The 144,179-nt window shown below is 39.2% G+C and overlaps 2 protein-coding genes and 1 long non-coding RNA gene across 16 annotated transcripts; 1 reads left to right on the top strand and 2 right to left on the bottom strand.

Annotated features, from left to right (window-relative positions):
- Positions 1–1,166: 1,166 nt before the first annotated feature.
- C4H4orf19 (chromosome 4 C4orf19 homolog) lies at positions 1,167–49,341 on the bottom strand. 12 transcript variants are annotated; one of them, XM_064653040.1, is made up of 7 exons: positions 48,675–48,990; positions 24,893–24,942; positions 22,661–22,751; positions 20,730–20,906; positions 19,854–19,908; positions 4,405–4,452; positions 1,167–3,327 (listed from the first exon to the last, which is right to left on the bottom strand). In XM_064653040.1, the coding sequence occupies exons 6-7, from the start codon at positions 4,434–4,436 to the stop codon at positions 2,382–2,384; spliced, it is 978 nt and encodes a 325-aa protein (XP_064509110.1). In that variant the 5' UTR covers positions 4,437–4,452; positions 19,854–19,908; positions 20,730–20,906; positions 22,661–22,751; positions 24,893–24,942; positions 48,675–48,990; the 3' UTR covers positions 1,167–2,381. The 12 variants fall into 12 exon arrangements, 9 of the variants coding, with proteins under 9 accessions (XP_064509110.1, XP_064509115.1, XP_064509109.1 ...); XM_064653045.1 differs by lacking the exon at positions 24,893–24,942; XM_064653039.1 differs by lacking the exon at positions 20,730–20,906.
- Positions 10,521–16,310, top strand: LOC135413382 (uncharacterized). The gene is made up of 2 exons (XR_010430204.1): positions 10,521–11,669; positions 16,057–16,310. It is a non-coding gene; the product is annotated as an uncharacterized LOC135413382 (long non-coding RNA).
- Positions 49,342–53,685: 4,344 nt separating the features above from the next.
- On the bottom strand, positions 53,686–107,278 carry NWD2 (NACHT and WD repeat domain containing 2). 3 transcript variants are annotated; one of them, XM_064653034.1, is made up of 7 exons: positions 106,194–107,278; positions 85,251–85,339; positions 79,906–80,022; positions 63,404–63,607; positions 61,775–61,919; positions 60,893–61,482; positions 53,686–59,327 (listed from the first exon to the last, which is right to left on the bottom strand). In XM_064653034.1, exons 1-7 carry the CDS (start codon positions 106,342–106,344, stop codon positions 55,395–55,397), a joined length of 5,229 nt encoding a protein of 1,742 aa, XP_064509104.1. In that variant the 5' UTR covers positions 106,345–107,278; the 3' UTR covers positions 53,686–55,394. The 3 variants fall into 3 exon arrangements, with proteins under 3 accessions (XP_064509104.1, XP_064509106.1, XP_064509105.1); XM_064653036.1 differs by lacking the exons at positions 85,251–85,339; positions 106,194–107,278 and having other exon boundaries at positions 79,920–80,000; XM_064653035.1 differs by lacking the exons at positions 79,906–80,022; positions 85,251–85,339; positions 106,194–107,278 and adding an exon at positions 65,094–70,144.
- Between the last annotated feature and the right edge of the window lie 36,901 nt (positions 107,279–144,179).

Consider the following 144,179-nt stretch of genomic DNA (forward strand, 5'->3'; position numbering starts at 1 on the left):
GCAGGTATCCTTGGAAGGGTTGCCTGGTTTGGATTGTCTGGGCTGGGTCTGACCAGGGACTCTCCTCTAATATGTTTTAATCCTGAGCAGCAAGGTGAGAAACGTGCTGGGATTTGCATTTGATGTTCAGGTTGGAGCTCAGGTTAGAAAAATTTGATTGAGTGGATATTGAAAGATTGGGTAAGTGTTGTGGGTGTTTGTTGCATTTCTTTTTTTAACTTTTTTTTATGTAATTTTTTTTTCGTGGTTTGTGCCGTGGTGTAGCAGGGGCTGGTGGCTCCTTGGGGCTGGGATGTGGGGAGCAGTGGAGGCTCCCCAGGGACAGCAGGCCTGGATGCCATAGCCAGTCTGTCCTGCCACCCCAGCCAGGGTGTGGGGCAGCCGCAGGCAGCAGGGCAACCCCGTCCCAGGCATCTCTGGCAGGGCCTGTGGCCAGGCTGGGCAGGGCTGCGGGGAGCTGGGGCAGGGTCTGGCCCCCATGGGGACTGACATGGAACCCTGGGCAGGGCAGGGAGAGCCCTGGGTTGGTGGGCAGGGACAGTCAGGCCTGGAAATACCCTCAGGACCCTCACGATACAGACAAACATATGTGATGTCCTGTCATGATCACAACTAGTAATACACAATGTGCCAGTAGTTCACTGGCATTTGATATTGTAGTAATCTTTGAAAGGCAAATGTGTACATAAAACTTGTATCCATTTATGAAAATGCTTAGAAGGATCTGTTAAATTAGGAAAGTGGTAGAGAAATCAACAGTACTACAGTACTTTAAAAACATATAAAGCTTTTTTATTTTACAGATACAATATTGTGACTCTTGTCTGTAGCTGAATATAGTTCTCTTGAAGCTGAGACTTTAGGTTGTTTTAATTGCTCCTAAGGTTATCGTTAATGTTTTGAGAAATTGAAACACTGACTTAGTCTTGCACTTTAAAACAATTTGCATTTAAATGAAATAATTTAAATATCTACACATTACTGAAAACCCACCTCCTAATATTCTGATCCTTATGTATGTTAGTGGTTAGACTAGGATTCAGCATATACTGTAGTCAAATACATAGTTGGTGCTTTTTGTGTATCTAATGAGGGCTATATCTTATAGTACTTCTTGAATGTAATTTTTGTATTCAGAAAATGCATAAAGTACAAAAGCCACCAGATTATTTTTTATATGATTAAAAAATTTATTTGGAGTTTATAACAGAAACTTGATAACCATAAAATTTCAGTATAAAATGTCAAGCACTTTCTATTTCAACCATGTTTTTGCTGAATTGGCAGCACCAAATTGATCTCTATCTCCTTTTTTCCCCACAAGGAATGCAGCCCCTCCAGGAATGCAGCTATTTTCAGGACTTATGCTTAGTTCAACTTGGAAGCTTGATCCTTTTTTCTGCTGTAAGTTTCAGGACTACAGCAGAGCCATGGAGGAGTCCACATTGGCCCTTGTTGTTTGTACATAAACAAAACACATCTTGCTGGGGATATTTGAAACATAAACTGTTTGAAAACTGTATTGCTAAGACAACTGATGTGTGCCTGGAAGATTTAGTGGAGTTGAGAGGTTTCAGGATGTAGTTCTACTACAGTTTTAATCTATCCAAACTGGTAGGGACTGAATTTTCATCCCTCTCCAGCACCTCTGATATTGTGTGTACAATTCTTATGTGAGCTGTTTCAGCTCATAAAACCAACAGAAAGTTACCTATTCACTTGGATTTGGCTAGACTTCTGCAGTTTTAAGGAACTGAAGCAGCAACATGGAGTTGAGGGGAGATGTAAGGGGAGAGATGAGGTTATCGTCCTAATGCCTGCTGCACATGCACGGGCTTAGATTTAATCAATAATGGAACCATAGCCACAGTGAAGTCCAAGCAAAGCTGCCGTCTTGATTTCACACTTCCGTAGATCATAGAACTTTGGCTCATTTATATATTTTTTTTTTGTGCTGATGATGAAAATATGTGGTTTCTAACTTCATGGCTTCAATGGTTGTTTTAAATAATGGAAATTTTCTGAACCTGGAGCCTCCAGTGTGCGTAGACCCTCATGAGGGTCAAAGCCAAAGGAAACATTTGCATGAGTCCAGGTGAGGTGGGTATACAGCGGAATGTTCTGTGTGGAAGAAATGATGCTTTGCCCTCCTGGTTGGCTCCACAGAGAAGAGTATTACCATTAGCCAAGGGAACATTTTTGTACCTTGGGCAGTGGAAATTAAAAGGCTGTATAAAACAGCTGAAGAGACAGAGGTTTAAGTACCAACTCCTTTTATATATGCTGTTCATAACAGCTCTCCATGTGTGCTGTACATGTGTTCATATAGATCCAGAAATAAAATCTGGATCTTACCTAGTGTATTAGGATAAAACCTTCATCTAGTACTCGTCATCATCTTCCAGGTCTTCCCCTGCAGTTGCAGCTTCCAGTGCAGCCAGAGCTGCTGCAACTTCTGCATCTTCCTCCTCAGTTTCTCCGTTGATGTCTTTATGGTTGGGGTGTGTGAGTACCTGTGTGACTTTGGTAACAGCCACTGCAGTGATATCACCAGTAATGCCCTCACTCAAATTTGCAGAGTCAGTTTCAAAAGGTTCAGCACTGCTCTCCTTCACAGGCAAAGATGGGGTTACACAAAGGTCCTGGTTCTCTATTGCTGAAGGACCAGTGTTTTGGTCTGAATGTGCACAGTGGACTGAAAAGCTGTCTTTTTCAACACAGTTCCCGGTTTGATTGCCATTTTCAGGGTAGTCAATATCTGGCAGTTGTATGGCATTGTTTTGTGTCCTCAGTATTGAGTTTCCTTTGAGAAAGATGCTGTCTTGTGCAGACTGGGAGTCCGAAATACTGTTAGACGCATCGCAGGTTGCTTTCCTCTGACTTCCTGTCTCTAGGTCAGGTTCTTGTCCAGACCTGTTTGATATGGTGTAAAAGTCTCTGTTGCTGGTTGAAGAAGCCTCTGACTGGCTGCAGGTTCCCTTTTCACTGGCTTCTTTCATCAGGTTTGTGTTGGGATTGAGTGTGGAGTGCCCTTCAGCACAGGAGTTGCCACCATTGACTGCAACATCAAGCTTTACAGCACACTTCACAAGGCCATCCTCTTGAAAATTGTTGCCTCCATGATTCCAGAGAGTTTCTTTTGTACTATTTAATGGATTTTTATTTTCTGTCCTATTTAGCTCATTCTTCTGAAGTTCGTTTTTGTGTTCTTCATTTTCACTGTTCTCTTTGAATTTGAATTTATTGCTGCCTTGTTCACTGTGTTTATAGTCGTCTACTTCATGGATGTGTCCAGGTGATTGTACTTCTTCTGGATCAAAAATATAGCTGGAGTAAGGAAAATTTGTAGAGGAAATATTACTTATGATGTTAATCAATATAATTAGTAAGAAAGATTAAGTTTCATTTTTAACTTGAAGGTATTGAGGAACTAGAGTCACTAAACTTTACCTCAGGTCCTGAGAATGAGCTAAACCGAATGCAAATGCTGAACTGTGCTGTCAGCTGCTGTCTCCTGGGACTGATCATAACTAGCCCCTGTAGTGAGATTCACCAGGAACATAAGCAGGATGTTGGAGAACTGTGTGCTGGCTGTTGCTTGTTTCCAGCTTTATTTTTTGTTTCCTCTGGGGAGTTCATTAGCCAATGAGTAGTCATTGCATGGATTGTTAATTAGTATGTCCTCATGTAGTAGCTAAAATATCTCTGTTTTTTGCTGCTGTTCTTCCTTCAAGTCTTTTGTCCTTTTCTCTTTTTTTTTTTTTCCCTTCTGATTTATTTTCTTCCTCTTGCTCTACATTTTCCTTGACTTATCTCTTTCAGGGCCTCTCTCTTTTCTTTATCTCCCCTCTTTCTCTCATAGCACCATTTCCCCACCCCACTTCCTTACCTCTTCTACAGAAGTGACCAAGGGAAGGAGTAGCCCCCAAGTGGGGATGAAATGTGGTCTTTATCAAACTAGCGAAGCTTCCTCTCTAGGGAGACTTTTAATATGGGAATAATTCCCACAACTAACTAGATTTAAAAGCTATGATGGAAGCAAGGAACTATAGTTCATTTTCATTGCTTAGGAGAGAGGGAAATCTGACAAAGTCTGTGCTCCTTGTTCTACCGAATTGAGGGAAGCTCATGCTACCTAAATGAGAAATAGCTTTACTACAGAAGAGTTTTCAATGTCACACAATTTACTTTGTGGGACAGGAATTATAAAAAGGGACCATAATTACAGTAAACAGAAAGGACATTTGGAGGGAATCAGTATGCCTATGCTTGAAGATACTGTAAACTTTGAGAAAACTCCAACCTTTTAAATAGACTAATTTAAGCAACAGGTGTAGAGGAGCACAGTGACATGGTTTCATGCTTTTCTTTTATTCAGTCTAAGCAACTCTTGTTCTATTGTACCTTTGAATCATTTTGCAGCACCTGCACCCCATCTGGATTTTCTTTAATCTGAAAAGAGAGAGGGAAGGCAAGGGAGAGAGGGAGTGAGTGAAGCATTATGAAATTAATGTATGAGCAATTGCATTGAAAATTATGCTCATGTTTAGAAGGTTTTTATTACCTAAAAAGAAAGATGTCTATGCAAGAATGGATGCAGTACAGTTCAAGATCTTTCCAGGTTCCTGTCTTGCATTGACAATGGCCTTTAACTGGGGAAATATCTGGGGAAGAATTTAACAATTCTGAGATAGTGGTGTTCTCCCAGAATTATTTCCTAAGCAATTTTATGATTTGGAGAATTCTAAGTCAGCACAGTGGGTGTGGGGGTTCTTGTTGGTGTTTTGGGTTTTTTTTGTTTGTTTGCTTTTTGTGAGTTTGTTTTTTTTTTTGATTGGTTGGTTCTTTTTCTTTTCAGTATTTTTTTCATTTGGCAGCTATTGGTGAAATTCTCTTCCATTTGTCCAGTTGTTTTCTGCAACAGTAAACTGCTAGCAGCTACCACATCCTTTACTCAGTCGTTTCACAGACCAGCCTTGCCTGTGTGAAGAATCACCTGCTTTTGTTTGACTTGAACCTGGTTCTTACTAGCAGTATTTGGTGCCTTCTAGTTCTTCTTCACATGATCCGACCATCATGTCCTATTGTCACTATAGAACAGGTCCTATACTGCCCCTTCAGTTCAGATACACAGTCTAAAGAATCCTTATCTATTTAAATGTTAGCCATAGTGATATAATTTCATGTCTATAAATTGTCCTTGTGTTCTCTAAGTCTTTTGCATTTCAACATCCTTTCCAAATGATGCATGGGAACCACAAATGCAGATTTCTCAAGGTGTTTGGAACCACAGATTTATTCTTTCCTAATATCTCCTTGTCTCCATTCACTTCTGTGACAGCTACTGAGCGTTTTTGTGGAACTATCTCTTAGTGAGGCACAGACAAATTCCTGGGATTGGCATTTTATTATATGCAATGTGTTGCACCTGCATTTTACTACAGTAAATTCCAGAGTTTGACTAGAACTAGCAGACTGTTTTACTACTATCTGTATATTGCATGCACTGTGTGTATGTCATTGCCTGACTCAGTGAGGTGCTAAGAACTATCTATTATACGCTTCTTACGCCAATGTCTTTTATTATGGGAAGAAATGTTTTGCTAGTATGGACCTTTGAGAACTTTTCTGTTCTAAACCTAAACTGAAGTCCTAGGTCAGAATATACAAAAATCCTAAAGTCCCCAGTACTCTTTGTAGGTTGGGGCTATCTTATATCAAATTAATCAAGTCAAGACAGATTGTTTAATATGTTTTGTCCATCGATATTCAAGCTCTTTCTTTTTCTCTTGAGATGCTCTACAACCTTGCATACTTTTGCCATTACCTAAGGACAGCTGCTCACTTCCCATCAAACAGAAACTGATGATGCAAGATCAGGATGTTTTCTGGAGTCATTTATTCACAAAACATTCAAGGAAAGTAGTGTTGATTTATTCTTGCCAGGCATGGCCTGATCTGCACACCAGCGATTATGCTAGCAGAAATGTAAATCAAAACTCTCCTTTTTTTTCATCCCCCTAAAATCTGACAAACTCTTTGCACTGAACTAAATACCTGATGTAGGCCTCTCATTCCTGCAGCCTCTAAGGGCCTACAGTCATTCAGCAGCAGGTTTTAGCTAGGGTAGAACTGCTCCTATACTTTTTGTCTTTGTCTGCATGTGAACTGTTCTGGAGAAGAAATTTCTATCAGGAGTAGCCAGCTTGATGTAGCTCAGTGCTTGTTGGGATGGCTTGTAAGCCAACTGCTTTGCTTCCTCTCTCTTGGTCCTGCTTCTCTCCTTGAAATGCAGTCTCCCTTCCACATCTCTGCTAATCTTGTACTGTGTTCTCATCCCTCAACACCACCAAATCAGGAATTCTGATACAGCATTTTTCATCTGAAGAGGATGCAATAACTGGCGAGATGATTGAGTGTACTTACCCTCCTTATGTGGAGTTGCTCTACATTACAAAGGTGTTTGGACAGGCTTGACTAGATATGGGGCTTATTTAGGCTGGCTGGTATAGCCATCTATTCCAGCCAAAGGGGAATTCTTAATACAATTTGCTTTGATCGTGTTAAAAGCTGGATTAGCTGTAGCTCTTCTTTAGGTTAAGGCTGGTTTGAAGCTAATACAGTTGAGCTAAGCCCTGTGTGGAAACTTGTTCTGGTTTGATTGACATCTTGAGTTTTAGCTTAAACCTGCTTATAAACTGAAAGAAATAAAAACTGCATAAAGTTGGCCAGCTGTTGATAGACTCAAGCTTCAGGTCTCAGTGGCTGGCAGGTTACCAGGTGTTAGATAAGTCACTGTGTGATCTCTGTTCATGGGAAAGACAATGTAACTTGGCTTATTTTAAGCCTCTTTCTCTAGTCTCTACCAAGCCCTATCCTTCCTGTGGGCTAAGAGTATGCAAATATTATCGTGATTTACCAGAGATGAAATAACTTCAATTGCTGTCAGTTGCTGTGTGAACCCACTGAAATGCCCTTGTCTTGGCTTTAAAGTTTATAGGTTTGTATGGTGACCAGTACAATAGATGTTGCTTCTAGCTGAGAGTGGGCACTTCAAGTCAGGCTGCTTCTGTTTAAACTTTTATCTGACAGATTTCCTACTCAGGACTTTTATTTATAAATTCTGTGGTGGTTTTTTTTTTTTTTTTAAACACAAAATCTTGCTGATAGGTTTTAAGCATTGAGAAGTGCTAATTGCTGGCCTTTATTCTGTTGTAGAGACACTTGTAATATAAAGCAATTATACATTGATATTATTATTTTAGTTTCCATAGAAAGCACTTTCTTTTTTTTTTTTTTTAATACAGCTACTGTGGGAAATATCTCTGCAGCTATCGCATTAAGCTTTTCCACTGATCAGATACAACTGGATCTGCCCTCTGGCATGAATAAACTATTACATATGGAAAATAATGTATATTGTATTATCTTATAAATTATTTCACATCCCTGAAATAGGAATATGGTTTTACAATGTCACTGTCTGAACACTGGCTTGTTTTTTTTTCCCTTGCCCTTTCATTTATAATAATCTTTCAAATCAAGCTGGAAAATAATTCTGGGAAACAGTTGCTTTTATAGGATGAAAAGGCATGCTTTAGTCCTACTTACCTTGTTTTAGGTACCTAGCTGTAAAGACTTGTGTATTGCGTGATGTTCATAGTTCCATTAATGGAAAAACTACTGTCTGGAGCAGTTTGAATCAAGCATGTGCTACAGACTTGAAACAAAAGAGGATTAGAGACTTCACGCAATGGATAATGGTATGTTAACTGATACTGAGTTTAGAAACATTGCATCCTTGTAAGATGTTTATTCTGTTAGATAAGATGTGCTGCTAAATTGATTAGATAGTTTCAGATAAACATGATGTGGAATGCTCCCTTGAAGAACACTCTGGGGGCTAGTTCCACATCCCCCCCCCAAAAAAAAAAGAAAAAGGCTGCCTGTCTAAAGTGGCAGTAAAATGTTTGGACTTAACATTTAGATTCTCAGAATTCAGATCAAAACTGCCATTAATCCTAGACAACTTTGTGTATGTTTTCCCCTGCCACCCTAGCAGCCATTTGCAAAAGATAGTCTAGATATAATGTCCTTGCAATGTATTAGATGAGTGTTCACACAGAGACCAAGAAGACCTGATGTTATGAAAGACTTTCTTCCTTTGAAGGAATATGATGCAGAAGAGCAACCATTTTAAAAAGAGTTGGATAAAATTGTACTACAGAGGGAAACAGTAATTGGTCTTAATTTGAGTAGAGCAGGATATGAATCCCGTCAGTAAAACAAATGCTAAAAAGGGGGAGGTTGTTAAATACATTTATGGTGGCACCTGCGAAGAGAATAATCTTTTCTTTAAAGTGTGAGACCACGGTGAAGATAACAAGAATAATGTCTGACTCCAAAACCGCAACCTTGCATTTCAAGCCACAATGTGCTTTAAGAGAAGTCTGCCTTGCTTTATCAGATTTGAGAAACACAAGGTATCTGATTTTCAATCATGTAATAACATAGCTTGTATTGTCTATTTAAACTGTGGCTGTGTAATGAGTAAACAAAGGCAAATTAGATAATGTCATGAAAATGGTAGAAGAAATATTTTTGAGACATAAAAATGGTTTGACACCTTTTCCAATATTCTTGGGAGTTTACATGGAAACAGAAAAAGGTCAGTATTATTTTTGCTCATGGTGTATTTTTAATTCTATCTTGGTTTTTATTTTTAGATTCTTTTTAAACACCTCCAGTAGCAGAGGCAGAAAGCTGAGGGAAGAGCATATTAAAATAGGTTTTTCTAGTAGATCTCAAACTGATAAACTCTGACTTTGGGTCATTCTTTTTAAGCCAGTTGGGTTTTTTTAGTTTGGTGTTTTCCTACCACACCCTGATGCTTCTGTTTTTGCTTAGCTTTTCCCTCTCCTCCATTCTTTCTAGATTACCAAGTAAGGAGTTTTTTCCTACATGTATATTATCTGGACTGCTGAACCTGAATGATGTATCCCCTAGGGGCCTGAGGCACCTCTTTCTGATGACTTTTTCCACCTTTCAGACTTGATCCTGCCAGTGTCTTCCCCATCATTTTGCTGTGTTTTGCAGCAATTTTAAAAGTGCTCAGTGAAACCCTTGCATTTTAAGGTTACTGACTGTAGCTACCAATCTCTTTGCAATGGATAGAAACCCTTGCTCATGAAGATTAAGTCTGGCTGCTTCACTAGTAACACAAACACAATTTACTTGTTATTTTTTTTGTTAATGAGGTCTTACCTAGATGCCAAATGCTAACCAGCCAGGAGACATATGCACAGAAGCAAATGTGGGAAGAGAGTGTGTTTGCAGGGAAATATGTGGAGAAGAAATATAAAGAATGTGGGGTGGGAATAACCTTAGAGAGCTCTAGCACTTGACGAGCTTCTCCTAATGGGAGGTGCATTTTGCCTTCTGTGCTAAGTAGGCATTCATACCTCTCAGAAAATTTCAGATGCTGTCATCAGCATATGCCAAGGTGCAAGAAAGGATCAGACGTGCCTAGGTTGTAGGGAAGTGCAGTGTCCCTGCTAATAGCAGGGGGTTGGACTAAATGACCTTTAAAGGTCCCTTCTAACCCAGACGATTCTGTGAGTCTGTGTGTTACTGAGGTGTGGAGGCAGAGAAATAGTTGATCTGAATCGCAGATAATATAAAAGAGGCACAAAAAGATTGTGGGAGGGCTAGTACAGATGAGAAGAATTATATTTAGAAATTTTAGAAAACTGGTAAACATACAGTAGAAAAAAATACCAGCCTGTAGTAGAGGGAGAGAGAGAATAACGAAAAAGCTTGTAAAAGAAGAAAGAGCAGGAACATAGCTTAGCCATACAGTGTGTAGGCTAATCACTGCTACAGAACGAATATAATCTGTATGAACTGTCTCAACTTTAAGTACAGATAACACTTCAAATCTTCTGGGTTTTTTTCCTAACCTTAGTCACTATTCTGAGACCAGAGGGGCTCCAAAAAGAGAGAGAGAAGAGGGAAGGCTGAGGTGAAACCCAAAACATCCTGGGCCCAGAATTGTCTGAACAACCCGGTCTAGTTGAAGATGTCCCTGCTCATTGCAGGGGCCTTGGCTAGACGACCTTTAAAGGTCTCTTCCAACCCAAACTATTGCAGATGACACCGAGTTGCAGATGACACCAAGTTGTGGGGTAGTGTTGATCTGCTAGAAGGCAGGAGAGCTCTTCAGAGGGACCTGGACAAGCTGGAGAGATGGTCTGATTCCAGCGGGAAGAGGTTCAACAAGGCCAAGTGCCGGGTCCTGCACTTTGGCCACAACAACCCTGGGCAGCGCTACAGGCTGGGGACAGAGTGGCTGGAGAGCAGCCAGGCGGAAAGGGACCTGGGAGTTTGGATTGACAGGAAGCTGAACATGAGCCAGCAGTGTGCCCAGGTGGCCAAGAAGGCCAATGGCATCCTGGCCTGGATCGGGAACAGTGTGGCCAGCAGGACCAGGGAAGTGATTCTTCCCCTGGACTCAGTGCTGGTGAGGCCACACCTGGAGTACTGTGTCAGTTCTGGGCCCCTCAGTTCAGGAAGGATATTGAGATCCTGGAGCAGGTCCAGAGAAGAGCAACGAGGCTGGTGAAGGGACTGGAGCACAAGTCTGATGAGGAGAGGCTGAGGGAGCTGGGGTTGTTTAGCCTGGAGAAGAGGAGGCTCAGGGGAGACCTCATCGCTCTCTCCAGCTCCCTGCAAGGAGGTTGTAGCCAGGTGGGGGGTTGGTCTAGTTGAATTGACTTCAGTCTTTTTGTTCACACTTTCTTAAAATGCAGCACTGAGGTGTTGTTTCTGTGCTTCAGACATCTTGCAGTCCAGCCCTAGTGAGATACCTGGCTGTGCCATCCTGCTGACAAAATATGACCTGTGGATGGACTTTGAGTCACCCTGCGCTCCTTGCTATCTGTGCTGCTCTGCAAGAAAAGGGAACTCTGCAAGTGCTTTTTCTGGTGCAGCTTAGTTTACTCTCCTGTTTTGAGAGAGGCAGGGTCTATATTTGGGAATAAGAAGTGTCAGAGTGTCTGCCAGAAAGAGCCTTATGCTATCCTGCCGGCACAAGGTTATTGCCAAGGTTATTGTTGCTTGTCCTATTTTCATTTATTTCACAAAGCTGAGGAGCTGCACAGGTCTACGAGGCACTCTTATTCTCCACCGAGGCCTTATTTGCCCACTGAGCAGTTTGCATGCATTTCTAGTACAGCTAACGGTGAAGATAAGAGAAGCTGACACAGAGGGACTCATGAAAAACTTATAAAACTTCTTCAGCCACTGCCAAACTAGCTGACTTATGGCAGTCAGCTTTGGATGTTTGATTCCCACTGCCATCCTGTTTTTTTTTTTCCCTTTTCAAATTGGACCCCCTGTGTTTCACAGATAAATGTGATTGTTGCTTGAATGCAAATAATCCTTACACTATCATCAGTTGTTAACACTGATAATGTATTTTTTTTTTTTTAATTCTTTGTTCTCTTTCTCCCTGGCCAGGCTGAATCAAGCACATGGATACGTTGTTCAAGGCAGTAGCCTGACTCTGTGTTTTCAGGACTCAGGTGTCAAACTTCTGGGTGATATTACACACTGACACTGTGTACAGACAATGGCTGGGAGGAATTTGATGTGTTTGTATGCTATTCAAGGTATGAAGGTTGAGGTTGGTTTTGTGTGTAGGGAATTAGGGATATAATTTAGGCTTCTTTCCAGTGAAGCCTAAACTAATCACTGTAACTGATTTAGACTTGTAGTTTTTTCAAGGGACAAAAGAGGTTTTAATCAGGGCAGATATCAAAAACTGGAGGTTCTCAGTCATCAGAAGCATGGGAAATATGTAGAACTCACATATTTATGACCTCATAAATTTTGATGCTTTGTATTCTGACATAGAGTAGTTCTTTCATTACCGGGGAACTAGATCTGATATCACAAAATGTTTTTGCTTCATCAAGGTAATACATGGCAGGATAGCTGAATCCTTAAATGACAAAGGAATGTCACTAGTCATAGCATGGGGAGAAGCAAACCAAGTGACACTTAAACAGAATTGTTTCTAATTAGCTGAATCCCATACTTTTCTGGAGATTAAAGAGCAAAGTAATTAAAGATTGAGAGGGTTGGAGCACCTCTTCTCTGAAAACAGGCTAGGAAAGCTGGGGTAGTTCAGTCTGGAGAAGAGAAGGCTCTGGAGAGACCTTGTTGTGGTTTTCCATTACTTAAAGGGGGCTTATAAAAATGAGAGAGAACAACTTTTTACATGGGTAGATAGTGATAGGACAAGGGAAAATGGTTTTAAACTGAAAGAGGAGAAATTTATATGAGATGTTAGGAAGAAATTCTTTACTCAAGGAGTAGTGAGGCACAGGAACAGGTTACCCAGAGAAGTTGTGGATATCCCATACCTGGAGGTGTTCAAGGCCAGGTTGGATGGGACCCTGAGCAACCTGGTCTAGTGGGTGCCATCCCTGCCCTTGGCAGGAGAATAGGAACTAGGTGGTCTTTAAGGTCCTTTTCAACCCAAGCCTTTCTATGATTCTATGAATATCAAATACCCAAATAAACAAGCACTATGCTTGCCTGATGAACCATCAGTACAGCATCAGCTAATTACCAAACTATGGCCTACTCACCACTCAGCCAGTGGGAGTATGTTATCATGATTTTAACTTCTATTTGCATGGTGTCATCTGAAAATGTATGCATGTAGTAAATGTTTATCCAGGAAATGTGCAATAGTAGTGGTTGACAAAAATGAGCAATTTCTATGCTCTTTGTCCCAGAATCACAACATTAGCGGTCAACACTAATTACCATGTACATGAAATAGTACTGTAATAGAATAAACTGTGTATTATATATTTGCATTATTTATAACACCATCCAAGGAAGAGTGCAGTCTCCTAGCTGAGAGGCGTGTCTACTGTGCAGGGGTCAATTATGCCCTTTAATTGTGAGTGCATGCTGTGATATTTCTCAACAATGGGGAAGAGCATCCTGCCAGTGTGATGTCTGGCTACGATCTGATGAGAAACTCCTTTGGCAGTCAGGATGGTGGGAGTAATGGAAATATCTGCTTACACTTGTATTCTCAAAGAGCTGAGAAAAGGTCAGATTTAATCTGCTCTGCTTATATTAGAAAAATAAGTGCTAATTATTGATCACCACAACTGGTCCACTCTGGCCTCCAATCGGGAGGCCTGGAGACACACCATCTATAACGCAACTGTCTCCTTTGAGAGCACACGCAGGATCACCCTCGAGGAAAAAAGGCAACGCAGAAAGAACCGTGCATTGCAGAATACACCATCTAAGGAGTCTTTCTGCTGTGCCTTTTGCAATCGGATATGTCTGTCACGTATTGGCCTCATAAGCCACCAGCGTGCCTGTAGCAAATGTGGATAGAGCCTTCCCAAATCTTCGTTCGCGAAGCCCAGCCATGATGATGATGAAGTGCTAATTATCTTACATATGTGTAGTTGTACTCTCAAGAAATTATACCAGTATAGTTGGCAATGGCAATACCTGCCAATTGTTACATGCCAGTGTAAATACTTCAGCTGGAATGGGGAGCTTCTGGATTGCTGCAAATGCAACATTAGAAACGGCTCCACTTCTTTACAGCTGCTCTCTCCCCATGCCACGAGAGATCCTGATGTTTTTCTCAGATCCTGATGGGTTTTCTGCTTCTACATTGCCCCTTCAAATTATTGCTTTTTCATGCAGCTGTTTTGCACCAAACTAAGCTACAGCGCTGGGCAGGTCCCAAGGCAGGGAAGCTTGGATGTTGCCAGTGCAGCTTGAGCACCACACCTGCACTTGTTATTTGCAGGGGTGTTGGCAGAAGGGAAAGATAATGAAAAGTAGATGCTATCAGTTTTACAAAAGGTGTTTTGTTTTAATTTGTGACTGTTGGTCTTTGCCTAAGCTGATCTTCAAAAAATATAATAATATGCATTACTATGTTAAGTCCTGCTAGCTCCTCTCAAAATGTCTTTCTGTCCAAGCCAATAAGGACAGCCAGATCTTTCACTTATTTCTAGTGGCTTCCTGACAGTATTAGTTAATAAATGAAGTGCTGTGTTTTATTCTCATTATAGGTTCCTATTTCTATTTCCATCCTGTCAGTTCTTTTTTTTTATTTCTTTAGAAGTCATTCTTTTTCATTCACTGACTAATTTCTAATATCTCTGGTAGCTGTTGAATTTTTTCATAAACACCTGTGAGAGAGTGAGGCCAAGCTTACATGAGAGTTGAACCTTGTTGTCAGGCCATTATTAGTGCAGTAGAATGCCCTAGAGGGGACATGGGCTACAACCTGAAGGTGATCTGTACACATCCTTTTTTTCCCGTTATGCTTTTTGCAATTGATTTAAAATATTTATAAGATAATTAAAAGGAAATGCATTCTCTCTGACTGGTTCCTCATCACTCATAGCACTAAGTCACAGAACATTTCCCTACCCCCATTATTTGCCATACAAAATGATTGTTTTATTTTTAATGAGTAAGAGGAAGAGTGGGGCAAAGGGTAAAACTCTCACAGTCATTAGCCAGTTTGCATAAAAGAAAACTAAATATAGCTTGTAGCATAAAACACTCATTTCCTCTTCAGCCATGCTCGTTTTTTACATTTGATCTTCCCAAACTTACATCACTGTCTAGTGTTTAAGTTACTGAAGCTTATATTTCCTTTGTCTTAAAATTGTTAATCTCATAAAATATAATAGCTTGTTTAATTGTGGGGCCTAAAACCCTGAATCCTGTATAGTCCCATGCTGTGCAGAGGCAAACATAGAAATGTGCTCCTTCCTAAGGGATGTATGGTCTAAATATGTGATAAGGCAAAAACTGGATATGGGAAGCATGTATGGTCATGTACATGTGAAAGAAGCAATCAGCAGAGCAACTATATTTCATTCAGTAATTGTGTTAGGCTAAGCCCAGGTGGAGATCTGTGTTTGGCAGCACAGCTCTGGCCTCAAAATAGTTATAGCGAATTTTTATGTAACAGAGGGACTGTACCTGAATTTGTCTCTCTTGAGAGGTTAAAGTGTCTCTTTGTAATCTTGTGCAACTTTGCACTTTGGAGGAAGAATTCTTGGGTTCCAACCCTTGCTCGGAAAAACCTTGGTTGTATCCAATGCCTTTTTAAAACATTTAACATAGAAACAAATCTAGAATCAGGGCCTGGAATAATGCTGCCATGGGTCTACAGTTCACAAGGTTCCTTTGCTCACACTTTGCCTGACCAGCTCCTTTCCCAGTGGCAGGCTTCAGCAGCCTGTTTCAGAGCATGCCATCAAGGACGTGACTTTGATAGCTGTGAGGTATGGCTTTGAGACTGGGGGCAAACTGAATTGGGGACCCTCCTAATGAGGGAATTCTCTAACTCTTTGAATACTGTGTAAAATAGTCACTACCTTCTCGATGGTTTTGGCTTGATGTGGTTGCTGTGTTTGAGGTTGAATGTTGTTCTCTTAGTCGCTGTAAGATGTGGTCTTAATGCACCTGCCAGTCTTTGAAGTCTTAGCAACACCCTGTGGATTCAGGCCACAGGAAATCTGTATAGTCATACCTTAGGGCAAGGGATTCAGAATCTCTCAGCAGACTTGCAGCTGAAGTGCCTTGTCCCTCCTGGCACAGGTACATATGGATATTTGATTATAAATTCTTGCTTTTAACTTGGACTCCATATTCTATCATGTCTTTCATGTATGTCATATATATGTTGCAGTGAATCTTTCCAGGAGAAAAACTCAACTCCTTTGCCCCATTTGTCAGTCTTGAAGGGATTCAGCAGAGGAAGTGGTTTGTCATTTTTATACCATAATCTTTCTGATAAACAAATAACATGTCAAGTTAGGTTGTAAAGCTGCATTTCTATATAAATATACCTCTCCTTAAGTTTCATACACAGATATGCAAAGATATATAAAAAGAGTCTCAAACAGGGAATAAATGTATGACAGTATGTGGCAGTCCAAGCAGTTTTCTCTTCCTCTTGGTAATAATGTCTCATTATTTGCTCCCCAGTTTTTAAAACACAGCTACTGATGTCTTGGTTATGGATTTCAAAGGATCATTGCTCTTATGGCTTCCCAAGAGAATGGTAGGAAGATGTCATACAGAGAGAGATTGACTTGATTGCATGCGGCTGCTGAAAGAGAAGTGCATGGCAAGTGATGTATACCATAACTGTTCAAGTTAAATTTTTTATGTTTATTTTAAAATATGAGGTACTTTATAAAGATGTTGCAGCAAAAATAAAAGCTATAATTTGGAAATTCTGTTCCGTGTTCACATTATGGTGGTATAGCTGTTGAAAGGTATTATTTGCTCCTGATTATTTCTGAAGTATTTAAATACTTCATAATACTCTGCTGTTTCCTGTCTTCTCATATGGTTCCTATTCTGTAAATATGCAAGAGGCTGCTTCCTAGCTCTTGCTAGAAATATCTGTACTTTGAGATGTACTCCATGCCCGTCCGAGGTATTTTCCCTTGTCATATTAGCTGGAGGATCAGACCTAAGTTTGAACTGCTCTACCCTGCTTCTGTGATATTCTGTAATTTCAACCCTGTTCAGTGGCCTGGTCTGAGCATGCTGAAGACCACAAGCCTTTTACAGAGTCCATCCATATTCTGTGTGCCTACTTGAGAAACAATCATACACTGAAATCATGGAGATGTTTTGGGTTACTTAAAATAAAATCTTGATGAGTCCCTCCACTGACTAATTTCTGCCTAGTTGTCTACTTCATGGGAAACACTGAGGTTTTTATATGCATGTCATTGTTCTTTATACTTTCTTTTTTTCCTAGTGGCTGAAACATTTCTCCTGGCATTAAAAAATAGATACAATTCCAAATCTGGTGATTAATTTTTTTGTTTTTGTTTCCCTCAGTAGGTCCATCAGACCTATCTTTAAAATATAAAGGAAATGAGAAAAACTAAAGGTCTGATGATAACTTTCTTACAGTTGCTTCTAGTTCTGTCTACAGGGATAGCTGAAAAAGTGAAATTTCAACTTTTAGATGAAAGATGAGGTACAAAGAAGGACCTAACTTTACAGGGCTCAAAAAATTTAGAATGCCAGAGTAGAGAGAGAGAGGACAAAAACACGATGCTTAATCCATAGATATATTAAAGTCTGGTAAATTTTGAGGACTGCATAAATCCAACAGTTGCTGAGAGGTCAAAGACAGCTGTTAAATATAACAGTATTTAAAGATGTTGCTGTCCCTGGTGAAAGATCATATTGAAATTTTAGCTGAATTTGAGGAAGGGCAAATGCTGAGGTAAGGAGGGTGCATTTGAAGAAAGCATCAATATGTCAGGGTCTGCAGTTGCATTCAGTCCTTGACACGTTTGCTTTTGGCTATATCCCATTTTGGCTGTGTGTGAGATTCTGCTGAGCAAACTGATGAACTGGAGTGCCTGATGAGGCACAGCTGGGGGATCTCAATACCTACCTGTGACTTAAACATGAACTGGCACTAAACTCAGGCACTGAGCTGAAAACTGGGATATTGCTGGTCACTCAGGTCACTGATTTGAACTGGTATCATGGTCCCTAAGATCCTATAGCAATGCAGGATCCACATGACAATGTGAATACAAAACAAATTGTCTCCTGGCCATGATGTGGCCTTAGTTTCCTGCACCCTCACCAGAGGTGCCTGGGAGAATGTAAATAAGGACAGAATCTGCCTTTCAGAATATTTATTACTCTGGGGCTGAATGAGCCAGAAACTGCAGTTTGATTTTCTTTGCAGTACTGACAGAAAAGCAAACAAATCTTTTTACTTGAATTTTTATGTCAGCATAACTGGCTGTGGAGCTAGCTGCTTGTTTCCTGTCTCCTGGCCTAGAAGTCACTTTTCCTTAGATCTCCATTTGCAGAATCAGCTGAAGAGTATAAGCCTGCTTAAATATAGAAATATGTTCTAGATGTGGATTGTTTCTCAACTGAATATATATATATATATATATATATATATATAAAAGGGCTATCTTTTGTTGCCTCCTGAAAAAATGTCCTTTTTATTGTATTAGTTTTATGGATGGTGGTATCAATGAGAAATTCTACTTGGGACATTTGGAAAATGGAAAATATCAGACAGTGAGCATGAAGGCTACAGCATATTGTCATAAGATTTAGTTTGTGAGAAAAACTTGGCAAGCCAGACTGCTTCCCAGGTATTTTATTTGGTTGTGCCATGCACATTGTTGTACAGTTGCACAGCAGCACACTGTATACTATGAAATCTAGGTCTTTGTTGATCCATCTGCTGGAAGCTGTTGCTTCTTGTATTTGCCTGTGAGTTCTGTGCAGAAACAATTTATTGGCCTTCTGCAGCAATTTGGGGCTAAAGACATTTAAAATATATTGTTGAAAGACTGAATCTTTAGGTAATCTGGGAAACACCTGGTGAACAGAGCAAGATGGAAAAGGAGAGAAGGTGGAAATCTCATATGTTTTAGATATCATAAAATTTTTGTAAGTTAAAATAAGAAAATAAAACTTAGGAAAACAACAATGACGTCTCATCAAGGTAACTTCTGTAATTCTGGCATTCTATCTTATCGAAAACTCTTGGTTGCACATCAGTTCTATGAAAAGGTTCAGTACTTCCTTGGTGTTTTTTGTTTTGGTTTGGTTTGAATTTTTTTGTTTGTTTGGTTTGATTTTTCTGGGTTTTTTTGTTTGGGCTTTTTTTTTACCCTGTTGAGTCTTTGGAAGTGGGCATGAAGAGACACTGCTGGAGTTTAGCAGGCCTTTATCCTTTAAGTATGCCATACACTTTTACTTAAGGGAGCAATATTCTGAAAGTAAACTTGGATGTCTATGGAGATTGCTTCAAATATAGGTATTGGAGTTTTTTGTGTATAGGCCTTTAGGCAGGATTGAGGCCAGACAGGATACATGATCTCAGTTCTGGTATTCAATTATAGCTTAGTGTCCCCAAAAATCATTTTGGCCTGAATATTTCAAATGCTTCTGGTTTGTTTATATCATCTGAAATATTGCCAGTGGCAGATATTATGGTGTTGTTGTACTGCTCAGAACATCAGCCTCTCTTAATAAAAAGAAAATTGGATAAAGCCAAAAGCAATTTGTATGAGTCAATGATTCTCTTCTGAAAAAAAAAGTTAAAAAAACCCAAGCAAAAGCTGTATTCTCCCCCTCTCCCCAAACCAAACCAAACCAAACCAAACCAAACCAAACCAAAAAAACCCCCAAAACCCAACAAATGGATTAAGGAGATTTTTAAAAATTGTCAGGATATTGTGCTTTTGTGTTTGACCATTTCATGGAATAACACGCAGCTTTTTGTAAGGAAACTGTCGGAAGTCAGGGTGCTCTCCCTCTCCAACCAAATTAATCCTTACATTTTTGTTTTCCAATTAGTTCTTTTCCCAAATCCCCCTCTTTCTTTCCCCCGCTTGACTTAGCTTGTTCTTCCCATACCATTTGCCTGCATTTCCACATTTTCTCCTGCCATTTTTCACCTCTGTTAACTGATTTAGATTGATTCAACTTATTCCTGTATTTCTTCTGTACAGTGTCTTTTTCTAAACTTCATAGTGGAAACTGGCAAATTTGCTGCATCAGGAACCTTAGGGTTTGGAAAGAAACATAGTTCAGAACCTGTTTTCTCACCAGTGCTTGCAGCAGCAGAGCACTGCCATTAGAAACTATTGTGGAGTACTGCAGAGAGAAAAATAACCCAGAGGTGTTTTATGTTGTGGAATGCTGAAGTTACAATAGTGGATGGCCAGTAAGTTTTAAACCTACACAAGGAGAATAAAAAAACCCAATAATCCTACCTTTCAGATTGTACTCCATCGACTTCTTGAAAGATTTGTTTTAAATGTCTTGATCCTGCAATAGTAAAACACTTTGCAAGTGGTTTCTTCATGGGCATGCACAAATAAGAGGGGTACTCTGACGTATAGACTGTCTACTGCAAATAGTGTGGAAATATAACAGCCTCCTCTTGGTACCATTGTGAATTTTAAATTTTAGACAGTGATCAAACAAATCACTTGAGTAGTATGCTCATCCCCTTGAGCTGAATTGGAATGCTAACCTGCTTAAAGTGAGCATGAGCTTTGCTACAGTGGATTAGGACTCATGTGAAGTGTTTAAACAGCAACAGTAAAATTAGAAAACTTTCAAATATGCAGTATTATGGGATTTTTGGTTTTCTGGGAGTCAGGATATTTATAGTATCAATTAAAACTACTATGTGCTTGTCAGAACTTCACCCTTCAGATTTTCACAAATTTTGAAACTTAAGAAATGCCTCTGGCATTGCAGTAATATTCTAGGTTTTGGTAAAGCTGTTGTTCTTTCAGATATGTGCTCCAGACTAAATGGAAAATTCAGCAAAATGTTTTCTATTAAGAATTTATAAAAAGACAAATAAATTAATGAGATAATTGTAGCATTAGAGTGTAACAGTACAGTTGCTTTTTCTCTAAAAATGTAAATATTTTCTTTATTTCTTGTAGTGAGCAGGATACACCCACATGGATCTGTGTGTGCAGGCAAACCTATAATGACTGTTAATCACCAAGTCAAGCTCATTTCTGTGTAATGAGCAATGTATTTTTCTGTGGATTTTAGAATTTGGGCCATGTTCTTTCTTTTTGGCATCTTTCTGCTTTAGTGGTAACTTGAAAAATCTCAGTGCAACTTACATTACAAACCAGAAATCCAGGGAGAGCTGTGCTTGCATCGTTTGTGAAATCTGCAAGTCTTTTCTTGTAAGAGAGGGAGATTCTTACTGGCCTTGAGATCCCTTTCAGCAGAACACTCCTCCTAGGATCTAAGCCAAGGTAGTTCACTCCTGAATTCAGCATCCATAGTTAATGGGGCTGGGGAGGGATAGTACAAGCAACATAGTCGTTGGTGCTGCTGCTCTTTTTGCATACATATTCTGTGCAGTTATACTTCTCAGAATGTATAGGTAAATTGAAAAGTTCTTATAAAATTTCAGTAGCTAGCCTCCAGGTTTGAAAGTAGTTCTGGCTGTGTAGTTTCATGGTTTCTATTTGCCTACAAATTCAAGAAGGCAACACTGCATAGTGTCTGATCCATAGGTGATAGTTAGAAGATTTTCTGTTAATAGCCTGAAAGACTGAAAACTAAATGCAAATATAAGCAGCCCAGATATCTGATCTGACTCATTGCTAAGGAGAACCTGGGATTCACTCAACCTTGATTTCACTGCATTGCTCTGTTGCCCTACAAGAAGTCACTTTACTTGCCTTGTATGTCACCATTTTGTATCCTTCTCTATGTTTGTGCTGCACTTTGGAGATTTATAGCCCTATTCAATCTTACTATACTGTTGCAAATGGCTGAGAATATTTCTGTGCATCTGTTAAAGGTGTCATCAGTACTGTAGGTGGAGTAAATAATAAAGCTTATGAAGAATGAGTCATGGTGTGTTCCTGTTTTTATGCAACCATTTACTGAGGGCATTTTAAATCTTTTTTTGCATTAATTCTATTTTTTTAAACATAGCTGTCATTATTAATTACCAACTAGATTCCTCCTTTTAATTTTGCTCTGATCTCTAATTAATCTTACTTGCAGTGTAATGCTGTCTCAATGCCCTTGCTTGTTTTGTGTAAAATGTGGTCTGAAAACTTATGCATACAGTGAAAGAAAAATGAAAATGAAAGGAAATGGCCCCATGTTGAAAGGATGCAGGCTTTATTTAACATATTCAAAAGATGTAACCTCTTTAACTAAACCTTAAAGTGCATTCTTAACTGCTGTGAATTCCTTTTGTCTGTTTAACAAATTTTGAAGCTGTAGGTTAGCTATAGGGTTAATTAATAGTTGGGGTTTGTTTATTTTCAATCTTCTATGAAATTCCTATGATTCCCCAGAAATTTAAAATGGAAATGCCAAAAAGGAGAGCTGATGGAAATCACAGCTGTTGGTAAGTTGTCAGCATATCCATTATATCATGTCAAATGATAACTGGTTTCACTGTCAACTTCTGATGTGTGTAATTGGCTTTTGACCCAAAAGTAGAGTGTGCAGGTTTTTTTCTTTAAGGAAAAGCCAATCAATTAGCAACCCTTTTTGCTTATAATGTTAAAATGAGTGCTGAAAACTCAGTCTCAAGTGCTGTATATTTAACAGAAGAATAAGTGTAGAAGCTGGAATTGAACCAATAGTTAATTTTCTCAGTGTCAAATACGATTAGGCATAAAGCATTCTATTTTGTACTTAAACTCGAGTTAAAAATATCCTTTTTTTTTTTTTTTTCATTGTATTTGGAACTTTTTCCTCTTCTGCTTGGTGATAGTTTGGAACATGGTTGTTAATCCTGCAAATTACATTCAGATGTCTTAATGAAATACTCTTTTTACCATCATCTTTGCTTAGCAACGTCCCTTTTGAGATATTCTGAGAAACCTAATACTTGTCTGGTGTGTACACCAGTGTTTGTAAATCAAGGTGTGTTACCATATCCTGCTCGCTTTTGTTGTTTAATACTTTTTATGTTGCTGTGTTTGAGACAGAAACATGAAGCCTTATACCCAGTCACTCCAACTTATTGCACAACACAACTACCAGTGACCTGAGACCCAGTCTTTGGAATATGGCTTACCATGGTGGTGTCGATTGTTAAAGTGAGTGACTAGTATCTACATGGTTGTCATGGATCCAAGCAGCAAGTAGTTTTCCCATTCCAAAATAACCTGGAATTTAAACAAAATCATAAGGCTCTCAGAAGTTCATATTTGCATTTTCCATTTAATTTAGTTGCTGAAAAACACGCTATCTCAAAATCATACAGTCAAAATTGAAATACCTTAAACCTGCTTTGGCATAGACCATAGGTACACTTCAGACCCTGGGTGTGTTTAGTGCTGGACAAAATCAGGTTGATTCTGGCACTGAGCAATTATTTCCCTATTTACCTTCTCGTGCTGCTGTTGAATCTCTTTCTAGGTTTTTGGTTTTAAAAGTTATGTCCTCCAGTGGAAGTGTGCATGGGGTGTTGTGTTTTCTGACAGGCTGGAGAGTTGCCACTGATCCATCCACTAATGCCACTGATCCATTAGGAGCTCCCACCCTGAAACTTCCAAGCACCACACACAGCCCCTCTTTATATAATGTGTGAAGTTGACCAGCACTTTTCATAAGAAAAGTTCCTCTCCCCCTAAGGATCAAAGAGAACTAACATATTTTACTCAAACAATATAGAGTTTAACTCTTCCTTTCCAGAAATTATAACTTGGACTTCAAAGCTGAGCTGAAGATCAGTTGGTTGTAGACACTACTTGTTTTCCTTCGTTGATAAAAAATGTTAGAATTCTATGGTAGAGTTTCAGAAAGTTCTTGGCTATCAAGAGTGGTTTCAATTTGTGCCCTGAGGTTTGCATTCCCCTCACAGTTTCCTCTCCTTCTCTAATAACCTTGGCCCTTGTGCTTTTGTGGTACTGCCCAAATATTTTCTCTACTGCAAACTGTCGTCCAATAGCTTTTTCTTTTGGGTCTTTAGGGTCAGTTCAGCTCTTCATTACAATCTTTCAGTGGAACAAACCTCTGATTTTCATGCAGTTCTTTGCAATTCTGCCAATGTGTTTCTCTATAATTGTTTACAGATGGTTGTATTAATGTGCTCTCAATGCATTTTGATGGTAAAACTGTGACCAACCTTGCTAGAATTGGACTAAAAGTCTTTAAGATTCTGTTGTAAGTTCAAGAAATGGTGCAGTTTTGTGAAATCAAAGCTAAATTTGAAAATCCTAAATTGTTTGTATGAATGCTTAGAGTGAAGAAATCATCTTTCCACTGTAAAACTGGACACTTCTCTGCTGGACTCTGTAGGGGTGAGGAAAAGTAAATGTGGGCAGTTGTCTTGGTTCACTGAGGTAATTGAGGGGGAAGAGAAACAAATAGTCCATTTTCTTTACAAAACGTACCTAGGAAATATAATCATGTTGAGGTGAGTTATTCTGTCAATCTTTCATGAATTTAAAAAGTTTTTATATATCAGAATGCTAGCTCTTGAATTCTGAAATCTGTAACTGAAAAGGCACAGGGTTGTTTTTTGAGTGGTTAAAGCAAGCTGACAAAAGGAGAGGTCTTGATCCACAGCTGAAAATAGGCTGTCTGGAAGAGCTGTGTGGTCTTGCCAGTTGTACAAGAGATTTCTGGAGAATTACCCTCTTTCCATTAGCTGAGGCACCTTAGGATAGTGTTGTCTGTTTAGTTGATCCTGCAGTCCATTATCATGTGTCCATTCATGTCTAGATAGAGGTTCTTAGTTGTAGTCATGTCTTAGTGAGGCCCCTTTGGGTCACTGACAGCAAGAGATAATTTTATGTTCTGTTTGTTCCACCACTCTTGTAGACCATGCTGGCTACTTTCTATTTCTTCCTGGCAACTAGTGATAATGAGCTGTTTTAGATGGTATATCCTTGTTCATAGCAGGCTTTCTGATGCCTGGACTATGAATCACAACAAAATAAATTTGCCTAATGTTTTACAAGGTGTTGTACAGAGTCATAAAATAATTGATTGAAAGGCAGTTCCAGAGTTCATCTGTCCCAGCCTTCCACTCTGTCAATATAGGGTCTATAAGCGTGGCATGAAACACAGAACACCCAGGTTTAGCTCGTTAATGCATGGGAAGCTTCGATCTTTGTTGGCAGTGTCAGCAGCAGCAGCATGTGGCTCTGCTGGGCAGGTGATGCAGTGTCAATATAATCTATGTTCATATAGTTCTTTACTAGTAAAAATCTCCCAGAAGCAGAGGATGAAAGTTCAGTATCCAAAATTTTCCACTTCTATAACAGTTTCCTGTTCTTAGTTTGGGTGTTAAATGTCTTACCTCCGGATTTCAGCCCCAAATGTTAGCAATCTGTCTCCTGTTTAAAGAACCTAGAAGAAATAAAAAACACACTGGTGTGTTGCTGATATTTTGCATATATTTGCTGTGGCAATATAGAGGCATTGATATGCCCTCTAGCAGAAGATATTTGTGGCAATTTCCCTGAAACTCTTGTTAAAAAGAGATTTTTTTTTTTTTTTTTTTGTTGCAGCAAATAACACTGTTCTGCAGGCAACTTTCCCTCATTTTAGAATTTTTGTTGTTGGGACAAGCAAAATAATTATGAGATAAGAAATGTCTTATAATCGGGACCTTTTGCAGCTTCATCCCTTGCTTGGGCACAGGGATGTTCTGGTACACAATTCGTGTAGACACTATTCAGCCAGCACTGAGAAACCCTGACAGACAGTGCTCTGCATGGAGCAGCTCTTTTTCTTTGTAGAAATTGTGGATGTGCAGCCTTTTGTATGATCAGAATCTGAGAAATCAACCTATCCAGATGCTTAAAAATTAATTAAGGAGAGAGAGTGAGCAAAACCAGCTCCTAGTTCCTGCAGCAGTCAGTGCCCATAAATCAGTCTGTTTTTCCTTTTGAAGCAGGACAAGAGCATGAATTTAATTAATGGGTTTGACTTGCACTGGAAACACACAGTAGAGTAATCACCATACCCACACCTTTGACAGATGCTGTAAACATACAAATGTTATTGTGTATTTACTCATGAATTGTTTCCACTGTCATTGTGCTAGATACAGTTGAATGCCTCAGGCAGGTGGCAATCCAATGACTGCAACAAATCCTTGTTCTTTGGACACCCAGATCAGAGACTCAAAGGAGCAGCAGGTTAGTTCCTGTTTTCTTGGTTCCACCCGACTTCTGCTTAACAAAGGCATTAGTAATGACTGCTACAGAAAACTCTAGGTGAAAACAAAAAAGTCTGTTTTCCATTATTGGAAATTTAATTATAACATGAAAAAAAAAATCAAATAGGTTTATTCTGCTACTCTGGTTAAAAAAAAAAAGGGGGGGGGAGAGAGCTTATTCTTTTTATAACTGTCTCTGCAATGGATCACCAGGAATGTCTCTGTATTGTTTGATTTTTATTGTATTTTTAGTTCTACCCTGTTAAGTGTAAAGAGATATAGAAACTGTCAGGCTGGATCAGACCCCAGTTCAGTGCTGTAGTCAGCATCAGATACCTCAGAAAAAACTGTACAAACAGCCCTGATATTATGGGGAGCTAGTATTATATAACTTTTACATCACATCTATCATGGCTTTAAGTCTCTTGTGTCTGAAGACTTACATTCTCCTAAAACTGTTAGCTTTTTAAAACTGAAATTTGATTTTGTCACATTCACTATTGTGATGCTGGATAGTGTTTGGGTTATTTCTGTAGAAACTCATTACACTCTTTCCCTTGGTAACAAATTTATAGATGGCAATTAGACAGACTTGTTATGCTGGAGGAAGAATTTTGTTTGCTCCATTCTGAGCTAGTCCCTTTTTTGAGCTGATCGTGTGTTCCCCCATATTTATGTTGTTATATAACAAGATGGCTACACTTTCCCTTTAGTCTACAATGCAGTGTAGGATTTCACTTTCTAGACAGCTAGAGGACTTAAAAAATGTGTACTGAGAAATGTGTCTTTATTTTTTGTTTGTTTGTTTGTTTGTTTTAATAAGAAAGACTGGGAGCATTATTTGAGCTCTTCTATATGGATGGGACTTTTTGGTTAGTGTGGATGTCTGAGATGTGAAGTTAATTTCTAAGAAAGTAGGAAAATAGTGGTGCTTTACTGAAATACTGACAAAATGGTTTAATGTTGTTTTATATGCCCTGTGTTGCCTACTGGTGTGAGAGCATTCTGAAAACTTTAGATGCAGAATGGCATCCATGCTCCTATGATTGCTTGAACCATGTGATATTGTACTAGCAGTATGAGCTCTACATATTTTGTTGGTTTTGTTGCTGCTTAGAGTTTAAGGACAGGACCTATCTGGAGATTCAAGGAAAATCGAGCCTCTAAATTTCAGAACAACATTACCAGACTGGTGGCGAATGCAGTTATGAATGTTTATCTGGAACTTAAGATTCAGAATGAGTATTGAAATGTGCAAGCCACTGCACATCGTATTCAGGCAAAATTCTCAGACTTCTCTTCCTTTCCCTATGATGCTCATACCCTGAGAAGATCCATGATCCTTGTTTTTTAAAAAGTCATGCCAAAACAAAAATATCCATAAAAAAATTAAGTCAGAAAATGCTCTTTTCTATGTTTTAGTGTTTAACACACTCATAGCTACATTGGCCAGATGCTGACACTGGTAATTCTGGGAAATATTCACAAAGAATGCCAGACACCGGGCGACTCATCTTTGTCTTTGTTATAAGAGAACATTTTTTTATTGAACTGTAGAATAAATATTTTACCTTTCTCATCTATATATAACATCTTTAATCAAAACCTCAGATAATTTCTTAAATTATTATTAACGCTATACATGACAGCATTTTATTATGTAAAAAAAGTCATCAATCTGATTTCATCAGCACAACTTTGTGTAAAGGCCATTTTGCACGCTCTGGGGTCTTATGTAGGGATGGCTGAAGAAGTAAACCATCATCCCATCCCCAGCTGTTGGCCTCATTTCTGGGTAAGGCCATTCCATAAGAAATATAGAAGATGCTACATTTTCTTTACTCCTTTTTACCACGATTTGCAGCACATATTAGTGTGATCTGAAATTTATTGCTCTTTAGCCTTCATTGCTGCATGTTCTACTGTGTCTTCTCCATGGCAGTGGGCCTTCCTCCAAGGGGAAGAAATTTGCATGATCCTTAAGCTTGGTAAAAGCTGGACTGTGAATGACTTGTACTTCAGTGTTAAACTTGGCTCTGTGTTGTTTTATTACTTGATTGCTGAAGCATCTGACAAATCAAGGCCTTGTCTGCAAGTCATACCCTGACTTTAGCTGTTTGACCTGTCTCTGCATTGTGTCAGGAGCTTCATGGGGGTGCACTGGGGCAAAGGCTTGTTTTCAGCTTTTGTGCTGTATGGGAAACACTGAGGCTCAGTGCCTGAACCATGTGATGCCATGGTGTCACTGGGCAATAAGAGGTGACTTGCAACTGGGCGGAGCCAAGGATGTGCTGTAAAGCCTGACCTCATGCTCTTCTTCTGATGCTCAGGCTCAGAGGAGACCTCATCACTCTCTACAACTTCCTGAAAGGAGGTTGTAGCCAGGTGGGGGTTGGTCTCTTCTCCCAGGCAGCTATCAGTAAGACAAGAGGGTATGGTCTTAAGCTCTGCCAGGGGAGGTTTAGGTTGGATATTAGGAAGAAATTCTTTACAGAGAGGGTAATCAGACATTGGAATGGGCTGCCCAGGGAAGTAGTGGATTCTCTGTCCCTGGAGGTTTTTAAGATGAGACTGGATGTGGCACTTAGTTGCCATGGTCTAGTAACCACGGTGGTGTTGGATAAAGGGTTGGACTTGATGATCTCAGAGGTTCCTTCCAACCTGGCTGATTCTATGATTCTACTCCCTGCAGGCCCTATCTGCAGACCTGCTGTGGATCTTTTCCTTGCTTGCCCTTACCGGGAGCTTGTGTTTCTATGTTCATACAACATCTATTTGTTGGTGGAGGGGAAGGGGAGATGTGTGTGCTGCAGGTGTTTGTCTGCTTTTTCCAGTATATTTTTCATTGAAACTGTCTGCTGTGGCATGTACTACCTGATGCAAATATATCCATGTGATTAGCTAGTCTTGCCAGCTTTTATCTGGGTTGCAGCTATCTTCCTTAGGGCCTGTCTCTGTAAGTGGTATTCTGAGGCACCCAGGCATCTCCCAGTCTCTGACTATTTTCAGGCAGTGGTGACAAAGCAACATCAAATTTAGCTACAAAAACCAGGATGGTTTCTGAAGTGTAATTCACTGTCATAAGCTCCTAAGCTTTTGTTGGCAAAGGGCCATGGGGAACCACCTATAGAAATACAATCACCCTCTATTCTGTTTTTGAGGATGTGTAAATGGATGACATTAAATCATGGGTTATAATTTAGACAGTGAAAAATTTGCAGACTGATTGTGTAAGTTGAAAAGTCCCTTGAGGAAACACATTATGTCTATAATCCTGTCAGTCAGAAGATTAGAGAGTCAGTCAAAAACTAACTTAGGTAAATGGCTTAATAGTAAAGATTGTGCTAATAAAGGTAAGAAATGTATTTTGCTGAAGGCTACAAAAACTGTGGAACTTTGAAGAATGGTATTTCTTTTCCAGAAGATGTAGTAGAAAATCTGAGCTATGATGAGTTGAACATGATGCTTCTATTGCAACATTAGAAATAATTGAAATTACATAAATTTGTGGTTGAAAGAATCCCAATGTTCTTAGCATTAGGTTATATATTTGGATAACATATGCAGCCTTTAGGGCTCAAATTTCAGAATGGGACTTTTTCATCATAGTTTGTAATTGTGTGAATATTACATTGACACAAATGAATGAACCAATGAGGAACAGAAGTGAAGTGCTTTGGATGTCATTTTGAATACTCAATGGTAGCAAACACAGACTTGGGAGCAGGTTTTCCTCATCACCTTTGTTACATGCATATATAGATGTATATATTCCTACTAGCTGTGTTTAGAGTGTGGAAAGTCCTACACTATCAAATTTAGTTTTTAATAGTGTACATTCCTCCAGAAAGATAAGTGAATCACAGTGGCTGCTGCTTCTTTCTTCTGCTTTTGGTAAGGTACATCCTGCTTTTGAGAATGAGTTTCTGTTGAGAGAGTGGAGCCAAGTTTTCTCTTATTTCAGAAGTACGATACTGAGTGGAACAAATGGATGACCCTTATTCTATAGTTGAAATACATTTAAGTGGCTCATCTTACATCAGTAATCAGTGTAATCAACCTTTGCTAAAAATTACACATATATTTGTTTTACAATTTGTTATGAAATACTTGCACCCACAGTGTGAACACCCCTGTCACATCTAGGGGATGAGGATTGCAATCTAGGGGAGTTTGGCTTCCTAGTGTATGCAATGGGGCAGCAAGAGCATCTAGTCCTGGAGAGCCAAGGCTGGAGCTGCTGTCAGTGAAGTGTTAGTATGAGTCTTATTCAAGGCTTACTGCTTTTCCTGAAGTTCCTCAACTTGTTTGTGGGAGGTGTAAAGCTGTACCCAAAGGCCAGTAAACCCCATTGCTGAAATAGTTAATAGCTCTACACTTTTCTCCTTTGTGCAGGTAGCATGCTGCACAAAACAGACCAAGACCAGACTGCAGTGGGGGAGCTCCTCTGGGTAAGAAATACCGGCATTTTTGTTAGAATTTAATGTGCACATAAGGGCTGAAAAGGCACATAAAATCCTGCTGAAGCCAGCTTCCCCTTGTCCACTTGAAAGTTCTAGCTGTAACATTGGCAGTATTTTTATCCTCCAGACAAATAAAAGCTCAGGAGGAGGTATCAGCAGTGAGTCCTCTAAGCAAAGCAAAGATGAAGATTTTGGAAGTCGTTTCAGTAAAGCAGACAGTAATGAAGAAGATTTTCAAAATGAAAATAATTCCCTAATGTTGCCTCTAATGCCCTTTCAAAGTGGGTAGCAAAGGCGTTTTTCAGACAAACTACTGCAATTCAATTAGACTGACCTAATTTTTATTTCTTCTCTTTCAGCTACAGATTTCCACACTGATACAATTTAGCTTTCTTAAGATCCTGTTATGGCTTGGATGGGACTTGGGTTACAACACTGACAATTGAGAGAGTTTAAATACAGGAAATGTTCCCTGAATGCTTGCCTTGTCTGTATGCTCATTTGAGCTAAGAAAACTGAAAAAGGACTTTTTTTGAATTTAGGCAGATGAAACATTTTAGAAGGAAAGCAAATGCTGTTGCAGCCCAGAGCAAATGTTACTGAGTATGACTTATGCAATGTATGTACTTTTTCAATGAAAAGGAGTAGAGGTTATAGGCCCACTCTTTTATATTTATATCATTATCTTTGTGCTGACTGTTCACAGTAACATACTAAGTGGCACAAAACTCTCACTAAACACCTATAAACTCAATCATGTGCATCACATCCCACAGTTAGCAGAATTGATTATGCATTTAAAGCAGCTTTATCTAGAAATAGAAATTCTTACTGGGCTTTCTTCATCAGCTGCTGTTTTCTTTATTTAACCTAATTGAAAGCTGCTTTAAAATGCATTGATGACATCAATATTTGGATAAGATTCTGAACTGATGGTTCTAGGTTCCAAGCCTTTGAAATAAATGTCAGTTCTTTTTGAAGCGTGAAATTACTTTTTCTTACAAATTCTTCCTTAATTTAAAATTGCTAATCCTATGAGACTGATAGTCAAAACATCTACTTAAGACTGAAGCCTGCTTTGCCTATAGATATGGCACTGTTGTGAAGCAAGAATAAACTAATAAATAAACCAATTTTAAATCAGTGCATCATTTTCTTACATACAGAATTGCTTCAGTTTAACTATGCCAGTGCAACACCACCCTTTTTTTAGAGCTGTGTATAGTACACATTGGTCTTTCTATGAGCTGCTCTAGGCAATGGTTTTGCAGCTGAAGCAATGCTACTGTGGCATTTAATACAGCTTGGATTGTCACATTTCCAGTGCCAAGAGATCCCTGTGGTGCCCTGACATGAGACTGCCTTCTTTGCCAGGTGTTAGTATTTACTTGCAATCTGCATATGCAGGATTGAAAACAAAGGCATGGTGGTTTTAAATGGTGAGAGAGATTCTCACTGTTTGCAGTCTTTGATCACTTCATCTGTAAAGAAGGTATTTATTTCTCTGTTGTAGTTTTAACTTACTAGCTGGTATGATTTGTTTGCATTCTAGGGATTTTAAACAGAGAATCCTCAGTATTCCTTTTGATTTTACACTCACAAATGCTATGTATCACATCTTGAATGAGATTTATTGAAATTTTGGAGTTGCTGAGGGTGGTGAAGTCTGTAGAAAAGACTTCCTTTTTCTGCAGTGTAATCAGATATGACTTTTATCAGTTCTTCAGTCCTGTGGTTTCATTCTTTCAATGGATGGTTCCTCAGCCTTGACAAAACCTATTTTTTTATTGTTAAAATCAGTTAAAATCCTCGAGCTCTATTATGCATCCCAAAACAAATATTGATACATGGCTTTTCTTTTACAAATTGCATTTAACTGAGGGCCTAAGTGATCTATAGGAACTAAGAATAAATATTATCTCCAGTAATAAAGACCTTTTTTCTCTTAGCTCTTTAAGCTTTTCTCAGGTTCTAGTGGCAGGGATGCTTGTGTGGACTGGGGACACCGGAGCCTATAAGGGTCTGTGCTGTCCCTTGCACTGCAGTGTTCTAGGTCTTTTGGTGTGGTGATTCACCATATACACTTCCCAGATTTTGACATCTAGAGACATTCCTATTTGTTGTGTATATTTTTTCAGACGACATGTGTTAATAAGGATGAATAGGGAAAGGTAAGTCTGGTTTACAGAAGCTGCAAAAAAATGTAGCTTTGTTCTGGTTGAGAAAACGTAGTTTTCTTGTGGTTTCTTTTAAAAATTCTTTGTGAAAAGAATTTGCTGCCCAGGCTTGGCTCCTCCTCGGAACCGATTAAGGTGAGTGGGAGGGGTCAGGCTCATTAGCAGGTGATAGGGAGGCATAATAAGAGCCTCCAAGAGAGCTACTAGGCCATTTGCTGCCCAGGCTTGGCTCCTCCTCGGAACCGATTAAGGTGAGTGGGAGGGGTCAGGCTCATTAGCAGGTGATAGGGAGGCATAATAAGAGCCTCCAAGAGAGCGTGAGCGAAGGTCGCTCACGCACCCCACATAGGAGTGGGCAAACAGGGGCGTGGCACATCAGTGAGGGCGTGGCACGGAAGTTTGCACGGCAGTTCCCATAGGCAGGGCAAACAGGTAGGGCAGAAGCCTAAGGTATTTCTGTGGCTTTTTTCTCACAGCTCAAGGCAGTCATGCCTCCCAAAAAAATGAAAGCTGTTGCTCCTATTACCAGTAGAGGGGTGTCAATACAGACAGAACCCTCTAAAAAGGATGCAGCCACTCAGGCCTCTGGCTGCATAGACTGTTTGAGCCTACAACTGCTACCAGAGGACAGCGTGAGAAACACCTGCTTACGATGTGAGCAGGTGGATGATTTGCTATGTCTGGTGGCAGAGCTAAAGGAAGAGGTGGAAAGACTAAGGAGTATAAGGGAGAGTGAAAGGGAAATTGACTGGTGGAGTCACACCCTTTCGATTCCTAAAGAAGCCCAGCAGGAAGTGGTGAAGCCCAGCCCCCCCTGCCATCAGGCAGACAGAATGGACAATATGGATGGAGAGGAATGGAAACAGGTGCCTGCTCGTAGAGGCAAAACCACCCCCTCTCGACCCCTTTCACCTGCCAGGGTGCCCTTAAAAAACAGGTATATGGCCCTGGTTTCAGAAAGTCTGATGGAGGACAGTCAGGAGGAAGATCTGTCTACAAGGTCTTCTGGTTACACCCGGTCTACTGGATCTGTTACAACTACAGGTAAAAGGAAAAAGAGAAGGGTTATTGTAGTTGGTGACTCCATTTTGAGGGGAACTGAGGGCCCTATATGTCGGCCAGACCCATCCCACAGGGAAGTTTGCTGTCTTCCTGGGGCCAGGGTGAGGGATATTACAAAAACACTTCCTAAGCTTATTCAACCCTCAGACTATTACCCGCTGTTGGTTGTCCAGGTTGGAAGTGAAGACATCAATAATAGGAGTACCAGGGTAATTAAAAAAGATTTTAAGGCTCTGACCCGATCACTTCATGGGACAGGAGCACAGGTAGTAATTGGCTCAGTTCCTGTGCTAGCTGGGATGAATGAAGAGATAAATGAGGAGAGGTTTAGGAAAGCACAGCTTACCAATAGGTGGCTTAGAGGATGGTGCTATCGTCAAAATTTTGGGTTTTTTGATCATGGGGCAAACTCCATGTTGCCTAGTCTCGTCAAACCAGATGGGCTTCATCTATCTGGGAAGGGCAAAAGAACTGTAGCCCGTAAGTTGGCAGGGTTAGTTAGGAGGGCTTTAAACTAGGTCTGAAGGGGGAAGGGGCGGCAACTGGGTTCTCCAGAAAAAAGCCTAAGGGTGTAGAGCCTGAGTTGAGAATAAAATCAATGGCCCAGCTGAAGTGCATGTACACCAATGCACGCAGTATGGGAAACAAACAAGAGGAGCTGGAAGCCATAGTGCAGCAGCAAAACTATGACATAGTTGCTGTCACAGAAACGTGGTGGGATGACGCACACGACTGGAGTGCTGCTATGGGGGGCTACAAGCTCTTCAGAAAGGACAGACAGGGAAGGAGAGGTGGAGGGGTGGCATTATATGTTAGAGAGTCTCTTGACTCTGTTGAAGTTGAGGTCAGCAGTGACAAGGTTGAGTGCCTGTGGACCAGAATCAGGGGGAAGGCCAACAAGGCTGACATCCTTGTGGGTGTCTGTTACAGACCGCCCAACCAGGATGATGAAGGAGATGAATTATTCTACAAGCAGCTGGCAAATGTCTCAAAATCTCCAGCCCTTGTGCTTGTGGGTGACTTTAACCTGCCGGATATCTGCTGGGAGCTTCATACTGCAGAGAAGAGGCAGTCAAGGAGGTTCCTGGAGTGTATAGAGGATAATTTCCTTCATCAACTGGTAAATGAGCCTACCAGGGGTAAGGCCCCACTAGACCTACTGTTTACAAACAGAGAGGGGCTGGTGGATGATGTAGTGGTTGGAGGCCGCCTGGGGCATAGTGACCACGAAATAATTGAATTTTCAATCCTCAGGGATGTAAGGAGAGCCATCATTAAAACCTCTACTCTGGACTTCCAGAGGGCAGATTTTGGCCTATTCAAAAAACTAATTCAAGGCATACCCTGGGAAACAACCCTTAAAGGCAAGGGGGTCCAGGAGGGATGGACATGCTTCAAGCAGGCAATTTTGAGCGCACAGGAACAGGCTATACCAGTGTGCCGAAAGGCCAGCCGGAGGGGAAGACGGCCGGCTTGGTTAAATAGGGAGGTTCTAAAAGAAATCAGGGATAAAAAGAAAGTTTACAGACTGTGGAAAAAAGGGCTGGTTACTTATGAAGAATTTACGAAGAGAGCTAGGTCATGCAGGAAAAAAATTAGGGAAAGAAAAGTGGAATTTGAAGTTAATTTGGCTAATTCAGTTAGGGATAACAAAAAGTCCTTTTATAAATACATTAATAGCAAAAGGAGAGGCAAGGAAAACCTCAGTTCTCTGTTGGACTTTGAGGGAAATATAGTTAACAAAGATGAGGAGAAGGCTGAGGTACTTAACACCTACTTTGCCTCAGTTTTTAGCAGTAAGACAGGTGGCCCTCAGGACAACTGGCCTCTAGAGCAGATAGACAGAGACAGAGACCTGAATAGCCCTCCTGTATTCCAGGAGGATGTAGTTAGCGACTTACTGAGCCAGCTGAATCCCAACAAGTCTATGGGACCAGACGGGATCCATCCCAGGGTGATGAGAGAGCTGGCAGAAGAGCTTGCCAAACCGCTCTCCATCATCTTCCAACAGTCCTGGCTCTCTGGGAAGGTCCCAAATGATTGGAGGTTGGCGAATGTCACCCCAATCCACAAAAAAGGCTGCAAGCAGGACCCTGGCAACTATAGGCCTGTCAGCCTGACCTCGGTGCCTGGCAGGGTTATGGAGCAGATCATCCTGAGTGCAATCACACAGCACCTTCAGGATGGACAAGGGATTAGACCCAGCCAGCATGGGTTTAGGAGGGGCAGGTCCTGTCTGACCAACCTGATCTCTTTTTACGATCAGGTGACCCACCTGGTGGATGAGGGGAAGGCTGTGGATGTGGTCTATCTAGACTTCAGCAAGGCCTTTGACACTGTCTCCCATAATATACTCCTGGAAAAGCTGGTAGCCCATGGCTTGGACAAGTATACCCTCTCCTGGATTAGGAACTGGCTGGAGGGTCGGGCCCAGAGAGTGCTGGTGAATGGAGCTGCATCCAGCTGGCGGCCGGTCACCAGTGGTGTTCCCCAGGGATCAGTGTTGGGCCCAGTCCTGTTTAACATCTTTATAGATGATTTAGATGAGGGGATTGAGTGTATCATCAGCAAATTTGCTGATGACACTAAATTGGGAGGGAGTGTCGACCTGCTGGAAGGCAGGAGGGCTCTGCAGAGGGATCTGGATAGACTTGAGAGATGGGCTGATTCCAATGGGATGAAGTTCAATAAAGCCAAGTGCCGGGTCCTGCACTTTGGCCACAACAACCCCCTGCAGTGCTACAGGCTGGGCAAAGAGTGGCTGAAGAGCAGCCAGGCAGAAAGGGACCTGGGGGTACTAATTGACAGGAAGCTCAACATGAGCCAACAGTGTGCCCAGGTGGCCAAGAAGGCCAATGGGATCTTGTCCTGTATCAAAAATAGCGTGGCCAGCAGGAGCAGGGAAGTGATCCTTCCCCTGTACTCTGCGTTGGTGAGGCCACACCTTGAGTATTGTGTTCAGTTCTGGGCCCCTCAGTTCAGAAAGGATATTGAGGTGCTGGAGCGGGTCCAGAGAAGAGCAACAAGGCTGGTGAAGGGACTGGAGCATAAGTCCTATGGGGAGAGGCTGAGGGAGCTGGGGTTGTTTAGCCTGGAGAAGAGGAGGCTCAGAGGTGACCTCATCACCGTCTATAACTACCTGAAGGGAAGTTCTAGCCAGGTGGGGGTTGGTCTCTTCTCTCAGGCACTCAGCAATAGGACAAGGGGGCACGGGCTTAAGCTCCGCCAGGGGAAATTTAAGTTGGATATCAGGAGAAAATTCTTTACAGAGAGAGTGATCAGGCATTGGAATGGGCTGCCCAGAGAGGTGGTGGATTCACCATCCCTGGAGATTTTTAAACGCAGATTGGACGTGGCACTGAGTGCCACGATCTAGTAAATGGACTGGATCTGGACCAAGGGTTGGACTCGATGATCTCGGAGGTCTTTTCCAACCCAATCGATTCTATGATTCTATGATTCTATGATTCTATGAAAAGACCATTTCCCCTTTAACTTCATAGCATGATCTTTGTGGTGGTCTTTAGCTATTTGAGAGAGCTTTGAAGTTCTTGGACCCCTGGAAGAAATATTAGGGCTTAGTTTTTGTGCTCCTTGTCAGTCTGCTAGTTTGATGTCAAAGAACCGAGCTGCTGTCCCACTGTGGATCACAGTGCTGGTAAGATTAGACAGTGAAGTGACAGGAAAGAGAGTTACTTATTGAGACTCAGATAGCTGCTAGATTCTATCAAATCCTACCTTGTTCATGTCAAAAAGACATCAGAATTCATTTCAGCTAGGATGGACAGGCAAATCTGCATAAAAATGTAGTCAGTGCTCTCTTAACCCTTCTTCTGTCTGATCAAGTTTCAGTCTACACATCTCATTTTGATTAGGTGAGAAAGGGGTCTGAAGGAATAAGATATTTTTGTCCTTTACAGGAAAGAAGGCTTTTTCACACTGTGCTATCTGGCATATTACCTCCTGAAATCCTTTAAATGCTTATGTTTTTATTTTCTCTGTAGCAAAACTTTCTTGCAAAAGTGATATGAGTGACTTGCTGTGTAGTTTTCTGTCACAATTAAATTTCTGTGATACTGAACTACTGCCAAGAGCTGTCCCTTTTCTCACCTATTCCTTGTCCTATGCTGTATGTATTCAAAAGGAAGAAGTGACTTTGAAAATTCATAATGAACAAAAGTGCTGGAAAAAACACCAGTCTGCTGTGGCTAGAGCTTAATCTGAGCCCATAAGGTGAGAGCTGGTGAACCAGAGGCCTTGACATCCGGAGAAACTTGGCTAGTTCAAGCTGTATTGGAAGATCCCTTTTTCTTTCCTTTTTTTTTTTTTTTTTCTTTTCATTTATTACTTTTTCAGCTAGTAGAAAGTTTTTCAAACATGAAAGAATTGTGGAAACTTGGGAAATCAGTCTTGGGAAAAGGATGTCTCCACAGGCAAAGTCTAAGAAGAAGGAAACAGGTGGTAAAGATTAACATGAGGGCAATTAGCTGTGTGGTTTGGGTGGAGCAATGACTGGGGAGGACAGCTTTGTGAATAATAGGCCTGACTAACTCCCAACAGTCTGTTTGTGGCTTTTCTGCTGGCACTGCCTGCCTGTGCTCTCTGTTGCTCCAGCAGTGGGTGCACTGCAAGAGCGGTCGTGGAACATAGCCCCAGTCCAGCTTCAGCAGCAGTCAGGTGCCACATCATGGCAGAACAATTCATAAAAGCCTTACCTAGTGTTGTTATTTGAAACCCACAAAAATTCAATTCTCAAGTCCAAGCCCCCCCTCCCACAACTCTGTGGGACATTGGTGTTTGTTATGCATAAGACTTTGCCCAGAAAAATCTGTTTAGCTGTCCTGAGTCCTATTACTGGACTTGACAGCAGCACGCTCATGGCAGGTCCCTTCTCTTTGAGGAAGGCAGCTTGACAGCCACATTGTCCAAAGCAACTTAAGCTTTTCAAACCTGGTGTTTCCTTTGTCTTGAAGAGTCCCTGCTGCTCTGGGTGGGCTCTGAGCCCCCCTTAAACACAGTATAGACACTGGAACCCACTGCTGTCAAAGCCATATGAGACAGTGGTCACCACAGGTTGTGTAATAACCTCCTGATGTCACCCATTACTTGGGATTTCAGGTACCTACAACTATGCACCTCCTAAATCCAAAGGGATTAAAACTTGAACACTTATTTCTCAGGGATAATGTATTCTCTACTAATAAGCAAGATGGAACTGGGTTGTGCCTCCTTATTCTCCCAAAAGTAAGGAGGTGCCAGAAGTCTGGATCCCGTCTGGATCTGTCTAGGTAATCTATAAATGTTTAAATATAGTATGTGTTATTAGGTGTCTCTGGGACAGACGGATCAATAAGACCTTTATCACTTACAGTGCCAGTAGATGCTGCTGTAACACAAACAAGAAAATGCTGCAAAAACGTGATAGTAGCTCAGAGACAAGGCACCTATAGGTCTCTTTATATAGAGAAATCCTACAGGAAGGGAGGGGGCAAAAGACCTAAAGTATAACGGGAGCTGTGTAATTGTATGCTGTGAGTAACAAACACCTTGGAATCTTCCAAACATCTCACCTGGATGCTTCAAAAAGACCATTCATGGAAAGCTTTATGGTAATCAATTGCAATCTTTCTTCCATAAAGAAATCTTCAGGCCTCCTGGAAAGCAAAAGAAGTGCCTGGAGAAAGTAGGAGAGTAAACTCAGGCTCTGGTACAGGCTCAGCTTTGTTAAGAGGCCTTTCAAAAGGGCTCATTGACATGAGTGCTAAATCATGTTTGTGTTGCATTTTGCTGGACTAGAATTACAGTGTTTCTCACTGGAAGAAAAGAGTAATGGCTCAGTAAGGAGATTTTCTGCATTCAGGCCTTTCTAGTCTTTATGATGGATGCTCTAGCCTTTGTTTTCCACATAGGTGTGTTATTTTTCTCATGGGAGGGAAAGTAGCAAAAGATCTCTCTGTGTGGGAAGGAGAGTGAAGCTAGTTCTGCAAACATGGTTATTGCAAATACCACCCTAGAGAGAGTCTGCAGTTTTTTGGAGACTGAGCTCCATGTGGTAGGTGGGAGGGGGTTTCTGTGCTATTGATTAATTTCAAATTGTGTGGGATTTTCCTGGCATAAATGCATAGGGTCTTTGCCAATTTAAGCTTAATTTTCCTTCTGTCAAATGAGCTGCAAAAGCTGTGTGATGAGGAAGTTTTGAGGATGAAGGACTCTAAAATCTAACCTTTCCATTTTGTTTGGGAGAAGGATCATGATTTTTTCCTGGAAAGTAGTATATTTACTCATGTAGTTTCTTTTGCAAGAAACTTTCTTTTCCAGAGTCTTATTTAGGAAACCCTGTATATCTTCTGGAGTACAAAAGGCTTTTTTATATCTTTGGATAATATGCTCCTTACTGGGAATGCCATGGAGATGAGAAAAACCAAAACAACCTGAATAAAGTGCAAATTCTGCAGAGCAACAATAGATTTGCACAGGTTGGGAAACAGGAGGCCAGAAGGCTCTTGATGGACTCAGTCCTTGGGTTAGAGAATTTGTGCCAGTATCGAGGTGAGTCGTTCAGCTGTGTTAGCACTGCACTGCACAGTGAGCTCTGTGGACTGAGCAATACTGCAGGCTGTAGGAAAGTGAGAGAAAGTAGAACTGAACAGGCCAGAAAAAAATGTGTTGTAATGAACAAAAAAATTTCAGTCTATGATTAAATTTATTTCATGTCAAGAGCAGAATACAAATCTAGGCTCTTTCTTGGCATGGTACTGAACAGTATAAGCCCTGAAACACAGAGCATACCACTGCTGGATTTTTTGTCCTAAGTGTACTTTAGAGAAATTCAGTAAGGTTTACTTTATCCTGACAAATAGTCATTTAAGGCAGCTGTTACAGCAGTGCAAACCACAAGTTTGCAATAAGTTTTTCTGGGGTTCATCTCAAAACACTGGTATTATGAAACAATTTTTTTGCAGATTTGTCTTTTTTTTGCATCGAGCTAGAATGACATAGAGAGTGGAAAACAATTTCAGAAGATTAGAAGAATCAGTGGTTTACAAACTTCAAAATTGTTTGACACAGGCAATTTTAACATGTGTGACAGCTTAACAGGTTTAAGCAAACAGAACCCACAGGGAAAAGAGTCAATGTTGGTTTCACTATTTCAAAAGAAACTTAAGTAGATAGAGGGAAAAAAAATCTATTTTGTGTGGCTGGAAGACTGAAAACTCTCTTGGGAAGATTTCAAGTTATAACTGGATCTTCAAATTGGAATGCATACATAAAGAAAAGATACTGAAACCTGTTTATAAGTAGCTCGAGTTTGCAAGAGTTACATCTTTAGTTTGTTACTGCTAGACCAAAGTGAATCGTACACAGAGGAGTAGGTATGACCCACAAAGCACATGCTATAAATTCATTGTTCAGACAAAACATATATTTTTCTGGCAAGACTGAAACAGAGGATGATGAATGAACTACTTGGCCACTTGCCCAAATTCATAGCTCCTAGCAGGTCTCAGAATCAGACAGCTATGCATAGGGCACAGTGTTTGGGCTAAGGCATACACAGAAGAATGGGGTTGGAGAAGTAAAAATAACACTTGGAGAACAATATACTTGGTGCAGATGAGTTGGGTTTGAAAGAAAAATTTGATTTTGCTCATCTTAAAAACTAAAGCAACCTTACACAGTTGTCCTGCATGGAAACAGTGGTAAAAATAACTTTATCACTTTCATCATTATTCCTTATTTTTGCTGCTTTTTAATTGGATCACAACATGAAATCCAGACAAGTAATTTGGCTTGCGTTGGAACACCTGGAGAAGATCCTTTCCTCAGCAGAAGAATTTTACATGTTGTGGGAGCAAAATTAGTTTATTCTATGAGCAAAATAGTAATACTGTTAGTTATGCCACCAGCGTGCTTGCTTGTAACAAATGTGAATAGAGCCTTCCTAAACCTTCATTTGCGAAGCCTAGCCATGATGATGATGTCAAGTATTGGTGGTCCATAGTTCAGATGCCTAGCATGTAGGGGCACCAATCAGGTATTTTGGTGAATAGTTAGGCTAGGGTGTGCCTGGCTCAAGCAGTTATTTCTGAAATGATCTTGTAGTCTGTAATCTAGTACTGCTTAGACCTACTCAGCTATGGGAATGTTTGAGAAGGATCAACTATGTACACTAAAATTAGAAAACCTTCTAAAACAGCGTAAGCCATATAAATCAGTTTATTTATCAGATTATATCTGTGTCTGCTCTCAGATCAGACATAGCCTGAAAGTTATTCATGTACCTCATGCATTTCTTTTTCATTCATCCTTTTTTTTTTTTTGAGGTAGTGGAGTGCAGGGTGCCTTTTCCCCCAGTTTCATTGCTCAGTGTGCTTTCCCTACACAATGCTCCTTCTACCTAACAAGTACGGGAAACGTACCGGGATGCATTTTTTAACCTCATTGTTCCTGAACATTTCACATAAAGAACGGTCAGCAGAGAGTAGAAAAGCATGGTTACAAAAGATTGTGAAAATGGATAACAAACCTTTTAAAACTGAAAAATACAGAAAACACTAGAAGTCACGCTGAAAAAATCTTCAAGCAATGACTCTGATACAATACCTTAATAAAGACCCTTTTATATGATATGACTTTTTCTCTTACATGAATTCTTTTTGATTCAAAGGGGTTTTATTTTCTTTTAAATATAGCGTTTAGATTAATGTGTAAAGCATAGAGATAATTTAATCTAGAGCTGTTTAGAGTGTGAGTGAACTTTTCCGTTTGGTTATTTTAAACCAATTTCCTTCACAGACATTGAGTGATGATGGGTGGCTAAGGGAATGATTAGTTCACAATTTTGTGAACAGGAGCAAAGAGCTTTTACATTGTAATTACAATAATTATTTCTCAGAACAGGGCAGATCCAAAAAATTGACCACTGCATTAAAAAGGTCCAAATGTGGCTAAGATGTGCTAATGGTGAGATAGCAACTGCATTTCTGTAGAATTATTGAATTGCTGATCTTGATTGCATTTGCAACCTTTTTTAGTCTTTCAGTAGAACAATACTTGAAAGCTATAGTAAAGTATTCATTGCCTTAAAAGACTTAGTGTTGTCTGGCATTGAGCCAGCTTAAAAATACTTTTTCTTTTTTTCTCGCTGTTTCTTTTAATCCTGTGCAAAGGAATGGACTATATTCACCAAAATTATCAATGAAGATTGCGCTATTGGGTCTAACTTGCTGGTCTACGTTTTGGCTGTGGAGTTGCTTGTGATGCTGCACGCTAAGAACAGGCTGACATTTCCAGCAGAACTCCTTGTTCCAATAACTACAAATGGTGTGTTGCAGGTCACACTATCATAAAGCAAATACCTGCTGCCTGCGCTGGAATTTTATTTATTGGTCAATTTAACATACTGCCCTGTGACAAGAATGTTATTGACACTGGGTTGGATTTTTAAAGTATGTTAGTATCTAGAAACAGATTTGACTATTAAAGTGTTTGGGAGACTTTGATTCAAATTCTGCCTCGTACACAGAGCCAAGGGGCTGATTTAGCTACTTGCTTCTCAAACCTGGCCTTCCCCCCACATGCAAAATGTGGTGCTCTGGGATAAATAGATGCTCTCTCACTCTGGACTGACTGAAATCAGTCCAGCCACACTGATTTCAGGGGTGCCACTGTAAAGTGTTATGATGGAAGGATGGCAGGGAAATGAAACAATACTAAGGCTGTAGTTTGATGGTGCTGGTATTGGCTGTGAAAGCAGCCCTAGCATCAAGGTCTTTGCCCTTGGCTTTCCTCTGTTTTCTTAAACTGTCTTTGATGTTTTTTGATCATCTGTGCACTAGCAAATCCATATGTTTGTACTCTGTATAAACTTAAAGCAAATGGAGAAGTTTTTATAGAAGGTCATTAATGGGATAATTGCACTGAGCATTAATTTTTAATGTATGTTGGTAAATATGAATTAACCTTTTGGCAATCTGTGTGCATTCATCCAAAGCAATGGAAAATACTCCCAAATTATTTTAATTTAAAAACAGATGCTAAGGACAGAAATTGAACATTGTACGTGGCAAGAGCTCCTCAGGCCCCTGGTGGCCTTCAATTCAGGGCTGATGACTGTAGTTTCTGTTTCATTTGCATGAAAATGAAATCTTATGGTATTTTTGGTCTTTATCCCTTTATCCACATTTTTTTCTGAAATGGTGCATGGCAGTTGAATCTGTATCTTTTCTGTGCAGACGCTGCCTATTCATTACTAATGTTCAGTGGAGACATGCACGTACTCTGACAACAAAATGCAGGGCTGATATCAAGCCGTGCAACATCTGCTAAATTCACATGGGGAAAAGGAATATGAAAACAAATACACAAGGGCACAGCTACTGAGATGGTAAATATTGTTTTTTCCATGCCACACCCAAACCAAAAATAGAGACAGAGGGGCCCTTAACAAAGCTTTATCCAGGTTCCTGACAGCTGACTGCTTGTTTTCCAGTGAGTTATAAGTGAACAAGACTGCCAGCTTACTTCAAAAGCATGAATTAGCCTGAGACTTATGCTTCTTTTACTATGAGTAGATCAGAAGTAGAGGAGAAGAATAGCTCCATGGAAATTTGTAGTGTTAAAATCACACAAATACGGTTGCTATTAAGCTTCCTCGCCATAGAGGAGTAAGAGTGAAAAACACTTCTTTTTGAGGAAATAAACTGCCTGTAATGTGGTGGAGCAGTATGGATTCACTGGCTGGGCAAGAGGAGCAGCAGGCAAGGGAGCCCAGGCTGGCTGTGGGCTGCAGCCCCAGGACTGGGAGGTGCCCTGGCACGGTGGACCTGGGTTTTGGTGGGGTGTCCTTCTGCACAGCCCAGCTGTAGGAGGGAGCACACAGCCCAGAAGGGAGAGGAGGAACTTGCTGGGTGGGTGTGTTGGGGCATTGGTAGTATTTTCTGCATCCTAGGCTGTTGCACAAAGCTCAGGTGCTTAATAAGGTAGATAAAGCTGGGCACTCCCAAATCTACTGCTGATAAAACAGTGTTTCACAGTGGCTGTGGGACGAAGGGGGAAGTGAGTGTAAGAAATACATTCCAGTCAATAAATACAGTCATTGCAATAAATTCAGTGGGGAGGGTAAGTAGTCAGGGAAGGAACAGACCCACAGTCTTGAGGGGTCCTCAGAACTGTGGAAATGTGGCTCTATATGGCTCATTTGGGTCACTCCCTGCCTCTCCTGCCTGAAAGCTGCTGTCAGAGACTCTGTATCAGGGTGTATCGTAAGAGGACATTAATGCCAACCTGCCTGGGCAAAGTGCCTTAACATCCAGATGCACCTGTCTTGAGCATGGGAGATTGGACGTGAAATAATCTATTTTGGTATGGTCTGGAGAGCTTCTGTCCAGCACAGGCAAACCCATACTGCTGCCATGCTGTTTCTGCTGGCAACAATGTGCTGGGTAGCACTGGCACGCCTTGCATCAGGTTATTTCTTTTTCTCCTGTCCTCTGTTGGCAATGTGAAGATATGATACTGTTCCCACTGGAGGCAGTGTGAGAAGTTCACAGGCTGGACTTCACACTGAAAGGATTTTCAGTAAATGGGATACACTTGTCCTCGTTACTCAGCTCTTTCTGAAAAGCAGATTGCCTGTAATAGCAAGGCATTGGACCTCGTTTGCATAAAATCACACAATTAACTTCTCTTTAATGGAAATACACAAATTATTAAATAGTTGAGAAGTGATGCAAAGTTGGCCCAAGCCCAGCTGGTAGCATTCAGAAGAGTAAGCCCCAAGGAGATGGCTTACTCCTCTTTGCTATCCTAAATGGAAAAGTAACTTATGTGAATTAATAATAGAGTATTCAACCAGAAATACTTTTCTAACCAGAAAGCATCTGTGGCTTTGCAGCAAACATCTGTGATTAAAGTGAAAAATAGAAATTAAATAAACTTGTATAAAAATGGCAGACAGAAAAAAGTCACACAGAAAAAGAAAACTTGTGCCTTTTTTTTCCTGCTGTGAGTGATTAAATGTTTCGTTTCCAAGCAATGTATTCAGTTCTTAATAAAATTTTAAAGTTCTTCCATATGTCTGAGTGAAAGTGACTCAGAGGAGAACTCATGGGAAAATTGCTGCCTTTTTTTTCCTGTTTACAGGAATCCCTTTTGACCTTTCTACTGAAACTCATTTATTTTGTCCATTTTGATATCAAATTTTCAATAAGTAAAGCTGCATTGTGTTTTATAGCTATCCTCCTTAGCAATACATCCTGCTTGCCAGCACTCTTCTGTAGCTCAGCAAAAATCAATGATTTTCATGCACCATTGCTTGGGTGTGAAGTTTTGACATTGCTTCTCTAGCATGATCTGGTGCTAAATGAGGTGCTCCTGGTTAAGGAGCAGTGGGGATTTGGCCACCTGCTCTGGTTAGCCATGCCCTCCACATCACAACTTTGTTTTGTGGGCTGACAGGAGACCACATATAATCCTCAGAAAAACAGCTCTGAAGGAGAAATTGTAAATTCCAAACAAATATTTATTGCCTGACTACATTTCATAGTGTTTTAGTGGATTGAGTCCCTCCCACCTTAAGTCTTTAGTGAAACAGTATCAGTGGAAGATGTAGACAATGCTGAGGCCATGTTTAATTGGATACTGTGCAAACATAGCAAAAGACCATCCCTTCCTGAAAGATGTGAATAAAGGCTTTCCTTGGCTTTTATTCAGTAAAGTCTGAGAGCTAATACTTTTAGCAAGTTTGTTTCCTTGAGCTCAGGTACAAAAACCAGTGTGATTAGAGAAGGGCCTCAACACTCAGAAATGTTTACCTTGCGCAGTGACCGCTTTTAACCAGGCTTTCCAAGGAAGGAAGCCGTGGTTCCCTTCACTTGAAGCTTTTGCTCTATCTTCCCACCTACCTAGAACTGTGCAAAAATCATCAGGTTGATGATTTTCGATATTAGCCTTAAATCTGGTTAAGGTTCCCAGAGATCTGCAAGCTTTTTGAAAGATTTGAATTGGCTTTTGACCAATGCTTATCTTAGCTCTGGTTTTGGGGTAAAGAGAAAATTATTCCAAACTCCTGGTAGCATTTTCATTTTTATGTTTGCTTGACTTCTCCAAAATTCAAGAGAAAAGTTCTCCTTTAGGTTTCCAATTGTCTCAGTTTCCAGGAACTTCTCTCTTTTTTTTTTGGTTATGAGCAGGAAGTATTTGATTTGTGTGGATTCCCTATGAAACAACACTAGATTTAATTCGATGTGACAAAGCAAGAGAATAGGTTGTTTGGTTCATCAGAAAAAAAGAAGAGCAGTACAAATTCCTTTACTAAATGTAAAATTGTGGGTATAAAAAACATCTGAACTACTAGTACTAGCTAGCAAACATCTCATTTATATTCCTTTCTTTAGGAAAGGAGTAAACGCTCCCCCTCATTCAGTGGCCACCTTTCTGGTCACAGAGTAATAGTGTGCATTTTACCTTCCACCCTACAAAGACACTTTGTGTAATTAACATTCAACAAATTTAACTCCTGAGCTACTAAGAGCTGGTTTACCATGACACACCCAATTTGTACAAACATTTCTTAGAAGAGACTGGCCATGGCAGGCTTTCTTGGTGTTTCAGGTGCAATGTTCCTCCTTGGTGAAAGCCTGTGGTTGGCTGTTTTTTGGGAGCTGGTGTGTTCCTCTCACTCCCCTGAGATTTAAATGTAGTTTAGCAAATAAGGCCCTTATCTACAAGAGTTTCTAAACAGATTTTTGTAAGTAATATAAGTTCAGAGGTCAGTTATAGTAAATTCAGAAGAGTTCTTTAAAGTGTAGTGACTTATTGCTACACTTCCCATCAGCACAGTTGTGAGCGACTCTATCAGGAGGCTGGTACAATTAGTTTGATAAAAAGACACTTGATGTCTCAGGCTGATCTAGGCTAATCATACTTGGGTCTTGGCCCTACTCAGCATAAGACCTGCTATGTTTCAAGGTGGGCATTCTGAAAGTGAATGACAATTTTTTGAAGTGCCACTGGTAAACTTGTTTGGACTCAAATTTATTTTAAATACTGGTAATGACAAAACTAATTTTTTTTCCCCGAAGAAAGTTAAGAGCTTATTGAAGCAAGTTGCTTCAGGTATAATTATTATCTACTTCTTTTAGTGTCTCCTAGCATTTTGTGTGAAGAAGAAAAAGAGATGCGTTTTATAGAATAAACTGCGAAAAAAATACATTGTCTGCAATCACCACCTAATCATTGTAGGAGCAAAACAATAAACACTGCTTGCTGCTTTTGTGGAGTGGGAATCCTTAGGGAGTGGAAATCTTATGATGCATTAGAGATCTTTTAGTAAATTTGGATTCTGTAGCTCTATAGAATGTAGTCTTTAACTGAATTCCTATAAAGAGATTAAAATGCTGAGTATTTAAAACGTTGTCTGAAAACAATTACAGTTTAAAGAAAAATCATGAGAAAAAGATCTTTGTGATGAAAATGCTAATGCTCTGCACTGGAAAACTCCTTCAGCACTAGTAAAAAAAAATGAACTCCTGCAATACTGCCAGCAATTGTCAGTGAATCTTTATCACTCCCTGTGAAAACTGATATGCTTTAATGCAATTTAAATTCTTTCTTTAAATAAACTGATTTTAACTGTCTTTCCTCGAAGTCCATATTTTGTAATTTTTTCTCCTTTTATGGAGCACTGTAGTATTCCCCATCTGCCTTTCATTTGCTTTTGCAAGATTTTATTTTTAAATGTACCAAATTCTAGGAGGAGAGATCAGAAATCGTGTAAGTACAGTGAGGAACTGAATCCATTAAAATACACTTTGATTTGAGTGACTGAAACAATGTGCAATTCATGGTATAAGTAAAGTTAGAAGAGTTCTAAATCCCTTCATTTCAGACATCAAAGACATATTAACTCCCCCTTTGCCCCACATACTCTAACACAACCCTTTCAATAACTAAGAAATCTTAAAAAATATTACTTTTTAAATAGAGTTGGCTTTAAAATTGTTTTTGTTTGGATTTCCACTGAGCCAACTCTGTTTCTGATTGTAAAAACAATACTATTCTACAACAGGTGGAACAAATGAGAACAGATATTTTCAGGATAAATCTCTTAGGGTATTTTGAAAGGTGCAAAAGAAATACAGTGCAAAATATGTCTTATAAACAGTTTCTCTAGAAAGCACAATGTTACAAGTTTAAAGGAAGAACTTTTCCTACCTGCAGGTTTTGTGTGGATCAGGAAGTGTAGCTTTTTCTGATTACAATCTTCCATGGCTTAGCTCGGCTTCTGCATTTGAATGTTAAATATGTAAGAATGCCTTGTTTAGCTTGGGAGTTTGCATGACCTCTTAATGAGACACTGTAGTTAGTGTCATTGGGTATTAAGGCATCATGTGACTGTAGATGAAAATAAAATCCTTCAAAGTTTGCATTTAATACTTCCTAGAATCTGTAACCCTTTACCTGCAGGCTGGATAAAAGCCTGATAGAGCTCACCATTTTATGGTCAGAGTTAAAAAAAGGAGAAGTAGAAGAGCACGTGCCAAATAATTCCTTTCCTCAGAGGCAGTCACAACAACCACAACAAAGTCCGAGCCTGTCAGTGTATTCATGCTGCCATTTGCATATTCTTAAAATTAAATCTCCCCATATCACAAACAGTGCTGGAGGGATTTGGCAGCAAGTTCCTCTCTTACATGTTGGCTGGCAATGTTTTGGGTGATTCTTTACGGAGAAACTCAGCTCTAAGGTATATTTGCAGGCATCACGTCACGTTTACCTGTGAAAGCTGCTGACTTTCCTGGAATTGTTTTGATTCGAGTGTGGTGTTTCCAAAAGTGATACAGAAGATATTCTACTGCCACAGCCCAGTTAAGAGAGTGTCCCCTGTGCAGGAGGAGAGATTTAACTTAAGCACGCAACTGAGTCAGGTGTGACCTTTAATATGTATCGATGTACCTGGAAACTAAAAAAAGCCTCCCATAAAGAACGGGCACTCAGATTGAGTCACCTGACTGCCTGTGTCACAGCCGGGGGGTGCCGAGCAGGAATAACAGATCCTTCTTGATAGTACTTTGGAAACGTTCAGCTAAATCCCTTCTTTGTTGCTTTTTTTTTTTTTTTTTTTTTTTTTTTTTTTTTTTTTGTGGTGTTAAGCCTCATGGAAGCAGTTGTATGAGGTTTGGCTGCTATATTGAGTAGGTGTGCTGTTGTCACTCTAAATAATGCCAGATTTATGGTTGCCTCCCTGCCTTGCAGGGGTTGCATCCTTGCCTTCCCCAGAAGGATGGCATGCTTCCACTCATATCTGCTCTGAGCTGAAGCTGAGACTGTCAAACTTGTGTCAGCAGTGGGCTGGGGAAATCAGGCAGGTCCCGTGCCTGGGAGCAGGGACCCAGATACTCCGCCTGGCCCAGCCTCCTACTGCAGGAGCCAGCACACATGGGGAGTGAAATGTCAGATGCCAGCAAAGAAATTAATAAAAGCTGCTTTGAATATGGTTATTTTAAGTAGAGGGCTATGTCATAACGTAAAGACCAAGTATCATTTACAGGCTGTGAGCTGCAAAGCTCTGCAACAGCTCTTTGGCAAATTTTAAATTTTTTTCTCCTGCAAACAATTAGTGTTAGCTGAAAATGGACTTCAAGAGCCAGGAAGTTTCTTAGTACAAAACCATCACTAAACTCTCCAAAGGCTCTCTGGTCAGTAAGTGAAGAATTGTTAGGCTAACATATCCCCAAGTTGTGAGAAGAGGTGAGGGAGGTAGGAGATGCAAACAGTTTGGGGCTACCTCTGCAGCATGGAGTCTGATGCTGTGTGCAGCCTTGCGCACAGTGTGTGTTTGTACCTGGCTTACAGCTCTGCCAAGCTGGAGCTAACCCCCATGGGCCAGCTTGGCTGTATTTTGCCTGTGGTATTTTGCCATTGAACTCGTGGCTGCTGGGCTAATGAGGTGGGCTAATAGGCTGAGAAATGTTCCAGTTGAAAAGCTGGGTCGTAAGCCAGGAGGCCACTGGAAACAACCTCAGGGAGGCTGCCTCCCCTCTTCTCCTGATACTTGGCCCCTTCTCAGAGGTTTTCCACAGCTACTGTATTTTTTGTTGTTCCTCAGACTGTTCATTCTCGTGATTTGTCGAACCTACATCCAGTATTTCTGCAATAGTAAAGTTCTGCCCCAGCCCCTGCAATCCCAAGTGTGCTGTGCTCCTGAAAGCTAACGTTTTCTATGAGTATGTGCAAACTGCTGGGATCTTTTTGGGATCATTGCCTGACAGGTTTTCACAGATGTGTTCTGCAGGAAATGATCACTTGTCTCACCAATCCATAGTCCTTGTTCAAAAACACGGGTGTGACAACATTTTTTTCAAAGGAAAAGTATTTGAGACATTCAGCCTGCAGAAATCCTCTTTTTCCTTTAATCTCATTCTTGTACCTGTTTTGGCTGAAGTTTTCTGGAGAATGTTCCTGCTGAGATATAAGGCTACCTTGAAAAATTGCAGCCTAAAAGGTTAACTTTGTGACTTCATATACTATTGTCAACATGATATTAGTGGGATGTGCTGGGCAATTTACTAACAGGCAGTGGGATAACATAGACAAATGGCAGCAAACCACCGTGTTCTGTTTTTATCTGTGCTACATGATGTCTGGATTTTTGCAATTTTGTGTATTTCACTTTAAATATGCTGAATATTTCAGTCTAGAGGCTTTCTCACATCCACTGAAATGCACATGGAATCAGAGATTTATGGTAGAAAAGCAGGCAGATGATTTTATTTATACAGTATTGTGTGGTGAAAACTCTGACAGCAGGAACATGTGAACAAAAATCCGTTTTTGTATATTCACTGCTGAGGCTGGAGAGGAGATCAGTGTGCTGCCAAAAGGGCAGGTGCTGCAGCTGGAGACTGTATCAAGGCTGGGAACATGTGAGGGGCTTTGCTGAGGATGGGGGCATCACTCACCCTGGTAAGCAAGAGCTGCATGGGCCTGGGATGATAGGACAGTGGAGATAGGGAGAAGGGCTTGGTAGGGGCAGATTTTAAATGTCACTTTGGGAACCATCTGTGATTTCAAGAGCATGTTACGCTGGACTGGACATGTTGGGGGAACATTCTCTCACACTCTTCTGGTTATTGGCCTGGGTTTTTGAGTGAATTGAGCACTGTGTAGCTTGTCCTTGATAGTGAAAGGCCCTTTTTCACAGATGGGTGGTGGTGCAAGCTTCTCCTTCTGGAGAAGCACATGATAAAATGCCTCAGCCTGCCTTGGGGAGGCTAGAAAGGCAAACCACAGGAGAAAATGTAGCTCACTACTCTCCTTGCACCCATGTGGTGACCCAGGAAGAGATATGAGTAATGTCCACAGCAGGGTACAAGAACTTGAAGGAGGTCATATTTGTAGCATAAAGGCTTTATAGGGATTCTTAGTAACAAATCCTTGCTAATGAAACCCATCCAAAGGCCGTAGTCCATATTTGGATGATTACATAATCAATTTTATGGTTATATGAAAAATAACGTGTAAAAAAGTAAGATGTCTTTGGTTTTATAATTAGGAGAAATAAAATTAGTCTGTCCTTTTGCAATATTAGTAGTTATATTAAATCAGTTTTTTTTTAAATCTTTAATCAACAAAATAAAACAATGCAGATTGTTGTTAATAGCCTAATAGTAGTGCCCCAAAGGACTGACTTTATGATGTATCATACAGACACACATATAGTTTTTGACAAAGGGCAAACTCTCAGGATTTTAAGCTGAAACAGTACACTCTGGATATGAACACTATTTTAGCAATCAATATTTGCTTTAAATTCTCTTTGCAAGATGGCTAAAATTTCTGTTTCCACAGGTAGAGGGCTTGAGTCTGCAGCATGGAGAAATCAGGGCGGGGGAGCCACTGAAACCTGAATGCCCCCTGAATGCAGAGTTTTCCAGGCTACATGTTAACTCACATTCTGATGTTATCTGATAGTAATGTGAAAAAAAAGTCAAATGGCCACAGGCAGTTTGAAATGAAGTCACGGGCTGTGCATTCCCCAGCTGTGGTGCAAAGGAAATGACTGATAAAAATATTTTTTCTAGCTGACCTCCGGCTTACCTTTGTCTGCCAAAGAATTTCCGGCTAATTCCGCTTTAAAGCTTTCTTGCAGCTACAGCCTATTCCTAAAATCTTCTGTGTCAGAAAACATGGACCCCGTCTGAACCTGTTTATTGATGCACTTTATCTAAAAAACAAATGAAAGCTTTGTACTAAATATGCAAATAGTGCTCCTTAACAGAAAATAAATTGCTCTATTCCTATCTAGGGATAGAACAGCACTTGGCATTTGGATGGCTCATTATTGGAGAAACTACTTAGTCTCCGTACCTGTGGATAGACATACTTGGGGACAGATTTGTGAGGGGCTATGGAGCACTCACTCTTGCAGTAGCAAGTATTTGGACACTGAGCAGCCTAATGCCATTCAGTAGCCTGTGCCTGCCTCTTAGGCTCAGTGTGAGGAATCTGACCCCTGAGAAATTGATTCAGAAAGCTGGAAAGCTGAATGAGATAGGTTAGGCACATGATGTGATTCTTGGGGACGTCCGGTGAGGGACTTAAGAGTTGGACTCGATGGTCTTTTGTGGGTCCCTTCGAACTCAGCATATTCTGTAGTTCTATTATTATTCTATACTTCATTGCCACCCAAAGTTAGCCACTCTCTTGGCAGATATGAGATGTATTTTACTCTTCCAAGATAATGAAAGCACTAACTTTCCAATATTACACAGGTTATGCACAAGGAGTTCAAGGCTGAAATGTGTGAGTTATGCACTGCATTTGAAAGAAGGTGGAAGTTGTTTACTTTCAGGACAGGATTCTGGGAGCCGTGGTTCCCACAGGTCCATAGCTCTACAGGTCTGAAGAGAAGTGGGATTTCAGGTGCTCCTCTCTCTTCTGTGCTTTGTCCTGGGTAGTTTACACAAGCCTTCGTGTCTGTTGACTTGCATACCAGCAGTATGCAATCTAGTCATAAACACCACCTAAGCATGGTGTTTTTTTGGCAAATCTCATTGGGTTTTTTGAATGCTTGATTTAGTCAAGTGAAAGGGGAAAATACTGAAATTTTTCCTTATGAATATAGCCCTCAGAAATTATTTAAATACAGGCCAAAGGGAGCTGTGAAGGCCTTGTGTCCCTCTGCCAGAGTAAAATTTCCCTGAAATTAAGGGACACGTACAAGTCTGCTTCCATAGTTTATTAGTACAAACAATGCATACACAAGACTGTATATTGTTTGAAGACTGCAATAGATTTCTAATTTAACAACTTTGTAACAAAATTTAACTAAATTTGACATTTATGAAAATATAAATCTCTGATTGGGTAGGTTTTCCCAACAATACAAAGTTTACATAAAAACATTCAATATGATCTATTAGTTGCAAACAAGTTAGGAAAAATCATTCAAGTCACTTAATATACTATATTGGCTTTTACACTGAACATTCACACACTACATTAAATTCTAGCTTAGCATTCATTTCTTGGAAATCTGTGACATGGGGTTCTGATTTTAAAAATAAAATTATTCTGTTTAAATAATTTGAAAATATATCCACAGATATGCCATCTTTAAGATATGTAAGGAGGGGAAAATTTTCTTATCCTTTCAGATATTGTCCAATATATGTTTTTACTTGGGAAAACGTAAATTTTTTACAGCATTTGTTGTTATTTCACAATTTCTCCCTTGAAACGGTAAAACTGTACAAAAGGCTCAAAACAGTTCTAAAGCAGAAAGTGAAGCTTGTACATATGTGGAAGTAAGAAAAACCCATTACAAATTGGACCAGTAAAGGACCTTTGAACAGCCTTTATGTGTAGTGGAGGATTTCACCACATATACTAAGTGTCCCAGAGTGTTTGGTCATTTGATCTGTGTTTATCATGGGAAAGAACAAAAATGATAGTAAGGCAAATGTTATAAGGATTAATATATGGCAGATCTGAAAACTATTAAGATTACTTTAGGGACATAGGAGATACTTTAGATTTTCTTACAACAAAACAGATAGCAACCTTTTAACATAAAGAAATTAATGTGTTTAACTGTTCATCTGTAACGCTCTTTGTCTTTGAAAAATTTTCATTATGACCTGACTAATACACACTATGAAGACAAAAAATTTCTCTAAACCAAAAATAAAACCCCAATCCCTATACTTCTTTTACAACTTAGGATTTTTTTCATTTTATCACAATACAGAAATCTGAAATCCCTGCATGCAGTTAAAAAAAAAAAAGCTTTCAGTCCATTCATTAAGGTGAAACAAATACTTGTTGCCTCACATGGTGACATGTTTACAGCTGACTGGCACCTACTCCATTCAACCCAAAGAATAATCCCAATTAAAAAGAAAAATCAAAGTAAGCATTTTTAAAATGATGATGGAATGTATCAAGTGTTCCAGGTTGGCAGGTGACATCTTGTCATTGCACCATCAAGCAGAAAAACGCATTTTTGCAAGTGGTTATAAAGCCGACTGTTAGCTGTAGACCCACCTAGGTGACTTGGAATATAAAACAGCGGTCTGACTCTTCTCACCAATCATGTGGAGGTTTAGTTCTAGTTAAAACAGTCTGTCAGACCCAAATGTGATCACCTGACTTCTGTAATAGCATAACAATTTTGACAGTATTGCTAGAAATTTTTAATCAAGGCCCTGGTGAAATTCTGGACTGAACCTTGTATTCTGAAATTAAAAAAAAACCCTGCAGCCCATTTATATTTACTTTTATGTTTACATAAGTGTAAGACAGAAAAAAACCAGCTGGTCTGCCCTCTGCTGTTTCTATCTGTCTTCCAAGAAACACACTGATTTTTAACATGAATTCAGAAAACATACCTATGCAAGTATACTATTCAGATAAGCTCATCCAGATGGTTAGTCAGTTGTCAGAGGCAAAACTGTGTCCTCTGCAATCTATGGCTGAGCACACTTTCTCATAGCAATAGTTGTGTTTTTTGGTTGGTGTTGCTTCACTCACCTCAGGCTCTATAACTGTAATGGGGCTATCCCTTGCAAATACTTCTGTTGATTCCCTCCAAATGCAGTCTGCAGCTGCTTTGAAGCTATAATTGTGACATTTTGGCCTAATCACTTGTGTTGTGTTATTGAAAATCTGACGGCTGTTTGAAGTAGCAATTTTGATTTTCAGTGCAGCATCAACTCGATCCACTACAGTGTAAGTACCTATACTTCCATCATCAAATCCAATAATAATGTTTAAATGTCTCTGTGAGAGTGTAAGAAAAGTGGGAGTTTTGTAAAGAGAACAGGCACCAATGTTTTTGCCATCAGCCAGCCTCATTACAATTAAGCTGGAGACCGCACCATTATCATCATCTTCCTCACCACGACAACAAATGTATACAAGGTAGCGGCCATCACGAGACAGCCTCTGCCGCCAGATGACACCTGGAGCGTGAACCACACGAAGTTTTCCACTGTATAAATCAAGTACATTGATGTTCTCATCACCACGTGTTATAATTCCTAGCTTCCCATTTGGAGATATTTCAAAGTCTTCCAATTTTTTTAAGAAATTGGTAGGCAACTGTACACGCTTGCAGATGACTTCTTCTGTTAAGCTCCAGATATTCACAGTTTCAGTAGATGTTATAAATACGATAATATCTGGGCAGTCTGGTATCAACTTAATATCCACAATGCTTGCACCATCATCACAGCAAAACTTCTTTGTTATGCTGCCTGTCCAGAGACTGACAGCCAAGACTTTGTTCTTTGCCATTCCGACTACGAATGTATTTGCAGTTGTTATAAATGCATTCTGTAAGGCAACTAAAATATTGCAAACTCTATGTCCTGTGGCCAGTCGCCAAACTCTGGATGCATTTTGCTCACAGAGAGAGACTACAAATTGATCATTATGAGTAATCATTAGTTCTGAGATTTTCTGTCCATTAATGCGGAAGATATTTTCACCACTAACAGTGTGCCATACGTACTGGCTGCATTTGTCATCTGATGTAACCATTATCTCTCCAGAAGAGGTCAGCACGCAGTTTTCAACAATACCTTCATGCTTGAATACAGCTTCAATGAATCCGGTGCTGAAGTTCCACTTATGGACAGAATCTGATCCATCTAATGTGTATATTAATTCACCTCTGGCTGGCAACACCAGCCTTTGGATAGGCTTGCCAGATTTGTCAATATTGGACATAGCAGTTATGATGTCTATATCCCAAATAGAAAGGACACCACTGGTGGATAAGGATAGCAGCATGTTATGATGATTTGATTTAATTAGCCTGACTATAGTTCCTGAGATTTCCTGTAAGCTTGCCATACACTGTCCAGTATCTCTTCTCCAAACAAAAATGGCTGAGGTATTTTCCATTGAAGCAATTATACAGTTGCTATTTTTGGACAACACGGCAGATATAAAACGCTCATTGTGTTTAGCTCTAAACTTTTCAGCCACCTTCCACACACGAGTGTCAAGAAGTTCAATGCTGAGAGCCTTACAAATTAAAATTGCACTTTGGTCTTCAGAAAGCTCTATGCTGACAACTTCACTGTCTTCCCTTCTGCAGTCAAAGTCATCTGTAAGCTGGGGACTTGCAATCTCCTCCATATTCCAAACAGAGAGGCTACCCTCACTGTCCACCATCACCATTTCTTGGGCTGTGTCCAGAATGAGAAGGAATTTCACAAACCCACTTGAAAATTCAGAGGTCACAGTGGTCAGCTTCTCTCCACTGCCCAAGTGAAAAATGGTTGCAGTGTTCAAATACTGTCCACAAAATGCATAAACTCCATCTGGAGAACACTGCACACAGGTCACTTCGTACCAGCAGTGGAAGTGATAGAGAGGCCAGCCGTAAAGCAGATCTATTACCGTAACATCTTTGCTGGCCTCCAGCCAAGCAAGTGCATGGTTGACTGATAATGTAAATCCATTTATAAAAGTGGAGCCCCCAATTCCACAATGTTTTGATCCCTTAATTTCCACCTCAGACAGAAGACAGGAATTTATGTTATCATATATCAAAAGAGTGTTGTTTGTTGTAGCCACTACAAGATACTTTTCATCACTAGTGAGCTTCATCCCTAAGATAACGGACGGAGCTGTTGTAATTTGCCTTAGTAACTGGCGGGTCTCTACATCCCAAGTGCTAATGGAGCCATTTTCTAAAGCAGCAATAATTGTGCTGGGATTAAATGTAGGCAAAATCTCAGTGACATGCATGCAGCTGGATGACAATGGCAGGCGCTCAGGGCTGTAAGTGACATCCATGGAAGAATGCAAAGGGACGATAGAGCAGTACTTGGGTCCATCCTTGTCACATTCTAGGAGGAGATGTCGGAGTTTGGGCAATGAACTTACTACTGGGAGAAGCCTCTGCTGCAATTCAGCAGAGAGTGAACCTGGGTATTTTACTACTTTGAACTTTATACTGCGGAGGGTACTGGCCAGAAATTTCAGCTCCTTTTCTTGAGAGTAGGTGTAAGCCAGTTCTATGTCAGAAAGTGCTTTATCAAACTGCCCTATTCTAATCATGGTGTACAGCCAGCTGAAGTTCATAATGACTCCATACAGAAGATCATCAGTTCTTCCACATCTTGTCAAGTGATGAATAAGCTCCGTCATTTTTCTGTGATTGATAAAAAAGATATCAGGTTCTAATGGATTACACTGAAAGACCCATGGCTGATCTGGTGCCTGCCTGTCAAAAGCAGTCTGATCCATGCAATGCTTTTCATCCTCGTTCAGGCCTCTACTGTCATGGTCAGGACAGCCACTCAGATATTGGTCATTGCTGTAAAAAGGTTTTCTTCGTCCACCAGACCAAACACCAAGGAAATACTCTGCCATGACTGTGTGCATTTCACGCAAGTCTTCTTCGTTGTGCAGGTACAATTTCTGGGCAATTAGTTGCAAGTGCCTATTTGCCCAAAGAAGCAGTGTTACATTTTTCACCTGTCGCTCTATTAAGTATCCTTGTAAGCCCTCCTTAAGCCTTGCAATATATATATATGGAATTCTCAATGGATTACTGTCTCTGATGCTCTCATTCAGTTCATACATAACACTGTTGTCAAGGGCTAAAATATCTTCCAGTTCCATTTCACTCAGGCCAGATCTGGACATAGTAATGTAGCCAAGTGCTCTTGACAATAGTCTTGATCCACACTTGTTTTCCAGTGACCAAAACAACTGCTCTATGCTTTCATGGACAGTGACACAGAGGGAGGACTCATCCACATCCTTGTGTGATCTCCAGTTCCTGACCTCTCTGAAGGTTAAGTTCACAAACATAGGCAGTGTGCACTTGGAGAATGCCTGATTGACATAGATTTGTTGCCCTGATGTTACTTTTCTTTTAACTCGCAGCAGTTGATGTTTCAGTACTTGACTACACGTCTTTCTGTCCCTTGCAGTCAATTCAATATAGTTGCTTTCTTCATGAATAAGGCACCTCAGTTTTTGCAAGATCCCATGCTTGTTTGGCAGTGTTGACAAAATTATCCGTACTGAGCGGGGAAGGTGAATGGGAAGCCACCAGAGCTTCCTACCATCGTCACTATCTGTTAGCTGTTCTAGGGCATCAAATATTATAACCAGTGGCCTGTGAAATGAAGACTCATTCAAGAGATTTATGAACAAGTCCCGAAGGTCATGAATCTTTTTTGGGTAACTTTGTACGAGGCAACGGTAGTTGACTGCTAGTTGTTCACAAATGCTCTGAAGTATATTCTTCAGATCTGTACTTGTTTCAGTGGATCCCAAAAATCTTATAACTACCACAGGGTCAGAATCTGGTCCCATCTCTTCTTGCAACCAGGAATAGGCCTAGAATATAGAGCATAATTTAGTTTATATCTCAGTGAAGCACAGTAACAGAGTTTATAAATAGTGATAGCCTGTATATAAATAAATCATTTTAAAATATTACTAGTTGAATAAAAATGCTTTCACTTGCAGAGTTCGAGGTGGGTTGTTTTATGTGCACTGAATGAAATTCAAAGCATATATCATCTTTGTCTAGCATAGGTAATATCTCAAAACACTAAGACTCAGATCCACAAAAAGGCTTATGTCAAAGGGGACATGACTAGAATGTAGTCCATGAATCCCAGGGTATTCTTGGCAAAATCTGTGTCACTTCAGAAAGTAAGTAGGTAGAGTGTCTTATAAATAAACTTCCTTAGACACTGCAATGTCATCCTTGGTCAGCCTACCACCAGAACATGTTTAACACGGATTCCCAGCTGAATAAAAATGAATGTCACTAGAGGACAGGGATCAGAGTACAGGTTGCCCTTAACTAGCTGGTTACCTTAAACCCTGGCCCACAGAACTACACTCTGCCTTGGTGTATCTGTCTTTTTCTCTAAAACACCGCCACAAGGAGGAAAAAGTATCTGTCTTTTGGTTAGATCACTCTAAGCAAGTGAGGAATGTGGTTTTAAATCTTCCCTGTCTTTGGAGGCTAACAAGCTCAGTTCCTTTATTTGCCACATCTTTCCACCACACTTTATGTTATTACAGTATTTTAAAAGAAAAGCATAAACAGAGTCTCTAGGTTGACTTATGTACTCAGATCTGAAAAAAGAGCTCAATTTGCAAATCCCAATTTCATATACACAACTAATGTAACTTTATAGGAAGTAGATACATTATAAACAGTATTGTTCCCTTCTCCATTTCTTTCTGCCTGATATGGCTGTTTCCTAGCCCACTATGCTAAATTCTCTGACCACCCTGCACAGAACTCAAAGTTGTGACTCCCAGCTGAAGAATTAGGCTTAGAGATGCCAGCTTGGTCTTTTTCTGCATCTGGTCCCTCCTGGCACAAAGTGTTTCATTCATTTGCCTGTAGTAATCAGCTCAATGACTTAAACAGCATATGTCAGATAAATAAGTACAGGTATTTTTGCAGATTATTTCAGATAGATTTGTAGCAAGTGTATTAGACTAATTCTGGAATAATTTCTGATGAGAACATGAAATGGCATGACTTGGAAAGAAATACTGCGTTTGTGTTTAAGACTAAAACCAGCACATGATGTTTAGATGGTTGCAGATTCATAGGACCTCAGTGGAACAAGAGGGAGAGATCATTCTACAATATACATTGTTAATTCAAAATATATTGATTCCTATTAGGCTTCTAAGAGCTCTGTTAACCTTTTTGTGTTTTGGCTAAGCACAGATACAGATATGTTATTATCGGAAGGTAACTATTTTTCTGCATATGTGTACAATAATATGTTGAATATACCTTTTATTATTTTTATTTTATATATTGAGGGCTGATATCTGATCTGTTGACAAAAGGAAGAATGAAAACAAAGTTGGCCTTTACACACAGTAATACTCCCAACATGACATTATTATGTAAGGTATTTATTTACCTTCTTTGCCACTTCAGCTAATAGAAGAGTCTTCCCAGTGCATGGTCCGCCATATATGATAAGAGGGTTAATGTGTCCTATTTTGCTAGGTAAAACATACTTGTGAACTATGTTTAATGCCTCACATCTATATTCATAAAAAGTGGAGTACGTTTTACACAGCGATGAGTGTTGAAGAACTTCATCATACAGTGTGTCTGTCTCCGTGTCAAAATTCTGCTGCACTGTAGCTTGGATTATATCAATCATGTCTTCATAGAACTGTTTACCAAGTCCTTCAATGTAATGGTTCTCCACTTCTTGGGAGTAGCCCAGTTTCATGTCACAGTGAGTGATGGATGTGTACACTCTCAGATTGGACGATGCGACAATGGTAGGAATGAATTCGTCCCTGAGCTTGATTAGTTTCTCGTGGGCTTCAGGATCTCGTAGAAACTTCCCTGCTGTATGTACCACATCCATGTATTTTCCCATCTCTGGAATTTTAACGAAGCGCTCAATGTTGGCAATTTTCCGAATGTAGCAAACACACTTCTTTAGGAAAGCTGGTGTTTGTTTACCCAAAGCAAAATCAAGTTCATCTTCAATTGCTGAGGATGAAAAGAACACAGAGTCTCTGTTAACTTTTCTTTATAAACATGCCCTACCCCCAACAGGCAGACTCTTAAATGATTGCATCTGTTTGTAAAAAACTAAAAAAATGGAAAATTTGCTGGGTGCTTTTCTATGGGTTTTAGTCTCAAGCAAACATAACAAACCTTTTTTCCCCCCTCTCTTTAATTATATGAGAAATGCCAACAGAAATATATCTTCATGTTTGAGGAAAGGTTGACAGAAAAGACAATAAATGGATAAAATAGAAATTGTTAGTGGGAACTTTACCAGAGGAAAGATATCTCTTTGCTTGGCTATGTTTCATTTTTCCTTTCTCATACAGCAATTTCACAGCAGTCTTAAAAATCTTCTTAATCTCTTCTGATATATCTTGCCATTTGTTCTCATTCACAGAGTTTGGAGAAGATTCCATCTTTTAAAAATATCCACAGTTAAACAGTAGGTATAATACACACATCTACAACTTCAGAAAGTAACAGTCTAATATTCAAGGTCAAAAATAACAGTAACAGAGAAACACATACACTGAAAAAAATAAATAAGGGTTAAACTTTTTATACTGAAGGTGATCATAATGTAGCTACTTGGAGTATTTTGTGAATTCCTAGTGTAGGCAGCTAATGCAATATTTTTCAAGAATAAGGCTAATAATAACTTTTTTAGAAAGAGGATTTTGAAAACCAAGCCTGAAATAATAAAGCCACAGTAATACTGCTAAAATTATCACTCCTTTAATGAGAAGTAATAATGGTAATAATTTAAACTCGAATATTAGCTAGCATATTTTAAAAATACAAGATCATATGTGACATTACTTTCATTCATTCATTGCTATAGTAACAGTAATCTTACTGTCATCAGAGAGGAACTCTAATATAAATTCACTAATCCTTTCAGATGGTATCTTGCAAATGCCATGATGGAGGTTTCTCTAAGGCAGTTGGGCTTTACTTACTACAGATGAAATCTTTAAGGGGTCTCCAGTTTTCCTGGAGGGTGTAACAGGAAAAAGAACAACCTCCAGGACAAGCTCCCTAGCAACTCTTTCTTGACATATTAACAGCTGTGTATATTTTATTCCTTTCTGTAAGTTTATGAGATGTAAGTTATGTTACATCTATGCCACACCTTTAAGTTACAGCTTTAAGTTATGAACATTTTTTTATCTAGTCCTATGTATCAGTAGTTTGAAGAAAGATATAAAAGATTAATAAAAACTCCCAAACCAATAATACAGTATGCATTCAAAGTGAAGTGAAAACTCCTTTAAGGACTTCATTTTTTGTACACTAAAATCTATCCTTTGTTATATTGGATGTGTAGGAGGATAGAATTGAGCCCTGATAATATACAGTTTTTGTTGTCATCAATTAAAGGCAAATGCCTGTTTTAAAAATAATAATTAACAGTGTTCCAAAATCTTATAATACAGTTAATTAGTTAAAAGTATGACACCTAACTCAAGACACGTTAAGCACTTATTAGAGAGTTTTCTTCTATGGGGATAGAAGGGAAAATTCCTCTGCAAGTCCTGTTCATTGAAATCTAGCAAAAGCACAATACTAAGTAGAAGAGCCTGAGCTTTCCCTGTTACAACATCAGGGAAGGAAAGAGAAATCTGTACAGCTGTCTCACTAGCCCCAGTAGGTCATGGATGACAACAGTCCCCTTCCTCTAGCTGTTATCAGAGAGCACATCAATGCAGGAGTCAAGTTCCTTGGTGTTTTGCAGCTTCCTTTCCCATGCATGGAAAAGGGAGCATCACAGCAGCAGTTGCTCAGGTGTGGACAGCACTGTAGAAGCCAATTCAGAGACAGCAGCAAGTGCCTGGCCTTGGGGACTCCCTGGCACTAACTGAGAGAGAAGAATTTTGTTGAGCAGGTGACTATGACTTACCGTATTCTGGTAGTTCTTCAGCATTTCAGATTTTGGTCTGAGGTAATATGCTGGTGGCACTGCATTCTCATCCCTGCAGTACCACTCTTCTAAAATCCTTGTCTCTAGCTTGGCCTCTACAGCAGCATCCAGGATCATTTCAAATTCTGACGATTCAACTTCCCCTGGTATTCGTATGTTCCCATACTTCTCTCCCAATAGGCCCTATGTATTTACAGGAAAGTAGGGATTAAATTTTTCTTTTTCGTTATGCAAAAAAAGTCTCCTCGGGGTCTGAATTTCATAAAAAGAAGTCTAATAGTAGTTAATTACTTTGAAATTACTAGGAAGGGAAACAAATACCGTGTGAGATGAATTACTGTAAAGGGTACTGTATTGAACTGTATCTTACATGACCTGGTAAAATTTCAAGTAGATGTACTGTCTTTCATATCATTAACTGGTAATAAAAATACAAAGGCATTCAAAAGAATTAATTAAAAAATATCCAACATACTTAGCACAGTGTTGACTCATGTACTACTGAGTTCCATTAGTCACAGGTAGAGATTAATCTCACATGAAAAAGCAAATGTCAAAATACTTTTCTGTGGACAAAGGATAAGTATGCATGTCTTTATTCTTATAAAAGTTCATGTTCTGTTTGATGAAAATTCACATGATGTTATGCACAGTTCATATTGGTGCTATTAAAGATGTGGCTTATACCAGCAATACTAAGGATCAATGTTGCAGAACCAGGAGATACTTTGCTGTTTTATATTCCTTTGTTGTCTTTGCCCTGGTAGCTGTTCATTGAAGAACAGTGGGGCAAGAAAAGACAAAATACTGAGTAGAAATGGATCAAACCCCATTTTAGTACTTAAATGCATATCTTTTGTATAAAGGTAAAGGTTTGTGGAAGTCAGTTTTTAAACTGTGGCACAGGAGATATTTCACTTTCAAAAATGAGGAATAAAATGGTGGTTATGGTATTCTAAATACTCTTTTTTGAATTTATTTATGTAATTTACTATCCATAAATATTCTATAAAATATGATTGTAATGTCCTGGACTTTATAGTGTTATAGGAAATTACTGCAATCTTTCATCAATTTTTTTCAAATTTGTGATCATCAGATCAATTCTGCATTATATACTTGGTCCACAAAAGTCAGTGAGAATTCTTACTTCATTTATAATGGGATTTTTGAAAATTCTTTCCTAATTTTAAATGTATTCAGTAAAGATCTTCAGTTAATGAGGAGGACTTCATGCAGAGAGGAACCAACAGTATCAACATTTTGATTTGAATCAGAAAGATCTCTTAGTAAAGTAATGCTAATGCAAATACAGTAGTACCCTAAAGATGTAAATGACCTTGTTTGTAAATAATAATATCTAAATATTCATTATTTTTAAACCACTCATCATAATGAGAAGCTGTTTTAAACTCTTCCAGCGGAAGATCAGCCTGAAAATCAATAAGTGATGATGATGAAGCCTGCTTCCCTGATTATAAAAGCATGAAGCAGCAGACCACTTTTCTGAACTCAGTTATGTTGGCAGAAGATACTTCAGTGGCTTACCAAGCCAGATGCTGCAGCCTCAGAGCACAGACATCAGAGCAGTGCATGAACATTTCCTAAACTCTTTTGGGGAAAACCACCTCAGTTAGCTCAGACCACACTTCACATCGTGTAAACTAACCTGGCTTAGTTTTGCCTGGAGCAGATTAGGAAGAACTCATATGAACTACCAAGCTGGCTTTGATGGCAAGAAGTTGGCATCCTTCACCAGAGGAGCTGTGACAAAGAGCTGGTGGGCAGGAAAAAGTCAGTGTCTGTCCACTGCTTAGGAGAAGTGAAGGAATGTAGGAATTGTGATAGCTCATATAGCCAGGTTCCAGTTTCTGACAGGTCACAGCACTTGAGTTCTTCAAGAGGCTTCTCCAGTAGAGAGGGATTAGGGGAAAGTTGGGTTTGCCTGACTGCCCATTCAGATCCCACAGCAGTTTGATTCAGGGTGCACATCAAGGAGTCAAGAGATTGTAGCAAATTTGTTCAGTAACTAGAATTATATAATAATTTTAATGAAATGAAATTATCCAATATTTTTATAATCTGAATTTATTTTTTCTATCATTCTAACTAGTAGCTCCCCTCATAGAGAGAACTATGTTGCTTCACATAATGAGATAGCTGGGGAAAATTTTGAAGCTTTTACTGTTCTGATCTATTCATAGAGACCTATAATTTTTGAATTCTGAAGCTGCAGAGGTTAAACAAAATATAATATTATTTTCCTTCATTCAACTGAGGTTAATAACTCTTATTATGATGAATTGGAAAGCCTTTTAACATTCATGTTGAGGTAGAATTCTCATAAAATTTCTCTCAGAGAAGCTTTTACCTTACATAGAAATTATTACTGAGAGTTCACTAGGCTACATTTTTTTCTGAATTTAAGTCCAGTGGATTCAATAGACAGTTGCCTGAGCAAAGATCAATAGCTGGGCCCTTCATTAACAATACTAAAATGTTAACATTAATATGTCTGATTTTAATGTACTGCATTAAATTAACTACATTTGTTTTAGAATTATTCTGTGTACTTTTCTGCTTCTCTGGTATGGTTTGTGCTGTTCTCTCTCCACTGTACTATAGGCAAATAACAATCGGTATTACTTTAAAACTGAAAGACAGATTTTTTTCTTTCATCTGTCACTGCAAAAGACATTATGTAAATAATCTCATATTAGGGATCATCCTACTGACTACTTGAGCAAAACACAATAAAAATGAACTTTGATATGATCCAGCAAATCCTAAATACTGTGCTGAGCAGGTCATTTAGAGCAAGGCAATCTCAGGCACTGCACTGATAGAAGTCAGCTGAGGTTTTGGTATTAGTATCTGACTCTATGTATCCATCTGAAGAATATTTTGATAGAAAATGTTATATTGTAGAAAGTCTTCATGTAGTCACTCCTGTGCTTTCTGATAATTTCAGACTAGCCTCAATCTACAACCCAGTTTTACTGGCCCTTTGACTAAGGTATTGAAACACAGCTCCTTTTCATTTTTCTGGAGAGGATTGAAGTAACTGACACTATTTTTCTAAAGGACTGTGGTATCACACCCCAGGCTGGAAGCAGGAGGCATGCTGAGTAAGTGCAGCTGTTTTCTACTGAGAAACTGATTCTTGAATGCTGGGTTACACCACATAAACACACCAGGTTCCTGAGGAACAGTCCCTAGATGCACTGCAAGTTTTCCAGTAGCAGTGGCATTGGTAAAGAAAAAAAAGACTAAGGAGTACAAAGAGATTATATGCATTTGCTGTAATTTTAAAAGACTATTTGTTTGTAGGGTTACATGACAGCCTTAGGATGGGTGCATTTGCATGCACAGGCTGTGAAAACTACACCTTCCCCTGTTAGACACAAAGGTGAGGCTTGGAAGTAACTCCTTCTCTTTTGGTATCATTATGGTTAAATTTATATCTGTCTGTATAAGTGTAGTCTATCAGGGTACCACAAAACCACTCAAACCTTAAAGGCCTAAATGAGAAGATCTGAATTGCGCTTTTTCTCCAGGGTCTTCAGTGTCTGAACTGCATCCATGCCAGAGGCTTACAGCAGCCTCTGAAAATATCTGCTCTATCTTCATTTCCCTATAGTTTCAAGTAAATGCAGATTTCTTCTTAGAAAAATAAAGAAAAATGAAGCAACAGGATTGAAAGAAAATACAATTTCTCACAATCTTCATGTTGTTTCATATTAAGTCTACAAATAAAAATTACCATTATTTCAGACCTCTATGAAAAATATTATAGTACTCTACAGTAAGAACCTAAAACTTCAATTTGTGATAATAACAGTGCAGCATTTTGATGATTATTATAGGAAATTATTTTTAAAGGGAACAGTAATGTTTACACTGTGTTCATTATCAAGAGACAGTTTTATATGCAGATTCGTGAATCAAAATCTCCCACCTGATGAGTCATTTTCCTTTAATAGTAAAACATAAATTAAAGATTCATTAGATTGAAGGTGATTGAACTGTATAAATCTACCAGGCTGACAAACATGTATAAAACCCTCAGCAACCATATGTGTCTAACAAAACTTTGCAGAATTAACACAGAGCAATCCAAGCCTTGCTAGCTTTCACAAAATCACAGAATCATAGAATGGTTTGGGTTGGAAGGAACCTTAAAGATCATCTACTTTCAAGCTCCCTGCCATAGGCAGGGACACCTTCCACTAGACCAGGTTGCTCAGAGCTCCAGCCAACATGGCCTCCAACACTTCCAGGGGTGTTTTGTTAAGCCTGAGGCTGAAGTCACTATTAAATGAAGGTTAAAAAACTACTGTTTAGATCAAGATGGGAAATATTTTTCACTCTATTATTCTTGGTGTGGAAAGATATTAAAATTACAGGCATAGTCACAATAATGACCAAAAGGAGAAAACACAGATTAGGATTGGATCTTGAGATATGAAGGATTCACAACGCTTCAGTTCAGACATCATCACTAAAATGTTCATAAACCCTATTACTAGACCTTATATTAAAACAGAACAAATTGAAGTTCTAAATATGCTCAATTCCAACTAAGATATTTAGTGGTAATTTTAATAACAAACAAGCTGTCCAATAACAGCAAGTTATATTAATTACTGGTTTTGCCAACACAGGAAAGATCTGATCCAATGATCTTTTGCTGGGCATCATGGAATCAGTCCTATTTCTCAGTCTTTGTGAAGTTCCACATGTGACACTGAAGTCCTCTCTGCCTTTTCTCAGAGCAGTCCTGGATTGCCAGCTTTTTGAAGAATAAGCATTCGAGAAATCATCTTTGAAGGAATTAAATCTAACCACAATTAATTTTTTAATTGTATGCCCAGATCTAAGCACCCCTTAAACAATTTGGTTTTGAAAGATCCATGTTTTTGCAAGATCCATGAGGGATTAGGAAGTATTATTGTCCCCATGTGACACAGGAATTAAGTGCAGGGAATTAGGCCTGAGCAGAGACTCAGAGCTGGGACAGGTATGCAATAGTTAGATAAAACCAGGTAGTGGAAGCTGTTGTTCCTGATTATCAGCCCTGTCCTTCTTACTGAAACTGCTCGCTACTGAACCAGAAAAGCCTTGCCCTCTTGTGATGAGGTCCTGAGCGACTTATATTTCAGCCTGCTAAATTAATGTAAGCTTAAACTAAGATGACTTATTCAAAGTAGAACAGCTCCATTAGGAGAAAGGGTGTCTCACATTATTGAAGATGTGTTGAATGCTTCACACTCTGGCCTGAAAATTGTAGGGATTTAAGTGCTTTTAAAATACTGTGGAGTATTAAGTTCATCTGTTGCCAGGGGTTGGTAACTGCTGGTCTTACTGATGTTCCATCCCCAAGAAAACTGTGGATTGCAGTCTGTTATCATGTCACGCCTCACCAGGAGGCAAGAAAACTGGTGAGGAGCAGAATGTATCTAGCAGGCCATCATCTATAGCAGAAAAGGTAATAAGGGAGCACAGCCATGAAGAAAGGGACCTGTTTCAAAATCTCTCCTCAACTGAAAGAAGGACAAGTCTGTGGTCACCAGGTATAAACCCTACTCATAAGGTTTCTGGGCATGAATGATGGGGTAACAGTAGCGTCCTGCTAGTGCAGCTCCTTTCTGTACAAGAAATTGCATAGTATTATATAAGTAACTGAATATTAATTGGAGCAGGAACATGAACTTTATCTTTCCATAGTTTTCATGAGTACCCTAAACAAGGGCTACAAAGTGAATGAATCTTCTGGATCCCTCTCTCTTCTGTGGTCACTTGCTCTTCATTGCCTTCTGTGAATCCTGGGCTTAGAGACCTAAGTCCTGCTTCCTTAGCCTGCACTTCTAGGCTTCTTTCCTTTTGTAGTAAAATCTTTCTTATGATATAAACCTTTTTTTTTCCTCCTTAAAGCCATGCATTTCAGTCAAATAGCCATTTTGCTCAGAGAAATGTGGTTTTTTTCTCTACTGCTTACTGTGATATTCATACATGTGTTAGCTGATAAAAAGTATGTTAGTCTGTAGTGGATCAGACTTCTATAGACAAAAGAGATACATAAAGAAAAAAACACAAGTAAATGATTGACACTTCTACTTAACACCAGGCTTAAAACACATCAGATAATCAGATGCCAATACCCATCAATTTCTTTCAATTGCTCTGTATGAATGTATGAAGACAGAATTACTTCAGCATAACTACAAGAAACGCTTCACTGTTTTCAAATCTTACTTTTTACATGCATAGTGACTACATTATATGTCTTGTCTTTCATATTAAATTTGAAGGTGGTAAGACAGTGCACTGCTTGGGTGAGCCTGCCTAAGTAGCACATTAAAGTCAAGGAAGGCACTCAGAATTGTAACATGTAGGCATGTTTACCTTGTCCGCAGAAATGGGGGCTTAAATGACATAACCAAATATACAGGTAAACCACATCCTGAAAGTCTGAAACAAATGGTCAGGGGACCAGTTTTTAAGGGCCTTTTATTTAATATCCCATTCAAAGAAATTTAGTACAACTATAGGTCCTTTAGGTTTCTTGCCAGTATATTGTAACTCCATTTTAACAGTGTCCTATAGAAATTATGTATGTGATACAAGATGTGCAGGTGCAGCCAGAGTATTCTGGTGAAAAAAAAAAGAAAATCAAAATAACAGGACTAGCTGGAACTCTCTTTCACAGAAATAAATATGATTTGAATTGAAACCAAGAATTTACTACCAAAACTAATAGAAAAGCATATCCTATATTATTACTTTTAATAACTTAAGGGAACAATAGTCAACTCATCTCAAATTCAAAGCAAAAATGCTAATGGCTAAACAACAACAGTGAATCATCTGAACTAAAACCCAGAAAAGTATATTTACTTAAATTTAGTTTCAATACACTAAATAAGTTCAGTAAGGAAAAAAAAAGTGAATTTATTTAAAATCTCAATGGAATATATTTACGTTAAGTGCTTCTTAGGGCAAACTCCAAGCCATTAAATTGAGCTGTACTGAAAACTGAAACCAAGATGAAGAAAGCTATAATAAAATTCTTAATCTAAACCAAGTTTGAGGAAGCTGGAGTTCCAGAGTGCCCAGGAGATGACCTGAAAATAGCTTCCTCTGCTCCTTTTTTTGTACTTCTAGCTGCAATGCGGTACAGTGTAACGACCTCACAATACAAGCACAGAGAGAATATTACTGAAATAAATAAATACATTTGACTCCTTTTCTTGTCTATCAAAGGAAAAAAGTTATGTTGCATTGGTATTAAAACTCCCCAAAATACCACCATTAGAAATAAAAAAAATATGAAAAAAGGACAAAAATGTAATCTGTGATTTCTGGGATTTACAGGTCAAAGTGCCTTCAGAATAGCATTTTTCTTCTCCTGCCAACAGTTGTAAGGCAGTGCAGCTTAGCAGACAGAATGTTAGAGCTGCTGCAGATCTCTTAAATCTTCTTTCCACTTTTACTGCTTCTTAGAAACTCGTTGATGCTTTTGCCACTGCCTCAGACTGTCTATCTATAAAATGAGGCTAATGATAGCTTGCAAAATAGCCATTTTATTTTAAGTATTTCTATTTTGAAAGATCTTGTGTATTTATGTATCAGCAGAGATGGAACTGTTACTTTACATTGTTTGTCCTGTTTAGTTTTTAAAGGAAAAATGATACCATAGAACAGTATCAAACACTTTCATTTGCTTTTCCTCCATACCTAGGTCATAATAACAGTGTCCATACCTCAATCCTTTGGTTGAAGCCTATGAGTAAAAAGATTTAATTTTAGAACTACAGCTGACTGTATAAAACATAAGAAATACAGGTTTTAATTGAGATTATTGAAGTGAATAGGAAGTTGAAGGCATAAAAGGCATTTCTGATCTGAGAAATACATTGTTTTTCCACCTGCTGGGATATATATTTATGTTCCTTGGCTTGAGGAATATTGCAGTACGTTGTTTCACAGAGCCATGCCCTAATTTCTCTCTTCCTTTTTTATCTGGAGGCAATGCAGAAGTACCCTGGGGGGGGGTGATATGAGTTTCAGAAACTTGAGACGGGTCTTGGTTTCAGTTCCATGAAAAACAAAAAGGGCTGTTGAACTCCTTGTAAGAAAACTGACTGGAATTAGGACTGGAAGGGTAAGGTGCAAGTGCTGAAGTCTTTTGCTGTGAATATTGTTCCTAAGATATAAGAAGAAAATGATGGTGGAGTTTCTTGATGCTTGACCTGTCTTTCAGAAAATTAAAGAGAGCAGCCAAATCTAGCTGTAAATGTATCACTTCCCTCAACTCTGAACTTCACCCACAGTGCAGTATTTTTAAATCTCAAAGCTTTTCTCTAGTGGTAGGGAGATATGAAATAACGATGAGTAATATTTCAAGACATAGTGGGTAGGAGTTAACAGTCCCCCTTACAGAGGGAATGTGTTTCCTCAGAAGAAATTCATGACCTGCTTCCCTGATACACTTTGCTTCATCAGAACTCTCCTTTTTCCTGGCTGAGAAAATACCAGTGGTGTTCCTCCACTTTCTTCCTGCCTTCTACATGATCATGAAGCATCAGTTTAGCTCATTTTGTTGCCAACTCTCTGACCAGCCTAAGCATAGATGCAGGTGAGAAAACCAGGTAAAAAGAATACAATTAGGGAAGAGATCTGTGAATAAAAGTAGGGTAGAGGAAGGATTGGAGAAGATTTTGCCTACCTCTGCCTAGAGGTTTGAGCTGCTCACTCACTCTGATTCTCCTCCAAACAAATGCATTATTCTCACTTTGCTCTGTTTTTGAAATTGTGTGGGAGATTTCTTGACAGGCATGTACATTTTTCCTTTCACATAAAGCTCAGGTCCTTGTAGGTAATTCCTACTGCAGTCCAGATTTCTGTCAACTCTCTGACAGGTCCCGTAACACTTTACAACAGCAGAACTGGGTAGAAAAACAAACCACAAGGGTTAGGTTTAATAAAAGACTGTAGCACATATCCCACACTAAAGCCAGTAACCTTCTCTGTGGAAATCACTACCCTGCCTACAGCAAGTGGGAAACATACCTTTCTTGGAAACAGCAAGGAGACGAATATTGCCTTTTAGAGGAGGGCATGGTGGTGTAACCTCCTCTGCTTTGTAAAATAATCACAACACTCATCCAAGCTATAAGGAACTGTGAAAGGGTTTGAAACCCTGCGTTGCACCTCAGAGGTGAAGTGTGGCTAATGGAAAAAAGCTTCTTCTAGTATTGCAGTTTAATATGCCTTACTGAGCATCCAGGGACACAGGTGTCATGGAGGCAGAAAGGAAGAAGATAACTGAGCCTATCACTGCAGTCAGCTGGGAGGCCAGGGCACTAGCTTCTGGACACCAAACCCCAGGGTTAAATGCATTCTTACTGCCCTCTTTGGTATGCTTCCTATGCAAGTGGCCATATCTTTACTTTCTGGGAAATATGATCTTGCTAGTATTTATCAGAAAGGCTGTTTAGTTTCTAAATTTCCATTTTGGGATGGTATTTTTGTGACAAATGATGAGATAAAGTTGAGCATGGCAAAAAGGGCTGAATCAGAAACTTAAGGGATTGACAGAGATGCATTTAGTCTGTAGTAACCTCCAAAGCTGCAGCAGCTGTGGAGGGGTTTTTAGGACTGCAAAACCTATATAAATCCCACTGTAAGCACATACATACACTCTTTATTGGAAATAGACCTATATATTTATGCTTTTTTTTCAACATAATTAAGCTGTTTTTCTCACTAACATATGGAGCTGCTATGAAGGTATTAGAAAGTGTTAATTATGAGTATTATTAGAGGGAGAGATCGCTGATAGTATAATGGAATTTTTAACACCCCTCCAGATTTTAGGAATACTGAAGCTAGTTATAAGATGACATGACATTTCACTGCAAATTTCTTTTTTCTATTTATTTTTCCCTTCTTATTAAAGCTAAACAGATTGGTATTTATTGAGTCTACAAATGAAATCTGATTTTGTAATTAAATGTCAAGAAAATGATTTCACAACTTACATAGAATAATGCAGTTACTGGGAGCCTGATATGACCCATGACTGTGTAGTGTGCACCTAAAAACACCATTAATAATTGTTTTATGTATAACATAAATGAAGGCCCAAAGGCAAATTTTTAGTATAAGTGACATTAGTTCTAGGAGATTATAACACACTCAGAATTTAGACTTTATCACAGTATGCAAAACAAGTACCAGAATATAACATCAACTCTGCTTTGCAAGTACATGTGGAATGGCCTAGATTATTTATTTTGACTAGTTCCTTGATTTTGATGATTTTTATTTAAGATTTTTGTATCCTTACGCGCTAATTGTAACAAAACATTATTTTTTCCAAGCTAGCTGGCATTGGCTTTAGGGCTTGTGTTTTGGGTCAGTTGGTGGCTGGTACTCTCTTAAACTTATCAATCTAGTCCTTCGAAGATGAAAAGAAATTATTAGAAAATTCCTTGCATGAGAAGAGTATAATTTTCCTTTCCCTACAATGCTAGCAGTATGATGGCCTAGTAAACTTAAGACTGATGCAGAATTATTAGTCCCTTTTTAATGTTCTTAAATGATTTGCATGCATTCCCTACTTTTCACATGCTTGGAGGGAAAGAACTCTTTTTACTGTTTATTAAATTATAAATTTGGAGAAGGATAAAAAGGACAGTAGTACAGTTGCACGACAGAAAGAACTAATTTCTATGAAAAGAAGCTAATAATCTAAACTGCAATAACAATTAAGGAAAGAATGCAAAAACGTGGAAAGGATCTTCAAAGAAGCTGAACTGAAGGAAAAAGACTACAGCAATCACTGTGATAACAGAGATAAAGGCTTTCCTTGTCTCCATAAACCAAACCCCTTAGGCACTTGACAAAGGTTACAGCTTATCAAAACCAGCATTACTTAAAGTGTTCAGTGTCAACAATCTTTACAGTCATTTCACATCACCAAACCTAGGTCTGTTATCAACCTGTTAACCAAAGGATCTCTGAAGTGGATCTCTGTAAAAGGGAAGGTGTATACTCTAGAAGCAAGCATCAGTATTAATATCTCTCTTTGAACTTACCAAATGCCTGCTAAATACTGTAAAGTATGCTGTTTCTTTACACAGAAGTAGCACTGCAAGGTTTAGAATCCCCTCCACCCCCTCACTTCTGTAGAATAGCTGATGTTTGATCTCCCGTTTCATTTGTAGGGCAGATGGTTACATCTAGCTGATTACAATACTACCTCAGAAGATGGTTTGGTAAAGCTCTTGAGGGTCAAGAGACACTAAATCTCATAAATGTCATGCAGCCTATTTTCTCCTCTACAAATAATAAAGAATGATGGAAACATGACTTCACGTTAATCTTGTTTTCGCTAATATGGTAATTCATATTAAACATAATACTTAATCTTTCTGGAACACAGCACCAAAAAATATATTTCTGTCAAGAAAAAGAAGTACAGTGACTTAGCAGAAAATATGTGCACTCTTCTGGTTGAAAATGAAAGCTATTTTAAGACTACATAAAAAAACATGCAGTTTCTATGTTCCATGGAAAAGCTGTCTGATGAATCTTGTACCTATTTTCAATGGGCCACATTTAAAAAATGGGTAAGTATTTTAGATTTAGAGAATCAGAGATGATTCACAGGAAAATACATTCCCATCCTTAAAGCAAATGAAGGAATTCACTTACAATAGCTTAATCATATAATATCCCCCCATCCTTGATTTCACTTTCTGTGTATATCCGTTGTTCAGAGACAAACTACACTGAAAGGGATAGACACCCTTTAGCTCTTAGTCTGGAGGCTGTGAAAGAAGACCAAAGCTTGCTGAGGGGAAAGTTGCATATTATGACTTTAAAATTTATCACTTTATTTGCTTTGAAGGGCTTCAAAAAATAGGCAAAGCTCTACTTTGACATTCACAGAAAAATCTTTCCTCTTGCCCAAGTCCACATAAATCAGGATTATTGTCTGCAGACATATACTTTACTCCAGATCAATGCCAAGAAGTCCTATGGAGCCATTCCTGATATGCTGTATGAACAGAAACCCACTTATGTTAGATGGAGTCCTTATTTGGATGGGTTTTGAATCAGATGACGAATGAGAATAAAATTCATAATTTGATATTTCTTTCTTGAAAGAGCTGGACATGTCTGGCTCCAGCTATTTCTCCCCATTCACTTGAAAACTACATACAGAACTGCTTCCTTGAGGAAAATTAAATACTGAATTGCCCAAGCACAGGTAACTTTGGTTGAATTTCCAAAAAGCAGGGGGTGCTTAGCATTCCCCCTAATGTTTTAGTGTAGACACATTTGACTGACTTTAGCCTCCCTAACTTAAATTGTGTGGCAATTTTCCCAGGAGAGCAAAAGCAAAATATAATTCATGCATTCCAGAACCCATATATATTTAGTTTTCACATTAGGAATAAATCCTAGAGTAACACCAGGACTGAGATGGGAGTTGAGGACATTCAGCAGAGCTGGAGTAATATAATTTGGAATTTTCTCTGAGCTGGAATGCACTCAAAATTAATTATCAACCATTTGTACTAAGCAGAGAGAGTGTAGCAGTGTACTTAATGGAATGATTAAAGCATGCATTATACAGTAGGAACAAAAAGATACAGACAGTAAAAAACATTTCACTCCTCAATTTACCATACTTCCTCTTCAACTTCAAGGTGATTTAAGGACATGACAAATATTGCAAAATGCTAATATTCTTTGAAAATTCTACGGGAACCCCAAATTTATAATGCTAGGTCTTTAGCTCTGTGAAAGTGGAGTTTTATGCTTCCCTAGGGTCTGTTCAGGAAGGGATGCATGTGCTGCTCTTGAATTCAGTCCTGTCCATTGCTATCTTCTGCCCTTGCCCTGGACTGAGAATGGGGAAAAGAGCTTTTAGGCATCCAAGTTGGTCTGTGGTAAGCAGAGCTTCAGAAATACACTGTGGGATATCTCAGCAACCCAGTGAAAATGCAAGGGATGATGCAGGAGCTCAAGTTGTTTAGATGTGGAAATTCTTGAGGACATGGGGAGACCCATTGCAAAATATTTGGTGTTTCTCATATTTCTAAGTGGTCATCTTCAAAGGTCAGCCCTGTTCTCCATTAGCAAACAAAGAAGATTATTGGTTATAGATACCATTACCAGGTTCCTTAATGCTGAAATTAACAAGCTGACAATAATTTGAGAGGGATAATGTAAATTACAATGGCTGTTCGGAGTAGGTAGAAAATGTTTTTATTATTCTTTGGACCAGGTGATTTGAATGATGGGTGGAGAGAATCTCTAAGGTTTGTAAAATCCCAAACATATTTAATTGAGCAAACCTTTACAGGTAACAGACTACCATTTCATTTCCATTTCTACTTTTAATTTTACAGTCTTCCAGGAGACAGTCATGCAAGGACAGCAGCTCAGGCAAAGACTGTGTGGTGCCACACAGATGGAAGAGAGCACCCACGTGTTATAACTTGCAGGGTGTGTTTTAAGAGAAGTGCAGAGAAGCCTGACAGTTTTCTCATCTGTACTAAGGCCTTAACAACAGCAGGTCAGTACTAGAGTATTAGTTAGGGAGTATCAGTAAAAGGGAAATAAACTTATTCTGCAAATAATTACTATAGACTAATGACACCCTAAATACCTCATGGCCTTAACTGAAATCAAGCACTGTATTTGAGTTCCTAAATTAGCAGTCTAATGTCTCCTTGTTGTTAAAGGAAAAACAGTTATCCAGAAGATATTACTGGTATTACTGGAGATATCTGTATGTTCCTATTTATTGTAAAAGATGTCAAGACTAGATCTGCATTAGATGAATCCTGTTCATGATCAGTGCTAGTTGTGGGATCACAACATAACCTTTATTGTCTCTCTAACATCCTGTCTGTGTTGCCATCTCTTACAAATTCACTAGGAAACATAATGTAAACAAAATGTAAAAGTTCCAGTGATGCACTGAATGCATTTTTTCCTTTGGTATCATTGTGCAATGCAGAGTTTATAAAGTTCACAATTTAATAAATACACTGCATTTTAATCTCTCCATGTAGATTCCAGAGAAAACTAGTATAATTTCTGCATAAAATTTGTATGAGAAGTATTTTCCCCACAGAAATAGTACCTTTCCCCTCATAAATGGATCTCAATAAATTACTCTGTAAATCAAAAATAGCATTGTATATATTTACCTATAGTAAAGGCTATGAGTATTTAAATGATCACATATAATAGGGACTGATTTTGCACAGCAGAAAAAACCCCAAACAAAAACACCAACCTAACAAAAAGCCTCAATTTAAGCACAAAACCAAACAATTCCACTCTCCCTTAATTGAATGAAGTGTTGATAGAGCTCAGGCAGCAGGTAAGAGGGGGACTATACATTCTCAAAGACAGTGTTCACAGTAAATTAATTACTCCTTTTTTTCAGAACTGCTTTCTCCTTTGTGTTTATGAATATGTGTTAATTTAGATTTCGTTGCTTCATATCTGCAGAAAAGCTGGGGACTTCCAATGTAGGCACTGCACTAATTTAAGAACTGAATTTTGTTTTCTCTCCATCTGATATCACAATGCAGACACAAAGTGCCATAAAGAAACACTTTCTAAAATCAATCCATACCTAGTAGTTAATTCTGAATAGTCCAATTTAATCCCAGATCTGTGTCTCAATTCAAAAAGTGGTAATTGATAAGTACAAAAAAATACCCAGCTGAATGGAAGCAGCACATTTTATAGAACTTTCTCAAGAAATGGGAAGTTGCCCAAAGCCTGCAGTGCCAAAGTCAGTTTTTAATTATGTTACTATAAATTAAAACTAATTATGCCTTGTTGGAGTAGAATCATCTTCAATTTGTGTTGTAAATGAAATAAACCCCATCTCACTACGGTACAGCAGGGCAAAAAACAAATGTGCATAAACTGATTTCTGTAGTTTTGCCAGGCATTGGGAGAGCTATTACTTTGGCCCATACTCGGAAAACGTGAAATAAATATTGAAATCGTTGGCTCACTGCAACCTCTTTGCTAACTGTTTTGTTCTGTTTAAAAATTCTGATTTGGCTTGATTTCTTTCCTTAGTAACAATATCAGGCAGGCAGTTCTTAAAAGCTTCAAGATTCTGAGCTGCTAAAATATACAGCAATAGTTCATGACAAGGTTTCCTTCACTGTGAAAGATTTTACAACATCCATATCTAAGGACACTGGGTGCTGCTACAGGAAAAACGCCATGCCTTTCTGTTCCAACTTTGGTTTTTTCCATCAAGGGAAGATAAAAAGTAGAAAAATAAACCCAGAAAACTAAATTTAGTCGCATAAGATGAAAGACACCCAGCCTCTCTAGAGATCTGGGCCAGTGTGTGCTTGTGAAAAACAGTGTCACAACAGCATCAAACCCATTCAGTACTCCAAGCGCTGGGCTCTTACGGTCAAGCTGAGGACAGCTCTTGTTCCCCAGGCCTCTGAAGCTAAATAACGAAGTGAGACAAGCAGGTGAATGAATGAGAGCCAGAGAGATCTTTTTAAGGGTGTGATAAAAGTACAGAATGACACACGCTACAGCTTGCTCTTTGTCTAATCTTTGGCATGGAGAGACGTGATCTCCAGCCTTCATAGCAGGCAGTGTTCTGTATCCCTTCCAACCCCAAGGGATTCTGTGGTTTCAGTTCACTAAATCTTTAACATTCTTCCCTTAAAAAAAATAATCAAGGACTTGCAGGTTTTTTTCAGAACTCTTCTCTGTCTTATTATGACAAGTCTAAGGATTACAGATCACTTAGCTAAGTTTAGGTAGAAGAGGAGAAAAATACCTTTTCTAAATTATTTTCTTAGCAAATGTATTATAGAAAATAAAATTTGGAATAGCAAAGGCATGGCCTTAAGATTGTTTTGCCATGAAGTCTAACAAGGGACCATGGAGAGAACAATCAGCTGTATATCAGTATATCACAGACTCAGTCTTCTCAGATTGTCACTGACCTCCAGTCTTTTCACTTGCTAATACCTGATATCCTAACTTGTTGTGGGTTTATGACCCAAAACAGCAAATGCTGATCCGAGCAGACAGTTCTTTGCTGCTGCTGGTTTTTTGTTGTCTTTTTAGGCCAGCTGATAGTGCATGTGTGAGAAGTACCAAGAATTAATTAATTGTGGCCTCCTTAAACAAGTTGTCCACAATTCTGTTGTGATAGTAGTACAGTCATACTCCTCTTGTTATGGGGACCGATCATAAAAGATCCTACCTTCCTCTCCACTAATACTGAGTAATTACTGATAATCTACGAAGCTGTATAGGGAAACATTTGGATGCAGCATAGCAAGGAATATAAAATATTTTAGAAAGAAGAAAATCATGCATTTGTTACTGAATCATGCATGTTAGGATAGATAACATTATATTTTTTTTGTAAAGTAAAACATTATTTTTATACCCACAACAAAACATGGACCTGCAGAACTTTTCAAGCAGTCTTCTAACAGCTTCATACGAGTCTTTTGCAGCTCTGGACTGTCCCACTCATCTGCTTCAACTCCCCAGTATAAGTCTATGACCTGGAAAATAGTAGGCAACATAGTTACTTATCATATGCTCCTGCTACTGATCAAATTAAAAATTAGCTTTGTCAACATTCCATACCCTGCTAAGCATTCCTCTGCAGTGCAGTAAAAACCAATGAGGTCTATATCCAGTCCTTACACAGACTGGCAGGGTTTTCTCAGGTTAATGACAATTCAAGCCTCTCACCTTCCCTCCCCGATAGTCCCTCCTGGGACAGTGTCTCATTTCATAGTCATATTTTTGTGCAAAGATTAGCATGACGAGATCTTGATTTGATGCAGTTTTTATTTGTTAGTAGATTGCATATAACGGATAGGCAAGAATAATGACCAAAACATTGAAAAAAATCCTAGCTCCATGAAAATTAATGGGAGTTTCATTGTGGATCACAGTCAAGACCATGACTTGACACCCTGTGTCACTTGTATCCACAGGATACAAACTCATCCTGTGCATGTGGCTCGAAAGAAATAATAGGTATTGTTCTATAATGTTATACTTCCTTTGTTAGTTGATCCCTGTACTTTGGAAGCAGAGATTGTATAAATATGAAGTGGCAGACAGATTGCTGTCCAGACTTTTGTCTGTAGCTACTGACTCAGTTTTCTGATGCTAATTAGTTGGAAACAAACTCCTGGGAGAAATTGGAATATGGATGTTAAATTTATTTGAAGAAATTAAGTGATGAAATGTGGTTTCACTACACATTTTAACTAAAAGGCTGAATTTTCACTCTGGGAAATCGATTTTAAAAGAATAGGGATCATATGTATGAGTTTCTTTTGGTACAAAAGTTATGGCATGTGTTACTACGCTTTTCATTTAAGCTACTATTGGTTCTTAACATCTTGTATATAACTTGAACAAAAACAGTGAAGTCCAAATGGACAGTTTAAAAAAGCAATCAAAATTGTATTAAGACATGAATATATTACAATATTATTTATTGCAATATTGATTGTACTGTGGAAGCACTCTGATGTTTCTATAAGTAACAGAATGATAAAACTAGCTGTTGTCTACACAGATTATAACATCAGCCTGAAGACCTAATATAAGAACGAATAATGAGTTGATGTAAAAGTAATATTCATCAGTTTCAAGCTGGTTAATCTTCTTGGAATTACACCAATAAATACCAAGGTTTAAGACCAAATCCTACACCTATTTATGCCTATGCATAATTTCACTGTCAACTGTCTCACTGGTTATTTCTGCCAGAAAAGTTTGGGATGCTCCCCAGTGTTTGCTGGAGCAGACACATTGTTGCTAAACACAAGAGGTAGTGTCTTGTGTGACTGATGACAAGTGAAAAAATCCAAGGTATGGAATGCATTGTAGCTTACACTGCCAAGGAAATACACTCGATATCTTTATCTTTTACAGATACTGTGTTCCAAAATTTTGCTGGAACATGCATTTTCTATGGTACAAAACTGCATTTCAAACAGCCTTCCTATTCCCCTCATTTGCACTGATTTCTTTTTCTTTCTCTTTTAGTCTCATTAGTAAAAATATGTTCCTTTCTTCCTCTTTCCTTTCTGTAATTTATCAATAAAACTTTATTATTGACTTTCACATTGAATTCATCTGTCTGATTAACTGCATGATGTATGATAAAGCTAAAATGTGGCAGTCATAAAATCCTCCGCATACAGATCTTAGCATACTGTCAAAAATATGTGAATTACTGGTTGAAATAATTTATTGTGTGGCTCAAGTTCTTCTGAAACATAAAGGCAATTTTTATTTTAATTACTGCTCAGAAATCATGTTAATTCTGTAAATGTGAAGAGGAAATTCCCTGCAATACCAGAGGCTCAATTGTAGGGGCTCAGCAGCCGCGTTCTGTGTGTTATTTTTATGGGGTAACACAATTTTGGCACGTAGTATCTTAATGTGTTACAATTTTGCCCTGCAAAAGCAAATATTTTACCCATAAAACCTCTGAAGACACCAAGAAATTCAAAATTAAAGTCTCATCAGTTATTCTTTATACTAACTAAAACGAATAGGATTTACAAAATTAAAGAAATGGAACAAGGAGACAACTACATCTGATGTTGAAGCATATTTTAACTTACATTTGAAAAAATGGTATGACAAAAATGCACTCTAACTTTCAGAAAGGCTGCCAAGGTGATACGACAACCAGTGCCCTGCGCAAGAGCTACTTGCACACAGTGGACTGACACTGGTCTAGTTCAATTCCACATTAGTCATCTAACAGAGTTTTTGTTCATAATTCAGTGTTTTATTTTGCTTACTTTAGCTTTTGTCCTACCAATCTTACAGTTTCACAGATTTTTCTGAGGAGATGAAACAATTTTATCTTTATCACTTCCAAGAGCTTAAAAAAGGCACTAAAAAATTTAATTCATGACAAATTCCACTTTCCTTCTAGCATATATATCTCCTGGTGAAAATTATTTGAAACAGTTAATTGTCCTGAAGAAGAAAAGAGTATGCTGCTAACTAACTATGGTTAACTATCTTCCCAAAATTTTCAATTACAACCACTTTCTTTAACCTCTCCATCCTCTCCTATAAAAATACTGTGTTTCGGGTCAAAACCACTATGCACTCTGGAATCTTTTACTCAGATTGCTTGCTTTCTGTCTTCACCAATACCTATTTTTTCCAGAAATATTTTCTGATTCAATGAAAAGTCCATTGAGCAAACAAATTCATAGTATGATTGAATACAGTCAGTTATGTTTCCACACATATGGTGATTATGTTCTCCCACCAAATTGACGATCACATGCTTTGCAACAACTAAAATACTTTTGAGTGCACCCAGATGACTCACTGAAAGCTGAAGTAATGCATGTACTCAAATGCATTTAATTTGGGTCATGATTTATCAGGTAGAGGGTGTCCTGAATAGTGCATTTTGTGGTAGTGACACACAAGGTAGTTCTCGTTTGGTCAGCAGAAGATTACATATCAGGATGAAAAGTTATGTGTTCTGCTCTGTGCCGAGAAATGTAAATTTATCCCTTTATCTGAAAAGTACATAATACTTTATTGATGCCACTGCACTAAAAACTGTAGTCTTGATTTTTCATGCTCACCTCAGAAACTCAGCTTATCAGGATTGGCATAGGCGAAAAAAATATGTTTTGCTAAAGTCTACCTCAGAGCCTCTTTCAAAAAGGTTTACTATTTTCCCTTATGTCCTGAGGACCTCACTGCCACTGTCCAAGCTTGCTCGGCCCCGGCAGATGAACCTTAGGATTAAAGGGTGGGCTCAGTTCAGCGCACACTGTGTCTCACCTAAAAAATCCACTGCGCAGGCTCAAAGGGTAACGACCTTTCCCAAATCTTCATTCGCGAAGACTGGCCATACCACTATTTTCCCTTGGTAATTTTTGTACATTTTCCTACTTTGCTTCCACAGAAATGTGATAGCTTTCTAGCTGTTTTCAGAACTATGTCAGTGGAGCTGTCTCTCAGACCTCATATCACATAAAGATGCTCCTGGTGTTGAAACTATACAATAAAATAATTTGCTTCCATGAATATCAACTACAGTAAACTTAATTATTCGTCCCCTAGAGACCACATTACAATCTGTTTGAAGAAAGACATGCTTCCTCTCACAAAGAACTCAGTGGATTACGATCTACTTGGAAGAGACATTTCCTTCCTGTCATTGAGATGTCTCCTCAAAGATGACTGAGAAATAAAGGGTTGATATTTTCCATGACTATCACATAGTAGTAATATGAGAAAAATATTATTTAAATATCTTTTGCCATTCCTTTCATGTACTACTGCAGCTGGGACTTCCCAATCAGCTGATGAGCTAGGACCTTCAGATGAAATTCTTTTATAGCCATAATCAAAAATCACTCTGGAATTTACCACCATGCAGATTCAGCAACTTCACTGTGACTCAGGGAATTAAAACCAAATATCCTAATTTAAGAACTTGTTATTTTGATTAAAAACCAGCTGCATGCACATCAGGAATAATACACTGGGAGGAACAGGATGTTGCATAAAAGGCATTAATTGTTTCCAAGTAAACTACACTCTGGAGAGATGAGTTAGGGGTGGGGTCACTAAGGATGTGAGGAAGGCTTGAGGATGTATAGCCATAATTTTTGGAAAACAACATTTTCAGAACATTGTAAGCTTTATTTGTTTCTCTTAGCAGAGAGCCAGTTTCAGGCCTGCTGACATATAAGGGATTGTGAATTAGGATATAATTGACTTAAAGTACCAGTGACTTTAACAGTAATGCCAAACACACATGTTTTAAGTCTTTATTACCAGTTGGCTCTTGCCAACGATGTGTACGGGTCTATGTCTCTCATAATACAAAGGAAAATATGAACTGACTGAAGCAATGGGAATGTTACAATTGACACTAAAGGAAGCAAATTCCATAGTATATAATCACAATAGAAATGTTCCATGTTCAATTCATTTTGGTAATCCAGTCTGTGTATTCACCTAGTTATATTATTTTCCACATTACAGTGGAACTTAAGTATGGTTTCCAGAAGTACAACACTAATTCAGATGTAAAATGATTTCTTCGTATATACTTTGAATATCTAAAATAGAGGTCGTTTCATTAAGTTTCTAAAGCTAAGGCCATCAGTTTGTTGCCATATTACTTTTACTACCAATGCAATGTTACATTGTAAAACTGTATGTTTTCATCTATGCAGAATTTACCCCAAATCTGCTTGTAAAATAATTTAAGTACATCAAAGGCTGAGAGAGATAGGCCTGTTTAGCCTCTAAAACAGATGAATGAGAGCGGATCTTATCTAAGTATACAGATATCTTAAAGGTGGGTGTCAAGAGGATGGAGCCAGGCTCTTCTTGGTTGTGCCAAGCAATAGGACAAGAGGCAACAGGCAGAAACTGATACACAGGAAATTCCACTTGTATATAAAAAAGAACTTCTTTCTGTGACTGTGACAGAGCACTGGAAGAGATTGCCCAGAGAGGTTATGGAATCTCTTTCTTTGGAAATATTCAAACCTATCTGGAGGCAATCCTGTACAACCTGCTTTAGCAGGGGGGTTGGACTAGATGACCCCCAGTGGTCCATTCCAACCCCAACCATTCTGCATGTGATTCTGTGAAATAAAGTTTTTGAAATTTTTTATTTTATCAGTGATATTTAAAAAGGTTATCTGTTCTAACTAGAGTTAATATCAGGAACAACTAATGCAAGATTCAACACAACAAAACCTACCTGAAATTCCAGGCCATAGTTTTCCCTGCAGAATTCTCTCAGCTTAGGATACACATGTTCTCTTAGGGCGCCCCTTTCTGCTATTGTATCTGTGTTGGGGAAAAAGATGTTATTAACAATATTTATATAAACTCTGTTCTTTTAGTCAGGCTTACAGATTTATCCCATAAAAAAGAGCCCTTAACACATACACACAGAGAGTGCTTTGGAAATCAAGTGCTGGGATTTAATCCCCAAATTGTACATTGTACAAACACATGGAAGCGTTTGCATGTGCAACAACACATGTAAAAACACATGTGTTTGTATTTGGTAAAATTGTGCTTCATACATATCTTGTATTGCAGCCTATTTCAATACAGTGAAGCTGAATTAATATTATAATTCAGCAGTCAGAATTTCTTTATCAGTTTGACTTCTATTTAATTTTCAGAAAGCTGAATTTTACAAATAAGGAATACCATAGAACAAAGAGATATACCAAAGATGAAAAAGATCTCAATACTTAGAAATAAACTGATAACATGAATTAATTATATTGTTTAAAACACTATCACTTTCTTCACCCTCTTAAAAACATTATTTATCATTAATAACATAATTTACAGGATCTTATGGCCCAGGTAATTCCTCCTATAATACTAAATGCACAGTTCTGATATCACATTACTCTTACCATGCAAAATGACATGTGTTTTGATAATGAAGTACAATATGGCAATGACACAAAAATTTTTATTAAGTTCTGTCTAAGTTAATCTAAACACATTTATGTAAAGCATATCACTCACACATACTGTCAAATGTGAAGTGAATTTGGTTAGTAATAAAATCTGGTGTAGATAATAAATTTTGTTCTCTTTCACAATAAGACTAAGATATGTCATGGATTTTGCTAAATTGTAATCAGTGTCAACTGAGTTGAGATCAAAAAGGGATGGTACTGTTGCTAAGTTATTTTCAAAAATAAACCACAACTGTTGTAAACCCCTAGCTTTGAGTGCCATGTGATGAAAAATGAAGTGTTAACTTATGAATGATGAAGAATATCTGAAACAAAACAATAGATTAAAACTGATTTGACATTTCTCATATTGTTGCGAATGAGAGACATGTATGCAAATCTAACAATGCTTTAGAGCCACAATCAGAGACATAGCTGATATATCTAAGTCAGAGGTCTGTTCATAGAATCATGGCCACACATTTATAATGGTTTTTATTTTGAAAAATTCTAGGAGATGGTGAAAACTGTAATTCGATTTATTACAACAATGTAATAGTATCCTTCTTACTATTTAAGTATATCTTTGAAATATTACACAAATGTGTGGGATAATTACCATTTATTTTCATAAACAGAAAGCAATCCAGAACACCTCCAGAGAATTATTTCTTGTGAAATTTTCATTAAGGTAAAAAAGGCTATACCACAAAGGCTGAAACGTACAGTCAGGATTTTAATTCAATTTATCTGAATTACAGCAGTTCTTCCTTCACAAACTTTTGATGGAGAAAAAAGTCAAAGATGTAGTAGTTTCCATAAAACATCCTCTGTAAGTGCAAGAATATAATATTATGTATTTGTGACTTTATGTTTTAGAATGTACTAACTATGCTTATGTGTTCTGAAGACAATGGTCCAAGAAGCATTGTCAAGTCCTTCCTCCATCACAAGCTTTCTGTTTGACTGCCTGCATGCCACTCAAGGCAAGATTCTAAATCTGAAGTGCAGAGCTTTTCTAATCCAACTTGAACACTGCAAGTAAGAGCCCCTGCTCTGTGCTACACTTGGATGAGTGTGGCCTCACTTCCCCTCTTCTCACTTCCTCTCAGGAGGTTATTACACTCCTCTTCTTGACACTGAAGAGGCTGCACTAAGAGTGCTGCGCCCAGCACATCCAAATCAGGAGGATGGGGACAAAACTGGAGAGCCTACTGAGATAGAAGCCAAAAGCATGTGGCCTACAAGGAGAGATTGGGGAATTTGGTATGTTTAGACCAGTGAAGACTGTAAGAGGGGCCTAATCACAGCCTATAACTACTTCTAAGGCATTTACAAAGACGATGGAGCCAAGCTCTTTGTGCCAGTGTCAGAGAGTACAACAAAAGCAACAGCAACATATTACAGCTTGGGAAGTTCAGGTTGGACACTAGGAGAAGCTACTGTGTCCTTGGAGTTCTTCAAGACTCAAATACACAAGTTCATGGTTGACAGAGTTTCTGTTGACAGCACTTCAAGAGGAAAGTTAGTCACAGAATCACAGAATATGCTGAATTTGAAGGGACTCACAAGGATCGTTGAGTCCAATTCCTGGCCCTTGTACAGTGCCTGGGAAGATTTTTGCTACTGTCTGGGCTAGTGGGAGCAAAACTGTAGAGTAAAATAGCTGGTGCCAAGGACATAATGTCCGTGACATATGTTTTTCAGGGGATTTTACTTTGGATTGAGCTCAACCCTTACAAACATTTAGAGTGCATTAGGTGAGTTCCTGGAGTTATCTTCCTGTTTTTCATCTGAAAGGAACCCAATGCATGTACACCAAGACCACTCTGTGATGTGAGTCAAAGTATATTAGACAGGGATGATCAAGAGATTCACCTCATCTCCAGATCTGGATGAATACAGACATACTCTATAAATATTTAGGAATGGGGTGAAAAAACCAGCATGCTCAGCCCAGAACTGCCTGTGTACTAACATAAGGAAACAGAGGGATGGATGGGTCTCTCCCTCCTTAGGATCCACAGTCATTAATTTTCTCTCATACTTTAGTGCCTAAGTCGACCTTTTCTTGCAGAATGTAGTGTACAGCTAACAAGGCCAATTAGCTAGAGGGTTGCATGGTGCCAACACAGCAATATTATTTTGGCTCCAAAGCCACAACTTTTCTCAGTGCTATTTTAGAGTCACTTTACTGCACGGTATTGCTGTACCTTGTGATAAAAGCTATCTGTGTAGTTGGCTTCATTTGAAATACTTCACTTTTTTTAACTTCACAGTAGCTGAGACCCTTAGATCAGTCAGTGATAGAAGACTATATATTCTATACTTTGCCTCAACAGAGGTTAATTTTGGCATGCAAGTCTGTGAAAACACAGTGTGTCATATCTTCATGATTAAGTAAAATAAACTGTTAAAACCAACTCGTAGTAACTTACTACTCACTTACTGAGGTAAACCAAAATGATTCATGCCTTTTTAAAGGGAAATCAATCATGACTACAACTTCATTATTAAGGAGGCAACAATGCAGAGTTATTATTTGCACTTACTTAAATGTGACAGTAGACTGAACAGTATTAATAGGGATCTAAAACAGGCTAAGGTGCAGAAACCAAAAAAAAAGGAAGTATTGAAAAAAAAAAGCAGAATTTAAGAGGAAACATGATTAAATGATAAATGAAAAATATTTTGCCTGAGGTTTACAACAGATAAAACCATATTCTGCTACTTTCCTTTTATGCCCATAGGATTTATACTGCAGAACCATGCTAGCTCTAGTTTTAGAACATGGTGCTGTTCCCTGAAGCATAATGTGTAGAGTCTTGTTCAGAAAATGAAACAACACACTGCAAGAGCGGTGCTACATTTGTAATATCTTACAAATGAAATAGATAAAACATTCCTTCAACTAGAACTGTGTTCTAGATAAGACACTCAGCATACCCATCCTGTGTTTTTATTCCTACCTTCATTATCTAATGGAATTTGAGTCTGGTGCTTATATTAAAAATTTTAAAAAATTCCTGTATTTGTAATAGATTGTGAAACTTTAAGGAAACAGAAGTGCATATAGTTAAGATGAACTATGGTAATTAGTATGGATGGCAGATAAGCTGCTTTAATTAGATATAATCTAACTTGATTTAAAGTGACAGCAAATCTGTGAAGCTGGCAGTTCCTAACAACAAAAATGTCACACAGGCAAATTCTACCTTCCAGGCTGCTGCTGCAGATGAATGGATTAACTAAATTACATTCTTCTAGCAGTCCAAAAGAGACAGTAGTTGTGAGATGAGCTTTCTACACCTCCTAATGTTAATTGTGAAACTCAGAAATACAAATGATAGTCCACAATAAACTATGGGAATGAAATTACATCTGCAGAATCATAAGACAAAACTTAAAAAAACCACCAACTCTAAACTTCTTTCCAGCATTTAAATGAAACCAAAACCCAACAGTCCTGTGCAAGACAGTGACTTGCTGAACACACATCTTCCATACAAAAGTTAACTCTTGTTGCCTCCTAAGCCATTCCATAACCACACTGTCCTGCCCACCCCTACACTTTAAGCTGACTGAGAATGTCAGTGCAGCCCTCCTTCTCCTGATACTCCCCAGGGTAATGCTGAGGATGAACTGAATTAGTCACACATGCATCTACCTCCTTTCTGCTGTCTGTTTAAACATGACTGTGTGCAGTGTGATTTCTGAAGGCTTGTAGCTCAGTCTAATCAATGCCAGTTTCCATCAGAGTACGCCATGGTGCTGCTTCTCAGCATGAACTATTTCCATGCCAAAGTCTGACCTTCAAACCCTTCTGCTATTAAAGTCACTTATTTTAACAGAGAAAGTACATTTCACATTCTTGTGTTAGTAAATAGATGATATGTATTTATAAAGGGTTTTCAAACATTAACCTCTGGGATAAGTCATGGAACACAGCCTTGTTGAAGAAAATTTCAAAATGAATATGCAAATGAACTGAAAGAGTTATCACGTAAGCCTGATGGAAATTGCTCATTTTCAAGCACCAGTTATTCTGTCCTAAGACCAAATACTTCATCTTCTTGCTGGTAGTTGTGCCAGTCTGAGTTCAGCCACAGTGGTTGGGATGGCTGATTTCACGTACATGGGCTGCAGTCACACAACTCTTACTCAATCTAGGCTTGATGCAGCTAAACAGGAGGTTGCTCAGTCTCATTCACCTATCCTGTGTTGTGCAGGGGGTGCCCATGTGGGGACTATGAGCCCCACTTGATCACTTTCAAGGGAGCAGCACATTCAAGTTGACAGTCTGTTCACAGAAATGTAACCTGAGTAACCTTACCCATGCATGACGCAAGCTAAGGCCCTCAAGCAGAGGAAAATCCTAAGCAGGGAGGGTGTTTGCCCTGCCACTGTTTGACTGACAGAGGAACACTGCATTATCCAGCTTGGGGGAGCCAGCAGAAAAATTGTTGACTGACATAACAAGTTGAGGCAGGCAGCTGAACCTGAAAGAAGCCAGGCAGAAAAAGAAGCAGAAGAAGAAAAAAAAAAAAGCTGCCCTTGCAGCTGTTCAAGGCGCTGTAGAAATGAATGTCATATGGGGTCACAGAGCTGCCTACAGGTTTCATCTCCAGTTTGTCACCCAAGAAAGAGCAGCTCCTTGTATTCACAGCAAAAACAATTTCTGTATCACCCCCTCCATTGTTGGTGTTCTTGTGATTTGCAGTAGTGGGTCAGGACAGATACTTGCTGGGGGTCTTCTCATCACTTCTTTCAGCCTAATTCTCTGTTAGCATAGTGTCCTGCAAAAATTCACCAGTATGTTTATTAACATGGGTCGAGCACAGAGGGTAATAGTGGTGACCTGTCATTTGTGGGGTTCCACAGGGCTCCATCTCAGGCCCTGCGCTCTTCCATATCTTCAAAAATGACTTTGGATGCAGGACTGGAAGAAATACTAAGCAAGTCTGCAGATGACACAAAACTGGGAGGAGCTGTTGACTCCCTCGAAGGCAGGGAGGCCCTGCAGAGACTCCTCAACAAATGAGAGGACTGGGCAATCACCAACCATATGAAGTTCAACAAGGGGAGGTGCTGGATTCTGCACCTGGGATGGGACCATCTAGGATGTTTGTACAGACTGAGGAATAAGATGCTGGAAAGCAGTACCTTAGAAAGGGAGCTGAGGGTCCTGGTCGATGGCAAGTTGAATATGAGTCAGCAGTGCCCTGGCAGCCAGAAGGGCCAACTGTGTCCTGGGGGGCATCAGGCAAAGCATCGCCAGATGGGCAGGGGAGGGGATTGTCCTGCTCTGCTCTGCACTTGTACGGCCTCACCTTGAATACTGTGTGCAGTTTTAGGCACCACAATATAAGAAAGGTATTCAGCTATTAGAGAATGTCCAAAGGAGGGCAATGAAAATGGTGAAGGGCCTTGAGGGGAAGCCATATGAGGAGCAGCTGAGATTGCTTGGTCTGTTCAGCCTGGAGAAGAGGAGGAGACCTCATTGCAGTTACAATTTCCTTGTGAGGGGAAGAAGAGGGGCAGGCACTGATCTCTTCTCTGTGGTGACCAGTGACAGGACCCAAGGGAATGGCAGAATTTGCATCAGAGGAGGTTTAGGTCAGATATTGGAAAAAAGTTATTCACCCAGAGGGTGACTGGACACTGGAAGAGGCTCCCCAGGGAAGTGGTCACAGCATCAAGACTGACAGAATTCAAGAAGCGTCTGGATGATCCTCTCAGGCACATGATGTGACCCTTGGGGATGGTCCTGTGCAGGGCTAAGGGTTGGACTCGATGATCCTTGGGTCCCTTCCAACTCAGTATATTCTGTGATAATGCTGGAGTCTCTTCTGCAACTATGGAAGCCCTGGATGAGCAGGGAAGTTCTGATCTAGTCCCGAATGCACGGCCATTAAGATACCTAGCTATTTGCTTTCTCTAAGTATTGTAAATGCTTAGATTTGATCGAAGGGTAGGACAGATTCTTGCCATAGGATTTTTTAAAATGCATTACAATATTAAAATATGTGGATATTTTATAACCATTGTCTATTAAGTGCAGTGAGAATTTCTACACTTTAATTTTCTAAGGTTAAAAATTACTTAGCAGCAGTACCAAGTAAGGAAGTGGCTGCCAAGCCTCTTAATGCTAGTATGTTCTTGACTCATATGATTTTCAACTGAATTATTCCTTTTAAGCTGCCTTTTTTACTAATAATGCACAAGAGCATTGTGTATTACCTGTGCTACCAAAAACTTTGATTACTAGTAGGTAAAAAATGTCCCTAAATATTATGGAAACCTTGCCTCTGAAAATAATACCATAATAATAAGTAATCTGCATTTCTACAGTGCTTTTCATCTGAGACTCGCAGAGCGCTTTGCAATGAGTTTGAATCATGCAGCAGGTAAGAAAGGGAAAAAAGACTTGAGCTCCAAAGTACCCTTGCCTTCCCAGAAAATGAACTCCATAGACACTGTTGGCTTTTTTTCCCTTGGAGTTTCAGTGAGTAGAGAGCATTAGAATAAACACCCAAAGCTTCCCAAGATGAGGTAGACTGGGAATGGGAACAGGTTGATCTGGATCACTTCTCCCAGTGTCCCCTCCCCAAACAACACTGCTAACTTTCACGTCTCTACTGTCTCTCTAGAAGGCAAATGAGAAACTGGACAGATTGAAGACCACTCATTAATTAAGCTAAACAACATAATTGACTGTAACCCTCCAAATAAATTCTGACTAGCAAAACACCGCAACATTACTGTGATGTACACATCTGCGTGTCCCCACTCCGCCTCATGGTGGGAGCTCTCTTACAAGATGTGCAGAAAGTCTATGTGTCTCATTTCTTAAAAAAACATAAATACAACAGCGGACTGAGCATTTCAGCCCAGACGAATGGTTGCTTACCACGAAAGTCAGACAAAATAATGAAAAATAATATTAAAATAGTAAGGAATTCTGAGATGTGTCTCTCAATTGGGAAGAAACAACAGGATGTGACTACAAATTCGTGTTCTACACCAGAACATTCAACAAACACTTTTTCAAAACAAAAGACATAACTATCTGAGGCAGGATTCAAAATTTAGGGTGTAATTTTAAGCCTAAAACTTCTAGTTGCATCAATTACCTCTTCTTTTTTAGCCGCAAATCAAACAATATCTGATTTAAAATGAGGCATAATTTTAAAACCTATTTCTCTGAAATGTTCCCTACTGTCAGTTCAGTAAGAATACAAATTTAAAACAAGGCATATATAATACATACACACAAACATATACAATATGTATTTTCTTTTAAAATTGTAATGTTTTTACAATTATAATGGCCAGATTTCACAGTGTCATCTTATAAAATACCCTGCATCTTGACTATTAATACGATTAACCGGTGCCACCTATTGGTTTAACAGTAACACCCGAACAATTTAAAAAAATAAAAGAGTTGACTAGTAAAATCAGAAGGGTCAAGACCCATGTTAAAATACAGAATTTGGGGGAAACATCAGTATTGAAATAATATGACAGAAGGGAAAAGTGGTTCCTGTATTCAAATATCAAGCTTTAAATTGTCATTATTCACATGATTGTCTTCTCAATTTAAAGCAAATGTTGGTTTCTGAGAGTTCTATTATGTGTGCAGTATGCTTACATGAAAAAATTTGGGAGTCTGATCCAAAAGTCTGTGAAGTTAATGGAAAGATCTGCTAATCTCAGCAGATTTTAAATCAAGTTCTATATTCGTGGCACATGTTGAAACCCCTACCTTTTGATCCTTACTGACTTCCACAGAGTTTAGGTGAAATCCTTCGATCCATAAATAAATCGATCAGTAAATAAACAGTATGGACACATTAAATCTAGTGGTTATGGCACAGGTGAAGACTGAAGCAGAGTTTTTTCTCATAATGTGTCCTAATTAACTAACCTTTGGGAACACAGCACCCTTACAGGTAGGTGTTCTAAAATAAAAGAAGAAGAATTAGGTTGACCTGGAATCCTTTCCCAATCCTGCAAATGGTCCCTAGACTGCAGCTAGGGTATCTAGGCATCCTTGTATCCCTTGACTGTAGTTTGTGGCAAACACTGCAAATGCAAATGCATCTGCATGCAAATGGCAAGCAACAGCAGGAGCTTTAGTGGCACCATGGGCTGAAGGCAGAATCTCTAAGGGGGGAGAATTTTGCACTCTGCAAACTGCACAAGTGGAAGAATGCAACAAAGTCTAATTCTTTCAGTTAATAAAGCAAGCTAACAAAAGCTCCTGGAAACATGACAATTTTCAAACAATTGCTGTCATACAATTAAATGATGTGACAGGAGGAACTGAAGACACAGCACATCCAGAAACACAAAATGTAAGTCTGAAAATTATCTCTGCAGAACACCAAAGCTTATTACAACTAAGCACTGGAAAACAATAAGGCCTGCAAGGACAAGAATTTGCAACTATGATCAAAATTAATATGAAAGAAAAACTTATTGTGAAATCTGAAGGAGGAATTCTGAATGAGCTGTGCAAAAATGAATAACAGAAGACAGAAAAAGGGCCAGTCAGTGCAGTAACAAAGTTATGTGCAAAAATCCTACTAATTTATTAAGAGGTGTCAGCTCACACTTCAAAAAATTATGGAATTTCCTAGAAAGCAGAAAAAAGGCTGTACAACAATGGAAAATACTTTTAACATTTCAGTTTTGTGTACTGCAGTAGTTTTACTACTCTTCTCCTGACATCCCCAGAGCAAAGAGAAAACAACCAGGGTATGTTACTAAAGCACTTGAGGTAACGAGGCTGTGGTAATCAATAAAGCAAAGGGATGTCACAGACGTGGTCTCCTAACAAGTTGCTGATTCAAGTGCTAGAAGTGAATGTAGTATGTTGTAGGCTTTGAGAAGGCATAAAGCAGAGGTGAGCCACAAAAAAACATGAGAAAGACAGTCTCATAAAAGCACACATGTATTTCACAATACAGTCCAGTGGAGGCCTATTAAATACACTTCATTCTGAAGAAATTCCAATAAACACTCCCATGTGACTTTGCATCTGGCAGTGCCGCAAAACTATGGAAGAGCTCTGCAAGCACTGTTGGCTCCCCAGTAAAGTTGCCCTTCCCTTCTCTAGACGTTCTACTTAAGTTCACAAGTCACCAAGTTCTAATTCAGGTGGTATTCCTCCTTAAGCTTGGTGGAATATAGCCGCAGTTTGGGTCACTTCAAAACTGCTGGTCAGTTGGGCTAGCTGGAAAAGCATGACTGATAAATGCAGCCTACTCTATGGGCTTCAAGTGAAAGATTTGAAGACTTTTATGCCAGAAGATGACAAAAGTCTTGAACTTGATGCTTTTGGGTGTACAGAGATGCCCACAGAAGAAGTGAGAGGTGCTGCTTGCTATCAGTGCATTAAGTTTGCATCGATACAGCAGGAGTTTTCCTTGAAACAGATTATTTTTTCTTGATGCTAAATGGACAGTACTATTAAATAACATCACTGCACAGTCAGAATAGCTCTTGGCTGCTGTAGAAACTGTTATCAAAGATGGAGACATTAAATGACAACCCTAGCAAAGGAGAGCAGCTGCAAGAGGGCATTAAGCCCAGAACAATGAGGCTACATGAGGGAGGGATGCCAGAAACTGAACTACATCTTGCTTAAAGAAGAGAATCTCAACTGATTTCTTTACAGGACTACTTCACATACTGACAGACAATTTCTGCCTAGCTATTACCACCCACTTACAGGCCCTGTGGTACAACAGTTTATAAAACTGAGAATTCCAGGTAGGGTTTGTGCTAAAACTCACTGAATGTGGCCAAATAATTCACAGAACTGGCTTGTTTTGATGGTTTATGTAATATCTGAGAGGCAAACAGTGATTGACATGTAAAGGAATAGAGATTTTTCATATCTCTGTTCTCCCTTACCCTTCCCAATTCTAATGATTCATCTAAGCATTATTTTTAGTGAAGATTATATAATCCAGTTGAAAAGGCCATTCTTAATAAATTCTAAAATGTATCTGTTTTTATCAGTCAAATATTTTTCTGATGCCTTGATGTTACTAGGTAGTATTTTCTTGCTCCAGGTTTTATTTATTTCTTCTGCTTGCTAATCACATTTTGTTGATTATATGTAAAGGTAACTAATTTGCAGTTTAACAATCTTGGGGAGTTAGCAACTGAAAAAGCACAATACATGTTCTAGTCTCTTGCTTCATTTGAGACGCAGATGTAGTTGAAACAAGTAAGTTTAATTTCTCACAAATATCTTTCACAAGTGTGATACAGAAAATAATATTTAAAGATCTTCCAGAACTGGTATACCAATTTAATCAATTGGTGACTGAACTACAGGCTGCCTCCCAGATTGGTGCTTTCCAATTACTTTGGCCATCTTCCCCAACTCTTTGCTCTTATTTTCATGATAATAATACCAATGACAATATCTTTAAAGGAGGATAAAGACCTTTTATGATGCTATACTCTCAATGGAAGTGTAGAAGCTGACTGAAAGTGTGGACTTGACTTTATTTCCATTTCCTGCATTGCCAGACACTATCAGTCTTTACAAGTGCCTGCAAAGTTATTTGTCCCTTGGCCACATAGATAAAAAGTCATCTTTTGCCTTCCACATATATATGCAGTTAAACACAACTGAATCCATAACTGGGATCTAATCTATTTTATTTGAAATTACTCTGAATTTACAGAATGACTATGAGGAGCTGACTGTGGCATTAACATTGGAACAATATACCACCAATGGAATTGCTTAATAGAATTATATAGTATTATACATGGTTGATTATAGAAAGTGTAAAATAGAACATTTTTAATTAAAACAGGTGGAGTGTAAGGAGATAATTTGCATTTTTTTCTCTGTTTTTTTTTAAAAAGAAGGAATAAACAATGACCTGTGTCTTTTGAAAAGTATTTTAAATTCACTGACTGACATTAAACAAAATCACCAGGTAAATATGAGAAATCATGTAAATGAGTCTCCTCCTTCCACTCATAAATAAAACACCAAAGAAAAAGATGTAACATGAGCTGTAACATTAAACATTTCACAAATGCCTCATTTCCAGAAAAGCTTCACCTGAAACCAGCAGACCACTGGCAGGACATACATCCATGGTAAAATAATCTTTATGGGCGTTTATTGCTTTATATATCCTACCTTTTGCATGAACGCGCAGATGGAGTTCCTGACACGGTAAAAGGATGAGGAGGCAGAAACTGGATTTGAGAAATTTATGAATAATTACATACACAGTTACTGAAAGTTACTGAAACTCATTCTAAGCAAGGAAATTTTTAGGAATTTTTTTATTTTTGGTCCTTTTTATTGACTAATGAGCTTATTGTGTGTCTATGTATGCTGCTGTAAGCACTACTGTCGGGCTATGGAAGACATACCACAGCACTATGCTGTACAGTCTGCTTTCCTGGGTATTTTCTTGACTGGTTTGGAGACAGGTCATGAAGAGCTAAATAATCTGTCAGGAATGGCACACGTATGTTTGCTCCTGCTTCAGGCAGGTGGACAGATATGAAGGCCTCAAGAGGTCCCTTACAGCCTCCTGGTCTGTGATTTGCACAACAATAAATGACTAATTAAATAGCGGCCTAAGGTCCCTTGGACCTCTGTTATAGCCACACATACCCGCTTTAAATGGCACATCATATAACTCACCAGTACTCATTCTGCTAACCACAGACTGATTAATTCATTATTCCATGTCGTAAATGGCTTGCATTTCAAAGTAAATCATCATCATAAATTGCTAGTGTCTTGATGCACCTAATTAGGGATCACATAAACAGAAATGCTTTAATAACTTGCTTCAAGAGCATTGCATAATTCTTCATCACTTTTAAATATAATAGAATACATATATAGGTAAATCAAGACCATTATCTAACAATAATATGATTCTATAATTTTAATAGTATTTTCTAGTAACCACTCCTAAAAAGTTCAACACTTACTGCTCACTACTATTTGAGTGATCAGAAATATTATGGGAAGAAAAATGAAGGAGAAAAATAGGAATTTTCTTCTGAACATATTACTTTGTCTTGTCAGAACAGTGCAAGCTCTGAATCTAGCCACCAGAACTATTTAACAAAATACTTTCCCTCTGATCTTCTTTTCTAGAATTTGTAGGGCCTTTATTAAACAACAGTATGTACAAAAATTAAAAATATTGAGTCCTTCATTTCAAGAAAATCACTTATAAAGTGGTCATATGTGATTAATGTTATGTTTAATTATGACAGCAAAGCAAGATCCTCTAGATGTGTCATGCTGGCATAGTTAGGTGTGGAAAATTCTCGATAATAAAATAACCCTTAGATTAGAGTCCTGCATGCCACACTGGATTCCTTTAGATTAGACTCCATACTTTAGGCTCCTTAGATTATTAAACACTGTCATTTCCTTATTTATGTCTCATTATGGCTCTATTTTAATAATCCCATAGAAATAAGGACATTCAGGTACCTAGACCTTCACAGTTAAGCTCTCTATATACAGATAGACAAAAATGGATCATCACAATGATGGTTTTGGATAAAGTTATTCTTTCAAGGAGATCTGCTTTTAGGTACCCTTTCTCCATAGATATTTCCACTTTTGGTTTTTGAGATCTCTTCTTTGGCTAAATACACATAGTCTTGTTCATAAAGAATTCCCACTGAAGTTCACAGGATCAGGCTTTTCACCGGGCAATAATCTACCTCAAGATTTGGAAAGGTTGCTACAAGTACCAAGAATACTGACTAATTAGTAAAGCCACTAGACAAATTCATGGAAGCAAAGGACTTCACAGGTTTATTAAGCACAAAGAGATAATCTTCATCATTTTGTTGTGATTTATTATTCTTTCATCATACATCTGAAATTGCTAGGGTCAAAGGAGGAGTATTGGGCTCCTTTGGTCTAACTCACTAAGTCTGATGTTATTGCATTTGCTTCTCATTTATCTTGTATGTAATACCTGACGTGCATAACTCTATAAGTATGGATAACTCCTCTCATCTTATAACCATCACATGGTTATTCAATGGCTTTCAATCATTTAAAAGTAATCTTAATACAAGATCTTAAACTCTGAAACTATTTTCTTTACGTTCAGATTTTGTACAAGAATGACTCTAGCTGCTCAGGCACAAGCATCCTGTCTCCAACAGCAGGCAATAGCAGCTGCTTATAGAGGGAGTTTAAGACCCGTTTAGAGACAGAGCAGGCATTTAATTATGGTGGTCATGAGACCAGAGTTGCGCATGTTCCTTGCCCAGCACAGCAGCATGCACATGGCACTCTGCACTGACTCGGGCCTTCCTGCTCTTTACCTTGCTACACCACTTGTTTTCAGCTACCTGTGATTGAGCCCCACTCCCCTTTTGACTAAAGATTTTGTAAGTAAAAACCTTTCTCTCTGATACAACCCTTATATTAACAGGAGTAGTGTCAGGCCAGTGGAGTTATTTTAGAGTAGCATTGACACCACCATTATTAAATTGGGTTCTCTAATTCTGTCTATTATTATCCTTCCTTAATTAAAATTCCAGTAAGGGGATAAAGCATTTGCTTTGAACAGCACTGCCTATATTAAAAACTGCCAGATTACTCTGTATTCCATACACGTGACTATCTATGATATTATATTTATAGCTACCACCTTCAATATATTAAAACCTTAAATTACTGGTAGCTAAATATTACTAATGTATTATTTCTGCAGCCTGAAAGGATATGTCATCACAAAATACTCTTTCAGCAGATGAAAATTCAAAGAAATTTCAACTGTTTCAGATGAAAAGAATTGCCACGCGGGCACTGCCCTCATATTTTGGATTAGAAGTTTAGTAACTTCTTGATCTGAAGTTTTCTTTATGTGATATATATTTTAAAATTCTCCAAACAAAATTTGAAGTATAATGTGAGATTTTCCCTTGCGTGTTCACAGCTCTGTGGATACAGGCCCACATAGTCATGTATTTAAGTTTCTTAAGAGGAATTATTTCGCCGCATATGCTCAGAGATAAGACGCCAAGCCAGGTACCCTTTGTACTGCGCTGCTCTTACTGATTACACAAATCCCGCCACTGAATACATGTGGCCTCCTTGAAACAGTGTTGCAAATCCTCTTTAATTTTCTGCACAGCAGAGTGTTGCTCAGCTGAGAGGTCATCCTGCTGCCCTTGATCAGGCAGGAAAGAAGCTCCCCTCTGTTGATAGGGGAAGGCACCAGAATGCTGCCTGCACGGTGCTGCCTCTCATTTCAAAGGTCTCATACCTTGCTGAGGGAACAATTCACAATAAGGACCTGATTCAATACTGCTGCTGTCCATCATCTAATATGTTATTTGAGAAATTAATATCACATGGAATTTGCACACTTGTTTCACTGTCCCTCGCTGTATTTAGAAACTGTGTCAAGTGTACAGGGGCAAGAAGCTCCTCTTTGTCACTCAAAGAAAGCCACTTCCCCCAAGAATGAGGCACTCTCCAGTGTCCTATGTACATCTTGACTGCTAGGTATTTCTAGTTTTTAAAAAAAAAGGATGCATGCATATACATATATATGTTTGTACATATACATACACTACAATATATGGAGCCAGTCTAGCACATGCAAATACATCTGAAGAAAAACAGTATTTGCCAAGTTAGAATGAAAAAAACCCCAAATTGTAGGTTCTGCTTTGTTTTAATACTATTTCTTCAATTCTAAGAAAAAGCAGTCATAGAAACTAAGCTGCAGGTGCATACAACCCTGAATGTTTACAGGTTTACCTGTGGATAAAATCTAAATTCCTCTGTAAAGCTTTTGCTTTTACAATAGCATTCAACAAAACCTAGGCTGTTCTTCAGTAACGCTAGAAGTACAACCTTGAGTGTTGCCCTTTGAACATAAATACTCAGGCGGCACAAGAGAACTAAGAACTAACAGCAAGTTTGAATATAGTCTCTGACAGCATGGCTTGAGTTTCACACATTCATTTATACAATTTTACAGTTTATAATTTTATATAATTTGTGTATATGTGTGCATATGTTTGTATAGGCACTGTAGACACATAAAATTATAGAAAATTACAATCTCAACATTTTAAATATTAAAAAACAATGGTCATGTTGTTAAAAAATTTAAGTGCTTTTTTAAAAAGTAGATAGTGTGAATACCTAATCCAAATTTTTGGAGCTTACAACTCCAAGTGTTGCTTAGCAGGAAGGTGACTGGATTTCAGGTAATTTTGCTTATTTTTAAATATCAAGAAGAAACCACAAAACCAACAAACTACATAGCTTGCTTCTTTGCTAAAAAAAACCCCCACCCCATATATCTGGATCATAGTCTCATCTCCAGATGCACATTCTACCTTTTGAGTACATGAATGAACAATTTTGTTGAAAATTAAGCAAAAGTTCTCAATGTTTCCACTTGAAACATTTGGTACATTTAGAGCAAATCCTTAGCCCAGTCCACAGGCTTCATAAGCAAAGGACCCACATGAAGAATAGGGGAACATGAAGAGCGGGTTTTTTTCATACAGATTATCAACAGTTTTTCAAGTTTATCTGCTTGACAGAATAAACTTCAATCCAAATCAGTCTTCACCCTAGCCCAAAACAGTACTTTCTCCTAACAGGAACAAAGGCTTGAGGACCTCCTTAGAAGAAAAACATCTTGTACTGGTTCTGCTTGAGGTCTACTCGCCCCGACTTGCAAAAAAAGTTAAAACCTACATGAGACTTGGTCATACAGTCTAAGGAGAGTCAGATCTTGCTGAACCACACCAACAGCAGATTTGTTCCACAGCACAAGACAAAGAGAAACCTTCACACAGAGACAGAAGTGCTGAAAATGGTAGGTTTCTTTCCAACTTAACAAACTGTTGGTAACTCTAACTTCTGGGCCTCCTGAAATAAGATGCATTTCAAATTAAGGTCCACACCAAACTTGGGTACTCAAACCATGTTTCTCCCCCAAACTCTGAGATACTTTATCTCTAAAACTACTGAACTGCTTTGATTTTAAACACTACTGTGATGTGCGTCACACAAAACCATAAATAGGTACAAAATTAGGTAACCAGAACTAACACTTAGCATAAAAAAAGTCCTGGAGTTATTTGTCTCCACATCTCTGCAACACCTCCTTTGCAATTTCATACACTTGAACATCTGTGGTTTTCTTTAGCTAACGAATAAATTCCACTCAGATTATATAAAATTGCCTTTATAAAAAGATCTCCATGTAATATATCCAAGTAGGGACACCATATGGTATTTTGGGCCTGGTCAGAATGGACTGTAATTAACTAAGTATTATTCTGACTTTTGAATATTTTACCTCATCACCATTTCCTCAATTATATATTTTATTTAAAGGTAAAAAATTTCAGGTAAAAATAATATAATAGACCTGGAACATACTGAGAATGCAAGATTATACCTTTCTCTTATCACATACGGCAATAACCCTGTAATTAAAACAATCATAACTCTTCAACTGTTATGAGTTATCCACCATCATGTTCTAAACTACATGCACTAAACTACAAATTCACATAACTTTTTTTTGTTTCACATGTACATCAACATGGATAAAAATACACGTAATTCCTGAAAAGCAGCCTACAACAATAGGTCCAAATAAAAAGATTGGACCCATTTCCACAATCATTATTTATTCTTTTTTTTTAGTCAGCAAAACTAACTGCTGGTGAGAATTTTGTTTTATGTATCATGAGAAAATATGTAAATAGGCATCAAACATTTGTACTTTATTAGAGTCAAGTGTTTTTCAAATTAATACAATGTTCTGGATGATGCATGCCAATGGACATAAAATAAGGTGAAAAACTGAATAATAAATCAAGAAAACACAGTCATTCAATAGCATAAGACAAGGAAATTTCACTCTGGCAATTTATGGGGAAGCTAGTGAAGTTCCAGCTCTACAGGTTAATTCTATGCTGTGCTTTTACAATGAGGTCATTGAAGTGACAATAATATCAGTGGTATCTTCTGTTAGAATAAGATTTTCATTTTATATTTCTACATGTACATAGGACTTCATGCGTTAGATTGTTAATCGTGCCAAAACTGGTAGCTGGTTTTATGGTTTTGAAAAACGGGTACGGGAGGCACGGAAACCATGAGGAATTAAAAAGGGCACTTAAAACAAAGCTTGTTCATGAACTCATCACAATTGTTTCTGTTTGTACAACAGAAATGTTTTAATAGGCTAAAAAATGGCTAAAAAATATTAACTGTGAAAATCCAGTAAAAGCAATCTGGTGTTGGAACTTAGGAAGTATGTAGAGGTGCTGCACAGAGGAAACTGTGCAGTATGTAACTGAAATAATGGATGGAAAAGGGATAATCCTTACCATGTGAAGTGATAGGTGCAACCCTGTTTACACTTTGAGATAAGGCTGGCTAACACCACATATGTCAGAACACACTCAAATGCTATATAAAGGCATTATCATCCTGTCTTTAGTGGAACCGCCCGTGTGTGGGATTTGGCTTTATGCACATCCCTTGTCATTGAATTCATTTGTTTCTACTAAATTACTAAGGTATCTTCAGAAATAAAACTTAAAGAGCTTAACTAATCACGGCAATAACAAGACTTTACGTCAAACCAGCAAAGGTCTAATTTCCCCACTTTCAGAAGAACCAACAGGATCTAAAATTGTCAGTTTTGGCTGCACTTTCTGATTCACTGGATTTCACTTTCAAGACAAATTTCTAATTCCAGTTAAGGCACCTGTTTCAACCAGAGCTTGTAATATTGCTTATATCACCACATAACTTCTTCAAATAGTGAACTGTGTAACTCAAATAATTTTCTCTTTGAAGTGTTGACAGGAATCACTGGAATGCTCTGAACCTATAAAGGGCTGATATCACAGCTCCATATAATGGGACCATATGTAAGTTTATACTTGTTGTATTTCATATGAACTATATGTTAATGGCAGGCATCTATACAGGCACTCTTGAGTAGCAGAGAAACTGTCATTAACTGACTGCTGTTACAATCCGCAGTTTTCTACATGGAATAGTAAATTACAAACTTATTACAATCAAATGAATATGACTTACTTTCCTCATCACTTTGAAACAATAGAAATATCTTAAGAAAACCAATAGTTTAAAGCAAAATCTTCAACTTCTCCTAGCCAAAATGCATATTCCAAATATGGTTGATTGCTTGTATCTACTGAAATGTGAAAACAGGCTTATTTGTATCTAAATAATAAAACAACTTCCATGTTTCTAAAGATCCAGGCATTTTCATTATATGAAGATGGATTAACCGATATCAACAATTTGAGCAATACAATACTGTTAACTACTAGGGGAAAATACAGTTTCATTAATCTGCAAAATTTCCTCTAGAAAACAAGACTGCAAATGGAAGCAATTTTGCTCCTGCTACCCATGCTCGCTGTCTCCACTTGTTGTTCAGTTTTTAGGGATTTCTGTTGAAGAAATTTTTCAAATAACCACTTCCTAGTTACATAATAAAAACAGAATATATTTCAAGTCATACTAAAGTATTTTTGCAAAGAACAGACCAGACACTGATTACCAGAGTTCTCCCATATACACTTATTAAACTGAAATAATTCAAGAAAACTAGTTTTAGGTTTGTACACTTTCAGTGGTAGATAAAGTTTTCTTGTGACTGCTAGTAGGATTAATCCCTAAGCTTCTCTGACACCACAGTTCAAGTCTATCTCTGGGAGTGTGGGGACTCACTGTCCTTTTCAGGATGCTCTGCATCAAGAAAAACAGGTATAAACTGTACTGATATGCTGAAAATTAACAAGAGGCCTTGGTCATGCAAATATATATTGTAGTTTGGGGCTTGAATGTAATATGTTCTAAAAATCCACAATAGTTTTCTTTCAGAGCCAAACAAACTTTTTTTCCAGTAATCACTATTTATATATTTCTTTGCTTAAACGGCAACAATAAACTGCAAACATCTTCACGCCCCCCTTAAGAATATAATCTTTTTAAACAAACAGGGATGTTGAATATCAGAGCTGAGAGTTTCCTTGTGTCAAAAGCAAGAAGCGCTGGAGGTGTGGAAATTCTTCAAAGCAGCACTATGCGCATTTTTTTTGCTTGTGAGCACTATTTCTCCTAGTCCTGTAAGTACTGGTGCCAAGACAATTTTCACTTAAAAATTCAAACTGTTTTGTTATTTCAGGCATGATTTTCGGATCTCTGATGTTTGCATAAAAGGTGACAGTATTGTTGATTTAGAAGCGTTGGGGGGGAAGGCGGTGGGTGGTGGTGTGAAAGATAATCGTGAATACAGCGGGCTCATTTTTTACAGACAAGAAACGTCAGAAGTGTGAATGCCTAATTTATTATTTCCGTGCTTCAAGTGGGAATATGCTTCAGCAACTCCAATCTTACAAGTGGGAATGACACCTCCTGAATGTATGCAAATTCCTCGAATCAAAGGGTAATTTAAAAAATAGGCTTTAAGTAGCAGGATGCCTAATTAACTCAGATACCGGGTATGCGACCCCGACTTTAAGCAGCTAAAACTGCAGATTTCAGTGAATGCTTCCTTGGAAGCGGAGCATAGCCGGGATCAAAGGATCACACTAGCTGTAGCCTCAGCCGGCTGAGACCTGCTTTCATTGTGCTATTAAATCAATCGGAAACTCTAATCAGACTCCCCAGGAGAGCTCTTCAATACATCCCCCCTGAAAAGCCTCCCCTTCGGCAGAAGGCAGCCCGTTTCCATGTCCCTGGTCCTCCCCCGTGTCCTACAGTTCCGACAGCGCAAAAATGAGAGGACATGCCGCGCACCGATGCCTTTCAGGCGTGTCATTTATGGACATAAAACTTCAGGAGCGGAGGACACGGGCGCCTCCGAACCTGAACACCAACACCCCTCACACGGCAGGGACAGCCGCGCCCAGCGCGCCCGCCCCACACCCGCGCGGCCGCCGCGCCCCGCACCGCCCGCCCCCGACCCGACCCGTCCCGCCGCCCCACACCGCGCCCTGGTGCCCCTCGGGGCTGGCTGCGGAGAGGGGCAGGAGCCGGGCTCGCCCACGCCGCGGCCCCTGAGCGAGGGTGCCCGGGAGCCGCGGCCGCGCCCGGGGAGCGGCGCGGGCGCTGCGGGCGGCAGGGGGAGCTGCGGGGCGGGCGCGGCGGCCGCGGTTACCTTCGGGGTTGGCGCTGATGAAGACGCGGACGCTCCTGCCGCTCGGCGCCAGGTGGGACGGCAGCGCCGAGAGGTTGCCGGAGAACGCCGCCCGCCGCAGCGCCGCGTCCCGCGGGCAGGGCAGCCTGCCCCCCGCCCCGGCCGGCCACATCCCGCCGCGCTGCAGGGCGAGGCGCCGGCTTAGGGCAGCCCCCGCACCGCCGCGGCGGCGCCAGCGGCTCCTGCTACCGGCTGGCCGGCAGCGGCCATACGGATCCTCCGGCTGCCCGGGGCCGCCGCCTGCCTGCGCGGCGGCGGCGGGGCTGGGGCTGTGGCCGGGGCTGTGGCCGCCGTCCGGAGACGGAGCGCGGGGGCAGCGGGGAGACGAGGCGCCGTCCGCCCCCCGCGCCGCTCCCCTGCGGCCGCCGGCGGCGAGGAGGGCACGGGAAGAAAGTTTGCGGCGGAGCGGTGCCGGGCGCGGCGGAGGCGGCGGCGGGACGGCGGCCCCGCGGCGGCAGCAGCAGCCGGACCCCCAGCGCCGCCCGGCCCCGGGCGCGGCCCCGGAGCAGCGGGAGGCTGAGCGCCGGGAGCGCGGTGTGGCCGGCGAGTCTCTCCGGTTCCCCCTCCACCTGCGAGGGTTTGAGGTGTCCAAAGCGGGGACGTCTCTGGTGAGGCTGACGGCGCCTTCGCTCCTCCGAGTGTGTCACAGCCCCGCGATCGGATTTTTATAGGAAAACTGCTGCCGGCTTATCCTTTGGGCTCGGAAGAGTTCAGAGCCCTTGTTGTGCTGTGTTCCGTAATCTCCTGCACAGGAGTCCCACTTGCTCAGATACAAAAGAGAGATGCTCTTGCTGCTTTTTTCTTTCCTTTGTTTTTAATCAGTTATTTATTTATCGGAATAAATGAAAAGCTGCGGTTTGAAGAATGAAAGAGGCAGGAAGCAGCGAGCCACGCCGCCGGCGGGATGCGGTCCCTTTGCAGCAGTCAGTGGCGGGGCATCCCGTCGGGCAGCGCCGATGAAATATTTAGGAGGGCGGCGGGGTCGGGCGGCGGCGCGGTGCGGTGCTGCGCGGTGCTGCGGCCCCAGCCCCAGCGGGCGGCGGGCCTTCGGCGAGCCGCGGAGTTTAGAAACCTCCCCGGGAGGGGCGGGCAGGCAGGCAGGGACCTGGCAGCACGGTGGAGAGGAGGGGCTGGAGGGGCAGGGGAGGGGTGGGCACGGGGCCGCAGCCAGCCTGATGGGTCTGTTGGCCGTGGGAATCCTTCCTGGGAGGAGGATGCAGCCTTCGACAGAGATCTGCAGGTGTTTGAAAGGCTGGAGAGAAAAGTCTTTGACGCGGGCGGTATCTATATATTCATGTGCTGTAACTGATAAAATGCTGGTTTGTGTATTTCCACGTGTATGGTACACTATGTATAATGTATATAAAACAACCTTATTGTGTTTTTATACACAGTATTTGGGAGCCGAGATCTTCCTCTCATCTCCCCGCTTTTCGGTACTCGGTTGTGTTACCCTCCCTGTGGTCCCAGCCAGACGAGTTGCTTGCTGTGGCAGCAGTAAGGGACCCTGAGCTGGCTTTCACCGAGGTAATGCTACTAAAGTAGGCAAAAGCAAACTGTTCAGCTCGTTTCAGAAATGAAGGTGACAGCAAGATGAGTTCCTTAAGTACTACTGAGCAGATTTTTGAGAAAAATTCCGATTTCTTAAAGAAATAAGGCATATGCAGAATTGCATCCGTGTGTATTTGCATATAAGGGAATAATTTTGCTGCTGTTTGCTTGCTGTTGTTTTATTAGTTCTGCACCCCATAAGTTTTGGGCTGATTTCAACCAAATGAAACAGAGGGGCAAATTTTGAGATATTAATTCTCAAAGAAAGAGCATTCCTGTAAGTTCTGTGAACATAGCTGGGCAGGAGAAAATATGCTTATGTGCAAAGAGGAAAAATATGCAGCATATATTTCAACCATTAATGTTGAAATGTCAGCGTTGAACAGAGGGCTTGTGGGACTGTTGGGACCTGAATGTACAGGCATTGGAAAAATCCAACTTTCAATAAAAATACATATTTCTGTAGGATTCAGCAATGTCCAATAAGGAACAAATCTCACTTGAAGCCTGCATGGTAGACATGGTAGACATGCATATTTCTCTTCTCTGTGGATTCTCTGGTGCTCTGTTAAGACAAGCCTGAAGCTTTGGTATAATTCGGTTAAAAAATCTGATAGTCAGGAGATGCAATTCTGTAGGAAATAAGGCTTCATGCATGTCGTTGCCTACAAAACTATTGGTCTTATCTGCACTTCCTTTACCCTTTGTGTAGCCAATGTGCTTAGGTGTGCCTTTTTCTGGCTTGTGTCACTAACAGGTAATTTCTCTAATTCAGAGCTGAAAAGCAGCTCCTTGAGGCTGCAGACAGTTAATGAGTGCACGAAGGAAATGATTTATAGTGTGGGCTGAGTTATGTCTTACGTACTTTGCTGGCACTAACTCTCAGCTGGGCTATCTCCTTTGTTTCTTCTGCATAAACTACTAGGCAGCTCTTAAATAGGAATTTGTTTGTGGAAGCACCTCCTGGTAAGGATGCAGAGACTCTCACTTCACATTGCTGCTGCCTTAGTGTTATCGGCACTTTATCAGACAGCTTCTTTGGAAGATGAAGCTCATTGATCTACCCCTTTACCATTTCAGCCATAATGCAGTGGGTTTTTTAAGATTCATTTTGACAGTCATTTTCACTAAGTTGAAAACTTGACTTTGAATAATTTGAATTCTTTTGGAATTTTGTTTTTGACAGCATTGACAAAAATGTCAGCTTTTAACTGAATATATTGTTTCACGAACCCAATCTGAATGAAATGGGACCAGGCATATCACTTCCAGCTGTTCCCCCTGTCTGTTGGTTGCCTGGCTGATATGGTGCTGGTGGCAGGCATCGCTGCACTGCATACGAAGCAGGTAGTTTGTGCAGCTTGCAGGCTGCCAGTGTGCAGTTCAGAACCTGTGCTGATCTGTATTACTATTTTGATCTGTACACTGGATTGCTTTTATGCATGACTCAGCTTCCTGTCACGGTAGCTGCCACCTCTATGAAAGCTGAACTGGACAGATGCCTTAGAGTAGTAATCTCTTCAGCTGTCCAGCTTCAATCTGCTTGTGTTTAGGGCTCAGTGTCCCCACCTTTAGTGCCTGTGAATATAAAATGCTGGGAATGAAGTACAGTGAAGCTGAAATGAAGAGGATAAAGAAATGACTGCAGAGAAAACTAATTTATTGCTTTACCTGAGACTTTATCAGTATGAAAGCACTCTGGGTTAACTCAGTTTGGAGATTAGTTGGTAGTTTTTCTTAAATTAAAAAGAATTATTTTGTTAATTCAACAAGAAGAAAAACAATATAAAAATATTATGTAAACCAAAATAAAAATCGTAAATAGGGTACTTCTGTGTTCATTATAAGCATACATCAAAATTATCCTCTTTTATATTGAATAACAGGTTTTTTTAATTGTTCACTTACGAAAATGTACTACTTTAGAAGGGATATTTTAGAATCTGTGTCTGTATGTGAGTCGCAAACTAGTTATGTGGACTAGTTATGTTGACTCTACTTGGAGAAGATCTGTAGTATCTGTCATTAAAGTTAATGCAAGAAGTATCCTTGTGCCAAACAGGAGTACAAACAGATCTAAAATTCTGCAAGTGACTTCATATAAACATGGCTTGATACTGAAAAACACTAAATCAGCAAAGTGGCAGGGAATCTTTGTGCATATGCTCTTGGTGTATGTTCTTTCCCTTTCAACTGAATGTTTATTGGTTTATCACTCTGTCCTTATTTGCTCCATGTTCAGATATATTTAAATGAAGCTACAGAATGCATCCCTTGGGAAAACACGAGTAAACGCAAGTTATTCCTGATGACCTGATCCTGCTGTAATTCAGAGTAGTGCTTCATTTCTTAAGCAGTACCACAGGAAATGGCAATATATTGAAGGTAGGCAGTACAGTTCAGTAGTCCTGATCCAAATCCATGGAGATCAATAAAAAATACAAAAGCAAAGGGTTTGAAATTTCCAACCAGCTTTTTGAGGCATATCATTCTCAGTCAAGTTGTGTAAATGAGCATTATAGATCAGTTCTGATAGTTTGAAGAACTTGGGAAGTCACCTGAGTGATATGCTGAAGGCAATGTTGTGATACAAACTTAACTCTGAGAAACAAATTTATTCTGTCTGCAAGCTAAATTTATGCACTTATTCATATGTGTTTTAATACTTTAATACATATTGTGAGGTATGCGAAAGCACTTGGTAGTGATGTGATTTCAATCTCACTGTGATCAGTAGAGACATGCTCAGTACTTCTATTGAAGGCATACCTGAAGCTGGCACTTCCTACACCAAGTACATGTCGGGTCATAATAGCTGAGGGGCAGTTTTTATATCTTTCAGGTAAAGTGTTTTGCCCTGCACTAAAATACAGCCACTAGGTACTTAAAATACCCATCAGTTCTCCTCAAATTTTTAGAGCCTAGTTCTGCCAGGGGCTGCATGTTCAGCCTTCCCATTGTCTTCGCTCCAAAATGGTAGCTATTTGAAGGAGTTGGGAAGGCAAAGTTTTAAGATCAGGTCAAAAATCAAAGTTTAAGGGTCAGCAAGTTGAACAGCGTCTCCCCTCTGATGTAGAAATTATACGATTCCTGATGGAATACTAACGCAAAGCTGAGTGTTACTTTACTGCTCCCTAGTAAGCTGGCCCAGTTTTATGAGCAGGCGAAGCAGGCAGTTGCCTAGAGCGACAGACAAAAGGAGGCAATAAAATCCCATTTTAAGCAAGAAAGAGACCCTGTGACTCTGTGCCTGTTTGTGCCGGTTTAATGAGGACTCGGTGCATTCTCCAGGCATCATTTGCCTCAAGATGCTGATGTGCTGAGACTGAGCAAGCTCCTTACCACAGGAACAATGGCCATGGTCCTGTTGTTTGAACATCCCATCTATTTGTTCTTATCTCTGCTTCAACTTGCTGCTGCTGAAACCGAGTGGAGAAACTACGTACTCCTTTTCTGCTCCTTTTTCTTGAGAGTGCTACATTACTTTTGCCAAGATGGTTGGATTGGCAGGAGAGCAGGGACAGATGTGCTGAGACTAGAGAGCTTGCAGAATTCATGCTTCACTAAAAAAAGAACCCTTTATTATTATCCTTGCAAATTAGGAATGACAGGCTACTGAGACTTACTGAGTTTATATTTATGTCAAGAAACTGATTGCAAGAAATAAGATGTCTTAGCGAATCTTACACGGGTACTGGGTTGCTATAAGGACCTTTTACAGCCATTTCAGGGCTCAGTTAATGCTGCTTGATGAAGATTTCCACTATCCACACAGTTTTGAGTGCTAAAAATGTTTCCTTCCTTCTCCACTGCTTTGTGCTCTGATACCTCTAGACTTTTTGCATGAATCTCTTCCGTGCTGTGAATAGATTGCTGTATCAGGCTTTACTAATAGATAGACTGGGTGGAGACTCCAGTATCACTGACAACATGGTAACAAACTGTAACAGAGAACCTGTCTCGAGTGACATTCGTTTTGCCCTACAGCCCTTCAGAGGAGCTGCTTGGAGCAGGAGAGTTTTATGAGCCACCTGCAGGGTCTGGGATACACTGTAGTGGTTTGTGTTATGTTCACAGTTAGGTTTATTGTGTCATCCAAAGGCATACACTGAAAGCATTGTGAGGTCAGCCTTCACCACACATAAAGGTCCATAATAGAAGGAAAGGAAGTGTTATTTAGATTACAAGAAAAAGACAATCTAGTCTCATCATAAGTAATAAGAATTTGGAAAGCATATTACATTTCATTAGACTTTGCAACTTTAGTTTCACTGTGTCACATTAGAAGGAGATTTATGGGAGGCAGATAATCCCACATTGGCCCAGTGTAATTTTCTTACACTTTCTCTGAAACACCTACATTACTACAGCCAAAAGAGAATGCTAAACTTGGGTCTCATAAAACAAGTTTGAGTTTCTGTGTTTTTTAGTCCAGGAATATGTTTTTCTTGTGGGTAATCCTGTATATAAAATTCTGGTAACTTCTCCATGTTCTCTGCACAATTTCGTATTTTATTTTTTTTTTCCATTGTGCAATTTTGCTTTTGAATATAGACTAATGTGTTAGGTTTTCAAGTCACTTCACTTAGTCAAGTGCTAAGGAGGAGACTCCAGCCTAGAATATGATTACCAAATATGGAGGCATAATAAAATTTTAGTTTTCAGGAGCTGCCAAGCAATGTGATTATGCGCTTGTACAATATACAGATTAATTTATATTTCAAGGAAAAAAAAGAAGTTAATACCTGGTTGGGTTTGTACCTTTATAAGCACAGCTGTACTTAATTTCCACATCCAAATTCCAGTTACTTTATTCTAAAACTTGTCCCACTGGGAACCTGCACTAATGCCTGGAATGACAATGGTCTGGAAATCAGAGGTCTGCACCCTGTTTTTACTCGTTTGTTTTTTTGTTTTGGTATGAGTTGTGTTTTCTTTGAAATGGAGTAAGGCAAACATAGCCTTTTCTCTTAAAATGTTGTAAGTGCCTACACCACATCTTTATTTCATGTTGCATTTGATTGAAGGGTTCTTCAGAGCTAATGATGAAAGCAAGGAATTGGTTTTTGTGTGTGTTGGTTTCTACTGGAAGCTTAAAAGAAGCCTGTTTAATTCATGCAGAATTAGTGTTCTCCTGCACACATATATAGATGTACACTCCCAAGGATATGTGTATACACAAGGACATATGGTTAACTAAAGTCAGATGGAGTATGCAGTAATAAGATTTCCATGTTAGTAATTCAGATTTGCCCATATACCTCTAAATTTTGTCCTGTTGCACATAAGCATTATAGCAATCTTTAATTAACTGACCCAGTATTCTATTTTACAGTCCCTTTTCATAACTCGGTGCAGACAAGAGGTGTGTTCATCTAATGAACAGTTTTCAACTGTTAATCAGGGTGTGTTTGATGGCATGCTTGCATCTCACTGTTCGGACCCTTTTAGAAGCAGTCATTTTCTTCTGAAGTCTTCCATATAATTTCTTAAGGTAGTAAGTATATAAGCACTTCCAACACACAAGGCAGAGAAAATTTCATTATTGATGCAAACTTGTTCCATTGAAGCACAGGAAGATTAACACCTAAAATATCAATTATTTGGATGCCCTCTATGAGGTACCAAGGATTGCACTTTTTTCAAAGTAACTGGTATTAGATACTAAGTATGAGACACGATTTTTATCAGCTTTGGTTGTAGCTGAGAGTGTTCAGTGTTTTCGTGTTTCAACCTTAGGACTTCTAAGGCAGGTCCCCAGACAATGAAGAACCTAGAATTAATGACCATCCTGAAAATGTAAATGAATCATAGAAAATCTGGAGTGGAAGCTGGGATGGAATGTAATTCCCTCCCTCTCTGGTGCAATATTCACTTTCTTAGCCATAAAATGATTTTTTCTTTTTCTGTAGTTCCTTGCCTCATTCCTGTGCCTCCTAACCTCAGCTAAAAATTAATGTGCAATCTGCTTTATTTTATGGTCCTGCATCATCCTTAAATGTTACCTGCAGTTAAAATAAAATAGGCAAAATAAACTCCCAAGTGTTTTTAATTTATTCAGTAAGCCATATTTTTTCCTCCCCCTGCCCCCCCCCCTCCTGCTTATCCTTATCTCTTTGGCCAACCACTCATTCTTGGCTCATCTATGCCTGTGCTTTCTAGGGTTTATGACTTTGCTCAGCTGTTTTGAACTTCCTTCTCCTCAGTTCCCCCTTTTACTTCATTCCTCCCTTTCCCCTCTGACTGCTCTTCTCCCTTCCACCCTGCTGCTCCCTGACAGACACTTCTGGGGACACTTCAGGAAACGCAATCCAAGTAAATTCCAGAAAGTAAAGGAGGAGAAGGGACAGAAGGCTGAGATGTTTCTCTGAGAGTCTATCCATGTTTCTGTGGCACTGCTTTTACATAGATTATTGTGGCAAGGAATCTTGGAATCATATCTGAAACAGAAATTAGGAAGAGGCTGAGCCTAGGAATCCTGTACATGTCTGCAGCTGAGTTAAGAGACACTCATCTGCTGTCCATGGTTTCATGAGTGTTTTCTACTTCTAAGTGAACTATACTTGCTGCACAAGTGGCTAATGAATTTTAAATGCGTGAGTCAAAATATTCATGTTACAAGGTTGCTGATGAATAAAGCTTAACAACCTGATTGGACATCTGTGTCTCTGTGTATATGTTTATTTGTGCACATTACATGGAAAATATATCACTGTTCTCTGATGTGTTTGTGCTAATAGAAAATGAAGCCATTTACACTCCACTGTTAATGTGATTTTATGGGATTTATTGACATGGCAATGTCAATTTTAGACATTTTATTTTAGACATATGAAGACCTGGGGGAGTGGGATTAAAATAACCACATTAGTTTCTCTTCTTAGTGCTAAGAAAGAAAGAAAAAACCCCCAAAACCCATAAAACTTGCTAAGCTTTGTTTTACCTCCAGGGGTTCTGGAAAAGCAGCTGTCACTTTTTCAAGTCTTACTTAGTACATACTATCATTTTTCATCTGGCTCCTGAATTGATACTGCAGCTGTGCTGGGGGAAAAGGAAGCTTCTGCCTTCCCAGTCCAGAACAATATACTTAATCTTGGAGACAAGCACTGAGAGCAAATAGGAATGTCTTTACATAAGTCTGATTGTTCTGCCACAGAAATGGTGGCAGTGCATTTCTGTCTCTAGTCTACTGTTGCTAATAGTGACTTCTGTAAGTTGATGGAGCACAGTGTACCTTATTACCAAATGGAATCATAGATATGTTTTGTAACCATTGCCATGTTGCAGTTGTACAGTGCTGTACAACTGAAGTATTGTGAAGGCCCTTAGGCATCCTTAGTATAAAACACATTTACTGAGGAATCATCATCATAGGGTGAATTTTAATTCAAAATAGTCTTTATCCACAAATAAAATATTGGCAGTTAATCATATTTGCTAAGCCATTTAAATAATTCAGCAACTCTCTTTCATGAGTTATGCATTGCTTATTGTAGAGAATGACATCAGTCTGCCCTTTCATCACTGTAGGTATGTATAGACCAGCAGAGGCAAAAATAGAATCATAGAATCACCAAGGTTGGAAGAGACCTTTAAGATCAAGTCCAACTGTCCACCCAGCACTGCCACTGTAGCCCCTAAATCCCTAAACCACATTACCCAGTGCCAGATTCAGACACGTCTTAAACACCTCCAGGGATGGTGACTCCATCACCTCCCTGGGCAACCTATTCCAATGTCTGATTACCCTAACAGTGAAAGAAGTTTTTCTAATATCTAACCTGAATATCCTATGTCTCAGCTAAAGGCTATTTCCTCTTGTCCTCTCACTGCAGGCAGGGTAGAAGAGATCAGTCCCCACCTCACTACAACCTCCTTTCAGGTAGTTGTAGAGAGCGATGAGGTCCCCCTTGAGACCCCCTTCTCAAGATTAAACAAACCCAGCTCCCTCAGCCTTCCTCATAAGACATGTTTTGTCTTAAGAGGAACAGCTAAAATATTTCAGGGCTCCTAGGTATTAAGGGCTCCCAGTCATTGAGAGTTGCTGTCAGGGTAAGATCACACACCAGCCTCCTTTCTGCATTGCCTTTATTGGGAAGAAAACCTGCTGGGAGCAGCAGCAGGCACCAGACAGAGAGACAAATGCCCCAACACTTACTGGCTGCTTACTCCAGGCACCAGCCTCTGACTCAGTCTTTGCCAAGTACTCTGTGAGCAGGTAAGTGTGCTGAACGTGCCATTTGATATTTCCTATCAGCTGAGCTGCCTGATGAGTGCAGTCGCTCCTTTTTTAGTTTTCTTGTGTAAGAGAGTTGGTGGATGGTCTTCCAAGAGACATAGTTTTCTTTTGTCTGGATGCCAACTGAAACCAGTTGGACAGCTTTAAATCTACAAAAACAACTATATAAAGGCTTTGCTTTAAGGTGCCCAACTACCCACAAAAAATCTAAAAATAATAAATTCCCTCTTGTTCAGAAATAGAGCTTGTTCTCCCAGTAGGAGTGTGTGAACTTGCTTTATTGGCTTTTTTGTAGCTGCCTTCTATTGACAGAAGTGAGGCCTGGAGATGCAAAGTGACAATTCAGGTATGTTTGGGGAACTCAAACCCAAATTTTTCAGTCTCAATTTAGGTGCCTGAAACTGAAGGTCTGTTTTTACTCTTTTTCTGTCAAAAAAAAAAAAAAAGGAATCAAAGCAATTGAGAACATTATATCATTCCCCCATCTGGTTTGCTCCCCCCCCTCCCCCTCCCTCCCCTCAGTTCGTTTGTTCATGAAAGTACATAAAAAGATGAGAGCTAAGGAAAAGTGTCTTCCTCTGGGGACCTGAGTAGTCACACCTGGTGATTTCAGTAGGAGATAGAGCACAGCTAGAGCTGGGAGGAAGCACAAAGAGTTAAACAAATGGCTGAATCTGAATCAAGAAGACGATTCCCTCCAGGCCAGGTGGGGTGTCCAGATCTGCTTCAAGCATACTTACCCCATAAATTCTCATGCCTACAGTAATTTTGTGGTTTTGTAGTGTATACAGGCTTCAGTTTGTTAGTGGGTATTGAAAAATGTGTTATGGTGTGTTATAATATGTAACTAAATAAAATGCATTTCCTTTAGGTTTTCTTTGGCCCAAATATATGTTATATGTTCTCTTCAGGGAATTGTCTACTGAATGAGGTATGGTCAAGGTGTCAGGATTTTAACTCTGAGGCCTGTCAACATTTCCTGTGCAATGACTAAGCAAGTCAGTTAGGACTAGATTATGGCGTGAGGTACCTTTATATGATAAAGAAGGATGCACGCTCTTCTGAGATGGAGAACAAAGAGATTTATTTGAATTCAACGCTTCCCTTTATACCCTGATATCATTGTGACCTTCTTAATCAATAGAGTTATCCATTTAGATGCATGCTTCCTTGGGCTTCTCTGCCCTGGTATGTTCCCCGTACCTTGGACACGCCTCCTACACTAGATCTTCTGAGAAACTGAAGGACATAACTCCAGGTGATCATGATGCATCTTTGGTTGCTGCCGAATCCTTAGTTCCATAATTGCTAATTTAGGTCACTCAGGCTTATAGCTTCTGAGAGCCTCGTTCCTCAGAAAATAATTCTTCCTATGGATGTGCAGGAGCCTGGGAATCATAGCTGTACCTGATGACTGAACAGGTTTAGCAGTAAGTTTGCATTTGTCATTTCCTCACTGGTAAGCTGTGAGGGGGCTAAGATACAAACTGTAGCATCTCCTCCTCTCACAGAAATGCTGAAAGTATTAGAAATCGTGAGATAAACATAAGCAAAAGACAACAAGACCCTCCAGGCATCACTGGATGTCCATTACAGATTTCAGTCATTGTGATCCTTAAAAAGAAAGAACTTAATTTAAAAAATTGAAACAGTCTAATTTACCAAATCAGGATTTGGCTGGGACAGTGGACTTAAATCTACTAGTCTTGAGGGCATTACTTTTGTTACTGTCATAACACAAGTGGATAAGATGTTATCTAACTTTTCACCTGGAAAATAGCATTTCAATCCATGTTCTGTGCTAAATTCAACTCTTGGTATTGAATCAGCAAGAGCAGATAGGCGTTGCAAGTTACCATGGCACCTCCTTGGTGATTTCCACTTCTTGGTTCCCTTGAGCAGCAGTGTCTTTTATATGAATACTGAATCTTTCATGACACTCCTTCCTAGAATGGTGTGCTTGTATTAAGTGTTCCTTTTTCTATTTTTGTTTTCAGGTATAACACTGAAACTGAGTTTTTAAAATTGAACATTTTTCTTTGATAACACAAACTTTATGTGTGAAAAGTTAGGAGCTCAGACCAGGTGCTGGAACTATTTACATTACTGGGTCTATCTGCCTCAGCAGCACTGTGGCAAGCAATATGGTTGCAGTTAAGTGGTATTTGGGGAAACCAGCAGCACAGAGGTTTCTGACATAAGGGTTACCTGTATTTAGGAATGGATTAAAGTTTCATTCTTCATATTAAGTGTGTCAGAGAGGTCGCTTGCTGCTCTCCAGAGGAGACGGGAAGCTGAGCTGTTCAGAAGATAAAGGCACACGGAAGGCCAAATAATCTCTTGAGCAAATAACAGGCTGTGCCTTCACAGTGCAGTGATATCATGGTTGTTCAGCGAAAACAGCCCTGAAAATGTCTGATACTGGTAAAGTCTCAGACTTTAATCTCACGAGTTTATTACTCACAAACTTATTTAGGTAACCCAGTGAAATGTATAAAGCTGTTTACTTCTGTATTCTTAAGGGCTTTTGTGACATTTTGCAACAATATAGAAATAGGTGACACCTTACAGTTGTTACATTTCAGAGTCTTGCTATGTTTTCAGGAGATACTAGGATGGTCAATGAAGATTTTTTTCTCTTATTTGTACATGTTTAATTTTATATGTATTCCAGGTAAATGGGATTAGGTTTATAAACTATAGTTTTCTTAAGTAAATTAATTTTCTATCATACCCATGCAGTAATTTAATTAATGTCTTAATAGATACTTTTATTAATATTTTTGGCCCCATCTTCCCTGTTTTCCTTTGCAAATAAACATCCATGTTATAATTAGCAAATTAGTGGATGCTGAAGAACCGAATTGCCTTTTCTTCTCTGGTGAAGATTGTCACCCAGGAGTGGCAGCAGTGGAAGAACAGATACCACTAAGTTACAGGGAAATGCATCCATATCCAGTTTGAGTTGAAGTACGCTTTTTAGATGTCTCTCCCAGTTGTCCCCAGTTACTGGGTTTTGGCTGGCATCAAGTAGTAGTCTTGCAGTGCATGAGCTAGATTCTTCTCAGGTGATACTAAACTGAAAAACAAGTTATGGCATTCAGCCCATGCCAGACTGGGGATAATCTGGAGGAAAATATAAAAACCTAAAATGTGTGTGCTGTTTGTATCAAAACTTCTGCATCAACAGTTTTACTCTACAGAGTGGTTCACACTACTTGCTAATGTAGGCCTAACTAAAAGTTGGAACTAAACAGAGTGTTTTTCTTTTGTTAATGTTCATAAAACAGGGAACAGAAAATATCCCTCATCCCTATAGAAAGACAGATCTTGGGATTTTAATTTTTTTCAGTAGTCAGAAAAGATATAGCATTCTTGTGCATTATTACTACTTATTTATATTGCACCATTTGAATTCCTGTTCAGTTGAAAGATCAGGAACAAGGATGCCAGGAAATAGTTTAATTTGCTGTTGCAGTTTCTCTCTACTGCTACACAGTCAGATAGCCATGAAAAGATGGCTTCTTTATAGACAGCACCTTTGAATTATTTAAATTATTTAAATTTGGTTTTATCTGTTCCACTGTTCTTAAAAAGTAAAATAATTTGTAATTAAACTTAAGTAAAGTGAGCTCAGCCATGTGCATTTTTTGCTTAGAGCTGTGATAAACGCACTAGATGAGGAGGACTACTGATACACCAGAGCATATACACTTGTATACACACATAAGGTCAATCCAAATTGATTAGCATTCCAGTTGTTGCTGATATATTTAAAGCCATGAATGCCTGAAGTTTATCAGGTAATTTCTTTTAAGATATTAATATAAATATTATGGCAAATATATAATAACATGTAATAACATACCTATTATTATAATACTATGTGATGATGATGATAATAACAATAACAACAACAACAACAACAACAACAATAATAAAAATACATGAATATATTGTAGTGAATAACGTTAATGTTTAGCCTTAAAAATGGCAGGTGTTTTTCCCTGGAAGTTTTTCTTCACAAAACTTCCTGGTGGAAGTTCTTACATTCTGTAACGTGGTGTCCGTAATGGAATAAAATGCAGAGAAAGCATGTAAATATACAGCATAGTCTTCATATATAATTTCTAAGGAAATAAGGAAGATGGGGTTCCTTAGGTCCAAGTCAATTGACTTTTCATTGGCGTCAAAGTGTTTTGGCCATATAGATTCAGTCCTCACATCTGCCTCTCTTCTGTCAGTTGGGCGTGACTTGTATCTCTGTTAGGATGTGCTGCAATCCAAAATGGATTTTTATTATGTACAGTCAAATGGCCATTTCTTCAATGGACATGTTATTTTCTCTGAAATCCTCTTTTTTTGGACCATGCAGGAAAGCATTGGAGTGAGACGATGAATTATTTATTGGCGTGACTGGATCAGGTATGTGGCAACAGTGTATTCTAAGTGCAAAACAGTGTGCAGTGAATAGCAGCAGTTTGGTGTGATTTTCTGCTTATTGTGCCTTTTCAGTCTCTAGGAACCAAAACTGAGAATATATATTGAAGTGGATGCTGGAGTGTTTTCATATTTTCTGAAGTGTCATGAGGTGTATGTGTTCTTAAAGCTCAAGGTTTGGGAAATTCTCTTGTTCTGCGATGTCTGTCTTGGTACAGCTAAGCATTCAGTTGTGCCTGCTATTTCCAGAGGAGCACACAACTGAGGAGGAGGAAGAAGAAGAACTGCTAGGAAAACAAGTGGTGGGAAGTCCAAGCATTCAGGGAAAGAGGGTCTGGACATGGAAGATCCTTGTGAACTCCTCAATGAGAAGGCACAGTGGGAGGACATGCAGAGGAGGTCTGTCTGTGATCTTCCAGAGATCTGTGTGGGGAAGGACACCAGAGGAGGCCAAAGAGCACACACTGCTGGAAGGGTTCCTGGGAAACAGTAAAACAGGTCAGGTTGTCCACTGAAATAGATAGCTTTCCATTGATTTAATAGTCTAAGCCTCCAGTCTACATGGAGAACGTAGTCCTGTTCTCCTGATATTTGTCTGGAGCTGGTGGCAGAGGATGACTTGTAAGCTTTAACAGAAGCTGCCAGACCTTGATATGAAAGGAAAAAAGAGAGCCTCAGGATATGGTTTGCTGGGATCAGCCAATTTGGCCTGCTTGTCTAGGATGTTCGTTATTCCTTGAGAAAAAAAAAAAGAAAACAAATTTGGAGACATGGTAAATCCAGATAGCACACAGCTACCATTTATTTTTCAGGGAAAAAAAGGAAAGGTCTATTTTTGTTCTTAAGCAATCTTTTCACTTTCTTTCTTTTAAAGCACAATGACAGTTAATGATTAATAGACACAGTCCGCAGTGCTGCCAGCAGGAAGCTAGCCCAAGTGTGGAGGAAGTCTAAATAATTGAAGGGAAAAGGTGACAGAGGCAGCCATTAATTCTTCTGGATAAAAAACTCTTAATTGCCTGGCTATTTGCCCAAATAAAAGGGAAAATTTACCATTCGAGTAGCACAGTCTGTAGACGATGCATTTCTTTTGGGAACAAAAGAAAACGATAGGGCTCTGTCTTTCATAGAAATTGATGCAACCCCCCCCCCCATTTTTAGCTGTGTTACAACACATTAATGGACTTGAACATAACCAGTTTGTCAGAAATATCTGGGCAGCATTCCAGAAACAAACAACCTATAGCAGAATGAATGATATCACACTGCCTTCACAGAGTGACTTCCCTCCTAGACATTCTGGTGGTCACAGGAGACCCTGTGTACTTGCAAAGAAGGTTGGTAATTTTAGGGCTGAGCAAATCAGAGTGGCAAATGTTGAACAGAAAACTAGCTTCAGTCTTCCCAAACTAGGTGATGAAAAACAGAGGTATCTAAAATAAACAGACAGTTTTCAAAGAGCAAGCTTTTGTTTATTTGCTAAATTGTCCATTCTGGAACTCTGTGTCCTGGATTTAAGTGGATAATATTATTTCATGTTCTTATAGAGAGAAGGAGGATTCTTTCCAGCAGTTTTTTAACAAACTGTGGATTACTGTCTCATCTGACACTTCATATAATTTAGTTTCCTTTAATTTCTAGTCATAATTTAACAAGTATCATATCACAGGCTGTCCTATCTTCTACAGAAAAAGTTTTTTAGAGCAACTCTTAATATGTTCATTTAAGTCGTGATGTAAAATGAGATAACATCACATCTCGGACAAAGGTATCTGAGCCTGTGAGGTGATTACAGAGGTAGCAATGCCCTGTGCCATGGAGGTGAGTTGCTGCCTTTCCCTTTGATGTGATAGCTGAGCTTTCTATCAGCTGTGGCATTCTGGGAAAAAGCCATGGTAGCATGTATAAGGAGAACCACTCAGCAAACTAAATTTGAGATCCTTGACTGCAGCAGGATTTCTTGAAGAATTTGTGTCTGCCACTATCCTTCCCTCCTGATAAGGTCTTAGTGCTAGATCTAGGATGCTGCTTGCATTGACTGATTGTCTCACTTCTGTATAACTTCCCTAAGGAGAGGATGGTATTGCTCACAGTCTTCTTTTGGTTTACTGCTTTTGAAGGAATGCATTGAGTCTATCTAAATTAGAAGGACCCAGTGCAGTTGTGCTAGCCAGGTAGGTGACTGCAGAACACCCTGCTCATGGGGATGACTCTCTTAAACAGTGCAGAAATTATGGGTTTCAGGGACAGGAGCACCTCATTTGTGAGGAAGGGCTGAGGGAGCTGGGCCTGTTCAGCCTTGAGAAGACTGAGAGATGATCTTGTCTATGTCTATAAATATCTGAAGAGAGGGTGTCAAGAAGATGAAGCCAGGCTCTTCTTGGTGATGCTGAATAGTAGGACAACATCCTCATAGGCAAACTTAAGAAGTGTGGGCTGGATGAGTGGACAGCGAGGTAGATTGAGAACTGGATGAATGGCAGACCCCAGAGAGTTGTAATTACTGGCACAGAGTCTAGTTGGAGGCCTGTCAATAGATGTGTCCCCCAAGGTTCTGTACTGGGCATAGTATTGTTTAACTTTTCCATCAATGACTTGGACCAAGGGGTGGATGCCTCCTCAGCTGATGATAAAACTGGGAGGAGTGGCTGATGCCTCAGAGTGCTGTACAGCCCTTGAGAAGGACCTTGACAAGTTGGAGAGATGGACAGACAAGAACCATCTGATATTCAACAAAGGCAAGTGCAAGGTCCTGCACCTGGAGAAGAATACCCCAGGCACCAGTACTGGCTGGGGGCCAACCTGCTGTGAAGCAGCTCTGCAGAGCTGTGGTTCCTGGTGGACAACGAGCTGTCCACGAGCCAGCAATGTGCCCTTGTGACGAAGAAGGCCAATGGTATCCTGGGATGCATTAGGAAGAGCAGTGCCAGCAGGTTGAGGAAGGAGATCCTGCCCCTCTACTCAGCCCTGGGAAGGCCATATCTGGAGTGCTGTGTCCAGTTCTGAGCTCCTCAGTACAGGAGGGACATGGAGCTCCTGCAATGAATCCAATGGAGGGCTACATATGTGATTAAGGGACTGGATCATCTCACAAGGAAAGGCTGAGTGAGCTGGGCCTGTTCAGTCTCAAGAAGATATGAGTGAGAGGGGACCTCATCAGTGTCCATAGGTATCTGAAGTGAGGTTGTTAAGAGGAAGGAGCCAGGCTTTTCTCCGTGGTGCCAAATATTAGGACAAGAGGCAATGGGCAAAAAGTGATGCACAGGAAGTTCCACCTGAATATGAAGAAGAACTTCTTTACTCAGGCAACTGAACACTGGAATAGGTTGCCCAGAAAGACTGTGGAGTTCCCTTCTCTGGAGACATTCAAAACCCATCTGCACACAATCTTGAGTAACGCACTCTAGGATGACTCTGCTTGAACAGGGAGGTTGGATTAGATGACCTCCAGTGACCCTTTCCAATCTTACCCATTCTGTGGTTCTGTAAAAAATCAGAATTAATTTTTAACACTTTTTCATCCAAGGATCTCCTGAAACTTTAAAAACCAAAATCTATAAAAGTACAAAGTGATCTGCCAAGCATAAGCTTGTACTTAATATCCTGGTGAAGAGGATATTTTCATCGCACAACTTTTTTCTATACTGACATTTAACTATTTAGACACGTTTACTATGAGTTCATAAAATGGGAAGTTTGTGATTTTGTGTAATGTTAATGGCTCTCCACAACCAAAATTGTATGTCTGCTTGAGGTATTCCGGAAAGGTAAAGAAACAACATAAAGGAGGGTAATAAAAGTTAATACCCTTTTCAAGGAGTTTTAAAGAAAGGGAATCACAAACGTATGTTTGATTCTCTTCGCAGAGGAGTCACGCTCATTGATAATAATAGGAACAAAGGCTGAAGAGAGAAAACGGAGTTAAAGGACTACCAATTCCTTGGATGTCAATGAGAAGGCAAGATCCCAAAAGAGAGAAAAAGTAGAGGTAGCAACCAAAGTTAACCAAGAGAAGGTTATGGAGGAGGAAAGAGGCTGTGGCAGGAGAAAGATGGCAGGAGTAGGAAGAGCTCCATGGTCCAGATTTGGAGGTATTTAGCTAAATTGCAGACAATTCTTATGTTACGAATGAAAGTCAAGGATATATCCCGTTGCTTATTTAAATGTGAAACATCTATTTCCTGGAGGTATTTTGCCTGCAGAAACTCGGGATGTAGCAGCCACCTTCCCACAGTGACAGTCAGTGTAGAAAAGTGCAGAGAGGCCATGTCCTGATCCCGCCACTATTTCCCATTTGGTAATACTGAGATAATTTTCCCTTCCCTGCTTAAAAATGTTGCAGCAAAAGGCTGCTGCAGTCAGATATCAGAGCAGTGCCCAAGGGTTACAGAAGGATGTGAGGCAAAAAATGTACTTTATAAGATGAAGTATGGATGGCAGCCTGAGGGCTTAATCTGAGACTATCCAGGTATTGAGGAGGGGGCACATCTAGTCTTGATGGAGAGTGAGATGATGACTTTTGTTGGATTGGGTTTCTGAAGCAAAACTCATGCATTTATTGTGATTTTCTAGAGAAGGTGGAATGTACCTGTTACTTTTGAGCAAAAATTTTTATGCACACAGTTTGTATGTTCGAACTCTTCACAACAGTTCTAATGCTATTCCTAAATTACAGAATAGAGGCTTCATTTTTGTTCATCAAATAACACAAAGTCTACAGTGATTCTGAGAGAGACTGGGGTAAAAGTAAAACACATATGTAACTTGTTTTGATTGCTACACCTGTCCTGTTTCTTCTCTTATCCTGATTTTTTTCCCCACTGTTTAATATCTTTGAATTTGACTCATTATTTCTAAATATAAAAATAATGAAAACTATAAGAACTGGCTGTAAGACTGCTTTGATATTATACTTTGTGAGGGTAATTTTCATTAAAACCCCACGATATTTACAAAATATTTAGAAGCTGATTTATTCAGTTTCCTGGGCACTCAATGGATATTTTCCTGAGTTCCTGTGACTTCTGTAAGTCTGTTCTCATTTTGGCACATGAGAAATTGATGTACCAACCAGCTTGCTTAAGCTGATGAGAAAGTCTGTGTTAGAGGTAGGTACTACCAGATTTCAAATCCCTGACTAATATTTTAAATGCACATTTTAAACAGGTCAGTGCTCAGATGGATCATCATAGTATTTCAATTTTTCTTCCTCACATAAAACTGGTTAAAGTAATATTTTCAGTGCATTGATATCCTTAACTCATTCTATTCTCTTGTGCTTTTTTGAGGTAGGAAAGGTGCTGCAGGTGCCTTCTACTTTCATTTTTTCCATTGGTTTGCAAAGAGTTTAATCAGCTTTTATTCACTGAAGAGTATCTTCATCTAAGGAGTTCACTTACTGACAGAAAGGTCAATGAAATCATAAGGGAACCATCAATGTTTCCATTCCACATCCACGCTGTAAAGTTTAAAGGAACTCTTATTCTATCTGCTACCAAGAACATCCTCAACATTTCTCAGAAGCAAAGGACAGTCTTTTTCTATTTAGTGGGAAGCATCTCTTTCAAGCTTTTGAGCCAGAGAAGTAGGCATAACTGTAGACTTTTCTCAAGATCAGCTGCTCATATACAGGTGTGCAGGCGTGAATAAATGAAATCACTAATGAAGGCAAGGTAACTGATGAGGGCTGGGTCCTTGCCCTCTGTAAGTATATGATGATGGGAATTTTTTTTCAGGTAAGAGCTGGACAAGAAGCATTTTGTTTTTAAAAATTACCAAATAAATAATTTTTTTAAAAAAAACACATTCTTTTTTTTTTTTTTTTCAAAATTAAATATGCTTGCTACACCTTGGAGATATTCTGTTAACCTGGAACCCTTGTTAAATTCCAGTTGGCCCATAAAAAGGTGCTGAATTTTCTGAGGAGTTGTCTAAATTTCCAGGGTTTGTATTGTTGGATAGAGGTAGGGGTTTTAGATTCCCAGCTCCCCTGCACAGCTCTGGTTTATTTATCAGAAGATCCACACTGAAAGCGTGGACCTTGAAAGAGCTGCGCTCCTGTCTCTGGGAAGGTCCTGAGGACAGGCACACCATTTGGGGATTTTGATTTCACTAGGCTCCATGACCTAGAACAATCAGGCCTAGAACACTCAAGCATTTGGCAAAGCTTGTCAAGTTCAAAACATTTTTTATAAAACAGTTTGTGTTCCACACATCGACATTTTCTGACAAGTATTCATCAGAACATTCCCACGGAGTTTAATTTCTGAGTAACAGAAGCCATAAGTTTTTACCAAGCAGCCCTCAACAATAGGATATATTTGGGTCAAAGTATAGCATGCATCTTCAGTTCTACTTTAATATCCTCTCTGCTATTGTTAGTCCAGGCAGCTCACAGCTAGTCAAAGCACAAGAGAAGCTGATATTAAAAACTACTGAGCAATGGCTAAAATGGCCAGAGAAGTAGTGGTATATCATGTAATTATCTTGATACATGAGGAGGCTCTGTTATTACCTATTCAACTTATATATTTTGCATATATAGAGAAAGCCACTCTACTGTGACTTTGAATTGATTTAGATGCCTTTGTCTAGTCAGAATTAAATGCAAATTTTGTGAGAAAAGTAACCTTGAAATTTCCAACAAAAAGGATTCAGATTGTTCAGGTATTCAGAACAGAGCATAAACAAGGGTGATTCTCTGTTGATTTAATTATAAATGGTGTGGGCAATAACTCAAACATGTTTCCTTGAAGAACCTAAAATCAGATTTTTAAAATATTTTTCTAGTAGGTAGCTGTAGGTTTTCTTAAGATTTAAGCGTAGTTCCATATTGTATTATCACCACCATATGGCTTATCTTTGACTCACCCACCTAGACACCACAAACTGTTGCTGACAATGTCTGTAGCTCCTGCTCTGATTCCGTGCTAGATTATTTAAAAATAGAGATAGTGATGTTTCAGAATTACTGTCCATAGATGTGATTCTGCTGTGGGAGCACAGCCTGACATAATAGCACAGCTACTTTACTGCATTGCTAGAAGGATAAAATTTTTAACACCTGTTCAGATATGAATGATACATTTACTTCTCATATCTCTACACTGAAAACTCATTTTGCTCTGAAGATAAAAGTAGTTCCTCCTGGCAAATCACCAGACACCCTCATTTGAACCCAGAAACCTGCTGACCCCTCAGAAGCAATCCATTCCTCCCAAACTCAAATCATCTGGTTCCAGATGGAACAGGTTCATGCACTGGAGCAAAATTTTGAAGAAGGTGATTGGACTAAAACTACATACATGCCCTCTTTGCCACTCTTTCAAATTGCTCTTAATATATCAATCTGTTTAGAATGGATATTTAGGGTAGTTGTAGCTCTCCTGCAGGGGGAAAAAATTATTCAAGCTTTTTACGAGAGGTATGTCAGCCTTGTTTAGAGGCTACAGAACAGGGTGGAAAAGGTTTATTTAGTAGCCAGAGAGCAAATCACAGATATGATGGAGGCCAAATGCCAGATGAAAACCAATCTGGCTTCACTCAACTTTTTATACTATGAGTCATTTCTTCATTGTGTCTCCAAATGACTCCAAATCTAGTATGTGGTAGCACTGCATGGTCTGTAGGTACACATGAATGTGGAGTTGGGATATAAATAATGCTCAGAGACCGGTTATGGGGAAGGGCATGTAATCCTTAGCTTAGACTAAGGAAAATGTGTTTCTTGAACTTATACTGGAGTATGTTCTGTGTGTAGTAGGCCACACCAAGTCACCTGTAAATAGTATGAAGATACCTGCTAGGGAGATATTCAAGTCTGTAGAAGTAATTAAAAAGTCCAGAAAGCAGAATTTAAGAGGCTACAAGAATGTTTTTTTCTACTAGGGATGTCTTTGCAGAATCAAATGCTTCATGTTGACACTCAAGTTTCCTTTTGACTTTCTACTCTAAGCAGAGGAGGATGGGTGAGGATTTTCTTTAGAAGTCAGAAAGCTTGGCAGCAGATAGGAAAAAAAAAGCATTGGTAAGCTAGATACTGTTAAGCTAAATCATACTGTGTAGATCTTCTGTAAAAAATTAGCCTCAGAAGTTACTGTGCTGCTTAAATGAGGTCTGTAGTAGAAAGAAAAATTATTTGCACTATGAGCAAATTAATTCATTTTCTATTCTGCGGGACATTCCTGTAGTGGGATCAGTTTAGGCATAGTATTTCACAGAATATGCTGAGTTGGAAGGGACCCACAAGGATCATTGAGTCCAACTCCTGGCCCTGCACAGGACCATCCCCAAGAGTCACGCTATGTACCTGAGAGGATTATCGAAATGCTTTTTGAACTCTGTCAGGCTTAGTGCTGTGACCACTTCCCTGGGGAGCCTGTTCCTATGTCCAACCACCCTCTGAGTGAGGAAACTTTTTCTGATATCCAACCTAAACCTCCCCTGACACAACTTCAGGCCATTCCCTCGGGTCCTGTCATTAGTCACCACAGAGAAGAGATCAGTGCCTGCCCCTCCTCTTCCCCTCATGAGGAAGATGAAGACTGCAATGAGGTCTCCCCTCAGTCTCCTCTTCTCCAGACTGAACAGACCAAGTGACCTCAGCAGCTCCTCATACGGCTTTATATGTGTCTGTACACCTCTTCTGAGACAGAGCTGGTAATCCATCCTGTTAAAGGCTTAAATACTTCTTTGATACTAAAACATTTTTCTTTATTCCATAAATATCTCGTGTCACTTATTCTAAACTGAAGTGGGATATACTGCCTAATGTGACAGTAAGCTACAAACTTGGAACCAATGGGTGATGTCAAAGTGAGCCTTTTTCAAAGCAATTACTGTGACAAAACTTTCTGTAACACATTCCATAGGTCTATAAAAAGATCTGTCAGCATTGCAGATGCCTGTTGTAAGTTTTCCATTCCTACAGTTGGCTTTAACAGCTATAACGGGTAATTTTTTAAATATTCCAGGAACTTTAGCAGTACTGATCCCAGCAGAACAATGAATATGGTACTGTAGTACAAGCACTTCTCCGAGCATTTATCAGCTACCATTTATGTCTTGACCCAAATCCCCAGATGCACTGACTCTGCAGGGGCTGTGCCTTTAAGTTTACCTGAATGGGCATTATAGACAAACTAGGAACTTAGTGTCCTCTTAACCATGGCTTTTCTGAAGAAAACTTGTAGGACCTTCTTTTGAGAGGGTTTCATTAAGTCATTATGTGCAGTGGATGTTGGTTCAAAGTCTAAAAGTACCTCATCTCTTTGCTTCCCCCACCCTTTCTAACACCACAAAACCAGGCTAAGTAGCGCAGACAGGCAAAATGACCTCTTTGATGTTTCTTGGTGTGGGTTTTGTCTAGTCAGGAGAACGTACTTATATCTCAGACTTTTTAAAATAAAATCATTCTGGTAATTGTATTTGCATGCTAATAAATTCATTGTGCACTTGCTTCATACTAAAGTAGAAGTATAATTTTAATTTGGTCTTCCCATTTAATTTTATCTTCTTAGTATTCACCAGAGGAATAAATGTGTCAATTCTTCATCAAGCAGAAATGCAACAGAAATAAAATTAAATGACATTTGAATGCACTGTACTTATCTTGTAGGATTCAACATAAAAAAAAAAAAGTGGATTGTATCACTGTCAGATTGCTTTCCTATGTAAGACATGAGGACAAGCTGAATCCAGGTAATATTTGTAAAAGACAAGACAAATGTTATTTCAAATGCATGCTGATATTTATTGAGACCTTGCAGAGTCATCATTAGATTTGATTCAATATAAAGGTCAGTGATAAAAAACGACAGCGACAGCAGCAACTCTTGCACTGTTGCTGTTGCTGCTTTGGAGTTCTTAGCAATGTTACAAAACTTTTATGAGAGCTGCAAAACTGTTGTCAAGGAAGAGAAAAAGCTGGAGCACACAAATTGTGACATTGAATCAGAAGAAAAAAAAAAGAAATCGGGAACCTTTTACAAATCAATCTTACATTTCAATCAGGGGGAAAAAAGGTGTGAACATGTTTCAGTATGTGCTAAGCATGCTAAATAAAAGTACCTTTTACTTGTCAGCTATTAAAGGTTAGTAACTGTTTGACTATAAAGGGGAATTTGAAGAGGAATTTGCAGTGACTTCACATTACAGATTTGTTAAATCTGAAATACTCAATTTTTCTGATCTATTTGACATACTATGTATACAAAGTTTAAGGGGGCATTTTAATGTTATTCATGATATATCGTCTGTTTAGAATGTAAGACAGCACCTCAACTGGTGTTACTCTTTGACAGTCTAGGTATATTTCTGAATTGAAACTGATGAAGTTATTTTTTTTTTTTTTAAATTCTGTGATCTTGGCTTCTGTAGAAGAATGTATAATTTTGATGGGTTTTTTGTTTCTTTTTTTTTTTTTTTTAGTGACACCAACGTATATTAGAACATGCGTTGGAACAACATAATGGCTGTTAGTGACTTTCACATGAATGAATGGCGTGTCATTTTATGGCAGTTAATCCAAAATTTATTCTATTTAGGTCACCAAGAGATGGTAGCCTTCACTTGAGTCCCTCCAGACTTGTTCTCTGATACAGGTTGGCCAGATGTGTACCTGGCATTGACATGGATGTGGTGGGTGGTTGATAAATGTCTGGAGATGGACCCTCAGGATCTCTCAATGCTGTTGCTATTCTGTATTGTTGATTTGATAAAAACTGGAAAAGACAAAATGTGTGACAGTGATTGTTTGTTTGTTATAGTTCTTCTTTCCGTGTAGATTGTATGGAAAATCTAGTGTAAAGAGTTTTAGGCAGGATTTTTGTAGGTTAGTTTTCTAAAACTTAGATATCCAGTTTAAACCAATCATTTGGGCTTTCATCATTCATTATGAGAGAAAATATCTCCACAGACTCTACATTGAATCCTGAGAGGCTTCAGGATATAAGAACTGAATAGCTGGTTAAACATGCCCACCTCTCCCCGCAGAAAGTGGAGGAAACCGAGGTAACTAGTTTAGATTAGATCTGAAATTGAAGAATTAAAGTGAGATGTCCTGAATCCTTGTGCCTCTAAAATCTATCTGAAAGCAGGCGTTAATTTTCCTATTTCTTCTAAGGTCTTGCGGACATGTGTGTGAATGAAAAAAACATAAAATATTCCTGCTGATTTTTATTGCCTCCTATTTGTATTAGGAAAGATGGTGAGAAAAAAACACATCCCAATTTTGTTTGGACATTTGGCACCTTTGAAAAGATGATGTTTGGTTATTTCATGGAGATTCTATAAAATTTATAGCTAAATGGAGTTTCTAAAGCATTATTAAGTCTGAAGAGTATCTGAGGTAGGACTACATACTGGAAGATTTTGATTCATTATATTTTGCTTTGTGAAACATGCAACAGTTTTGATTTTAGATTTTCTGACCTGTGAGGATGAATAGTGATAGAAACCAGACTGAGATATGATGCTCTGTTTGTGATTTAATCTCCCATATGACTTTTGAAAGCAGATCAGTAATTTTCATTAGTAGAATTCTGGAAAAACATGTTAGAGAGTGGTTTCTCTGTTGGTCATAACAGTTCTTGATGTACGAAGAATTCCTTTGGTAGCGGAAACAGAAACATCACAGATGAAGCAATGGAAGGGCAGAGGAGCTGGCACAAATAATCCAGATGCAGTGACTGTAAGAATAACACAACTGTGTGAATATGCTGCCAGTGTCTTATTAGATCACAGCACTCTTCCCCTGTTTCTGTGACTCCCAGTGACACTGTGCTATTGCACATTACCAGCTTTCATGCCATTGTGGAGGTCCTTGGAAAGGTGATTTAAAACACAGGAGGCAGCTGCCACTTTTTAAACTGCTTCCCCATTCCCCAATTTTAACACTAGCAGTTTTGAGAAAAGTAGATGTATTTTATCTGCGATGGTGATGCTTCTTGCAGTTTTCTTGTTTCTAGGAATAAGATCTAGAGTATATGTTTGTACCAAGAAACTCTGAAGAATGTTTATAATGGTCTTAGTATTATTTGTGCACTTCAGAGGCTTCTCATTCTGACTGGAGACAACATATGCATGTCTTGGGTTATTCAAATAAATGAATGTCTGGGCTGGAATAATCTGTGCAGCAATGAAAAAGAGAAGAAGGTTAAAAGCTAAATGAGATCATTCAGAAGATTTACAATCAGCTGTGAAAGATGTTTCCCTGCACTAAAGCTAATCAAGACAATGAATTTTCATGTTTGTCTTGTACCGCAGAGGAAATTGAATCAGACATCTCCTGGGGATTCCTTTATTATTTGGCATTCACATGCTGGCACCCACACTACTTCAGCTGCTGGCAATGAGAGAACTTCCATGCACATACGGTAACTCAGCTTCTCACAAGAAAGTGAAGAAACAACATTTCTCAACAATCCCAAACGTATGTTATCTAATGAAAAGAGATCCAGCACTTAGATAATGAATGTGTTCATTCCCTAGCTGTTGGGTGGTCCAATTTTGTAAGCTGCACGGGACAGATATGTAAGCTGCACAGGACAGGATCCCTTGTGGGCTGTGTTTTGCTCTCACTGCTGGGAGTGAGGGAATGGCTGTTGCCTGACGAGAAGCTGGTTTGTGCTGCTGGGCTGTGGATGGAAAATGCTTGTGACTAGAGGCAAGAGGCAAAGGCTTCCCATTTGCAACAGCAGCTGCACTGGTCCCTGTGGCAAAGCATGGCTGGTGCAAAAACAGGAAGTGGCATTTTTGAACATGCTCCTTCCCTTCTACTTTGGGTAAGGGTAAGAGGAAGCAAGCCAGGACTGCCAGATAGATCAAGCTGCTCAAGGGTTGTGTATTTGTAAATTAAGGAGAACTAAAACTTAGCCAGCAGCATTATGTCTTTTTTTTTTTTTTTTTTTTTTTTTTTAAATGCAAGCCTGCTATTCTCTTGCTGGTTTAGGTGTGGGGGGCTTTTTTTGTTTGTTTTTTTTTTTTTTTTTTTTTTTTTGAGAGGGGCACAAAATAAAAAGTGACCCTTTTGCCTTGGGTAAAGGGAGAGACTACAAAATAATAATTCAGTTAAAACCATAAGGTACATATTCAGCTAGAGTTAAAGCTGGCTCAGGTCATCTGTTTTAGGAGATTAGTCTTGCTTGAGATTACCTTGCCCTGGTGCTAGCACATCATGTTGTGGTAGTTAAGACTTATTCAGTCAATTCCTTTCTGGTATTTCAAGATTCATAAATTGTAAGCCAATCTTTGACTTTTCAGAATCTGTGCAAGGTTTAAAACAGTAAAAGAATATTATTCAGCAATTCCTGGCAAATGCATATGTCACAGAATAACTGTCCTGTTTTTATTAGATTCAAAGGATATAATCAAGACTTTCTTTTTTTTCTGCAAAAAGAATGTAAGACAGTATTTGCTTTAAGAAAATGTGTTCCAGATTGCTTAGAACTACGGTTTTCATGGATCATTTAAGAACAGCTAAAAAAACCCACGAGCTGCTACTTTATAAAAGATAGTTACTCAATACAAGCATTTTTTTTTTTAAAGCAATGCCATTAGCTTTCTCTAAGTGAAAATGGAAAGCAGGCAGGGTTTCATTAGAATGAGCAAAGTTATTGACATTCCAGCTCTTTCTAAGCTGTGAAAACTAATTAAAGTTGCTATGGACTCATGGCATATAATGAAAAATAGTCAGCCCTCCCTGCTACCCCATGGAGCAGGTGTTCCCCAACCAGCTCTGACGGGGAGATAAGGAGGTCAGGTGGCACCTGCACCTAGAAATAAGGAGAGGAAAACCAGGACAGTATCCATATGGCTTCCTGGGGTTTGCCCTGTGCTCTTTGTCCCTCCTGCAGTAACAAAGGTAATGGGAGGATTGATTTGCTGACTTTGGTTTTTTATGAAAAGAAATGCATTGGAATATAAGTTTCTGCCTGCTTGTTCCCTAGACATTGAAGAAGAAAGTGGGTGAGTAGGAGTTTGCTTTTCCAGTAGCTAAGGAAGAAAAAGAGTCAGGAGTTCCTAGTAAGGAGTTCTGTTTTTTTTTTTGAGAAAAGCTTTGAGAGATAGAGTTAGAAATAATAGTTAAAAGGATAGGGGAATCTTGAAGGTGTGGGCATATTTGTGATGTTGTAGTATGCTTCAGCATATTTGGATTTTTAATCCTGAACATGAGACATGTCCCGTGAATGTTGCTGCCCTTTTATATAAATCAAGAGGGAATTCATGACTCCATGAGGAGAAGTTGAAATCTAATTAAGTGTGTAGTGTGAGAAAAGAAGCTGTAGTTTATCTACAATAAAGGAGGTGTGATCTACTGGCTTGCGTTGAGGAATTTTCCATGGAAATAAAAGAGGAAGGAGGAGAGAGAGAAGACTTATAAAAAGCTTTCTTGGTAAAGTTCTTATCATTTTCCACTTGGGATGAGCTCACTCCGTAATGTTCTTCTTCTACAGGAATATATAGAGTGTCTTACAAAGGGAATATGCAAGGGCTAAGGAAGTGTTTTCCTGTGTTGTAGGTTTTATAAAGGGATTGCTGTTAGTAAAAAGAGTCATCAACTGCATATCTAATACCTCTGTCACCTGTCAGTGCTAGAGGTATTGCTCTAACTCAGAAAATGAGTATTTTTTTTTTTTACTTACAACAGCTAGAGTGCTAATACTGTAGTCAAATTTGAATAGGCTTTCCTGTGGAGATGCTTTTTGCTAATGCACAAAATACTCTTCTTTAATGATTGGAAAAATCTATAAATTGCGAGGTATTGAACAGTCTTCTCCTCCTCCCCTATATGTACACCCCATGCACACTAGTTTGCTGCTAGCATGGTGAGATGAACTTGGATGTCCCTATTCCTTCCAGCAAGAGTGGTTTGTGTGTAAGTGAATTTGGCTCTACAGTATGCTCACACTGTCTTTGCATGTAGCAGGAGAGAAAACATTCTTTGGCAGGAGTAGGTGAGGGGACAGGAAGACTCGCTTGGTTTTTAAGTTAGTCAATGACCATTGAGTTGTGCTGATGGGCTGATTATCCCCACGTGATTGTAGAAACAAAATGCTATGTCCTCTCTGACTGCTCTCTCAGGGTTTTACTTTGTATTGAGACAGCATGTTTTAATTTGTATTGAAGTCTAGCTTTCCTCTGGGGCAGCCATGGTACAGCCCTTTCCTATGTGAGTGCTGTTCTTGTCCTGCTTGGTCAGCCATACATCTGACTGAAGTTTATATCTGGGTTCTGGACGAGTGAGCAGAGCTAGTGGTTTAAGTTTTGCAACAGGGAATTGGCAGAAGCTTCTTGAAGATTGGCCTCTGTTTTTGTGGAAGATGTTTCTCTGTGAGATAACTGTGAGCTTGGATGAAACAGTTGCTCAATTTTTATGCAGAGAAATCTCTTCAAATTAATCCTTGATGGCAGGAGAATTAGCGCCTTAGCAATGCCTGGGAGTTGTCTCTGCAAGTATAATTGAAACACTAACATGCATAGTAGCAGTTATGAATTTCAGGAGTTGTAAGCAGAACTTTCAGCTCCAGTAAATTGACCCTTAGTTGCTTATGTTGTCTGTGGATGCCCATTCCTTTCTCATGCCTCTTCTATATCTGCAAAATAGCTCTGTATGGAGTGGAGGAATACTTGTCTTTCAGATGTCTGATATGTACGCTTGCTGTAACAGGATGTTTAATGTTATGAAGTGCATTGAAATTAGCCAGGTGCTGATGCAGAGAGGTGCTGTCCCCAAATGTTCTGGATATGCCTGAGCTGAAACAATTTTCCACTGAGAGGTGAAGAGACACCATTCTTTAGATGCCACCCTGTCTATAAGAGTTATATTATGCTAAAGCTGCCTCACATTAAATTGTGTTTTGCTAAATTACTCATAAAACTAATATTTATTTCAACCTTTGTGCTCCTCTTTCCCTGAAGTTGCAAAGCACTGAAATGCTAGTTATGAAGGCTTCATATTGTATAAGCAGTACCATTCTTTTTAAGATAAAGGGTGAATCGCAGTCAGTAAATCAGGAAATATAGTATTTGTGATCTTTTATTTCTTATGCTAAGGTATATAATTGTGCTGTGTAGTGATATTAATAGTAAAGGACTTTATCTGTAAATTTTCAGGGAAAATGTATGCTTTTGGAAGGTAATTAATACAAAAAGGTAATTGTATATGATGAGGTCTCCCTGGTCCCAAGATTTTTTCAATAAAATCTTACTTGTATGACTTTTAAACTTTAGAACAAAGTAGAAAACTTCAGGCCTGCCTGAAGACACCTGCCAAAACTTTTTTTTTTTTTGAGCAGGCAAATGTGTGAGCATTACCTGGTGTGCACTAGGAGTACAAAAATCACTGGCTTAGCCAGAACCAAAAAAAAATTGAGTTACTTGGAATAATGCTATGTGAAAAAAGATATACATTATATTTGGGGGAATATTGATTAGACTGGCGATATTGATAGAGTTGTTTTTGCAACACTTGGAGGCTGAAACTGCTTCTAAATTTTGATGTAAAGACCTATGATATAGAGAATCTTCTTTAATCATGGGAACTGACATGCTGTGTAGGTGTTGTGCTGGTCATGCAGTGATAAATGTTCACTAGTTTTAATGTTTTCTCAAAATACATTGATCAATAATACTTCAAAGCATTCCTGAGACCTTCTAGTGAAGAAAATTGAAATAGGTCAGAGTGACATTGACCTTTGAAGAAAACTCAAACTGGATTTGAAGAGAAGCCTTAAGGCTCTTTTCCAGTCCATCAAGCTTGACCTTTCATCATAATATGTTTTGTTTTGAGCACAGATTTTCACATATCTACATATTCATGCCAAACAAATGCTCCTGATTTCAGTTATTGAGTCAGGAACAAAACAGAATAGCAAACACGTTTTGGTAGCCAGCAAGAATTCTGCACAAGATGCAGTCACCTAACACATAATAAAATCTTATTTCAGCATAATGCCTGTTGGGTATCATAGAAATGATAAGTATCATGCACATTGGGATAAGTAGTTTTAAAAATAGCTTCAGGAGTAGAACAAGCAGTTTTACTTCTTGTTATGGGGATGAACTATGAAAATTTGTTTCATTTCTGTTTCTGTAGGGCTGCATTTACAGGGCCAGATGGCAGTCAACGAATTGTGGTGTAGCTAGAGAGAAAATAGGCCCTCATCACAAGCCGCTAGTCATGAAAGTTTAAGGGCTGTATTAGTCTTGATATAAATGTGCATATAACCACAGTAACCATAGTGCCGATGGGTATAATTGTGCTGGCTCCAGTGTACTACCTTGTTTGCTAAACAGTGAATTAGCTATGGGTGACACTATTCCTTGTCTTCAAAAAGTTGATTTTGTGTTAGCTGGAGTAAAGGAGGTGTGCTTGCACTTTTAGCAATTAAAACCTTGACTTTGTGCACCTGATGTGCAAAGTTCAGTAATGGAAATTTCCTGATTTTTAAAGCTTTGCATGTATTCTTAGAATTCTAGCTGGTAAGACAGTGTTTCTGAGTAGGTAAGTGAATATTTATTGCAAATGTGAGCACTATGAGATTTAAATTGAGTGAAAGGAACATGTTACACATAGTGGACTGAATCAGCAATCTGTAGTTCATATTCAATTTCTTAGATTTTTTTTTTTATGGTAAACCACTGAAAGAAGTTTGCAATAAGGTTTGCAAGTTTTCAGGTGGTCCTCAACCTTGTGTGTTCTTTTGTGTCTCCGTGCAAACTCTGTACATTTAATTCTTCAGATTTTGCAAATGCATCCAGATGTAAATGCTTCTGCCCTTGCTGTGACTCAGTGTGCCATGCTCTGTGCAGAAAATCCACTGCTGATAATAAAAAGACCTTGTTTTTCTGTCATTGTTAAGAGAAAATGGAATTGTGAACTTTTGATACAGGTCCATTGGGGTCTATTATCTGTGAATTTTCTGGGAAAGTGTATGCTTTTGGAGGGTTCTAACTGTTTTGCCTTTCAACATAACTAAATTGTCATTCTATGTTGTTCTAAAGAAGTAGTCCATGGAAGTCCTCTGAGAATTGGAACTACCAAAGCCTAAGCCTCAAGTTGTCTGCCAACTTAGCATCTGAGGGAGGAGAGTGAGCAGAGAACAAGACTTTTAACTTTCTGTTGACTTTCTTGAAACCTGTGGGGACTTGAGTCTTCTGAGACTTCTGAGGTCTTCTTGGTCAAATTGAAATTGATTAGGGTTCTAAAAGCTTATGTTTTCTATCTTCTAAGCCCTTCTAACAGATGTTGAGAGGAAAATTTTAAGCATATCAGCTGATTTTAGTCAAAGATGCATTAAGAATGAAATAACCAGCTTCATGCTTTACATGATAGTCCACTAACTCTCTCTACAGGGAGAGAGGAATCTGAATCTTAAAGCCATAAAGCTAATACTGCCTGTCTCTGCTGGGAGTGGGAATCTCGGTGGCTGACACTGCTGTCTGAAAGGTGTGCTGGTGGGTTATTTTATTTAATGTCCTGAAGGCACTAGAAAATTAACAAAGGATATTCCTGTCTTTAGGGAAACCTATGACATTAAATGAGGCTACTTTTGAGCTGAAGGATTGCTGTATTTGATTTGCTTTTGGGATTAAGACTAAAGACAGATGAGTACCAAAGCATATACGGTTTGTCAGTTGTGAACTGACACCTCTGTGGGAAATTAGAAAGAGGGACAGACTTGACAGAACAGCTCTTGTATGTCCTACCAGGGCCTTCAAATAAATGGAGATCTCTGTAGGTAGGATTTGAATGGTTCTAGAGCCTAATAACTTTATTTTGTTAATCTGAATTTGAGCTGAAGTAGTAGTAGTAGTAGTCCTCCCTGACCTTGCATAGGATTTATGGTCCTGGCTGGCTGGCACTGTAATGGGGCTGCATTGTCCAGGACATCAGTGGTAGGAGGCCAGTAATAGCCCAGTTTTGTTACAAGCCAACTTGAACTACCTGAGCAGGTTTTGGAAGCCATACTGAACTCTGTTTCTTATTCTGGTTTCTGTTTCTAGTTCAAAGCTACCTACTATGCTGACTGCAGATTATTAATTCAGGGTATGCCTGTATTATTTTGTCTGCCTCTGTTTGAAAAATGATGTGTTTTGCACATGGCTTATATGGCCATCAAATCTGAGGTTAATATAGCCACCTACAGAGCTGAGGAGGAGGAAGGAAATAAAAAGAAATTAGAAACTTGTGCTTTACATACTTTGAAGTAGCACAATTGTTCAGGGGTATCCTATATTTGATAGGATATCAAACAAGAGATCACCTATGTTGAATTGTTTGTGGGTAAGTCTTTCTATACCCAAGGTATAAGGAAGGAATCTATAGATGTAGTCATACGAAAAACTTCATAGCTGTGGAAATAAATACAGATTCTGTGAAAAAGAATGTGCTTGAGATAAAAATGGTCATGTGGTTATTTAACTGAGAATATGAAAATCAATCCAATTTATTGGACAAGAAAGCACATCAAACTGGAAATTTTAGCTGGAGATCAGGAGGAAAAAGTTCTTAAGCTCTGTTGCATAATTCATAATTTCACTAACTTATTTTTGTTCAAGAAATAAGAAACTAGATGAATTACTGCATATACTACTACACTGGCTTTTCAAAAAGGGACAAGCTCTATATAAAGATAATATAGCAGAAAATTGAAATGCAACTGCAGAAAAGGAGAGCTATATTAATCCTTTTTGTTGCAAGCAAACACTTGTATAAACTGAAATGCTTGTTAATTAGCATTTCAGTCCTCTTCATGGAAAGCTATCACATTATAATTAAACTGGTGAGAAGTACTCATACTCTTATTTACAGTGAAATGCATATTTTTGACTTGTATTTGTGCAACTAGAAGTTGTAGTATCACTGTAGTCCAGCATAGTCAGAAAGTTATCTTTTTAAAGCAATAGTATAATACAATAGCTGTGTGGAAAAAACCATGTAGCTTACGAGCAAATAATTATGAAAGAAAGTAATCTGAGATCTAATTATTATCACAACTAAATTTGTAATATGCTTATAAGCAGATGAAGAAACAGTTGACAGGCTAATCTCTTGTCCCTGGCAATGTACAACTAAAGTTACAGTAAAACTTCGATATTAGTCTTTCATCTTGCAATAAAAAGTAACCTTGTAGACCTTAAACAAGAGGTGTGGAAAAAATACAATATTTGTTCTGCTTACACTTTTTTGTTATAGCAGCATTTGAATAACATGCAAGTCTAATCTTTAGCTTGTGTGAGGCAGCACTTGCCTTCTGTATTTAAAATGGCCTCCAAGTGACTAAATTTCTTCCTGATATTTTCTGTGGTTTTTGAAAAGGTACAGGAATTAGCATTCTAAGATCATGGTGCTCTTATTCTAGAGGATGAAGCCATTTCTGGACTAACTTCAGGACCTACTGACTCAGACCCAGGAAAGGCATTTAAAGAGATTTGGGATTGCTGGTTTTGTTTTGTTTGGTTTTTTTGTAGCAAATTCTCCTCGATGTAGACCTATGAAGAGCTATGTTGCTCTTTCTGTCTCTTAAACTTTTATTTTCTTACTGAATATGTGGTCAACTCAAACCTCAGAAGCTATTTTTCACAGATTGTGTTATCTGCTGATATGAACATATTCAAAACTGAATTGTGAGGAGAGCTGACTGAAGGCTTAACACCACAAAAGAAAGAACTACAGTTCTGTAGTATTACTGAATAAGGAATGTATGACTAGAGATCATGAGCCTGAACCCTCATTTGTTTGCACCTGGTAGTCTTTTAATTAGAAGTTAAAGTGGGTATTTGGCATTGTTGCCTTGATTTGGTAAGTTTGCATCTATGTGGACAGGCAATAGAAGTTACATGTGTTCATGTAAAGTGATTTACACAGCATGTGAGTAAATCTAAACCAAGTATTATCATGACAATAATGATATTTCTCTAGTCAAAACAGAATGGCAACATATCCCTCACAATTTCTGCCAAGTTCCTCTTAATAGCTAATATCTCCTTTTGCTGTAGGTTTCCTGCTCTGGTGAATTTATTTAATTCTATGTCTGTGCAGTTCCTAACATGGCTGTGTCCTGAATCATGGTAAAGATTAATAAAATTAGGTAGCAATGACTAGCTGCTTTAGAATGAGGCATTAGTTCTCTCTGCGTGTGCTGTACCCGTGACAATGTGCAATATTTTTCCAAGCACTTATTTCTGACTTGCTTGTGATGAGCTCATGACCTAATTTTAGATATGGTTAGCTCTTGTAACATTATATCTTTAGTATAACTGTAGCTGCTATTATTTGTGTAAATGACAGTTTTTAAGGAAATTTCCTTGCTGCTGGATACACTGCATTCTTTGGAGGTCATGGTCTTCATGAGTGCAGGAGAAAACCATGCAAGTGTGTGCCTGTATGGAAAAGCAAGAGGCTTCTCAAAGGTTCTCCCAGATTGTGTAACTGCATTTGCTTTGAATAAATTAGGTAGTAAGAAAAAAAAAATCCAGTTAATTAAATAAGAGCAGACTTGGAGGCCTTTCTTTAAGTGGTTGGAATATTCAGACTTTTTTTAAAAATGGTTGGAATATGCGAGTAGGAGTGTGGTGTGGCAACCCAGGAGCAAATGACAGTGGAAACATCCGCTAAGAAAAGCATAGTGTGCTGGTTTTGTCTGGTGTATAGTCAATTTTCTTCTCATTGGCTGGTACGAGGCTATGTTTTGGATTTGTGCTGGAAACTGTTGATAACAAAGGGATGAGGAAAGCTTTTGTTACTGCTGAGCAGTGCAAGGCCTTCTCTGCTTCTGACCCCACCCCACCAGCAGAGAGGCTGTGAGTGCTCAAGAAGCTGGGATGGGACATAGGTGACCCTAGCTGATCAAAGTGATTTACCATATCACATGACATCATGCTCAGCATATAAAGTGGGAAGAAGGAGGAAGCGCGGGATGTTCAGAGTGATGGAGTACATCTTCCCAAGTCACCATTATGTGTGATGGAATTCTGCTTTCCTGGAGATGACTGAACACCTGCCTGCCCATGGGAAGTGGTGAATGAATTCCTTGATTTGCTTTGCTTGTACATGGGCCTGTTATGTTACCTGGTAAACTGTCTTTATCTCGACCCATGAGTTTTCTTACTTCTACCCTTCCAATTTACTTCTCCATCCCACTGTGTGGGGCTTGGTTGCCATCTGGGGTTAAACCATGATATACAGGGAAATTATCAAACGTTGGTCATTGTATGCCCTATTTGGGGTATTCCTGGGATCTCAAAATGGGATTTTTTTTTTCTTATGGAAGTATAATGGGTGCCTACAAGCAAACTGAGTTTACAGAAAATGTAAATAGCAAAGCTCCCTTTTCAATGTATGTTTTCATGCACCTGTGACCAATAACAAGTGGTGATGTGATGGAAACTTCCCATTAGAATTGGGCAAGAAGAACAACACTGCTTTTCAGAAATGTGTGAGCAAATTTCCATTGTTAAAGGTTTTTAACTTAATTATATCATGGCTGGGTTATCTCCAAAGGTAGTTGCAAATATGACTTGACATGGAGGCAGAAGAAAGGACAGACCTTAGCTGCGTGAAAGTCAAGTAAGAGGCAAATGGATGAAAGGATTTTTAGAAGCAATAAAAATTGAATTACCCAAAAGCACTAGGCTTGCCTCTTTCTATTAGGCATTTTAATGTAGAAAATGCATCACTGCTCTGCTTGAGTCAGTGTAAAATGCTTATAGACTCAACTTTTAGTATAGTGAAGGAGTATTATTGTAACAGACAATTTAAGCAGGAGGAAACTTGCCTGTTTGCAGTTGTCTTTCAGATGTACTGCTTAAAGTCTTTGTAAATGCATGAGTAAGGTGTGTTAGTGGTGATGTGATACAGTCTGCTCTTTCTCCTGATGTGCTGTCTCCTGTATCTGTAGAAATGTTGGGCTTTCACTTTTCTAATTTTTGTTTAAAAAAAAAAAAAGGTGAAAACAGCAAAGCAAAAGTCCACAAAAGGTTTTGTGCCCACTGCCTTACCTTTTGTAAGTGGTTTCTTCCCTGGAATTGCTGGAGCTGGAGAGAGAGGCAGAAGGCATATGCTATAGCAGAGAAGTCTTGAAGCTTGTATCCCATAATTTTTTTTTTGAGTTGCCCTTTTTTAAAGGTGTAAAAATCCATGGAGGTTATTTCACTCTACATTCTAGCAAAAAGGCAAAACAGGAGAGAGAGGCCACCTGTGAAACAGCAGCTTCTGGCCAGCTGTGTCTCCTAGTTGGTGTGTAGGTGCTAAGGTGGGGTGTGCATAGATGATGGTAACTGTAGTCCCCACTCTCTTCCTTCTACCTGTCTTCCTTTCCTGTGGGGTCAATGAAATTAGAGGACTTCCAGAGGGGTTGGCATTATTGCTATAAGACTGGGAGCAAAGACAAGAAATCCATTTGCTTGTGCTGAACTGGGGGAGGCCAGGCCTAAGAACTCTTTGGTTCTGTAGCTATCTTGTGATGCTCCTGAATTTAATTTACTGTTATGTGTGTTCATGAGCTTTTTTCATCTATACTGAATTGATTTTTCAGGGAACTTTATGCTTAGATAGTGTCATTTCTTGACTGGCTATGTTTAAAGAGGATAAAAAAATATTGAAAGTAATCAGAAAGAAATCCAAGTGTTTAGGACTTAAGGAATAAAACCATGCAGGCTGTGGATCCTCTTAATGACCTTACAACTGTCCTGTCCTGGAGGTAAAAAGACATTAT

Source organism: Pseudopipra pipra, chromosome 4, assembly GCF_036250125.1.
Source record: "Pseudopipra pipra isolate bDixPip1 chromosome 4, bDixPip1.hap1, whole genome shotgun sequence".
Taxonomy (NCBI): domain Eukaryota; kingdom Metazoa; phylum Chordata; class Aves; order Passeriformes; family Pipridae; genus Pseudopipra; species Pseudopipra pipra.

Bases quoted from the DNA above. Each gene is read 5' to 3' on its own strand.
- C4H4orf19 (XM_064653037.1), bottom strand. From the start codon at position 19,951: ATGCCCATGAAGAAACCACTTGCAAAGTGTTTTACTATTGCAGGATCA. The intron at 4,453-19,853 runs GTAGGATTATTG...CTCTCTTTTCAG, and splicing joins GATGGAGTACAATCTGAAAG to ATTAAAGAAAATCCAGATGG. The intron at 3,328-4,404 runs GTACAATAGAAC...TCCTTACTCCAG, and splicing joins TGCTGCAAAATGATTCAAAG to CTATATTTTTGATCCAGAAG.
- NWD2 (XM_064653034.1), bottom strand. From the start codon at position 106,344: ATGTGGCCGGCCGGGGCGGGGGGCAGGCTGCCCTGCCCGCGGGACGCG. The intron at 80,023-85,250 runs GTAGGTTTTGTT...ACTATTTTCCAG, and splicing joins ACTATGGCCTGGAATTTCAG to GTCATAGACTTATACTGGGG. The intron at 59,328-60,892 runs GTAAATAAATAC...TCTATATTCTAG, and splicing joins TAGCTGAAGTGGCAAAGAAG to GCCTATTCCTGGTTGCAAGA.